This window comes from Squalius cephalus, assembly GCF_949319135.1.
Source record: "Squalius cephalus genome assembly, chromosome: 24".
Classification (NCBI taxonomy): domain Eukaryota; kingdom Metazoa; phylum Chordata; class Actinopteri; order Cypriniformes; family Leuciscidae; genus Squalius; species Squalius cephalus.
Window position 1 is genome coordinate 11,733,474 of NC_137145.1, and position 144,179 is coordinate 11,877,652.

Sequence of the window (144,179 nt, forward strand, 5' to 3'; positions counted from 1 at the left end):
GTTACAGAGATCCCTATCTGACAGCGGGAAAGTGAGGTCTTTGAGTTCATTGCTTGGTGTGTCCCACAAAATGAACTCATGTCCTAGAGTGTTCTAGTGTCCTAATGTGGCCTCTTTTCTTCTCTTTCTTCCAAATCCCTGTCTGCAGATCCATCAGGAGAAACATATGGGGAGCATATGTGTCTAGTCACATTCTTCAGCAGACCTGACCCACCACAGACTTAGGCTACAACTGACCTGTCCCAACAAGAGGTGACAACGTGCTCCCCTTTCACTTAACCAGTTTATCAGCTAATGACTCAATGGACACAGAAAAGACCCCCTCTGTCTCCTATTTTACCCTCTCCAACATTATTTAAACCAGAATAATTCATATGAAAGAGTGTTCTATCTATAAAGAGTTTTTGGGTGAAGAGTTACTTCACCCAAAAATGAAAATTCTGCCATTGTTTACTCACCCTTCAGCTTGTAGCCTACGACTTCTTTCCTTAAAACTCAAACGGAGGATTTTTTTTAATGTGACAATAACAATGAATGGGTAGGCCTACTGTATATTTCGCGCATCAAAAATTGGTTTCAAAAGTCTATTGTAAGTTTTCTGAAGCCATTTTTTTGTGACGACGGCATATCTTCGGCTTGTTTGATTGACTCGAGAACCGGATCAAATGATTTGTGAACGAATTGTTCAGTTTGTCAACTGTCAACCGATTCACCGAAGTTCCGACTCAAAATAACGATTGTCACGAATATCATCTAGTCTATGTAATATTAACATAAAAACCTGTCTACTATAGTACGCTAAAAAAAAAAAAGAAAAGATTTATTTACAATAAATTCCTGTAGTAGCCTAATTAATTAACTATGACATTAATGGATGCTGGGTCATTTTCTTACAAATTATTGTGAATCAACAGCAGAATGTTGCTCAGAGTCATTTACTAGGCTACTCTTGTTTTACTGTGAATTCAAACGATAAAGTTGTCTACTGTAAGAAATGTAATTGTTTACCACTGTAATTGTTGTAATGGTGATTGCTGTTCCATTTGCTTGGAATCTTGGAACCTTTATATATTTCTAATCTAGTAAAGTCAGAAGGTGACAAATGCAAACATTTGTTAAAAGATGATAAGCTAGAATATAAAATAAGCTAATTGGCTGATTTTAAGTTAGTCAAACTATTCTTAGCATGGATATGAATATATTTTACATTATTTTTGAATATATATATTTGAATTAATATCAGACACACTTACACTCAAACTCATACTTATAGTAATACACAATACACAAACAACAAAAAACAGATTCTTAATGATTTTTTTCATATATTCATACCTTTATATACAATTATGGCTTCATATAACAGCTGCAATTTTCCTTTTGTTAACTGAAAATCAATTCTTCATCGCTGTTTAATTACATTACAATATGATCAGGCACTTCCTCCATGTAGAACTAGTCTAAAAAAAGCATGGTTCTGACAAGGACTGCACGATGAGTGTACTGTATATTTCTAATGTACAACCGGCTACAGTGGGAACACATCTCCCCATCTCAATTAGGTCACGTCAGACAACAACATTAGAATCAGCAAATACAAAAAAAACTTCACTAACACATTTGAGACAAATTCATAATAAGAAATTAGAGTCAAAACAAATGACATGTGATTATTAAATAAGACAATGTCAAAGCTATTTACATGTCAAAAGATAAAAGAAACTCAATGTCAGTGAAACATATACAGGTATGATCAGATAACAAAGACACAAACAAACCAAAGCATACTTTTAATACTTAAAGTAAATTAAAATTGCTATAAAATGCAGATAGTCGTTTTATATCTGTTAAAAATATATATGTTTAAAATATTCTTTATAATTTACAAACCTTCATGGTACACCTCACTGTTTGGATAGAAAATCTCTCACATGTTGAAAATCTCAAAGCATTAAATATTTTGTAGATGTACAGTTACATCGAATGTGTGTGTATGTATGACACAAGAACACAGAGAAAAGTCTTAAATTACATTAAATTATCATAGAATTTCTGTCAAATACATAAATTGAGAAACATTTTAAGGAGGCCTTTAGCCTGACACCCCCAGACAGACACAAAATTAGTCTAAATTAAATGTGACCTCCGGTAACCTTCACTGAGGATTCTAGAATTTTAGCATAGCTAATTTTAGATTTGTTCAATTTGCCATTATGCTGAACAAGTCAATGATAAATATACAAATAAATATCCAAGATGATAAAAAAAATTATAATCTTGTGCCAAGAAATGTCAGTTTCAATGTTATATTCCAAAGTTCAAGGATTCGTTTACTCTAAATATATCCAAAAAAGAAGAAACTTAATTATTATAAGAAAAATGTTTTCAAAAATATGTTAAAAATGATTAATTTACATAAAAATTTTTTTATCATGAATATCATGAAGTTTTCTTGGGGTTATACTTTAGTTTCCATGTCATTAAAAAAATCAATGGCCTTTTAAGACTCTTTGCGATCATCTCAGGATGATTATACCATTTTTTTTTTTTAAATGTGTATATGATTTTAAATTCAGAAATTGATGAAAAATGATCACATACTTGTCCTAAAAGCCAGTTTGTAAGAGGGGAAGGCACAAAGTACAAATTATTTTATTCAATGAAAAAATTCATCCAGCAGTTTGAGAAAAACTATATTATATAAACAGCAACCAAGGCCACAATAAAGAATCATTTTTGACATTTAAAGACTGGGAGGGGTCTTCGAAGAGCATTCAAACTGACCAGTAAGAAGCTTGAAAGTGTACAAATATAAACATTTCATTTACCATCCCAATGGTACAACAAAAATATACATCTCTGTACAAAACGCATTTATTCAGCACCCTGAAATGACAATAACTGTAATGTGCACTATACCAGACATTACACAGCACTCCAGTTGACATGACAAACTTCTGTCCTGAATTCATTTTAGTGACCTGCGTTGCCAAACTGAGACAAAAATATACAAAAAAGCCATGTGAATCTGTGAGTGTTTGATGTGACCATTTATGATTAGCCAGCTTCAGTATTTACACTCTGACTAACCAAAAGCAAAAAAGCAGGTTATGATGATTCTCGACAATCATGGAGTCTACTGAAACAATGTACTGTAAATCAGTAAATAGTGACCATTCACTGGCCTCTGCTGATAGGCTGCAGAAGTTCTGGCTGAGGTAAACGGTTCATGAGGTGTATGCACACACTTCAGAGAGAGAATATGGTAATAGTGACTAAAATGACACGTCAGTCATTTTTTTCTCTTTTATGAGATATATAAAGTTGCAATTCTGAGAAATAAATGCAGGATTTTGGAGAAATAAAATCAGAATTGTGACATATACAATCACAACTAAGAGAAATTAGGTCGCATTTGTGAGAAGTCACAATAGCAAGATAGTCGCAATTACCGGAAATAAAATTTGTGCTAAGATGGGATCCCATAGGTTTATGCTTAAAAAGTTTGTTTTTAATTGCTACTTTCATATTATTTTTTTCTTGTAATTATTTTATTTTACACTTCCAATTATTGAATCATTGCAAATGGAAAGGAAAAAAAGTTTGAAATCTCTCTTGTACGTGTAGCCTTTTGCTATGACCGACAGCATTCAGTCTGACAGTCAATTGACCTGCTATATGTCTGTGACATATTTACACTCATATTCACACACATTTGCTATGATTAATTCATATTATAACTCAAAAACAGCCAATGTGTACGTGTTTATCCAGATACCCAGCTATGCGTGTTGGTCTTGACCCCGTGCGGGAAATTCTGTTGACACATGGGGTCGAAGTTGAAGTCCAGAGCATCGCCGTCCATGAGCGTGTCATGAAGGACGGTTTCTACGTCACACTCCAGCTGTTCGATCGACATGTCGTCCAAGTCACTGGGTAGCCGCTCTGGGTGGCTGTGATGGTGGTGATGAACCGGTCCGTGCCTGTGAAAACCGTTGCCATTGGTGTAACTCGGCATCCCGGCCTCACCTCCGCCTCTTCCCAGCTGAACGTGATGATGAGGCAGGTGTGGTTGAGGCTTCATGTTACCTAGGCGAAGAGGATGACCGTGGGGCAACAGGGCACAGCCGTTCATGCCCATTGTTGGCGAGGGCAACTGATGAAGCGATCGTGGGTGTGCGTGCAGGTGAGGATGTGCAATCATTTTGCCCCCCTGTCCCATTTGTCCCTGACTAGCATAGCTGGGTAGCACCCGTCGTCCTTCACTAGAAACCACTGACTCTAAAGACTGCATCAGGTTCTCTCTCGGATCGGCTTCTACTGTCAGCAGCTCTTTCAGCATCCCTGCAGCACAGGTGTACTGACTAACAAAGGGTCCGTAGCCTCCTGGTTTACTGTCAGATAAAGTCGGTATGGCGATGGGACTCAGTCCGCCAACCCCAACCTGTCCATACAGGCACTTCCGGTAGTCCTGCTGGACCTGGGGCTGAGGACCCATATTGGGGGAGTTGTAGGGCGGGTACCCAGGGCTTCCCTGCATCATGGGCGAGGACAGCGCAGTCTGGGGATCTTGGCTGCCCTGGGTGTTGTTTTTGGGTGAGATGAGGTTGAGGTTGTCTAAGAGATCGTTCATCATCACGTTGTCAGAACCGTGGTGACCCGCTACTTCGGACAGGCTGGGGAGTGGGCCACCCAGTTTGGTCCCTGGGTACCCGATGTGGACCTCGCTGGGTTCGTCCTCCTCAGGTAGGAAGGTAGGCGAGCGACGGCCGCTGAGCGTGCTGGCGTCAGAGCTCGCGCGAGTACGAAAGGTGGTCCAGGGTTCAAAGTCGTCATTGCTGTGGGAGTTGGGGCTGCCGAGCCATTTTGGGTACTGAGAACCAGGACTGTTAGAGCCACCATCCAGACCACCTTGCAATGACATCTACAGACGCAAAACAAGAAACCATGAAAACCAACTGTATCACATTACTGCAGATATATATTACTAAAAAGTCACTCTTTCGCCGTGTCTACACTGGAAGTGGCACAACTATTTATCATCTCAAAGTGTTAACCAAAACAAGATTTGAGTTTGAGGCCACACATTATTTTAAACTGAACTTGATTAGATACATTTGAGTTTAAAATGTTTGGGAATAGTAATATAGTAAAGTATCTAATAAAGGCATGTACCACAATGGACATTTCCAGAGTTGACCGTTTCATTGATTAAAATGTGAACAATTCAGTTTTAAGGCATTGCAAAGTGACCCTCGCATCCAGTGAAGACAAAATCAAGAGTTTAAAAGAGTTAAAATCAAATACAAGACTTTTTTATTTGAGATTATAAACTGTACAAACATCTGAATAACTGAATAAATAACTGATTACAGAAATGTCATGTTTAGTTATGCATGCAATAGTTTAAACCAGCACATTCATATTTTAGCACACAGAGAATCTGCACTGAGTAAGCAGAGATTGTTTTCTCCTCAACTGACCTTTTTCTTGGCAGCTCGTCCACGGCTCTTGGTGAACTTGCTGTTGTTGTCCATGGAAGTGGCCCTCCGGCGTGGAGACTTGCCACTCTTTCCCCCCTCAGGGTTCAGCATCCACCATGAGCTCTTCCCTGTTCCTTCATTCTGGACGCGCACAAAACGACTGTGCAAGGACAGATTGTGTCTGATTGAGTTCTGTCAGGGGGAGAGAGAGAGAACAAGATGAGAACATGCAAATCTTGAGTGTAGATGTCTGACTGAAAACCAATCAAAATAAGTGGAAATGACCTGCAATCAACCAATGTCATTAAATCTTGCTTTGTGTTATAAGAGACAATGAAACGAAATGAAACCAGTCAAATTTTCCAGATAAAAGAAGTGACTTTTGATTGACAAAAGCCAATATTTTGACAGACAAGTTGCTGTGAGAGTTTGTATGTGTTTTTGTCAAAGGTTAAGAGTTATGCAATGCAGTTTAATGCATTGATAAAACTTGAAGAATGACAGATATCAACCTTGTTATCTGTTACCAATTCACATGTACCCAATCACAGATATAATTTTGCATGAAAGACCAAAAGGATAAACCAAGCAGATTTATTTTTACAGCCATCTTTGATCATATTTACCAGGGGTGCCAATAATTTTGACCACAACTGTAGGTACAAACATTCTTTTCAGAGCCTTGCGATAAAGTAGAGGAATTGCCATTTAGCTGGCAGAGGACATTTTGTATTAGTCATGTCCTTTTTGGAGACTAACACTGAACTCTATGTATACACACATACCCTGCACTAATGATATTTTGTCTTCTTCGGTTTTTCCATTCACTCCCTGACTAGACCTAGACCTACTAAGAGACAGGAAGAGAGACTACCATAGTACTGTTTAAAAGCTTAAAATAATTTTGATAGCTTAACTCTTATCATTGATACCTTTGAAATGAAGGGCAATCTTTCGGGCCTGAACTGCTTGATGAGTAGAGATGAACAGGAAAAGAGTTAGCAAGACAGATCTTCAGGTTTTGAGGATGCAGGGTGGTATGACAAACTCAATTTTGTAACTGCAATTGATAACATGTTTTGTGTGGTACTTTGATGATCCCATGCCATCATAATAATTAAAGTTTTAAAATGAAAAGTTTGATTCAAATTGATCATGTTTTGTAATTAATAAATGATGGAGAAAAAAATAACTCTGATAATTTGCAGTTCAGGCCTAATAAAGCCAATCTAGGCTTATTGAAAAAAACTTGCCTCCACTCTACCTACATTTTTGCAAAACTCCAAAAATATACCTATACATACAATTCTCTGCAGTTTCCAGCTGACGTGAACACTAGAGGCAGTAAAATACTAACAACTTTTCAAACATTACTTTTCAAGTTATGATTACAGAGGAAGATTATCGATTAATAAATATTAATTTTCGCACGGTTCCTTGCACAAAACTTTGTAAACTCAAAATACTTTTACCAGAGTGTAAGATTCATAAACTAAAACATTTTGACACTTGCATCACATAACCACCTCTGTTTGTATGGCTTTTCTGATGTTGTAAACTTGCTTGGTAGCTCACCTGGTACAGCACTGCACTTGCGATTTGGAGCTAAAATGGTATGGTTGATTCAGCAAATGTGTTTTTATCTCACATTTGCTTTTGTTAAGGCTGTTGGTTTGGTTTAGGGTAGGGTTTAGAGTTGGTGGTATGTTATTTTTTACCACAATAGAGCATTAACCGTATTAGCAGCACTGATCGGACAATTCATTTCTGAACTGCCGTCACAGGGTGTGTTCACACTTCTAGTCCGGTTTGGTTGGTTCGGTTCCGGTTCGGACTAAAAGATCAAAAAACATTTAGTTCTGGTCCGCTTAGCATTCAGATTGGCATTTTTATCACCGAACCTAAAGGAATATGTTCACAACCTGATTGGTCAGCTTTTATGACGCATTGCAATGGAACTTACCAAACATCTAAAACAATGCTGTGTGCTGGGATAAATGCGCTTGTTGTATGTGTGTAGCCTACATAAGATAGTATTTTGACCAGCTGAGAACTCGTGAAGAGCATATAAAATGTGTAAAGGAGTCAAAACAGCATCAGGAATCACTCCATCACACACACAACTAAAGATCTGCTGCGAGAAGATGCGGTTCTGAAGCCTGTACCGCTGGGCAACATCACGACTATGACGAGAAAAAACAGGTATGCATAAGCATTCTGTCCTTTTTAGGGTCTCATCTCCCTGTTCTTGTTTACTTAACATGTCTTTGGTCCATGTTACGTTCATATTTCAGTTGAACCGCACCAGAGTTCGTTTGAAAGCGGAACGAAACCCATCTTTTCAGGGGTCTTGGTTCGCTTGTTTGGTGCGCACCAGGCTTCGGGTGGCAGCGTTCACACTTATTCAAATGAACCGCACTAACAAAGCGATCACACCAGGGTTCGTTTTAATCGAAGCAAACATGCCAAGTGTGAAGTCTGTGAATACCCATACCGTGCAACATACTATCATTTAGCAGAAATGTCGCCACAGGCACATTTTTCCAATAAACCTGAGCTGAATAAATATAAAAAATTTAAATAATGATAAATGGCTATAATTACTCAATTTATCCTCCGAAATAGAAAACAAAACAAAAACAAGTACACTTAGAAATAGAGATATCTGCGTCTTGGTACTTGGTATCGGATCTAAAAGTAAATACGTGCTATCATCCATCATAATCCAACATTATAATCCTTTTTCAAAAAATAAAACATAAATACAAGGCCTGCCTAAGTATAATTCAAGTAATGTCCACAAGAGAAAACAAAACAGAAGGGAAATAAGAACACCTAAGCTGGTAATTGTAACTGCTACCTCTATCTTAAATACAGACTACACTGCTCTACGTGTAAAAACACTTAGGATCTTTCAAAGGGAAATAGTTTCTGGCTATATTCTTATTGATTATGTGTCTCTAAAACATTCAAAGGGACTAAGTCTTTGTGGAAAGATCTATACTTAGCAGTTGAAGCAGTTTGCCTGTACTGGTCCATGCAAAGAAGATTGTTATTATACCTGATGTATTAGTACATTTTAAGTAAAATATTTTATTGAAGAATGTCCTACAGGAAGTGACCAAATCAAGTGGCACTTTACTGGCAGGATCAACAGTCCCGTTTCCTGTGTAGCAGGAAGTAGATTGGTAGGAAGAGGGAAAGCAAAGGCTCAAGCCACAGAGGGAGGTCAGCAGGAGGTCACCTCCAACCTTTGATCCTGAAGGTCATGACATTAGAGGTCAAGTTAAGGGAAACACAGCTTCCACATCACAGAATCTGAGAAGAGAGTGGACTGCACGGATTTGAGTGAATGCAATACACACAGTCTGGATCTTGAACACTCAAGTAATTACTAGAGGTCAACTGACCCGTTCAACTGGCCCTGCTAGGAAGAGGTGGAGAAAAAAAAAAAAGAGTCGCAGAAAGGATGCTGAGTGAGAGGAAAAGGAAGAGCTGGAGGAATAGAGATAAAATGAGAAAGAGAGGTACCAGTATGGAAAGTAAAGGAGTTGAGACAGAGGCAGGGAGAAGGGATTGAGTCAGGAGGAGTGTGTTGAGGTAGAGGCGGGTCAGCGGGAATGTTTTCCTGCTGAGAGGGATGGGGTCGATGAGTTCGCTGTGTGTGTCTGTGCCTGTGTGTAGAGGAGGACAGGCTCTCCAGTAGTGCAGACAGACCCTTGCATACAGACACAGTGAGAGTAATAACGTATGGGGCTGTCTGGCGTCTGTCTACACTGTAACAGAACCCCCACAGCACAGCCTCGCTCCACCCGGAGACTGAGAGAGAGTGAGGGAGAGAAAGACAGACACACACACACACACACGCACACAAGAAAAATAGGAATGTATGGATATTCAAATTTAGTCTGATACTGTTAGCTGATAATTATGTTCAGGCTGATAATCATTAAAAAGGGCCGGTATTAAAATTCTATACCATTTTGTTGTAAATTAAATTACTTTTTACTTTAAATAAAAAAAAATAAAACACTACAAATTAAAATAAATGTTAAATGCTATTTAAACATTCAAACACTATAATGTACAGTATGAAATAGGAATATTCCTTTTGAGATTGGTTAAGATTACATTAAACAGTGTTATTGAATTAGTGATTTTAAGGTGATTTTAAGGTGCTTTTAAGAACTTTAAATTGGCGCCGATAGCCTCGTGGACAGCGCGCCGACATATAGAGCCATCATGCTTCGGGCGACCCTAGTTCGAGTCCCGGCTCGCGGACCTTTCCCGATCCCTCCCCCCATAATTTGAACAAAATTCAACAATTAAAAAAAAGATTATAAGGCGATAGAGAAATATGCATGTTTTACAAATTTAAAACAAGCTGTTCTTAACCATAAAACATTTTCTCTAAACACATTTTTTATTTATTTTCCACCCTTTTTTTTGGTTTTCCAGATTACCAAGTTTGATGTACTCAAATAATGTAAACTCTTGAACTCTATACTCCATACACGAAAGAAAGAAAGAAAGAAAGAAAGAAAGAAAGAAAGAAAGAAAGAAAGAAAGAAAGAAAGAAAGAAAGAAAGAAAGAAAGAAAGAAAGAAAGAAAGAAAGAAAGAAAGAAAGAAAGAAAGAAAGAAAGAAAGAAAGAGAATTTTGTGCGTGTCCCAGTGTACTCATGCATAAATTCATCAAGTCATTGTAGCAGATCACATTTAGAGCACATGTGCACAAACTTAGCACATGCACACCAGGCCCGGTGGCAGGATGTGAGTCACTACAGGAATGCGACGAGGAAGGTGTCACAGTTTTCTAATCAAATTAGAGATCACTTGTTCAAAAAGAACAAAATGACGCTGATGCCCGAACAGTAACGGGTTCAGCTATGATTGTTTATTTGCTCAATACCCTTACAATAGATTCAAGCCTGCAGTTAGTCTTTGACTACTGATCTGAGGTCAGCTTTATAATGGACAGTACAGGAAATTAGTAATAGCCAGATCTGCATGATATCTGCTCTCCCAGAAATCAGAAAAAGGCTCTTTAGATTTCTACAAACATTCAAAAACAGACACATTAATGCGTCAATTCAGCTGTCAAGGATGTGAATCCTAGATGTTGTTTAAATGCACACAAAAATGATATTTGAGAGCTAAGGCGAATTATCAAAAATGTATTTCATTTAATTTTGTTCCCCACACAGAGATACTGTATAGCTTCAAATATTAGAAAATAGCAAACAAGTCATGGATTACTGTTGGAATAATGAAAGAATTGTAATTTAGGGTGAATTAAACCTTTTTCTATATTATCACATTTTCCCTCCACAGTCCGTGTGAAAAAAATAGCAGTTTCTGTGGTGCCTACCTCTGGTCACATGTGACTTCTTTATGTGGTGTGGGGCCTTCACCTCTCTCTACCCCTCTTATCACAGGTACGCAAGCTATTTGAAGGCTACACAATGACCTTTGGACTCAGATCTGGGATAGCCCCAACTAATCTGAGACCGTAAAGAAAAGTGTGCATTAAAATCCCCTTTAGTTAAGATTTGAGTCAATTGACGTGCAAGATGAAAAAACGTGGACCATTGCACCAATTTCTACACAGATGGGTGGGAAGTGTGCTCAGGTTTGTGCAAACTGAAACTCATCTTATTTCAGGCCATTACAGGTTTATCAGGCAGAATGAATTCCACGATGAATAAATGAAATCAATAATCGAAGCATCGCCATGAAATGCAGCCATCAGCAGAAAAATCTGCATTGGCAAATGCCACTCCAATTATATTGTGTTATAATAATATTTATATATTATAATAAATTATAATATATATATTTTAATAAATTAAATATAATTAAGATGAAAAATAATTATAATTAAACCGATAATTATTATTTATTTATTTATAAAAATATAAATTGAGTTTAAATGTTAATCAAACCATAATCGGGGAAAAATGCATCTGTCAAATTACATTGTTATAGCTATTTATAGTAATTTTTAATTAAACTATAAAATGACATATGCAACAAAATATTAATAATTATTATTAATATTTAATAAATGAATTATAATTTATTTATTTATTAAATGATAAAAAAAACTAAATCCAGGACATCAAATCTGAATTCAATCCAGTTTTTTTTCTAGCCATCATCACATATAAATAAATAAATAAATATTAAACGGTTTTCTGGCACATTCAGTAAATGTCATTTCAAAGAGAGGGAATTTTTTGCAGGTCAGTATATGACAAATTGGTAAACAGAAGCAAATTTGCTTGTAGTAGCAGGTGCAGTAGCAAATAAGTGTGTGGATACTGTAATGTGTGTGTGTGCATGTGTGAAAAACACATTTGTATTCTATACCTCAGAGCTATTTCTGAAGTGATAGGTGTCAATAAGCCGTGCTTAAGTGGTCACTGTGTTTAAGTGTGTGTGTGTCTGTGTGTGCACGTGTATGCGTCAGATCTCCTGAGGGATTTATAAACAAGTCCGAGATACCCCATCTGCATCCTGTCTGACACCCCAGACAGCACACACACCGACTGCCACTCAATAACAAGCAGGCATTATTAATCAGCCATCACCTTCACAACATAACCAAACCAACTCGCTCTCACATGTTCAAAGAGAACAAAGATTTCAAACTGATCACTTCATTAGAAACCAATTAAGTAATTAATTAAGTAAAACTAATTAATTTCTGCCTTGGAGAAAAAAAATTAAACGGGTAATTGTAAAATAAAGTTTATAATAAGAAAATCAAATTGAGGAATATAAAGTCAACCTGCAACTGAGATTTTCACAATTTATGAGATAAATGCGCCAGCACAAACCCTCTTTTGGTGTTTAAAAACTACTGTCAGGATTTACTAAAGACACGCAGCGAAAAATTAGCACTGAAAAGGCGTGGGCACAGTTATTTTTGCAGATGACCTTCTGCATTTGTTGGAGTTTCCCTTTAAGACACAAAATTTATGGGAGGAGATTATTTAAATGAATCACGCAAGGTGATTTACTAAGGTTTGTGCTAGTCAATTTAGAGGTATTTGCTCCATTATTTACCGCCCAAAATAAGCATGTCTTAAAACAGATGCTTATTTGCGCTGCTTTTGGTAGATTGCGTTGGTCATTATGGAAATGATCCGGCTGCATCCGTGTTCTTTAATTTGCAGTACTAAAGAACACAGTCAGTAGATCACACGCAGGGTTGTGTTTCCCAAAAGCATCGTTGGCCAAATATGATCACAATTTCCATTGAACTCTATTGGTAACGACGGAACTTGCGACCATAGTTGGATTTGGGAAACGCACCCAGAACTTTCCACTCCCATCTGCACTTTTTTGGAATTGCGCTCTCATGCTAATTTGCCACGTTTAGTAAATCAGGCCCAAAGTCACAACTGTGAGATTTTAAGTCACATTGCGAGACATTAGCTGTGTCCAAATTCAGAGGCTATGCCTTCGAAGGCCGTGAAGTTCGGACTAGCCTACGGAGGATTGCTACCGTTGATGAGCGGCAGTAACGTTTGTACTGGACTTTTCTGAAAGTTATATTCAACTGTCTGAAAACAAAAACAGGTTTCACAACATGTCTAAATATGTTCACCTTGGTCCATTTCTGTGCATAATAAATGTACAAACTATTTACTATCTTATTAATATGTAATTCAACCTTTTAACCACATATATATATATATATATATATATATACACTGCACATGCAGCCTCTGAATTGCAGCTATCAAGTCACTGTGAGCTATAAAGTTGCAACTGTGAGATATTAAATAACACTGTGAGACTTAAAAGTCATAATTAAGAAATATAATGCCCCCATTGTAAGAGATAAAGTTGCCAGTGTGAGATCTAAAGAATTTCTTGATTTTGAGATATAGATATGGACAGTTTTTCATCAGTATTTGGGTCTGAAGAGACAATACTCGCTCAGAATACGTTATGCATTTGCTTTGTTACGGTAATAACGGGAGAGCTCTAGCTCGGGCAATGCACTTGAAGTGTAGACGTGGTGTAAAATGCTCTACTGAGAACACATTCAAACAGTGGCGCCAGTGGATTGGACAACTCCTGCACAGCTGTTTGACTGCAGCCAGTCAGGCATGACATCTTGACAACGAACGCCAGACCAAGTAAACAAGCAGCGCTTCCAAAGACCAGGTGCGATCTGACAGACGAGTGCCTGGTGTTCACAAACAAACATAATACTACACCTCCCTCCTTGCCATATGCACACAAAGCAGTAAACGAACAGTTTGAAAGGAATGTCATTTTCCTTTTTCAATTGAGAAAGGAAATTATTTGAGGGAATAGATGAGGTGGGATCAGCACAAGATGAAGCCCGGACTCAAACCTGCAGGTTCCATGTGTGCACCAAGGCTCATTATGTCTGGTATCTAGGCATTAGTCAAAAACAAATCTAGATAAAATGTTCATCCAACAACTAATTTGGCCAGCTAGTTTATCTAGATTTTTTTACCCCTGAAATGACTAAAGTGCTTTTCCCAAGTTCTGATCTGGACAAGAGCGTCAGTGGGCGAGATTTCAGTGGGAGGAAATAAACACAAGTGGAATGCACAAGTTCAACAGAGAATGGCGAGAGGTCCTCAGAGATAAGCCCTGACAAGAGACTTCAATGGGCTAACCACTTCCTCCTGCGCACATCCGCTTTATCTCTCTCTCTCCTTCATTGTAAATATTTAGCATTGAAGTGAAAAAGAAGAGAATAAATACATTTGCGTGTCAGTGAACCTGTTATGAATGAAAAACTCAAGGTTGGTTCTTTTACCCTCCTATTTACGCAAACACACCCAGACATTAGTGTACTGTACATGCATGCAGCATTGCTCTCAGAGTTTGTAGAATAGGAATAAAATTATCTCGGTGAACTTTTAATTTACTTTTTCATAAATCTGTTTGGTGTTAAACTATGATGTGTAACATGCCTTGTACGGTTTATGCTACAGACATAATTGATGCCTCAAATCGTGCAGCTTTTTGAGGGGAGGTGACTTACATTGAAGGAAGGACCTTGTAGGTGATCTCTTGGATTTGGACCAAGCAACCACCCAGAACACCCTAGAAACCATACAGTACTACTCAAAAACCAACTGAAGCAACCACATGCTTTAGGCAACAACCCACCATACCTTAGGTGGTGTCTTGCACGGGTGAATACCACTCAAATTTTCTTCAAAAACAAGCAAAAATCTAGTTAGTTAACTATTTATATATTTAAAATGATTTATATCTAATGAAAAACTACAACAGATAGATTATAATTAAGAATATAAAATACTAATTATAATTAAAGTGATAATTATAATTAATTAATTAAACTATACACATAAACTGAATCTAATATCAGACCGCAAACAGATTTCAGACCTTTCAGTGAGTGACCTTTAGGTATTTTCTCAATACTGCAGAAAAACAGTAGCACTGTAATCTAGAGTATATTCTCACTGGAGTAACAAAAGCACCTGCACTTCTAAAGAAATCTTCAGCTACATTAAACACGCAGGGCTGCACTTTACCTTCATTTCATGTGGTTGCAGAGAGAAGGGACAGGAAAAGATGAGATGAACTCAATGAGATACATGTGAACACACACATACACGTGGTTCCTCTGCGTGCTGAGAACTGTAATCTGCCTGATACTATAAAGAATAGCACAATACTGCTCATGCTTAACGTTAGGGATAAACACATAAACTGCAAAGAGCCCTAATCTTGCTTGTTCAAAGTCTGTTTTTGGTTAGTAGTCAAAAAACATATGCAAAGGTGAGTGTAAATGTTTGTATTAGTATGCATACTTGCAACTGAGTTATTTTGAGTTAGTGAAACAAAGATGGAGAGGGAGAAGGGGACAAAGAGAAAAACTTGAAGTCCCACATGTGCAGTTAGAGAGAAGGCCCGTCACCCTCCTTGGCCCATCCGTTCAGGAAAAGCTGCGTGAAGCTGATAGGAGCCCCGTCTGCCCTCTCGCTCTGCCAGACCACAGGGCTCCGCACGGGCACAGACCAGACCCAAACAGGGGCCGCCAACGGGACCTTTGGGGAGTAAAATGCCCTTATAAATGATACAAAGACCCTGCGCCAAACAGGAAGTTAAATTTGATAAGAGGAACCGCTTCTTTGTGTTATCTGACGTGTGAAGAGAGTCCCTGATTGCAGTGTTTATTAATCAGTCACTGTAATGAGTAAATTATGTTTTTGCAGCTCTAAGTAACAATTCTAAGTCGTCTGATTGTGAAAAATGACTGATTAACTGTAGTTTCAAATAAAACTAAAACGTTTAGCACTTTGAACCCTTTAATCTTGCCCAAAGAAACTTTTTATTACTTAGAGGTTGTTCTTTTACATACTTATTGGAGTTATCTTTTATGACAGTATCAGCTTTGTCTCGGATATTTCTCCTAAAATATTTGTGTTTAATGAACGTCTTTGAAAGAAGTCTCTGAAGCTCACCAAGGCTGTATTTATTTGATAAAAAATAAGGTAAAAACAGTAATATTGTGAAATATTATTGCAATTTAAAATAATGTTGATTTATTTGAAAATATTTTAAAATGTAATTTATTTACGTGATGGGAAAGCGTATTATCAATGTTGAAAACAGTTGTGCTGCTTAATATTTTGCAACCATGAGACATTTTTTTTAGGATCATTTGATGAACAAAAAGTTAAAAAGTATAGCCTAGTTCTGGCATGAAACTCTAGATGGTGCAGGTTGATACTGTAGGACTTTAACTTATTTGGTAGCAATCATGTCATTATCTACATATCACAGCTGATTGGTTGCTTTTGCATCAGCGGCCAATGAGCATGCTGCTCAATCAATCAAATACTTGGCAGTGTTTGCTGTTATCAGTCTGTAGCATGCTTTCAGAACCCTCCCCCTTCCCCAGCTCCACCTGTATAGATCTGCTACAGGTAATTCATGTACATTACATGTGCAGCAGCAGCATCATGTCTTACACGCTCACAGCAGTGTCTAATATGAATGCATTTGCAGTAGCAAGTCTCTTGTTCTACAGCAGCGTAGCAGATCTATTCAGCCAAAACCAAATACATTAACATTGCCATATCCATTCCAATGCCAATCTCTATTACCATACCAATCTCCCGAGAGTTGCCATGACAGAACAGTTTTTATTTTAAATGGAAATCTTTTGTAACATTATAAATGCCTTTACTGTCAATTTAATGCATCTTTGCTGAAAGTATAAATTTCTTAAAAAAAAAAAAAAAATGACAGCAAACCTTTGAATGGTAGTCTATAATAACTAATTTGGACAGTATGTTTTGGATGCTGGTTATCCAACCAGGCTTCTTATCTAGCGTAACTAGCAATACTTCATACAGTAGGTCAACCACCAGATTTACCAGCTAATCTGGGCATACTTGATTAGCAATGTTTGAATCTCTGACTTTTGATTGCAAATATTGGTAAATCTGAGAAGAAACACGTGAGATTTTTGTAAAGTTTGAAGACTCAAAAGTCTCCCTTCGCTCTCCAGGAGAATCAACTGAGGAGAGGAGAAACAAGTGAAATATCTCATGTGTGATTTTAACAGCCTGTGAGGTGTTTTGAGTGGTTACACACATGCATTTCCCACCAACATGTTTGCACACATGTATACGGGGACAAAGAGGGTAGGAGGTCACAGTCATCTCGACACCCGCTGAGGTTTATCATGCTTTTCTAACTGCTTTCCACACCCCACCCAACTAATCCAGTCCCACCTTTACGAACTAAATCTCACACACAAGCGCAAACACCTGGGTTGAACTCAGATCTGTCGTTCTATCATTTCATGTGGTCGCTTCAGGGAGGGGCAGGAAAGGCAGATAAAACTAAAAAGCATGTAAGAGAAAAGATCGAAATGAAACACTCTCTCTCACACACACACACACACGCCCGTTTAGGTGATTCAGCTCTTCTCGAGTGAAATGATTGGCTGATTGGTTTACAAATGCCACCTTTTCATTTTCTATTATAGATCACACTGTGACATTTCAAATGAATTATATGTGCCTTTGAAAGAATGTGTGTGTGTTTTGGGGGCCGTGAAACCAGAGCAACCTGCTGCGGCTTCTTTTTTCATTCTGCTCTAATAACAGGCTGACCTGATATGAACTCTGTCACTCTCTAAATGAGCTTGACTGTTCATTTCGCCCTTTCAAGTCTTTTCAATTTCTTCTACTTTCTCTCTACTTTCTCTCACCTTCGGCTTTGGGTTAAATGGAAAGACTGAGTCTGCAAAGAGGTTTGGCATATTGTCCTTAAAACATGCACAGAAACAAAGATGGTTTGTACTAGTCAAGGTACAAAAGGTCTGAGATCTACAGTACTTGTTCATCCTAAAATGGAAATTCTGTCATCATTTACTAACCCTCATGTTGTTCCAAACCTGTGTGACTTTCTTAGTTTTTTAGAAATTTTGAAGAATGTTCATGCAGCTCTTTTCTGCACACCAAGACAGAGATGCATCAGTCAACCGGCCATAAATCGATATCGACCAGGTTTTGCTTGTTTTATTTTGGTTTTATTTTGTTTTATTTTTGCGCACAAACTGCACTGCAATCATTTCCCAAATGCCAATCAAATGCCATTTGTGTGGAAATATTACAAAGTCTGTAAACAGGACGTTAACATAGGTCAGAGACAGAACACACTGAAGACAGACGCAAAGAGGAGAGCAGACACGCTAGCAGATACTGATCAAGCTCATTGTTTACGATGCTCAAAGACATGTATACATATTGAATTTAGGGTGGGGGTTTATATTACTGTATCTCTGAAGGGAACTGACTGTCTTCAGAAAAGTTTCAATGTCATTTTCTTTTCCTCTTACCCCTTATAATGTCTAATAATAAAGTAGCGTTCATAAGCGCAGAGCTGCTTTGTGTACAGCGGTAAACAAGGAAACGAAATCGTTGTTGTTCCATAAGTGCCACCTACTGCTAGATAGTACATTTGCATTTTCATTCAGTCCTTCTGCTGTTTTCGTTTTCTGCTAGTGTGTCTAATGTAGCATAATTTTACAAATCTAAAGTCACACCATTCTGTTTTTTCTTTAAATCTTGAAATTATACAATCTATAGAATATATGCTTGAATGCACAGTTAAGATAAGTGAGCAACTGTGCTACTTTAATGGACCTTTGCTGACATTTTTTGTAGCTCAACAGTCCTAATATCCATTTACTTTCATTGTATGGAAAAAGAACACATGGGCATTCTGGAAAACAATTCCTTTTGTGGTCCACTGAAGAAAGTCAGTCATGTAGATTCAAAATAACAAGGGTAAGAATATGAATTTTCATTTTTGGGTAAACAATCCATTTAAATGTCTTATTCGCTAACTTTAAAATAGCTTCCAGGTTTGCATGCATACATTGGGGCCCATGGAGGAGTAATTACAGTAAACCATACTTAATGTAATACAATGAGCCAGCATGCTTCACATACCAGTGTCACACACACAGAGACCCCCTGCACTGTACCACACCAAGTCAGAACACACACACACACATACTCGGGACCGCTAGATGGCTGGTCCCCACAATATAGGTTATCTCAGGTTTTCCTTGTGTTATATAAACATGTACACACACACACACACACGTTTACTTAGCTATCAAAATGGAGACATTCCATAGACGTAATGGTTTTTATACTGTACAAACTATATTTTATCCCCTTACACTAACCCTATACCCCTAAACCTACCCATCACAGAAAACTTTCAGCATATTTACATTTAAAAAAAAATTTTTTATTACTTTATTTTTAGACCAGATTTACAAAAGAGGAAGTCCCTAAAGGTCTTTCAAAGAATCTTACCAACTCCAAACTTTTGAAATGTAGAATATGTGTGTGTGTAGGCAACAGTTCAATAAAACAATCTTTAAGCCAAGGATACTTACAGGAAGTGACATCACATCTTTGTAGAGGAAGAGGAATGGACATACACAGCCAGGCCAAGGTCATGTGAGCATGCCTTATCTACACTCTTTTCATCTCTGGCTTTTTTCCCGCAAACAGAAAAAGAGTGCTCAAACACACTCTCACACACATTCATCTCTTTATCACAGCTTTCCCACATCAACAAATGTCCACTTACTTCCTCTAACCCTCACGGTGAATGAAAAATGCTTTTGAGAAATTCGGATGTAGGCCTTTTCTGCCACTCAATGGTATGTCAATCTTGAGAAAAGAGAGACGTACGTTAAGCCTTGCCGGTGCCAGTTGGTATAGTGCACGTGTGGTAACGCTTCATGTCACAAGCCACTGAGAAAAACACATACTTCCAGTAAGGCGCCAAGCATTATGGGTCTTTCTGCCCACCGGTATCCACTCCCCTGAGAGAGAAAGAAAGAGAGAAACAGAACACAGGGACCCCCTTCTGAGGGAACACCCTCTGAAGACAAGCACCTGGCCTATGTGTGCATGTATATGTGAGCAAAAGTGCCTTTGTGGGTGTGTGCGCGTTTGTGTTTATGTTATGAGTGCACGTTTGCACGTGTACATGTGTGTGTTACAGGATGCGGAGCCCCCCCCATCAAATGGCCCCCAGAGGCCTGCAGGGGCGTGTGTGTTATTGTGAGACGGTGTAAAGAATAACACTCCTCCTGTCCCTCTGTCTCTCGTTCTCCTCCCCAATACCAAACACATTTTATGTAAAGAAAACGTGAAATATAAAGTTACCGAATGATCAGGACTTTTGCAGATATGATTACCAATCTTTCTTTATCCATTCCCCATTTTTCGCGATATCCCAGATTTCACATTTATTTTATAACTGAATTTTTCAATTATTTAGTTTCCCAGGCACTTAAAACAACTTCCCTTTTCTGCTGATGTGACCAAGCCGAGTGGGTGGGGAAAAGTAATTATAATTATCATATCGCTGCCTAACATTCATGATTTAATCAAATCCCATGGATAAATCAAGTCTGGTCCTACATTACCTCAAGAAGAAAATTGTTTCTCAGAAAAATCTCCACAGAACATCACATGCACATCATTCACAAAAAAATCTACTCATCCTCCATCTCTTCATTTAGTAAATATTGTAGTTAATCTGATAACGCGTTCAGCAACCAATAAGTGTGTATGACTCTCAGCTCAATCAGTGCAAAAAAAGCAAAGAAGAAAGCACACAAAAATCTGTGCAGGCCTACGCATTGACCATTAAAAACATGACGTTCAACCTAATTTTTGAGTTTTAGAAAATTTGATTCAGTGGGAGTTAGCATTATCATTAATTTCCATGTGCTTTTAGAGGATGGTAAAACTGCTTCATAATGTACAGCAGAGTCAAGTCTGTATTCTGGAATAAACCAGACAGGCTGACGACGAGTTCTGATGTCAAACTCTGGTGCCCCCCGTCTCCCTGGCCAGGGTGAGTGTGTGTGTGTGTCTTTTTCAGGGAGGGAATGTCGCTATTTTCCAGCCACTCAGCAGGAAACGCATCATCACTCATTGTGGTAGACGTGTGCACTGTTTTTACAGGAAAGTGCAAAAATAACCTCAAGCCAAAGGTTCCAACAGAGCCACTGGCCTCAACATGACAAAGCTTCAGTAGTGGCAAAAGTTTTTCATTAAAGGAAAGGATTTCACTGCTCTCACAGAGGGAAGAGAAAAGGGTCATGTTTGATTTAGCCATGGTTTTAATGAGATCCCTTTGGGGCAGATATAATATGATAGTAGGCGGGATCCAAAACATTATATATATATATATATATATATATATATACAATTGTACTTTGCATTATTTTTTAAATATAATATTATTTTAAAAATATAATATAAATAATTTCAAATAATAAATGCATAATGTATATTAACATACCTGTATGTCTCCACAAGGAAAAGAAATACAAACTTTAGGTACAAACTTCTGATGATTAAAAAAAAAAAATCCAACAAAAAATGCTCAAGTCACAACATATTTCTACTAATAATTCTCTATTTATGAAAATGGAAACAAGAGGAAAAGGAGAAGAGCGTGTGCAGGCATTCTCTGAACATGAATTACATACACAGGAAGGACATGGACTCAGAAGTCTAATCAATGCTGAGAATGATTAGTGGTAGAAAATAAAACAGGGGAAGTCATTCATCAGTGTTTTCTCAAAGAGAGCGGCTTTTCAAGATTCTGCATCTCTGTAACAGAGAGACACGGATACAGCAGCACTGGACAACTCTTGGAGAAATTCTTAGGTCAGTGACCCTTATTAAGAGGAGCGGGATATCAGAGGGACAGGAAAGTTTCGAGTCATAGAAAATAATGCTTTTAAAATATTTTTAGGTTAGAAAATTGAAAAATGATCATCATTTACTCAACCTTAAAGGGATGGTTCGGAGTAATTTCAACCTAGGGTCCTTTGCACCATGACCTCGAGCCAAACACCCCCTCAGAAGCTTTTTTTCCCCTTGGTCGAACATTATTAAAGTTAGAGCTTATTTAGAGATATCAGCTGAATGGCTAAGTGCAGGCGCTAATGGATCCAAGGTTGTATCTGATAAATTACCCCACTAATAATGCCCGGAATGGCACCAAACTTCGACAGTAGTACAAATAGGTTCTGTACTCATAAAACGAGGCATTGGAAAGTTTGTAAGTACATCAGGAGTTTATTTAAATAACACTTGCCTGATGGCTCATGCTACCACCACTAACCACTAACTAATATCTCTAAATAAGCTCTAACTTTAATAATGTTCGACCAAGGGAAAAAAAGCTTCTGGGGGGGGGTGTTTGGCTCGAGGTCATGGTGCAAAGGACCCCAGGAATAATCACACCCATGATCCAATCTTTTAGGATAAAATCAAGTCCTGCTAAATCACTGATTTAACATTGAATTAGTTTCAGTGTCAGCAATCAATGTTGAATCAACGATCTCACATTCTTTCTGATGTTGTCTTAGTGCTTTTAAAAGTGAAAAACACAGGGACAGAGGGGGAAAAAGTTCCAAAAATGACTGTTAAGCATGACATCATGGATGTTTGGTATCAGAAACATGGCACAATGTTGATGTTACAAATACAAACAATAAAATGAAGAGGTTCAAGCCAACTTCGCTGATGTCCCTCTGTAAACACATGGAACGCAGAGGAAATGCTTTAAGGAACACGCGAAGATGGAAATGAGCACAGTGCTCAGGAATGGAGGATGTTTGACGCTTTTCCCTAGTAACCCACTTCCCCTTCTATTCCTCCTCCTTCTCTCCTCTCTCTCTCCACAATGCTGGAGAGTTGTTGTCACCTCCTGTGATTGTGCAGTAAGGCTGGAGTACAGTGGGGCCTACAAAATACCCTCAGCTGCCCTTTAGTGACCCTGCATGCCTCTGAACTCTCTTGGATTTAGGGAGAGTCCTATGTGTGAGAATTTTTAGAAAGAAATGTGAACAAAGAGAATATATATGTTCTGGAGGGTGTAGCTGTGCTTTAAAGGGATGGTTCAGAGTAATTTCAACCTAGGGTCCTTTGCACCATGACCTCGAGCCAAACACCCCCCCAGAAGCTTTTTTCCATTGGCCGAACATTATTAAAGTTAGAGCTTATTTAGAGATATCAGCCAAATGGCTTAGTGCAGGTGTTAATGGATCCAAGGATGTATCCCGTAAATTACCCCACTAATAATGCCCAGAATGGCACCAAACTTCTACAGTAGTACAAATAGGTTCTGTACTCATAAAACGAGGCATTGGAAAGTTTGTAAGTACATCAGGAGTTTATTTAAATAACACTTGCCTGATGGCTTATGCTCCCGCTAACCCGGATGTCGAGGTCACTTCCGTGATTTGGGAAAAGCCTGTAAAAGTCGCGCGATCACCCGGTGTTGCTGAAAAAGTTTTTGGGTATCCAAATTATTCTTTTTTTTTTCCGAAGTGTTGACAACTTAGTGTTAAAGGTCCCATTGCATGAAAATTTCACTTTATGAGGTTTTTTAACCTTAATATGAGTTCCCCTAGCCTGCCTATGGTCCCCCAGTGGCTAGACGTTTTGATGGACGTAAACCAAGCCCTGGGTATTTTTGAGAAAATCAAAGCTCAGACAGGCGAATCTAGAAATCTTCCCCTTATGTTGTCATAAGGGGAAAGGTTACCTCCCCTTTCTCTTCTTTGCCCGCAAAGAGAATTTGGCCTGCCCATGAGAAAATGAGCTGCGCGAGCGCGATATTGTTTTTTCCTCGAGAGACATCATGGCTTGCAAACGAGCGAAGCATGGCAGTTGCTCAGTGTTTGGATGTACAAATGAACACAAAGGTATTTTTTTAGTTCCTTCATCCGAGCCTCTGAAGAACCAGTGGGTTATGTGAATTTCTGATGTGTGATTGTTCAAGTTCAGACAGATAATCTTTCTCTCAAAGTCGTTCAATACTGTTTATGCATCAGTAAATCAAGCCAGTGACTAAACGATCAACTTCACGTCGTTTCTCTTACTAGGATGAAAATAATCTTACTTAAACGGTGATTAATATATACAGAAAGCGATCAAAGAACAATCCCTTTCCAATCGCCCAAGCTGTCAATCACACAGCGTGAGTTTATCTGGACACTTGCCAAAACTCGTTATGAAATCAATGACGCCGTTACACTGCACAACGAAGCTCTTACTGTACTTACCTCATGTTTGCATTGGTGAAATCATTAGTGACAGTGCAGAAACTGCGTTGCAATGATAAGATCTTCATTCACGCGATCAACAGGCTGTCATCTGCTCAATGCTCATCACTGCAACCTTTTATGTGATGGGAATAGATCTAAATACATAAAAAACTTCTCACAATTCATTAATCCCAATAGCTGTAATAGTAAAAACGTATAATAGCTATAATAGTAAAAGTTTTCGAGAGAGTTCCACATGATGTAATGCTAAATATTTCATATGCAAGCATGTCAGTCAATCACAGCAGTGGGCGTTTACACTGAAGTCTCCCAGCAGACACGCCCCTTCAAACAGAGCGTTCAAATCAGAAGCTAAAATCAGGCTAGAAAATACGCCTTTTATTTCTAAATTATAACAACTTTTGATCTAAAAAACATACTAACATTATAAGGGCAGCCCAGAAAACATTCTAAAATAATAAAATAATCCATGCAATGGGACCTTTAACTAATAATTGTTGCAAACTGGTACTACCAACAAAATATTAGTGCGTTCCTGGAACTGGGCGTCGTTACACTACATCCTTATGCATCAGTTTCTGCCAGGACTTTTACGGGCTTTTCCCAAATCACGAAACTGACCTCGACGTCCGGGTTAGCGGTAGCATAAGTCATCAGGCAAGTGTTATTTAAATAAACTCCTGATGTACTTACAAACTTTCCAATGCCTCGTTTACAGAGTAAAGTACAGAACCTATTTGTACTACTGTAGAAGTTTGGTATCATTCTGGGCATTATTAGTGGGGTAATTTATCAGATACAACCTTGGATCCATTAGCGCCTGCACAAAGCCATTCGGCTGATATCTCTAAATAAGCTCTAACTTTAATAATGTTTGACCAAGGGAAAAAAAGCTTCTGGGGGGGTGTTTGGCTCGAGGTCATGGTGCAAAGGACCCTAGGTTGAAATTACTCCGAACCATCCCTTTAACAACAATTCAGACCTCCCATGGTACCTCCAACACTAAAGACATGGCGCCAATAAGTTGCGTTCATCGATATGACTGACAGGAGCTGACAACAAGATGTGGAGATATACCACCGTCTGGATGTTGTTGACCTTTTGAAGACACACACTTTGAATGACTACACAGCTGTACTGAACAATCTTCGCACAGTGTTTTTATATATTTGTCTATAATACATATAAAAATGAAATAAAAAATAACATTACGCACGCACACACATATGCACAGTATGTGTGTGTACATATATATATATATATATATAAAGAATATAACAGTTTTCTATTTTAATATATTTTAAAATGTAATTTATTCCTGTGATGGCAACGCTGAATTTTCAGCATCATTACTACAGTCTTCAATGTCACACAATCCTTCAGAAATCATTCTAATATGCTGATTTGCTGCTCAATTATTTTCAATTATTGGTCAATTATTAATAATGGTCCTTATTTTTATCAATGTTGAAAACAGTTTTTGCTACTATATTTTTATGGAAACAGTGATGCACTACCATTCAAAAGTTTGGGGCAAGTAAGATTAAAAAAAAAAAAATATATATATATATATAATACTTTTATTTAGCAATTAAACTGATCAAACATGACAGTAAAGACATTTATAATGTTACAAAATATATCTATTTATGTGACTCTGAAGACTGGATGATGCTGAAAATTCATCTTTGTCATAACAGGAATAAATTACATTTTTAAATATATTAAGTAGAAAACAGGTCTGTTAAATTGTAATGATATTTCACAATATTACTGATTTTACTGAATGTTTTATCAAATAAATGCAACCTTGGTCAGCTTAAGAGACTTCTTTCAAAAACACAAAAATATAAATTATTATTTTAAACTTTTGTTAAATAAATAAAACAAGAAAAAAAAAAGTACAATGTGTCAAGACAATGTGTCCAAATTTAATTTTTCTCTGAACTTATCTCTAAACTCATTCTCCGAATGAATGAATTGCTTTCCAAAAAAAAAAAAAAAAAAAAATTCATCCTAGGCTCTATCTATATATAAAATGTACAGATCATTGTAATATTTTTAACTCATTAAATGGACCAAAAAAGAAGTTAAGAGACATGTTTGGTCTTTTGTGGTCAGAAAAAGCACAGTGAGAGGTCTTGGGTGTGATTTCTTGTGGTATGGCTCTGACATTACACAAATGCCTTATTGTCTTGCTTTCTAGAATAATTATCGAAAGTTGGCATGACTTCAGCTCAGATAAGTCCAGGGAATGCTTCCAGCTAAAATGCATATGTCTTTCCGTAGCAAGCGCAAACAAGTTTTTTTTTTAGGAATGTCTCTGGCAAGCTAAAGGGTAAATTCCTGTCTATCTCATACCTATTTCTGTGTCTTCATCACAAAGGACGCTCTAGGCTTCCATGCTTCTTTCTTACCTGCAGGAATGCTACACCTCAGTGCAATTCAATGAAAATCATTTCAATTCAAATTCAGATTTCCACTACAAATATGATCTCACCTACAGAAACCCATTCAAATAAATCAGCTTCATTTCACCTAAAAGTCACTTTAATTTCAACTTTAATTTAATCCAAATCATTACCAATAATATGTGTCCAATACTACTCCAATTCAACAATTCTGTCAATGAATTAAATCCCCCATTATTCATTATTATTTTTGGTGCCAACAATGAAAGTACAGAATTAAATCACTTTTCACGTGAATTGTTCAAGGTGACTGCATAGCACACTTGTTCTGCATCACACCTTTGGCGCAGACATCCGGTTGTCGTCATTTGACATTTCAGTTTGGGGACTTTTTTCCTGATATCTGATGAGTTCAGAGGGTTTTCACATGTAACTTTTCAGTCACGCTACTGTCCCATGCATGCACACTGATGTAGCTCTAGATTAAAAGCCACATACCCACAGAGCCAAAGTCTGCACCAAGCCACAGCGATGAAGTCTTTCATGCGTCTGTGGTACAAGCAGCGCTGCATGTGCTTTCATTTCATTTTGAACCCTTTCCACCCTTTCCTTTCTCTCTTTCAATTTGAGTGTGTGTAAAAAAAGAGCAGAATGCCCCTCAATTTTGCTGCACCTTGCACAATGCTAATTATGCACTACCCATATTATGTAGAGCAGGTATCATCTACAAACCACAAACTTCAACCTCTGCACAATTCACCTGTAAGTACTGACATTTATCTATCTGATCAATTCTAAGAATCTGTTCCAGAGTTTCACAAACTGTAGAACTGAAATGCAAAATTCTTGAATTTTAATTTTAAAACTAGCTAATGCACACTTCGAATCCACAAACAGGTCAAAACTGACTAGCTTTGGAGAATCAGTGGCTAGTAAGCCTACAGTCGAAACTTACTGACAGACAAATGAGAATAGAAATTAGTATCTGCTCAAGATAAGCTTGAACAAATATTGTGTATGCCTTGAAATGGCCTGAAAACACTATTGTACAAATGTATAGCTTGCATGTTTGTGCATGCGTGTGTTTGTTAGTGGGAGAGGTGAAAGACCTATGGTAGACTTCAATTGATGTTAGAGGTAACTGGGTTCATGTGCTGTAAATAGGGCTCAGAGTTAAACATTTTTAAAAGCCTGAGAAAGAGGGGGAAGTGAGAAAGCATGTTTTTTCTATAATAACTTAATGAAAACCACATGAGTTCATTTATTAATTCAGACGAGTAACTCTTAGAGCTGCTAATGACATTATGAATGGAATTAAATGGTAAAAATGACAAGTGAAAGAAAAATGTCATGAATGGTAAAGCATGTTTTCAATTACAAAAAAAACAAGCTACAGTAGGTCTGCACACAAGATAGTATCACTATACCACAGACACATAAATACATCTCTAGCTCTGGGTGCAGACTGCTAGGGCTGCGAAATAGAAAGTACATGCCATTTTAAAGTAATGGTGGTTATGAGGGCTCTTGGGAGTTACAAAACTGACCCACATTGAATTCTACCTGTATGTGCGTGTGCATTTGATTACTTAAGGCGTTTAAAACAATGGTGTGCATATTTAAAGACACAAGAGAGTTAAGAAACAGCATACTGTACTGTGTGCCGGAACCTCATAAAATAAGTCTAAACACTATTTTCATTATTTCACTTTGACTTTGAGGGTATGAACATGGACTCCTCCCATGACGTGCTCCACAAATGACCTTTAACCTTTAAACCCGGAGACATTTGCACTGCAGGGGAGCATTTTCACTTCAATCTCCTTGACCTAGCTTTTACATTCAAATTCATGGCTTGAACTAAAAATACTGAACAAAAGAGATCAGTTTGCAGACAGTTCTAGCTTATATTTGTCAATATACATTTACATTGTCAGATGCAGTTTTGATGTCTTTCAAACTTAACTTTTTCTTGTTGCAAATGATTCTGATTTAAATATGTCACCATGGTAAATGTATCCAACTGACAAACACATGAGGTTTTATCCAAATTGCAAGAATAATTTGTCTTGCAAGCATCTGTTTATTGAAGCTTGTTTCTGCCACAGAATAAAAAAAAGGTAATTGCGACTTTTTCTCTCGCAATTCTGACTTTTTATCTCAGAAATGCATGATACAAAGTTGCAACTGCATGGTATAAAGTCAGAATTGTGAGATACAAACATGCAATTCTGAGAAAAAAAGTCAGAATTGAAAGTTTATTTCTCGCAATGTGAGTTTAGAATCTCGCAATTGTGAGAAATAAAGTCAGTATTGCGAGATGTAAACTCGCAATTGTGAGATAAAAAGGTCGCAATTTTCTTTTAAAATTCTGTGGTGGAAACAAGCTTCCATACGTATCTAAACTAATGTCCTGATTGGGCCAGCAAAATTAATAAATAAATAAAAATGTATAATCATATGACAGAGTCAACAGCACCACAGCAAACCCCTTATTTTGGTGCTCAGGTTTTACTACGTTAATGGGACCGTCGCAGATGGGAATCTACTGGGAGAGGAAGCAGAATACTTTTCCAGTCTCAGGTATGTACACACTATGATGATAAAGAACAGTCCAACAGTACAAACATCCAATGAGTGACTGGAATGCTGAAACTATGATGTCACAGGTGGATGAGTCCAGACAATGTTTTGCCGTGGCGTGTAGAGCCAATGGCGGTGAGGAGGGGGGGCGGACCACACCTTTCAGGTAATTGTGTCTCCCTGTAATGACAGGTAATCCTGCCGGTATTTTTAGCTCAGTGATGGGAGGAGGCCTGTGTGACGGTAAGGATTTGTATTTCCATTTACACACAGAACAAGCAAAGAAACAAAAGTGGCTTGTATGGAGGGGTGAATCAGAGACAGGAACAAGTGCTCTAGAGATAAATGACAGGTTGACAAAGACTCTTTCAACACTGAAACCACTCTCTGTTTGCTCCACCTCACTCATGGCAGCCCTCTTGGACTCAAAATAGTCATCAGCCACCTTAAAGCACCTAAGAAGCTTTAAAAATGTGTCTTCATATCACCAAAAGTGTGCTAGTACAATAGGTCACATGACTACAACCAATGAAAATGACCACAGTCCCTCACATTACTAGATAAACTACAAAATTAAAGGGACAGTTCGCACAAAATGTGTCATTATATACTCACAAAAAGTATAAACTTTAAATACTTTAATGGTCACTCTTTTCATGTTTATGATACTTTTTAATGGTGGTTTTGCATCTTTTTTTAAGCTTGTAAGCTTCAGTACCAGCATGAAAAACTAATTTTCTATATTTGTGTTTCACAGAAACAACAAAAGGGTCATATGGGGTTTGGAACGACATGAGGGTGATTTTTTTTCTTTCTTTTTTCACATGAGCGTATGCAAATTTGTAAGATCCATCATTTAACCCTCTCTGTACGTCAGGTTGACGGCAGAAAGACAAACCACAAGCTTTTCGGTCAAGGAAATTAAACAACGATTAAACTGAACTGGCATCATGTGCAGCTGATACTGGGATGTTATGCATTCTTCTGAACACTGTGAGCTCTTTCGAGCCTCAAATTCCATAACAAACCGCATGTCATTTATTTGCTCTGAGAGGGAATCCACAACCAAGCATTTGAGGGCTAATTGTTACTGTCGTATACTACACTAAACATTTTTTAGGGGCCTACATTGGAAAAAAAAGTTACCTAAACATGGGTTTCATGTGGTAGGCTAACACCTAAATTAGCTAGTCAAAAAACATCAGTCAAGTCAAAAAGATTTAACTAAATTAAATTCACCCAACAAAGCCTCTAAAATATAAGGTGGGCCAGACAGTTGTGGGTGGTTGCATGGGTTATTTTGGCCAGGGCCATTCAGGACCTCTGTCAAAAACAGTATTTAAATTAAGGTAATAACAATTGCATAAGTCGGCTGAAAAACACTTCCAAAAAAAATAAATAATAATAATTCTTAAAAAAATCTTGTTAGATTTATACATGAAATGATAAACAACACATAGGCTATAATTTAATCCCTTCAATTACCTTGCAACACACCAAAAGTGCTTTCAATGATTCATGCTTTGAGTTGACGATCTTATCATTAAAAAATTAAATACTTTAATGGACACTTCACATCAAAGGGATGCTTTCAGTGTACAAACTACTTTTATAGATGCGAGTGTGTGTTTAAATCTTATGAAGTATTCTGTACTTATGCACATCTGAGCTTCCAATGCTACTTTTAATCACGTTTCTGCTTGGCCTCGGTGAGCCATTACCTTCCAGCCGGCTGAGCTGTTGCTGTCGCCCTTATCTTTGAAGTAAGGCACGCTCTTCACCATCCACTCGTAGATCTGAGACAGGGTGAGCCGCTTCTCGGGGGAGCTCTCGATCGCCTTGGTGATGAGATCAGCGTATGACATATTCCCCCACGCGTTCCTACGAGACGAGCTGCTCTTCCTCTGGGCCGCTGCAGGGCTGGAGCTGCTGGCAGGGGCGGGGAGCGGCGGCACCTGTTGCGGGTGCGTCAGCTGGGGATTCGGCTGCTGGGGATGCTGTTGCTGGGGATGAACGCAGGTGTCCTGGCAGTGGAAGTCGTTCAAAAGGACGGGTTTCTCCTCCTGGTAGTCCTCGGTCTCTTCTAGTAAACTTAGGCTGTTAATAAAGTCCACGATACCTTGCTCCTGCTTGACGGACGGTGCCGGGGAGGACGTGTTCGAGCTCCCCGGCTCGCTGAATTCCGGTCGGTGCAGCGGCCAGGTGCATGAGCGCGGACGGGAGAGAGGCTCGAAATCCGGGTCGATGTCAACCAGCTGTTGCTGCGCTTCTGCCATCCCAAAATCAAACCCAAGTCAGCTGACTGTCCTTAAACAGATGATAAGTGCAGTGAAGATTTTGTCTAGTTAGCTAACACTAACAATCGCACATGATCATATCTGACTGACAATTAAGCCCTATGTCTGATAGCACTGTATAACTCAGCGATGTGTGAATCGTACCATGCCTAGCGCGGTTTTAAATGAAATGACTGTTATGAAGCGCTTTCAGGGAGCAGCGCGTTTTAGAGTAGAGTGACCTGGCCACGCCCACAGCGGGAGTGAGAGCCGCGTCAGCCAATCACAAGCGCGTATTCAAAAGGTAAACAGAGATTACGTTTGCATAACCCACGCTACTCCAGTTTATCCCTATGGCAGGCTATTTCTACAAAGTACTAGCCTATCTATTTTATGTTACTGTAATTAAGAGTAATTCAATAGTGACAGTATCTATTTTCAATTTCACTAGGCTATAACTATAGCATATGTTCATTAGATGTACTTATTTCTAGTGACTAGTTATAGATATAGTAGTATCTCCCAGTTGTTAATAGAAACATTTCTTATCTCACTAGTTCACTAGTTAAGAAGTGAATAGTTAATATCTGATCAACATATCCCCATATGATTCAGTGGCAAAAAATGAGCAATTCATTACCAGTAACAGTGGGACAGATACTTGTCATTATCAGCAAAGGAATAAGTACTAGTAGCCAATCAAATAAATAAGTACTAGTGACTAACTGAATAGATCTGGGAATAATATAGTTGTTAGTGAAACTGAAAAAGATACAAGTCAGAATTGGATTATTTACTTGTTATTAAAATACTAGTACTAGTACCTACTAGTAACAAAAATAGATATTAGTTTAATGTTAAAATGGCTTTTCCCAAATTTCAGTTAAACAGGATTTACAGAGGATTATGACTGCCAAGAAAGAATTTGACCACAGTTTAACTTTCCATTCACATTTTTAGTTGTATAATATCAAATAATCACCAGTTTAATATTTGTTAATAGGCTTTGAAAGCGGTCCTTTCATCAAGATTTAAAAGGCAGAGTGGAGTGAGATTTATAAACCATTTGGCACTTATTCGCCTGTCAAACAGTCTATATTCTGTATCTTGTTGGACTTCCTATATTTGTACTAAGATGCTTTATGTTTTCAACTAAGCATACATGTGGCAAAGTCAAATGTGAGAGTGTGTGTGTAACCGGTGCTCATGCAGAGCCTATCAAAGTTACTCACTAGAGGGAGACATTAACTACATGGCAGTGACACCAAGTTTTAAATATTCCCCAATTATTAAATAACATTTTGTGTGCACCAAATTATTAAAAGCATTTAAATCCTCAATACAATTAATCATTCGTACAATTGCCCTTTGATAAATTAAATTCTATTATGTTACATTTGATTTCAATAGTCTCTATAAGACTTTTATTTTGAAAAAAATATTTACGTGGACTATCCCGGAAGTAAAATCATTTCTGAAGCTTGTGTCTGTTTGTACATTGCTGAAAATCCTCCGCAGGTAGTAATACAGGAGCCATATGAAGAGATAGCACAATTTAATCTTGAACAGTCTATTATAAACGTACATGCATTGCAGAAGATAAAGCAGCTAGCTTGTAAAGAGGACGCAATTGTATTGATGTGGAATTGGACCAGGTGTTAGAATACAAAAGGATTCCAGTCCAGCACAAGGTGTCGGGATGAGCTTCTTCAGTTTCGGACAAAGTGCTGAAATTGACGTAGTTTTAAATGATGCCGAGACGAGAAAAAAGGCCGAGCACAAAACAGAGGACGGGAAAAAGGACAAATACTTTCTGTTTTACGACGGGGAGACAGTCTCTGGGAAAGTCAATGTAACCCTGAAAAACCCAGGGAAGAGGCTCGAGCATCAAGGGATCAAAATAGAATTTATCGGGCAAATCGGTAAGTGCAACGTAATATGAACGAGCGATGCCTGATGACGTAACGAATGTGCTGTAATGTTACCGCTTAATACATTTACATCTGTGTTTGTTTGCTTTTTTTTTTTTTTTTTTTTTCTTCCATGTAAGTTTAATAAAGGGGACTCAGACTGAAGCATTAAAAATGCTGAAGTGTCAAATTACAAAAACCTTGTCTCGTGACATATGACACATTAACGATGGTTGATTTGTGATCGAATCGTTCTTTCGAGTTGAATATTTTCAGTGATTCGAACGAACCGGTTCACAAAACGGGTCTTAATGATTCCTTCACGATTTCGGACCGAATCGTTCTGAAATCGCTTTTCGAAATCTTTATTCTAAAGGAAAAGATTAAACACTAGTATTTTATTCTGCATTCATCTAACAACTCTTTGCTCACCAACCTGTTGATCCGAGCACCGTCCTGTTTAGGCATTTTCCATAATTAATCGAGAACCGTTGAGGCGAATATATTTTTAATAGCCAAAAAACAGAAATGTTACAAATAAATAGTTAAAGAAATAGTGTTAACAGTTTTCAGCTAAGAACAGAAAATGAAATTTAGTTTTATTTAATGTATTTGCAAATTATATTTAGGTTCTAAATAAATAGCACAATATTAGCTGAATCATGAATACAAAAAATTTCGTTAAATTATCGTTACATACAAAATAAAGAAACACCCTTATAATTAAAACCCATTATGAGCAGCAATATGTGCAACTTATAAAAGAATCAATGAATCGCTTTTTAACCTGTTCTTTGAATCTGATTGTTCAAAAGAACCGATTCTCCTAAGTGAGTCGACTTCCTATCTCTAGTAAAAAAAGGCAGTATAGAAACCACACCTCTGGATGCTTGCCACAAGCAATGGATCCTGTTTTTATTTTCAGAAATGAACAGTTTCCCTAAACCATGATTGTTACTCCTTGTTCTAAGTTAGCGCTCTATTTAAAGCCATACAGTATATACCCTTGAAGCATCACAAAGAAATGTTAAGTAACCTGGATGTATAGAAAATGTTAAATGTTTTCCCTGATGTGATATTTATACATCCTTATATTTATTGTATTTTAAAGGGTTAATTCACCCAAACATTTGCTCACCCTCATGTTGTTCCAAACCTAACAAACTCAAACCATTAAAGAATTGTTCTAATTTGAACAAAATATGCAAACTTATTAAGAAATCACATTTTCTCTCCTGTGTCGTCTTCATTTTCCTTGTAGAATTGTACTATGACAGAGGAAACCATCATGAGTTTGTCTCTCTGGTAAAGGATTTAGCTCGGCCTGGAGAAATGGCTCAATCTCAGACCTTTGATTTTGAGTTCACACATGTGGAGAAACCGTACGAGTCCTACACAGGCCAGAATGTAAAACTACGGTATGTGTTCCTGTCATTGTGAAGTTCAGTAAAGATTGTGTATTTGAGCTTACACAATATGTTGTACATTTATTTGATAGACTTTATATAAATAAATATATATATATATAAAATATATATATTTTTTATTTTTATTTTTAATGATTATTTTAATGAATGATTATTTTTTTTAATGATTTTATTATAAACTCTAATTTTTTCCCTCAGCTATTTCCTGCGGGCAACCATCAGCAGGAGACTGAATGACATCTGCAAAGAGATGGACATCGTAGTGCACACACTCAGTACATATCCAGAACTCAACTCCTCCATAAAGATGGAAGTGGGAATTGAGGACTGTCTGCACATTGAGTTTGAGTACAACAAGTCGAAGTAAGTCTGAAAAACAGCCAGAGGATGGGAGGTTTTTATGGCTTAGCTGATTTGTAAATGTTAAAATAGTTCAATAAAATTAAAATTTGTCACTTATTGATATATTTTTTTGCATTTTTCCCTGTTTCTTTCCCTCCTAAAAATCTTGAAAATGGCAGGTATCATCTGAAAGATGTGATTGTGGGGAAGATCTATTTCCTATTGGTGCGAATTAAGATCAAACACATGGAAATTGATATTATTAAACGGGAGACAACAGGGACAGGGCCAAATGTGTACCATGAAAATGATACCATTGCAAAATACGAGATTATGGATGGAGCACCTGTTCGAGGTATGAAACAATTCTTAAAGTAATAGATCACACACAAAAAATTTAATTATCCCATAATTTACTCATTGTCAAGCTATCCTAGTTGTATATGACTTTCTTCTTTCAGCTGAACACAATCGGAGTTGTATTAAATAATATCCTGGCTCTTCCCAGTTTTATAATGGCATTGAATAGTGCCCGAGCTTTTAAAGCTCCAAAAAGAGCATTCATCCGTCAAAAAAGTAATCCATACAACTCCAAGGGGTTAATAAATGCCTTCTGAAGCGAAGCGATTGGTTTTTGTAAGAAAAATCTCCATATTTAAAACTTTATAAACTATAATCACTGGCTTTCAGCAATGGCCGTATGCACGTTTATCTTACAAAAACCCATCTCTTGGATTCAGAAGGCATTTTTTAAAGGGATAGTTCTCCCAAAAATGAAAATTCTGTAATTATTTACTCACCCTCAAGTTGTTCCAAATCTGTAAACATTTCTTTGTTCTGCTGAACACAAAGGAATGTATTTTGAAAAATATGGGTAACCAGACAATTGTGGGGTACCGTTGACTTCCATGGTATATATATAAAAAAATCTGAATAAACCAAAAATTTGGTTACCCATATTCTTCAAAATATCTTCCTTTGGGATACTTCTGATTTGGATGCTTCCGATACTGGATACTTCCGATTTGACTCTGTGTTTGGCTGAAAGAAGGAAGTCATATACACCTAGGATGACTTGAGGGTGAGTAAATTATGGGATAATTTTCATTTTTGGGTGATCCTTTCCTTTGACACCTCCTGATGGTCACTTATATTTATAAATATGAAGTTTCTGCTGGATCAAACGTGCAGTAAGCAATTTCTGAGAAACGATGTTGAAAGTGGATCGGACCGAGCACCACAACACACTTGTAGCCAATCAGCAGTAGGGGGCATTTACACTCATGATGGGGAGGAGGAGAGAGAGTGAGCAAGAGGGAGATTGTAAGAAAGACTGTAGAAAGAGAGATGGCTGAGAGACATTACAAAAAAAAAGTTCAGAGGAATATAATGGGAAAAAGAAGGGCTATGATTAGGCAAGAGCTTTAGGACCCACGTTAAAATTAGAAAAGCTTTCCAGCGCTGGAGAGACGGAAGCGGGAAGGCCTGAAAACGGATGCGGAGGCTTCGTTGTTTCTGCTTCATACGTGAGTAACATTGGTTTTGCAAAGATATGCTGTTTGTAATGTTAGCTATAGAAACAGGACAGTTTTGAGTTTCATTGTTTGTCTGCGACTAGCAACCAACTCTTGCTTGTATAGAGTTAATTTTTTCCTGTTCATTTGTTTGTTCTTTTCGTTCCTATTTTGCTTCGCTTCAGCTATGATGAAGGACATCCACTCTTGCATTGGGTGTTTGTGCATTTTGAGGGCAGAGCAATGAAGGGAGGGGTGTGTTTGATTGGGTTGATTTCAAATATCAAGTGTTTCTCAGAAACCGCTTACTGCACCTTTAATGTGAAGCATGTTTACAACTGACTTGAAATGAAGTATACTGAATTTGAATTTTTATCTTTAATGGTTTTAGGTGAATCCATCCCCATCCGTCTTTTTCTGGCTGGGTACGAGATGACGCCCACCATGAGGGACATTAATAAGAAATTCTCTGTTCGTTATTACCTGAATCTGGTACTCATTGATGAAGAAGAGCGACGTTACTTCAAACAACAGGTTGGTGTTAAATAAATGAAAAATAGGAAACTAAATATGAAACAATTAGTCCACAAGTTATGCATTTTGTGTTTAAGGATTCATACTTGTTTCCCTAGCAATGGTGAAATAATCATTAATTGTTCAGAACATGATCTATTTTGTGTGTTGTTATTTATTTATCATCCTTTGTGGATTCATAGGAGATTACACTATGGAGGAAGGGAGACATTGTGAGGAAGAGCATGTCCCATCAGGCTGCCATCGCCTCCCAGCGCTTCGAAGGCTCGGCAAGCTCAGAGAAAGCACTCTCTCAAGCTAAAGAGGACAGCAACTGAACCTAACCATGTCAGCTAATCATCTCATGTGTGTATGTGTTAGAGAGTGTGTGTGTGTATGGATTTAAAGAAGGCATGTGCTCCCAAAATAGATTGAGCAACGTAAACATGATATTTCGCATTCCTAAACATTACAGTTTATGATCAACAAGTTCTTAAGTAGCTTTTAAAAAAGGGATGAATGTGAAAAGCAAAAACACTGACTCCAAAAAACACGATTTGATATTTACAAATTCTTCCTGGCGGTTCCTCTGAGATTGTTTACTTTTTTTGTCCGCCACCCTGGAATTAATTGATTTATTGACCGTATATTTAATTGAAGCATTTCAGCTGTCCATCTAGACAACACAAACACATTCCATCTCTATCTTCCTTTACCAGCCTTTTTAAAATTCTGTATTGAATGTTTTGTTATTGTAGATTTCTTCTTTCGTAACATATACATTGCATACAGTGTTCAGTTTCTGTTTTCTACTGAAATGGTATTTAACTAATTCATATTTTTAGTGATTTTTCTTTTTATATACAGTATGCTTACCAACACATGCCTTTTTACGTTTTGTTGCCATTCCCGAAGATAAATTATAAGCACTTCAGGGTTTTTGCCAATGTGATTTTAGTGTCTCAGGAGGAACCCTAAACTCCATATCAGCCTCAAATTAATCACACATTTCTGTTTAGATTCAGCTAACAAACCAAATTAATTTCCCTACAAGTATGTAGCTGAACTGAAATGCACCTGCATTTTATTTTTATTTTAAAGTCTGTTGGTTTGTATTGACATAATACTACTTTAACAAGCTCCTTGCCATGTTTTAAAATGTAGAAAAAAAATTCAGTATTATTGCTGTTATGGTTTGGTTATGGGAAACCAAAATGTTTGACGTTGTTGGTTGAAATTTCTTGGGTAACACTTTACAATAAGGTTAACTATTGAACAACCATATTTTAAAGTGTCACTGCGTTGTCACAGGCTGTTTTGAGGTTTAATATTCTTTAATTCCTGTCAGTGAATAATTTCTAGAATTCAGGAGGCATTAATGTCTCCATTAATGGCATTCATTTTTGTTCTATTTTTTTTTTTTTTACCAACACTGAAGATCAGCTCTCATATTACATTTCATTGCTCTAACCTTTTACTAACCAATATATGACCTGCAATCTTTGACCATACCAGTGCAACTTAGCAAATGCTGATAAAGTTATCAGGATGAAGCAGAAGTATAAGGCGCAGTATAAGGGATGCATGTCCTGGAAGTGATTGCACACCCATTTTGAAATTGCAGGCTCATAGACCTCAATCAGGGTAGTGCTATATTAAATTCTTGACAGCAATGAAAATAGGGTGTGAGGGATAGAATTACAGTGCGTTCAATGAATTGTACTGTTGTTTAATATCAATACGATTGTTCGGCTGACAAAATGTCTTGATCTAATACCTTTAGACAGTGCGTGCAATTGTAAAGACTAAATCTATCCCTCACAGCCTCATTTTCACCTGCGTTAAATTTAATATGGCTTCTAACCTGAACAAGGTTTATTACGGCTGCCATTCAGAGCATTCAGTGCTTTGTTGGTGGCTCTCACAGTTGTGATTATTTCTTGTCATGTTAGGACCGTTGGGGGTGTTTATCCATCCGAAAAACCAGGATGAATCATCTCATGATGAGCTGTCTTCTTTGAGACTGCAATTTCACAATATTGGTCTTTAGTTAGTACTTCCATTCACTACAGTAAGAAAATAAAAGATCCTTGTGTCAGGGAATGAATTTAAACTGAGATCTAGATCTGAAAAATGATTGTGACATACTGATCAAACACACTAGGCTCTAAATATTGTTTGCTAAAATGCCTTTTTTTTATATGGCATGTAAAAGAACCCTTGCTTTTGGTGTCAAACGAAAACATGACATTGCCTGTCACTGAGGACTAAAGCTCACGTTTTGATGTGTACAGTAAGTGATACCTCTGCTGTCTGTTTCACAAATCTAAAGCATCTCTTTGCTGAATACTCATGGCTCTATGTGCCAGACTGTGTTTACTGACTTCATGTATATGATTTAAAAATTAGCACTGTGTATCCTTTCAAAACTAAGGAACCAAGAATTAATTGTTTCTTAACTTTCTTTACATTTATCATTGTGCAAAAAAAGTGCTGCTTAAAACGGCATTAGATAACCATATTTCTATATTAATATTATGTATGTACAGTATATATTTACAGAATTGTAAGTATATGATTTAGAAATCACTCTAAGGTACTAGCAGAGTTTACAAAAGGGATTCTAGAAGATTCTAGATCTGTGCTAATGTCAAACAGGAGTGCAGAGCACACATGTGATCTAAATGCTCTTTCAGTACTTGTGCTGTATATGAAATTTGTTTTTACTCTGATTCCTCAAAAAAACAAACAAAAAAAATTGCTCTTTTCCCTCATAGAAACTTCCAGTGTGTCACGTGTCCTCATTTCACCTGCAATGGCACTCAGTTAGGGAAAATAAGGTGCGTAAAATGAAACTGTCTAATGGTCTTGTATATGGGGAAAATAACATGTTTTGAGGGTAAATAGGTCTCTAAATGGTTAAAATCAGTCAGCAGTGGCACTTGATAACCCCTAGAGGGCAGACTCACACCTTATTTGACTAGTCAGCACTTGATAGCCATTTTGATGAGAAAAGCATTAAAACGTATATATTTGACTGGCCACATTTTTTAATTAATCAATGTATCATGGTTTCTGTAAAAAGCAGTTAAGAAGCACCACTGTTTTCAAAATTCTCAATAATAAGAAATGTTTCTTGCAGTACCAAATCAGAATGGTTTCTGCATGTGACACTGAAGACTGGAGTGATGATGCTGAAAATTCAGCTTTGCCATCATAGGACAGGAATATATTACATTTTAAAATAAATTCAAATCGAAAACAGTTATTTTAAATTGCAATAACAAGTTACAATTTATTGTAACTTGACAAGTATAAAGAAAGATCCTCTAGCCGATGAGTTTTCAACACTGCTCTGGCTTTGAGGAGATTATGTTATTGATCGTCTGGCCGTGGTGCTGACAGCTGTGTTTTCCAAGTGAATTCTGAAGCAGAGAAGAGAAACCTGGATGAGTATTGATCATAGCTGAAGTCCTCTTTCTCTACATCTGCAGAATTCAAGCCCATACACTCTAATGAGGCCTGAGGAGAAATAACAAGCCTTTGTTTTCAAATCTTGAACTGAATCTGTCACACAATATATAAGAGTAGCCGTGCAGGAGACATATTCCTCAGGGGAGTTTTGTTCCTTGTGAGCAATAAAATCACTTTTCATTTAGGAAAATTCAATCTAATTTATAAAAAATAAATAAAAAGGTTTAGGTTGAAATAAAAATAGTGCAGTCGATTAATCGCAATTAATTGCATCAAACATAAATGTTTGTAAAAATAAATGTTTATATATATTTACAAACTTTTATGTTACATGTGATTAATTGTGATTAATAGATTTGACAGCACTAAATAATATCAATAAATAAGTATTATTGCTATTACTGCTAATAATAACGATAAATTATTATTATCATCAAACTTTAATAAATTATTGAATTTTTATGAATAAATATGTCAATGGCAATTTCATTTAGTTTACTGATTTTTTGTCAAAGTGACAGTACAATCTTTCCCTACTAAAGAACTGGAGGTTAATTTAGGCAGCATATTGCTATCACAGCATAAATAGTAAATGCCAGCTGAAACAACATCTTAGCTCATTAAAGTGGCCAAATTATTCAGACCTCTTAGGCCTTCAGTGTTTGGAGACGTGGAGCTAATGGGCCAGTTTCAATCCTTCACCAATAACCACAGCAACCGCTCCAAGCGCAATGCTCAGCTGCACAAACCCGGTTACCATGGCGATGGGGCCTCCGTCATCCCGAATCTTTTGACTATATTGTGGAGGAGAGTTGCATCTGTGTGAGGAGGGGGAGTCTTGCACGGGAAATCAGGTCATTGTGTGTGTTTCTTTTTCTTTTTTAATTGCAGCTAATGTAATAAGGATGGAGAGTGAACTTTTAACATAAGGAATAAGATAATCTGTGACCTCATTTTTTAAATAAAGTATGATTATGAGGTTTTTTTTTAAAGAAAGACGTCCCTGTTTTTGGTTTGGCAAGTGGAAGGGGCTAAATGATGTTTTGAGAGGGTTTCTGCATCGAAACCATGCCGCTTTGATGATAAAAAAATAGATTGTTTTATGATCTAAGTGTTTTGTAGTTATTGAATACATTAGACAATGATTGACACTCCCATATGAGATGATGTCATATTTGTCTTTGAGCTTTGCAGAATATTCCTCCCCCTTCATAAAGACCCACTACTGTTACTTTCTGCTCTCTCCTCCTTCATATTAACCATTAATGGACTCGCATGGTTTGAAGTCTATTAGACAAAGCAGTGCCACAAATGAACCAAACTGTATCACCATTTTCAAGCAGCCAGTAGTAATAATGCAAGTACACTTGCATTTGTATTTTAGTCACGCAGCTTCAAGCACAGAAACACATTTCTGAGTAAATCTGGCCACATGGAAAGGAAGCTTTACTATATAAGGACTGGACATCCTGTGATGTCTAAGCTCTATTAAGGCAGCGTGTGCCACACTCTTGTTGTTTCCCACAGTCATCTGCTCAAAACTGTGAAAGCATTGTCTGTAATCCACAAAATCAGATGCTAATCCCTGGAATATGGCAAGCCAATTTTGAGCAGCTTGTATGCATGCAGACACATGCATGCAGGAGAGCGTCTCTAACTGTATGGGTCTTTTTAAAGGCTGAGATGCCGATTAAGAGCCGTGAAGGATTAAGGGCAGCAGGGAGAGTGGGATAACACATAGGAGGTGTGTGTGACGTAGAGGGCGGATGGGCAATACGATGACTAAACTAAACTGGCTCTTTATGCCCCATCAGGTCCTTTAAATCACAGTCTTTGTCTTTGCTGCATTTCTGTCTCTCTGACTCACTGGATGGCGTACAGAGTCAGACAAATCTTGGGGTCCAAAAGTCTGAGACCACAGTAGCAATCTGTGATTAAATATCCAATATAAGATTTTGAAAAGTTGAAATAGGATGCAATTAAAATACAATAGAGGACAATACAGATGCCAATTATTTTCATGGTATGTTTGATATCTGGTCAGATTATAAAAATTCTACAAAATATAAATTACATATAAAAAACTAAAAAGAACTTTTTTTATTTGAATTGCTACAAGCAAATTTGGGTATCATAACTTATAAAAAAATGGATACTCATTTTGAGATTACAAAAAGTACTATTGTTTTAAAAGATTAAGATGTGTAGATGATGGAAGAGTTACTCTAAATCTAAAATTAAGGGAAATGAGCATGTTAAATGCACACACACAAAAATTGGCCAATACAGATCATGTTTTCATGTTATGTTTGATAACTTTTAGCTGTTTATTGGGCGCTACAAATGTCTATCAAATGCGCCTGCACGTAGCTCATAGCCAATCGTTTCAATTATACCAGATGACATATGTAGAGCGACAGAAATTCGACGAGGAAGAAGACGAAATAAACTTGTATTCTAAACTATTTAGAACACTATCTAAGGCTGCATCAAAAGGTAACTTCGCGTCTGATTCCATGTTGGATCCATAGATATAAGCAAACTGCTTCGGTGTGTCGCATAGACGTCGTCATCGTCTTGCTGCTCCCTCCCCGTTCTGTGATTGGTTCCCTTTTTGAGGGGAAAATCTGGTCCATGGTATCCAGGCTGCCTAGCAGCGTGAATAAAATCGCGCTGCGCTCAAGGCAGCATGGGGAAACCCAGGCTAATTCTATTTTGTCTAAATAAATTACAAATAAAACACTAAAAACTAAAATATATTTTTTAAATTGTTACAAGCAAATTTGTGCACATTTAAAAGGCACAAAACGGCAATAACCAATATTTTACTGATATAATGCGCATCCTTATTTAAATAAAGAAATGTTGACAAAATGAATAAAAACCTTTACAATTCTGTCACTAATAAAAAGTTCTGTCATGAAACTCTGCTCAACCTCTCTGCTCTCTACTCAACCTTCAAATACTTGGTCAGCATTTGCTGTAGCAGTTTGCAGCGTACTTTCAGAAACCCTTCCCCTTCCCCAGCTCCACCTGTATAGATCTGCTATGGGTAATTCATGCTATATTGTACAGCAGCAGCATGTTTTACTTGCTCACAGCAGTGTGTCTACTATGTATCGGCAGTAGCAAACCCTGTACTTGCTCTGCAGCAGCAGCAGTGTAGATCTATTTTGCCAAGACCAAACATATCAACACTGTCATATCCATTACCATGCCAAACATGGTCATGACAGAAATTAAATAATCAAATTTGTGCAATTTGATGGTGTGTTAATTTTAACTTTTCACTTAAAGTTATACTAATAATATAATTTGTATAACAATTATTAAATGATTAAAAAAAATACAATATAGAAGCATTTTCAGCAGTGCTCTCAGTCTTTTGGAATGTACTACTATGCTATACTAATACACTATATGACCCTGCAACATTATTAATATACTGTAATCTTGCCACATTTCTATCTTTAATCTCAATAGGAATGACTGACAGCAAGGAGCCGGCGTGCATCTTGTTAGCACGGCTTTCTCATTGAAAATCCCTTGAGCGTGCTTTGAGGGGTAATGAGAGGGGGATCCTGCCAAGAGACCCCTGATGTGTCCGATGACAAGCGAGTTCAAGGTGTGAATAAAGCCCCACTACAGCTTCTCTCCATTACCTCTGTTTTTTTCCTTCCTCATGAATATGGAAGGATTTGGCTTATGGCAGATCGAGAGAAAGGGAGCGGGAGGGGTAGGGGGCGGAGAGAGTGAGGTGCATGAGGAGAGGAGCGGAAGGGGGAGGGGTGGCGAGGAGGATGATTCCGTCAGTTGCCGTAGCAATGCGCAGGCTCCGTGGAACAGGAGAGGACGGCTTCTGCTTAATGATCAGAAAACAACACTCGGCGCCTCGGCTGGCTTAGACAAGACGCCTTGGACTAGAACAGTGTGCTGAGCGGCCATCACGACACAGTGCTTGCGTGTGTGTGATGGGAATGAATGTGTCCGTGTTGTTTCATCCCGACCAGGATTTGCTGATGGTGTTTTCGCTCTGACTATATTGGAATAGCTGGGGCTCTTTCTACCCAGATAAACAAGAAGAGATTCTTCTGCAGGTAATTTGTTCCTCCCTCTCTCTCCTCCATCACTCCGTCTCCATCCCGCCATTGTTTTCCCGTTATTCCCTCTGGGAAATCTGGTAACCTTGATCTCCATCCGTTATGCATCCATCCCTTTCTTTTTTTCCATTTTCATTCTGTACATATTTGTAGAAAAAATATAATTATTATTTTTAATTTTAAAATTGCACAATTTGAATATTCTTCCTCCATTTGGATAATCAAAAATATTTTCAAATCCATGTGACCTAAAGAAATTCTTCATCTACAACCGTTACAGTGGGATGTTTCTATTTTTTTTCTCTGCCATGCTTTATGATGTGGTCCGCCATATTTCTTCTCATCATGGCTCGTCAATTAATCTTATCTTGTGACATGATTTTCACAACATAGGTCATACCTGCCGCAAGCAATGTTAACACTCACAAATTCATTCTGTAATCCAAATTTATCCTCTAAGTAGTGTATTTGAGAAATATCTCTTGCATTTATCAGCACGATGATAAATATGAATGTAATGCACATTTAGATCACGTCATCCTCAATGGAGGTCGCGCAGCAAAAGTGTTTTATTCCATTGCCATAGTTTGTGTTCCATCGATTGATTTGAGGTCAATATGCTATTTACACTCCTGCTCAATTCCACCCCCTTCCCCAGGAATTGTGAATAAGGGCCAGCAGTTTATCACTGTAACATTGAATTACCTCTGTGCTTTGGTCATTGGATTTGGATGTTAAGGTTTTTTTTTTTAACTGGTTTTGCCGATAGCCACAGAATTATGGGTGGTGGAAAAACAAATCAATGGGTAGCCAAAAACTAGGAAGTGGAAAAGGTCACGACCTTAATTCTGACAGACAGATACATACACACTAGGGTAAAGTAATATCACATTGCTGACTAATGTGATGTTGGGGTAAAAGCTTATGCAACCCTGTTTTAAATGGATTTTTATCCTGCAGTCTTTTAGCTTTGACGTTAAGCCTGATAAAGCTTTTCAAGCTCATTCATGGGAACTGTCAGATCACAGGGCGAAAAAGGACGCATGAACTAATGTTATAATTACTTTCAGACTGAACTTGTTCATTCCAATGAAGATTGAATCTTCATTCAAGTCATCTTGACTTGAAGAGAATGCAATAGCATCTGTTTTGGGCAAAATTAGCTTTTGTAGCTCATATTGTAATATTTAATTTGTTAAAAATAAATATTAATATTTTAAATCTATATAGTGTATTATAAGGCACTAATGACTGCAGAAAAAAGCTTTTGTTATTTGTTCGAGAAAGTGAATTTGATTGAGCAGTAGTTATAATTGCTGTTTGACTTTGGCTGCCTCACAGACCAGGAATTCATTGGGAAAAATCCCAGAGGTTCTACCGCCATGCAAATTAAACACAATTACTTTCACTCTGCTTGAGCGAAATGCAGTCATTCGTGCCCCATGCTTGCTTAGTGGAAGAGAAAGAAATTAATTTAACGAGATGTCATCTGAGAAAAATTGCATAAGTCTAAATGTTCATAGTACAATAATTAAATAAGCCATACAAAATGTTCTTGACTCGGAGGAAGCCATTACTGTTATATAACTTCATATTCAAATACAGTTTTAGCTGTTTAAGATAAGTGAAAAAACGATTTGAAATATTTCACTTTCACCGTTTTATGTTTTAGACGGTGATTTGAGATGTTGAATGACATTTTGACGTTTATTATATTTTTTAATCAGGGATTGTTGCAGTGCCGACCTCCACGTGACTGTGCAATCAAGAGGGCATCAGGATGGAGGCCCCTCTGGTGTGCCTGGATGAGGAATTCGAGGATCTGCGGCCCTGCAAGAGGGAGGAGCTCGAATCAGAGCATCCTCCATGTCGGCCTCACAAAACAATTCCTCTGGCCCCGCTGTGCCGTGAAGACTTCTCCGAGCTAGAGAACTTCTCTGAGATGATGAGCTTCAAGTCCATGGAGGACCTGGTCAATGAATTTGACGAGAAGCTGAATGTGTGCTTCCATAATTACAACACCAAGACAGAAGGCCTGGCACCCATTCGCAACCAATCTCACGCCGAGGAGGACGAGGAGAGGCTTCAAGATGAAGAGTAAGCAAGATCTTTTCTGTTCCACTTCCAGAATATATAACGTAAATACATGTAGGTAGATTTATTAATTAATTGTGCAGTTTGATGCAATTGGCTTCACGTTTTTGCACCATTAAGTATCACCAAATACATGTATGGACATTGTTATCACTGTGCTGATAAATATGCCCATCCAGTTGGCTCTCTCTGCCAATCAAAGTGAGGACATGTCTCTTTGCCAAATGCCATGTCAATCAAACTTTATAAAAAACACCCTTTGTCCATCACCAGCGCCTGTCTGTGTGCATGTGTCCATGGTTTGGCCGTGAATTATTCAGCAAATTTTTATATGCCTCAGTGCTTTTGTTTGTCCTGACTTGCCTGTGCTGGCAGCCTGTCACCATCCTCTCTTTGCCGTCAAATCTGCCTCTCGCAAAACAGGACAAAAAAATCTCTTGGTCTAAATATAGCGCACATGCATTTAAAAAACAGTCAAAACATCATCACTGATTGGGACTCTAATGGCACAAATATACACAAGTATTGGAAGGAAATAAAAAAAGAGCATTACAACATCAGAAATGTTGCTTTATAGTTATAATTTTTTTGGATGCTTTTTTCCAATCTGTAGTATTTATGAGATAAAAACGAGTATGTCTTTGGGATTTCCAGTATTTGAGCATCTTGCTCATAACTCTCTTAGTTTGTGCTGTAAATATGTTGTTGATTTATGATTTGTTAGCATGTTATTTTCTGCGTTTCCCGCTGTGATGTGTTCTCATTGCCCGTGGCTTTTGTTCTTGGCTTGAATTCAGACACAAATCTGTCCTTCCGCTAGAATTCAGCCTGTGGCTGTGCATCTGACAAATTACAGAAATAAGCCTGCTGCAATTCCTTTTTTTAACCCAAGGTTGGTAAATATTCTAGATAAGATGTTGCTTTTAGAGATCTTCAGACAGTAAACAGAAACTCCTTCAGACAATGACATATGGGTAGACGATGAGTCTGTACCAGTTTGGTGTTGTTGCAGGGCTGGCATGGAGGCTGGTAGGCTTGTGTCTGTATGCCCTCAGAGATCAGCACACTTTGAATGGCCACTTGTTCCCTGGATGACTAGACAGAGGCACAAAGAAAGTGTGGAGAGTAATTTCGGCATGTAGATGAATAGACAGAAAAGAGACGAGAAAGAAAGGAGAAAGAAAGCATTGTCACTAGCCTGGTTATATAAACATGGAAAGCATCTACTTAAAGAGCAACTTAAACATGTTGTAGCGTCACTGCTGTGCACAAATGCATATAAAATGAATGCTGTACATTGGATCTGTCTCTACATTCCCAGTGCTAACAAATCATAATTAATACATATAAGTGGAATTTCTTATTAAAGTCATTGTTAAAGAATGTATTATTCATAATTCTGAGAATGAATGTCTCATTTGTTTCATATTCACTGTGTGTCGGTTGGAACATTGTGTATATAAATGTCCATGCATGTGTCTTTGTAGTGTGTGGGATGCTCTGACTGACAACTACATCCCCTCCTCTGTGTCCAGCTGGGATGACCCCGCCTCAGAAACACTGAATGGCAACCTCTCAGATCAGGAGGTAAACATCTGCTCTGCTCTAATAACTTTCATGCTGTTGACATGATAATAGATTTGTATTTCCTGCAGGGTTACTGTATAGATTAGTGCTATAGGAAATGACTATACTTTACATCTATAGTACAATAAAATGTTATGGACAACAAATTATTTACTAATGCATGCACAACCTTTTCTTTTAAATGGGCTATATGTAAGTATTTTTATGTATTAATAATTAGCTTTTATTGACAATGTGTAAACAGCTAGTAACAAAACCTTCCCTGACCTAGGTTGTTTATGAAAGCCTGTAGACTGATTTTTTGTGAAGGACTCATGACGTTTTTGCCAGGAAAATCAAAAGGATGTGAACTTTACACTCGCTCCTGAGAGCCTCTCTTCCGTTCTATGACACATGAGACAAATGCTTATACAATGTTCAGGATAATGTCGAAAGAGCTACATATATACTTTTTAATCAAACTATCATAACAGTGTTATGTTACCTCATCTGTCGACATGATGCTGATGAATTGCAGAACTGGTGCAAACATATCCACATCAATATGATTCAATTCTTTCTTAACTGCTGCTTTCTCACCTCTGTCATTTTTGTTGTGTGTTTATTTTGTTATTGAGAGGAAAGTGCGCACCACATATTTACAGTACATTTTCATCTAAACGTCGCTCTCAGCAGCATGGATGACGTCTGGATGTTCGTTAACAGTATATCGAAGCAACATCTTTTTACTTCTAAGTAAAGAACGAAAAAGAACTTTGCCGTAAGTATATCAAGGCATTGAATCACGTTCAGTCTCTTTTATGTTAAGAGCACCAGCAATAAGTTACTGGCTGCAGTTCACTTAACGACCACTGGTGTTGCTAAAAACAAGGGTTTCTAGTTTCTACATATAGCCCCTTTAATACTTATCTATATTTTGATATTATTTTTATAATCATGTTAATAATATCAGTACAAATTAATTGTTGTTAGGGTACTTTAATAATAATATTAATTATATTATATTAATGGAACTGAATTAAGTTGCAAAGCAATTACCATTGAAGCACTGGACAATAAAAAACCCTTCTTGAAATAATATAATTCTCCTTAATTGAAAAAGCACTTATTTCCTCAGAGCAAATGACTGCAGCACTATGTGAGAGTACAGCTTTGCCCTCTCGATTCAGGGTGTGGTATGTTTATGCCAAATGGACAGCAAATACAATCACTGGCTGCCAAAAACCTAACTTGATCTACTTTCTCTGACATTCAGCCTGTCACAAGCTCTGCAATAAACAGTTTCTATATCACGAAAAAATCGTACAGAAGTCTCCATGCCTGACTGGCAGACGTTTCCGTATTTTCTTTTATATTCAGTCATCATGATGGCACAGATGACTCTGGGTAATCTAATAATGTTAGCTTTTGATTAGTTTTAGCAGTGAAGTACTGTAGATGAGTAGTCAGGTTTTTGTTGTACATCAATGTGGACCAGAAGAGCTGTCAAACATTCTATAAGCTACCTTTAAAAGCACTCTCCTCAGCACATTACCAATGAGTGTAATGGAACTATATGGAGCCATTACTCTCTACTATCTTGTCCTATTGATACTGCTGATGCTCCTAAACATGTTGTGAAATATTTCATTGTCTTGGCTTTAAAGATACATGAAAAAGATGAGGATGAGATGAACGAGAAGAATGAAAATGCCAATTGTCTGCGTGAAGAACCTCTAATTACAGCTGATCAGGTGAGTCTAACCTAAACAGATGTGCTGCACTGTTAAAAAAAAAAAAAAAAAAAAAAAAACAGAATGTTTACAGTAAAGAATTATATTTTTTTTTAATAATTAATGCTTCAGAAGGTTAAAAATTAGTCTGCCAGCATTTTATGGGTGATAAATGTAGCCTAATACTGTGTTTGAGGGTTTGTTTATATCGGGCAGGTTTACACTTGAACAGTAGCCTAGTTTTAAAGCTTTGCTAGATTTAAAATCGAGTGTGCTATTTATGGGATTGCATTTATTCACTGTGTACAAAGCTTAAATTCAAAACTACAGTTCTACTTGTGTCCTTAAAATTGTTTAAACATCCACTGAAATCTGTTATTTATTCCCTCACCAGGTGATTGAGGAGATTGTGGAAATGATGGAAAACTCACCAGATCCTGGAGAGACAGAGGAAGAGGAGGACGATGATATCGGTGTCTCTTCCTCTCAAAGCAACCCCTCCCTACTGGAGGAGATCCGCATGCTGTCTCAGGCCTCCAACAACAACTGCTCTTATGAAGGTGCTCAGATAAACCTGCAATTAATAAATACATTCTTCAGATGAAATACGTTAAGATGGGAAAAAAGTACTAATACTGCTTCAAATTTAGTTGATATCTACATGGACAGGTAACAGATTATGTTTATCTTTATGGTTAAAATACAAGCAACAGCATGAGGTTCATCAGCAAAAGTCATTATTATGAGAAGTACCTTTATATTACTAGATCAAGGTCAATGTAAATATGCTTTACATCACCCCAGGAATAGAAACAGATGTCTATTGAGAAAATAGTTTCTATTTTAAACCATGTTGTTTAAGATTCACACGGATGTATGAAACAGATCATGTTTTTGAAACCAAAGATGCAGTGGAACAAAAGTGAATGAAAAATAGCCCATGTCGACTGAAAGCAACACTAAAGAAATATTACGTTAAAGCCCAACATTAGTCACACTCACAGTGTGAAAATCAAGTGTTGCTCGCTTTTGAAACTGGATGTTGTTGTGCTGTTTGTCATTGAGGTCTGAGGCTGATGCCGAGCTCGGCGCTGCTTGACATCTTGTGTCGGGTGGAGGCGGCGATACGAGAGTATTCGGAGGAACTGGTAACTCAGCTGGCCCGGAGGGACGAGCTGGAGTTCGAGAAAGAGGTGAAGAACACCTTCATCACAGCTCTAATGGAGGTCCAGAACAGACAGAAGGAGCAAAGGGAGCTGAGCAAGCGCAGGCGTAAGGACAAGACAATGAGTCTACAAGGATCTACTCGCTCCGAGAAGATTGGGAGCATGCCTGCGAAAGTAAGTGTGTTGAAAGTAGATGCATGATGTTTACCTCCATTCAGTCTCCAGACACAGACATCTCTCTCTCTACGGTTAATGGATCCCAGCCCATCACTCTTTAGCTGCACTTAGCACTTACTGGACGAGCAGAGGAAGCATTCCCCTGCAGTATGAGCTGTGAAGGCAATACGAGCTTCCTCTTACTGTAATGCCGCTGTGATTCCATTACATCATGGAAGTAACTCACAGGGATGGGATGATCATTTTAGTCATTTTGTACACAGAGACTAGAGGTAGTAAATGTGGCAAATTGTGAATCTCAAATTGAATATACTATGCACCATTTTCCTGAACTCGGAAGCCTGGGATTTTATCCAATAAAAGTGAAAGGTTGTTCTTTTTGTCGAAACTGGGTATAGAAAAAGAAAGTAGTGTGTAAAGAAATATTTTTTTTTTTGGCCATTATTATAAACTGATAAATATTTTAATTTTATGACTGATAACTGATATGGCTTATATTATTAATTTTAAAAAATATATTTGTATTATTTATATAAAATTAATTATATTTTATTTTGAATTACACACTCATATATATATATACACACATATATATATATATATATATATATATATATATATATATATATATATATATATATATATAATTAAAATAAAACAATAGAAATAAAATTTATAGTTTTAAATGCTTACAATACCAGATCTTTCCTCTAGCTTGCACTGTACTGTATGAGAACAGAAACCTCTGGTACTAAATATTTTATATTTGAATGTTTTCCAGCGCTTCAGCATGGAGGGTCTGTCCAACATCCTGCAGACAGGGATCAGACAGACCTTTGGGACCTCAGGGACAGAAAAACAGGTGAGGAGGAGCATTTCAGTTAAAGTGCTGGATTCAGTTTATGCTGGATTAAACATATATACTGGATGCAGGTATAAAATCTGATCGTAAACTGTGTCTGTGTTTTTCTTGTGTGTGGTCAAAAGTACCTAAACACAGTCATCCCATATGAGAAAAAAGTGACTCCTCCATCTGTCGATGACTTGCAAATGCTCACAAAAAGTAAGTGGACTGAACTGCATTATTCAACTATATAATATAGGGCTCTTCTGTAGCTCGAACAGTATGACGCTTACAACGCCAAGCTCATGGGTTTGAGCTTGAACTGATAAAAATGTAAATGTGTACATTGAAGGCTTTGAATAAAAGTATCTGCAAATTGCATAATTAAAATGTAATATTGTTTTCCAGTTCTGTATGCCATGAAAGAAGACAGTGAGAAGGTCCCAACCCTCCTGACTGACTATATATTAAAAGGTAAATCTAAAATATCTTCACTGTTCCAGAATTAAGATTTTTTTTTAAATTATTGTTCCATGAGCATGAGGTGTATTTGAGGTTGTTATTGTGATTGATTTATATAGTATTATTATTTATTAAGAGAATTTAGAGAAACTAACTGTGGCTCTTAAATAGGTCAAAAGATAAATATACATGGCCCGGCCCAAAAAAATGGATCACATTTATTTCCATCAAGAGGTGCATCAATTTTTGTTCAAGATCTTCAATGTAAGAGTCCAGCACTCTGTAAAGTCTCCTCCAGCACATCCCAAAGACTTTCAATGAATTTAAAGTGAAATTCACGCCAATTAATGTGAAAATTATTCACAATTTGAGCCTGAAAAATCTTGACATTGTCATTCTGGAATGACTACATGATTGTTAAAGCTACACACTCCATCAATTATGGTTTGAAGAACTGTTGCCAAACATATAACATGCTAGAATCACTGCAATAGTGATGCAATCATAGACTCTTAATCATTTGCCTATTTAAATCCTAACAGCGACTTTTTTTGGGGCTGGGCAATGTAAGAAATCGAAATTGTACTTTTGAGATGATTATGCATTTAATTCAAAACTGGATTCCCAGGGTAATACTGTTCTCCAGCTCTAAATATTCTCATAAATAAATATACGAATGAATGAAGAACATTTTATTCTAGACTTTTAGTAGCATTGAGCGCATTAATACTTTATCATATCTCCATCCTGCAGTTCTGTGTCCTACCTAAAGTCCTGAGCGTGATCTGCTGTTGGTGAGACTGTGGAGAGGCCAGGTGTCTTCGTTTCTCCTCTCTCAGTTCTCCAGCCCAGCTGCATGAGCTCCCTTACCCAGTATCAGCGAGGGACCCTGAACATCTAACCATCCTTCTCTTGCTTATCTAATGACCTTTGACCTTGCTCATCTCACTGCCCTTCCTGTATTCACATATCCACGACGTTCATACCACAGCGCCTGGTGCTTTACATGTTTTCTACTATGTACGTTACTTCAGGCCAAAAGCCATATGGAACGTGTAAGCGTAAAACAGGTGACCTATAATCGGTTTAACTCTACGATCAGGTACTATTTTTATTTTGAAAGATATGCATAACATAAGGCATTTTACTTGATAATTCACATCCGTTCTGAACACTGGTGATGATGAGAAGGGCATTATTCACAATCTTCTGAAGGCGCAGATGCATTGATTTCGAGAGCACATTTGAAAATAATCCATCCAGACATTCTGCTTTTTGCCGTTTTAGTATTGTGGCTTCATTTCAGCAGAGGTTGGTTGAAGATACAGCATGTTTTAGTGTTCTACATTAATGCCAAGTTATAGGGAGAAACCTTGTGACTTTTCTTATTTTGGGTAACCTAAGATTTTTTTTTCATCCTATGTATGAATTAAATATAGTTCTACATAATGTGGTTTCTTTGATGATCCATTTATCTAATAAAACTTTTTTTTTATTATTAACTTTAACTTTCATTCATGATTTGTGCTTCTTTAATGTATATATTTCTTATTTACTAAGGGACATGGAGGAATGTGAAGTATTGCTGAGTTACAGTTCCAATAAATGTCAAACCCTGTAAAAAAACTGAATGACTGATTCATTGTAATACCGCAACATCCCACTAGAGGTCAGTCATACGCAGATAATCATAAGCACAAGCGTATTGACATTACAGGAGGATTTTTGATGTGGCCTTTAGTGAAATATTATGCTTATAAGTGTTGGTTTGTTAACCCTAATAAACAGGTGACATCAAAACTGTTGCTAATACCATTAGCCAACTCATTATTTGAAAAAAGAAAAAGAAAAAAAAAGTTTCCAGAGTCATGGTGGTGTGTGAGTGACTTTTCTAGATCTGCTTTATATTAACTTACATTATAATTATTTATTAAGGGTGTTTAGTCCCTTGGGACTGATATTCGGGGGCATTTTACCTTTATTTATTTATAAACATATATTTATTGCGAGGATCAACCCCTTGAGATGAAACATCTCGTTTTCGAGGGGGTCCTCCAGTACATCAAAGCAAAAAAAGAACCAAAACAGCAGAGCAAATATCACAGTCAAAGACAGCACAACAAAACACAACAACACACACACACCGGCTCACAATGCTCAACCCCACCCCACCCAATACGAACCCCACAAGTAACTTGACAGAAAAACAGACACATGATTAGCGTTGCACAAGGTCAAGGACTAAGAGAAACACAAATAACAATAACAATAAAAACATTTTTTTTTTTTTTTTAAATAAAATAAAAAAAAATAATAAAAAAAAATAAAAAGAGGACATAAAGATAAGAAATAATAAACACATGACCAATGAAATCCAAGGTCAAACAAACAAAACTAGAAACAAAGACAAATGTTCCTAAGATGTTCCACGAGACCCCTTTGAAACGCTGTAAGTGAAGTTAAAGAACGAATAGAAAATGGAAGATTATTCCAATCATATGGAGCCTTAAAACAAAATGCGTATTTCCCTACCTGTCTTTTAACTCTAGGAACAACAAAAAAAATCTGATCATTGTGTCGCAGACTATATGGCGAATTATAAAGCACTAAATGTTGCTTGAGATAAACTGGATAATTAAAATAAAAAGTTTTAAAAATAAACTGTAGCCAGTGATACTGTCGCCTGGCAGAAGGGGCAAACCAGGACAACTGTCTGTACAACATACAATGGTGTGTCCTAAATGGACAGCGGAGAACAAAACGGCAAAGACTGTTGTAGACCACATCAATGGAATGCAAACAAGAAACAGTAGTGTTCTGATAAATAATATCGGCATAGTCCAAAATAGGCAGAAGCAGCTGTAAAACTATTCTTTTCCTGACCAGATAATTAAAACAATTAACAGATTGATAAAGTATTTTAAGACGAGAGTTGAGTTTGCTTGACATTGATTGTACATGAGTTTTAAAAGATAAATCACTTTCCAGCCAAACACCAAGATATTTAAAGGTCTCAGTTGACTCTAAAGGAGAGGAGTCGAGAAAACAAAGCTTAAGATTATTTTCACATATATCCAAGGCTTTTCTATGGAACAATAAAGAATAGGACTTTGATTTATTAAGGAGAAGTTTATTAGCCAATAGCCACTGCTGTACAGAATTGAAGTCGTGCTGTAAAGAGCGGTTTATCCCAGAGATGGTAGGTTTACTACAGTAAATGACTGTATCATCGGCATAAAGATGAATATTGCAGTCTATACAGCATAAGGGCATATCATTAACAAAAATAGAAAATAATAAAGGTCCCAGAGAAGAACCTTGAGGGATGCCTTTCACTATGCCTGTATAATCAGACTGACAACCCCTGTAGGACACGCCCTGACGACGATGATGAAAATAACTACTAAACCAGAGTAAAGATGATCTCGAGAGGCCAATAGCATGCAATTTATCCAATAGAAGATAGTGATCAACTAAATCGAACGCTTTGGAGAGATCTAAGAAAATGGCACCGGTACACAGATTATCATTAAAACTAGAAAAGATATCATTAGAGAGTTTTAATAGAGCAGTGGTAGTGGAGAAGTATTTTCTGAAACCTGATTGGCATTGAGTAAGTAAATTATTATCAGATAGATAATCAGATAATTGATTAAAAATTAATTTCTCAAAGACTTTAACCACACTATTAATTATCGATATTGGCCTATAATTATTCAGAATTTGTAAATCTCCACCTTTATGCAAAGGAATGACTTTGGTACATTTCCAAGCGAGGGGCACTTCACAGGTATTAAAGTGAAGGTATAATATCACAGGTATCCCTTTATGAAGGGATTTTTTTCTAATATATTACAAACCGTGATGTTCATTTGTACTTTTGTCTGTTGAATCACTAACGTTAATTGAATCATTACATGTTTAAAAACAATATTTGAAATATATCAAATGTTAGATAAAAACACTAATTAGCTATTTTTTGCTAGTGTAAATATCTTGACTCTTCATTTGTGGAGATCTAACGTTAGGCCTACTGCCACAGTCACGTTAGCTTAGCTGCTAGCAATACTGACCCTGCTAAAATGCAGCTTATTTATTAATACATAACGTGCTATGTTTGATATTTTCCAAATATTATTAATAACGTATCACTAGAAATGATAAAACACTAGTATCTTACCTTCCGCTGTCTTCTTTTTAGAAGAGTCAACTGAATCTTCTCAACCATTCACTTAAAAGCTTTCGTTGAAAAGTGCGCGAAAAATAATGCGCATGACTGTTTTTATCGTGGATTTTTATCTTTTTTTCAGCCTCTTAGTTAGCATTAACAGATATGTTCTAAAAAAGGTCATTAATTAACAATTAAACAAATACACATATTAACTGTAAGATACAAAATATGACCGTAACTTTACTACGTATATATATTTCCTTGTAAATAAACAGCTAGACTGAATTTTTACAGCCAGTTTCTTTTATTCAAAATACAAAGTGTTTTCATGTCCATAGACGGTATATGTCCTATATTACAGAACAATTTGAGGTTATCCAGTCTGCAGATGACAAAAATATTGACATGGGTAGGCCTACAGGCAATAAAACATTTCTAATTAAATAAAAAATATTTTGTGCTTGGAAAAACAGTCAGTTGCACAGTTGAGTACATACAAGTTTTTGCTCGAAAAAAAGAAGAAGAAAAACACAGCAGTGTTTAAATAGCATTTATGTGGTAAATAAAAAAATAATATAACATGAATTTTGGCATATTTACAGATACGCTATTGTGATTCGTTGTCTGCTGTAAAGTTCACAATCCCTTTTACTTACACATCTACAACCACCGAACAGGAAATCTTTGGTTTTGTATCCACCAGATAAATCATGAACTTATTTGCTGCCATTAAATAACCACAGACCTAGAATGAGAAATAAATACCTTATTTACAGTAAGGTAAAGGAATGAATGTTTTTAATTATTGTTTACATAATCAATACAATACATTATCGAAGTTGTAAAATAGAATCATGGGGTACAAAACCAGTATAGATTAAGATACCGCCAAATTTTACACTTCTAAATTGAAAAATGCTACCATATATCTCTAAGAGATAACAACACTGGTTTGTTTTGAAATATATTTGGCCAAAAAAACATTTAAAGGCAAATATAGCAACTTAATATGATGCCACTTTAAGTGATGTCCTCGATATTTCCTTTAACCAATGCGGCTATGAAACAAACATATGTTATTGATCGTATGTAAACGTAATTATTAATGAGGAGTGTCTGTAAATAACGTCGAATAGACCTTTCATTTGTTTTCATCAAGGCAAATTAGCATCTTTAGTTCACAAAAGAACAATCAGCTAAGCAGTAACAGCAACAAGAACACAAAAATAAAATGTTTTTCATGAAAAGAAATGTGAATAATGCAAACATCTCAGTGTCTTTTTGTTTACCGTTCAACAAGTTCCACTTTACAGAAAGGAGAGGCTTTTCAGTAATACTTTGGACAGTAAAAAAACCAGATGAAATTATAAAACAAAACAATGAGCATCTTTATATTTGTTTGTTTACATTACTTATATATAAAAAATAAAATAAAAAATGTAAATAAAGAAAATTACACCATGCTGTTTCAATACAGAGGCAAAAAGCTTATCGGTTCCAGTCCATCCTTTTCCACTGTGCTTCAGTTTGTAAGACTGCAGACGTGAGGTCAGCAGAAGTGATTGGTCTTACACCAGAGAGCCGGCCTGGTTTTGCGCTGGCACCATAATGGGTACCCCTCCCATGCGGGATATATTTGCCGCAGTTACGGTGGTGGGCAGCACTGGTGGACGTGGAATCTGAGGCTGGGCAGAGGCTGTCCGGGGCACTGAGGTGTGATGGGAGCCTCCGTTGGTGCTGGGGGGTCCCGATGGCCCACGGGGCAGGGTGGGGTTGGTGTTGTAGCCCGGCAACGAGCGCTCCAGGTTGGCGTCTGCCGGAGGCTGTGCGCGGTAGGCGGCTATGCTGCCCGTGGCCGTGGTGATGGATGCGGTGTCGGAGTGAGGGTAATGGTGGTGATTGTGCGAGTCTCGCGGGTAAGAGCTGGTTTGAATGGAGGACAGGGTGCCGTTTTTAGAGATGATGTCAGATCCAGTGCCGCTCTTGGCCCATGAGACACGTTTGGGAGCCTGAGCATCTTCCCTGTAACACACAAAAACACTTAGTGTCTACACAAGTTATTGTCATGTTCTTGGACGTACTGGTGTTTTTACTCATATGTCCCAGTTGTGTGGGAGGGTATATGTGTGGGCACGTGAGTTTGTGTTCTTCACGTTCTCCACACTCAGAGTGTGACAGGTCTGGTTGATTATACGAGCGGGTTGGAGTGGCTTGGCGGATATAAGCAGAGTGAGGATATCCGTTCTTTGAGTTCCCCTCTCTTGCTTCAGACATGTTTACGTATGTGCCCTCTTAGCATTTGTGAAACCTGCTAAGCCTATTTAACTGTGTGCCTTTAGCCTTTGGGCAATGCGCTGAGATTACTTAAAGGGATAGTTCACCCTAAAATTAACATTCTGTCATCATTTACTCACCCTCAAGTTGTTCCAAACCTGTATGAATTTGTTTGTTATGTGGAAGATAATAGAATATATTTTGAAGAATCTCAGTAACCAAACAGTTGTGGGGCACCATTGACTTCCATAGTATTTTTTTTTTTTTTTTTTCATATTATGGAAATCAACGGTGACCCACAACTGTTTGGTTACAGACATTTTTCAAAATATCTTCCTTTGTGTTCAGCAGAAGAAAGAAATTCATACAGGTTTGGAACAACTTGAGGCTGAGTAAATGACAAAATGTAACTACGCTCCTTGTGGGGAGTGGAATTGTTAAAACGGCGTAAACTGGTAATTGTATTGAATCAAGTAAAAGTACTACTTTAGTGCCAATTTATTTTACAATGCATTTTCTCCTGTTTACGAATAGCTAATAGGTAGGTAAAACATGTTTTTTTATGTTGCTTTTTGCTTTGATTTAGGAAAGATGCATAACCCAAGTTACAGGTTTCCTGTTTGTTATCTTGGCCTGTTGTTTTTTAGTTATTGTCCCATATTTTTGTCTAAAATAAACTCCTACTTTTTGCTGCATTCAATTGCTTGTTGTGAGTGTTTGTGGGAGCAGAAGACTTTAATACGTAACATCAATCAATAAATCATAATTATCTTACTTGATATCATTGGCCAAATCCTCCTCTGTGTCTTTCCGTCTTGTCCACATGAAGAAGAGGAAGAGAATGATCAGAATGAGAGCCACAATACAACCAACCGTAACACCAGCGATCATCCCAGCATTAGTTGCTGCACAAAAAGAACAGGTAAAATTAATGAAAGACAGAATAAACAAATACATTACCATTCAAAAGTTTGGGGTCAATACAATGTTTTTTAATGTTTTTGAAATAAATAAATAATTGTTATTGTTTATTGTTATAATTGAAATATTACTACAATGTAAAATAATTGTTTTCTATTGTATTATTTTCTATTGTATTTTTACTGTTTTACATAAAATGTAATTTATTCCTGAGATGAATTTTCAGTCTTTGTGTCCAGTGCCGTCGCAGGTGGGGTGCGAGGCCCTGTGCGAACTTGAAATGCGAGGCCCTGCTCTTTGATGTGGATGCTCAATTGCGCATGAATAACAGTTACGGACGGACGTAGCTGTTCTAGGTCTATTGCACGCATAATCTCGCTGCAATACGTTTTTATCAAGTAGAATAATACAGCATAATCATGCACATCTCAGAGTCAGCTATGACTTTTTGCTATTTATTTCAGAGGGGAAAAAAATCAAATGTGCAACGAGGGGCTTTACATCAAGTCAGCTCGAGAATTTTCATGTGAATACATACATAGATCCGCCTATCTTAGTAACGTGTACCTTTATGGTCCAGTGGTAGAACTTTCGCCTATCGTGTCAGAGGTTCTCTGTTCTAGTCCGCGCTCGTGTAGTTTTTTCCTCATCAAAACCGATTATGTTCATCAGTGGTTGTATATCAAGCAGGGACACATTTGTGTGCATTATGTTTGGTGATTTCACCAGAACGAATAGAGTATCCGCAACGGATTGAAGCGCGCGTCCGAGTGAAGTTAGTGCGGTGTGTGCGCGAGCCACACGAGAAAACACTGTATCCGCGCCACTGATCGCAGCGGCAACGAGCACTTTGATCACTTGATTTAAAAAACATTTCAGCGCTAGATAGATCGTCTCTTATTTTAAAAAAAACGAACGAAATGAATGCTCTGCCAGTTAACTGGAGATGTTTTATTTGTAGAATTGTTATATTTTTTGAGATGTTTTAAAAAGTGGTGGGGACAAAAAAAAATGTAAAAAAAAACAAAAAAAAAAACAGCAGGATTGCGAGGCCCCCTAGTGGCGCGAGGCCCTGTGCGGTTGCACAGTTCGCACAGTCTATGCGACGGCTCTGTTTGTGTCACATGATCCTTCAGAAATTATTCTAATATGCTGATATGGTGAAACATTTCTAATTATTGTTTACTGTCACTTTTGATTGATCAGTTTAATGCTGAATAAAAGATCCCCAAAAAAATTGACCCCAAAGTTTTGAACGAATTTATGTAATGACCAACCAGCAGTACATACATGTGATGACCTCCAGGTTGATGTAACAAGTCTCCTCTCCTGCAGAGTTGGATGAAGTGCACACGTATTTTCCTGACATATTACTGCTCAGATTGTTCAGTTTTAAAGTTCCTGCCGTTTCATCTACAACACAACAGTGTGAGGTTAAAGTCAGACATGCATGTTTACAAAAATAACTTAGCCAGAGGTCCCAACAAAATCTAATATTTGAAACAGAGATCGCGTAACAGTAACCGATAAAGTCCTGCCAGCTGAATGGCAGGAATGTTTATCCAAGATATCCAAGGATTTTATTCCAGTGCCTCGAGAATTATATAATTATGGTCAGGTTTAAGGTTTAATCTCAGCCCAAACTGTTTCCCCATCATGCTTAAAGGATTAGTTTAGCCAAAAATGGAAATATTTTGAGTAATATAATTTTCTGAAGCTCAAGCTTCAAAAAGGATGAAAAAGCACCTTCATAGTATCATAAAAGTAGTCAATGACCCGTGTGCTGTATCAAAATCATGCGATAGTCATGTGACAAACCAACCAAAATAAAGTGAATATTCATAAACAACCTTATCTCCAAGTGAGCTGTTAACCGTTGCGAATGGATCCCGAGTCATGTAAAAGACTTTTAGTATATATTTATTGTGCTTTCTTTGTTAGTGACTGGGACATTCCTCAAAAATTCACCTCTTTTCCACAAAATACATAGTCAAACGTGATTGAAAGACATTAGGGATTTTTCCTTTTTGGGGAAACATGTTGAAATGTGAAACTGCCAAGTAGAGAGACAATATGCTATTAGAAAGAAGATTGAAATGAATACATTATGTAAACATATTCTTGTGTCTTACATAGATAGACTCACTTAGTGCGGGAGAGAAAAAGACTTCTGAGGTAGGGCTCGTCTTGGTCCACTTGTATTTGGGGGCCGGTTTACCATCATTAGAGTTACAGGTCAGAGTTATGTTTCCTTTAAGAACAGGCTTTTCTTTAACTTGACACACCGGCACTGAGGGAGGAACTGAAAGAGACATGATGTGATGTTAAATGTAGAGTAAAATCTTTTTTTTTTTCAATCACCATCTTTCTGTGAAAAGCTGCACTTACAAAATCAAGTGTTTGAAAAAAAGAATATGTGGCCTGTGTCACAGAACACATATGAAAGAGGATTAGGGGATGATGCACATGTTTGTGCAAAGGCTTGTGTGTTTTATGACTTTGCATGTGTGCGCCACAGTGTGACAGCAAGTACTCACCTTTAACATTAAGGATTAGCTCTCCGGTGGGTCCTGTGGCCCCGGGGATCATGACCTGGCACATGTATTTCCCTGAGTCCGATGCTTTGGTGTTGTTAATGAACAGGGATAGGTTGGTATTGGGCATTTGATGGACAAAACCAACTCGACCTGCAAACTGCGGAGTGCCAGGACTTAACTGTCCACTGACGTATGAGATGATCTAAAGAAAGACAAAGAGGTGGTTGGGAGGGATCATAATTACAAATGAGGAATGAATAGTTGATAACAATTCTGCCAATTCTGAGAATATTTCACAATATGTATGTATTAATATATAAATCACATGAAATGCATTTAATCTAATGTTTTTTTTTATGTTTTTGAAACACAAAGGCAATATTGTGAAATATTTTTAGAATTTAAAATAACTTTTCTATCTTTGTATAATGAAACATAAATATATGGGAGGTATTAATAAATAAATAAATTATACAATAATATAAATTATACACACACAAAAGACAATTCTGTCAAAAAAACTAAAAATGTTGCAAAAACAAAAAAACAAAAACTACTTAGGCAAAAGGCAGTGCATTTCAAAACCACTGCGCAAAAGTATAATTAAAAATTTGAGTGACGTAAGATCATCAATCTTTTAGAGGCAGAGACAGAATTTCTCAGTGGACAGCTCTAAAAGATTCATATCAGAATAACCCTTCAGTGAGCAGAGTTAATCTCAACTGAAGAAAATGCATGATAGAGGATTTTACAATCCGCAGATAATACGGTTTCTTACTCTGTAATGAGATGCCATGTAATCCAAAATAAAAGAGAATTGCTGCCAAGAGTGGACATTTCAATCTCAGTATTATACTAGCTCTTAAAGTAAGATGGTCTGAACTTAAAGGCAATATGAGTTGTAGTCTGCTGTGATGACCCACCTGACTTCTTGTAGTTTCAGAATGTTTAACACAAAGGACAAAGTGATTCTGCGATGACAGTGTGATATGAGCATCGATTCAAAATTATATACATTAAAAAGTGTATCATTTTTAAGAGCTTCTGACTTTTTTTTTTTTTTTAATCGGTCCAAAATAATTTTACATTAAGTCTCTGCCATTCATAATCCAAATCACAACATGCACAGATGGTGCTAAACTTTCTGGCATCTGCACAAAAACTAAGGAATGATCCCACTCATAATACCATACCATTTCGAAATCTAATTTGGACGGACATAACATTATCAGATTTCATTATAAATCTTTGCTGAATCCTCTCGCCATATTGCACTGGGAATATGTTCACACGAGTACTTGAGTGTGTTTGATAATGAGGAGCAGGATTTATTCTGTGTGCACTCTTGACCTCTAGAACTCAAGAGTCTGAGTGACCAGACACAAACATTACAGTATATTGCACCAACTGCATGTCATGTTACGTTCTTAACTACTCCAAAATAATCTATCTAAAACCCATTATGATGTTTTTTTCTGATTATCTGATTAAAAACAGCCAATATGTGCACATGACCTAAAATACTGCACTAATTACATTGCTCAGCAATCACAAACAACCTACTTCATGAACTAGTAGTGGGCAAAAATGATGTCCAGAGGGGACATTTGTTTTTAAACACTAAACTTGGTTGAGGTATTTATCTGACAAAATTATTTGGCAAAAAAACTACAGCAACAAGTTTTATTTTACTATCGAAAAAAATACATAGAAAAACAAAAAGCTCACAGGAAAAAGCATATATTGACTAAAATAATCAGTTATTTCTTGTTTTTGCATGTGTTCATAATTTCTCTGTGACAGTCTGCCCAAAAATTACGTTAGCATACATTTAGTTTCATTGTGTTATCACAAATCAAAACAATTGACTCCTAGCACAACTAATATGCTTACAAAATCTAACAAATCTGTGATCATATTTGAGTAAAGGGTGAAGATGTCAATTTTCCTAGGCTGAACATCACTCTTGTTACCTACAGTTTCATAATAAAATCATAAAGACTTCCCAGCAAGTACTGATATATGATATAGTATTGATATATTTCATAGTTCATTGAATATTATAGTATTTTATAATAATACATTGTCTCTGAATTTATTCTAATAAAAAGAGCGTAAGAAATCCCTCATTAATAATAACCTTACAATTATTACCCTAATAAGTATTAATTGTTTATTAGTAACTATAAAGCACATTATATGGGTAAAAATAGTAAGTTTTACTTTGACAAGCTATAACTCATGCTTTAACTCATGTTATTACAACTACTTTTCTTTGTACAACTCACTACTTGTTGTCTTATTCTACTGTATTCAGTCCTTGCACTACCTCAGGTGTTTTTTAATCCTGCTTGCCTAATTATTTTGTTTATTATTATTACTTATTGTTTCATTATTATTTTCTCTGTTCATCTTATTTTACCATTTTTACCTACCATTTATTTAAATTGAATGCAGTCTCAGTAACTGATCAGGTTTACATTTCACTGCAAGATATATTCTGTATATAACTGTGAATGTGATGAATAAATTCTTGAATGAATCTTGAAATTATCCTTTATTTAAGGAAAAGTGACAAATAACATTTCCATGTATTTAAACATCAAGATTTTAGGGTTTTTAGGTATATATAATTTTTAAAAGTCACTATTTAAAAAAAAAAGAATCTTGTATTTCTTGTTTTAGTTTTTCACTTCAGTGGTTCTGCAGTGTGACAAATTGACTTGTATTACGTACTAATAGTACATGCAGTCTCTCAATTAATAACTAACATAAAGTATGAGAACATTAAAAAAATGTGTATGCAAAAAAATTAAATCATCATAAAAATAAAAATAAAGTAAATATTTTTAGATGAAGTTTTGCATATCACACTGCAGGACACCGCTGTCACTGCCAACTTGAACAAAGAAAAGCAACATATAGCAAAAGTCAGTCACCATTTCTGTGCTGCTGGACATGTAGTTCCAGACGACCGTGTTTTTCTGGATCTCAGCACCAGTGAAAGAAGCCTGCAGCACTACCATCTTCCCTTGGATCACTTCTACGTTTTTAGAAGGCAGCAGAAGTTGGGCCAGGTCACCTGGAGAGAGAAAAAAAGAAAGCAAAAATCGATTAACAACCTGCGAAACACAAAATACTGACACTCAACCTAGTTGACAGACCACATGTCAGATGCACTCCTTTGAAGCTCGGAAACATCCAGGAGTGACTTACACTCTCCCAAGTGGAGGTAAACCAGCTGAATCCAGCTGTCCTGGTCGTCCGTCTGTTCCGCCAGCTTGACCAGGACTCTTCAGCTCAGCTCCCGTAGAAACAGATACTCGCCACACACCGACTCTCATAATAGAGAATCTGCTTCTAAAATCCTCTTGTCATTTAGGACTTTAGATGAAAGTCCACAGAAAAAAACAACACACAAAAAAACGGGTGACGCAACTGCAGAGCATCTTATTTTAGGCTTAGCGCAAGGTACGAGGGAGGGAGAGCCTCAATGCCATGTGTAGGCTGTCTCGAATTCCCCTCCCTTAAGTGTAAAACCACTAATCCTCAACAAGAATCCTGTTTGTGCTCGTCTCTCTAACATTTTCTTCTGCTTTATGTTTGCGGGCTGGTCTTTAGCCCGATTACAAACTAGTAATAGTGTAATTTCTTACATTGACCCTCTCCAAATAAAGCCGTCGCTTAGCGTTCAATTCAGAAATTTAGTCTATGGGGCAGGATCAAAAATTGAATCGCATTATGAATGTATAAAGGAATTAATCTGCTTTCATGGAAAATCTTTATCAACATTTCATTTTATAGGTCAAAAGGGGAAAACAGATTTCTGGCCATGCCAGTTCACCTCCCTCTGTCATTTTAGGGCAGTGATATGTAGCCGTATGTAACTGGTTACAACTATACTGTGAATCACTTCTCAAATTAAAATATTTATAAGCAAACATACAGAGAGGACAGACAACAAGATGTGTGCTGATTATCAAGACAATGTAACACATGTATGGTGTAGACTCGGTGTCATCAATACATCCATTGGCTACAGGATAATGCATCATGGACACACTATTATTACTAATTTTCTTACCCTTCCTGCCATATAAAAAATTTACACAACCATTCAAAAGTTTGGGGTCAGTAAGATTCTTTAAAAAACATAAAAATAATACTTTATTTAGTAAGGACAAATTAAACTGATTGAAAGTTACAGTAAAGACATTTATAATATTTCAAAAGATGTCTATTCCAAATAAACACTTTTCTTTTGAACTCTATATTCAAAGAATCTTGAAAAACATTTAACAGCTTCCATAAAAATATTACACAGCACAACCGTTTTCAACATTGACAGTAATAAGAAATGTTTCTTGAGCACCAAATCAACATATTAGAATGATTTCTGAAAAGTAATGATGCTGAAAATTCAGCTTTGCCCACAAAGGAATAAATGACATTTTAGGGCTGTTGATTTAACACGCTAATTTAAATTAATTAGTTATGGGAAAAATAATGCATTCAAATTATTTCAAGCATTTAACACACCAGCCCCACCCCAGACTTGCATTGCTCATCTTGCATTTCATACAGTTGATTGGTGACGAACATCAAACATGACGCAATACGTGAGCCTTTAGAATGCAATTAGAATGACCCTAAAACTCAAGATATCAGGGCAAAATTCCCCTGTATGAGTTTTCGTCTCTTATTTATATCATATGATATAGTTAAGCAATATCACATGAGTGAACGCAATATCACACGAGTGATGTTTTTGTCCTGAAGAATTTCAAATCTTTTTATTTACATATACTCACCCATGTCCTTTCATGTTTAATGTGTAATATGACTTTTTTTCTTTTGTGGAACATAAAAGAAAATATTTTAAATATGATGCTGTTTTGGTCTATAGATATATCTAAATACCAATTCAGATGCAAAAATGGTCGATAGCCTAAAAGTTTATGTGTAATAAATTTAATAAATAAAATAAAATATATCTTTCTTAAAGCTGGGCCTACTTTTTTGAGTCTTCTTTCAAAAAAATAAATAAAAAAAAATAATCTCACCGACCTGACATTTCAACAGTAATGTAGGCTATAATAAATATTTTTTTTGAGTATTCATGTCTTTCAAACACACACATTTAATTAAGTCAATTAGAGTGAAGTCAACATGAACACTAGCACTTTTGAATTGAAAATTTACAATGTTCATTCACAATAGCGCAAATTTCTAGCACAATTTCCATAATCTGAATGCTAGGATACACATACAAAGCATTTTAAGCCCTAAGCAGCTTAGAAGAAATGCTTAAAGACAGAGATAATTTCTATTATTTTTTTTTTCAATGAAAGAATTTGACCTGAAACTGTATTACTGTCTAGATACCAATAGAGGGCAGCAAATACCATTCAATAAATTCACTACTTTTAATTCAACACTACTTGTATTGTTTTGCAAAGAATAAATAAATAAATAAATACTAAATATTAATAGTTTATATATTTAATATTCTTTTCTAAGTTACAAATAAGAACCAAAAGACCAACATAATATGGTGTTTCTTGCACTTCACTACTGAAATTCCTTAATTCCAGAATTATATGACAGATGCAATGACTCGTACAGTCAAATCTATGTGTTCAGTGTGTACCAGAGCAGAGCTTCTGAATCATTAGATGCATGAACCAGCATTCACAAGTCTTCTCTTCATCTCTAGATCTCTCTACTAAAGCCTCAATAAGAGATTAAACTAGTAGCTCAGTAGGGAACCTGTGTCAACATCTCTCATTAATCAGAGCACTTTTGGGAGTGTTTCTCTCTTCTGTGAACACAGAGTCTCTCAGATCCACATAAGGATCTTAGCAGTGTTTAAATTCTCCCTCTAAACTGGAAGAACAACCTCAAACAAACATGAAGACCATTACCACAGAAGGAAAGCACTGTGGATGTGATGTCACATGAGAGTTTAGTGTGCGCAAACCAACGACCAATTCAAAGTGAATATCCACTACTAGTGGTTTATAGTCATTTAACAATGATGAATGACTGCTCTGGGAGACGTTTTGAGGGATTTGTGAGAATGACAGAGGGACAAAAGCAAAGAGCCTATTTCCTGACTCTTCGAGCATTTCAGCATCTTCTGATTTAGCTCCTAATGACAAGACATTCCAGCACGATCCCAATCCCATCAGCCTAATGAGCCTGCAAATGATTTCTGGCATTAGTCCTCAAAATCTGGGTATACAAATGTTTTACTGATGCAAATGTGCTTTTGTTTGCGCTGTTGTGATTGTGAACCCCAGAAAGTTTGAAGGAAAGATCCACGGTGCAATGAGAAGAACGTGCAGAAAGAGAAAGTCAAATATTGATTGTGGACTTTTAATTTTTTTGCAAATTCTCTTTATAATGGAGGGAAGCTCAGTAAAGAGAAGAAGAGAGTTATAAATCTGTTAAAATCATTCCAACGGGTCTGATCTGAATAATATATGTAATCGAGTAGCATGAAGTCAGAATGGAGATGGAAAGATCTAGATGTGCCTTGAATTAATCTCACTCTTGCCACACAGCTGGGAGGTAATGAGGTGTCATCAACCAAAAACTCAACCAGTAAGTCTGAGACACCAGCAATGCCCACTAAACATTGGAACAGTGTTAACACACATATAAATTCGTACATTAAAACGAAGCATTAACGTAAAATTGTGCATCTTCATTGTAGCTGATAAAAACAGTGCTGTTTTATAAATATTCACCGATTATGTACATACAAAAATGACATTAAATAACTATACAACTAAAGTGGCAGAGCATACACTATATACGTAGTATGTACGTACGTATAATTGATCAAAAGTGACAGTAAAGACTTCTTCACAGACTTCTTCAAAAATACATTTTTAATTAATGCCGTTCTTTTGATCTTCCGATTCATCAAAGAATCCTGAAAAAAAGTATCCCAGTTTCCAAAGAAAATATTAAGCAGAACAGCTGTTTTCAACATTGATAATACCAAATAACATTGGTTACGGATGTAGGAAATAGATCACCAAATCAGCAGATTAGAATGATTTCTGAAGGGTCATGTGACACTGAAGACTTGTCACAGGAATCATATGCATTTAATTTTTTTATAGAAAACAGTTATTTGGAATTATAATAATATTACTGTTTGTACAGTTTTTGATCAAATAAATGCAGCCTCGGTGTGCATAAAATACCTCTTTAAAACATTAAAAAAATTGTCCCAAACTTTTGTACAGCAGTATGCATAAATGAAAAAAAAAAAAAAATGTATTTAATCTACCAACTCACTTTGGTTATATTGAAATTATATAGAGAAATATTAATACAATCATACTTGTATGTGACTGCTTGTACTTTTTCTGTGATACGCAAGTGCTGGGTTATTAATAATCATCTCTATGCACTGCACCTGTTTAACATCAACTGAGCCTAAAGTTTCAATGTTGAACATTTAGCTGATTCTGAGATTCTGAAATATATATAAAAAACTAAATTTCTGAGATAACCCCATTATTCTAAAGTCCTGCGCTGACACAAATCAAGACTATTTGTAATGTGTTTTGCAAAACCAAAGTCAAACAATGGGTTTAATATCCTTCGTCGTCAAAGAATAACTAGGCTAATCCAAACCGACTTTAATTCTTGGTTGACATGAACAAGCCTTCTTAATTTTAAACCCCTCCCTTCCAACAATCTGTCATATAGGGACACTTTTTTGTGAGTCGTGCCCTACATTATTGTATCAATGAACATCATGTTTTACTCTGAAAGGTCACATTATGAACATTATTAACGTCATGTTGACTTGGAATCATGGATGAAGTGATTCACAAAGACATGAACACGGCGGTTCGAGCACAACAGAATATGAGTTTGTTCCCATGCGTATGTGCATGACTGAGAGGTTGATGCTTTTAATTGCAGGAAGAACGCACATTTTCCTATTTATTTTTCAAAGGATGGCACAAGGCTCTGATAAAGAGTCCGGGAAAGGCCTTTGATGCATCTGACAGTTTGTGTGGATGCAGAGCATTGGGCGGAGACCAAAACTTCCTGTCTTAAGTCTATCTATGCTGCAAAGTTAACGTTAAAGCATTCCTGCCCTGGGTCTTCAGTCAGATCTGAGACCGAAGGCCTTTGCATGCAAGACAAGTTAACACCCAAAATGATTTGCTCTGACAAAATGAGTCAACTGAAAATGACAAATCTAATCTCAAATAAAAGCCTTGATACGATCAACCAGAGAACTGATATCTTGGGTGGAGACGTACACAAGTACACAGTAGATCTGAGAGATTGAGTGATGGCTTTCTTCATGCTACTGATAAAACTTTTATGAAGTGGTTTCGTAATGTGGTAGGGAGGATTTTATTTGTGAGCCTTCAGGGCAAATCTCCATCTGAGGGACAGAATTTTAGAATGCTGACAAAAGGATACACTCTATTAGCAGTTTGAAACAGTCTGTTTTCAGAATGAAAAGAGACAAGTGTTTAAACTATTTGATGAGTTCAGTAATATAGAAAAATTGCCCAATCAGAAGATATAATAATTAATGCTATTAGATGGGGGACTCGAGTCACATGACTTGACTCGAGTCAGACTCGAGTCGCAAATTTAAGGACTTGAGACTTGCTTGATTAAATTAAGAAAATGACTCGACTTGACTTTGACTTGAGATCCAATGACTTGAGACTTGACTTGACTTGAACTGTGTGACTCGAGAATGACTTGATATAATGTCACGCTTCTATGACTCGTACATTAAGACGGTGATTTGGCGCCACCTATTGGCGGTTTTAACTTCATAATTAAAAATATATAACTTGTATAAAGGGGATGCCAGTTTGAAGAATACCATTTGGTGGCATAGGAACCATTATACTTGAATTGTGAATTGTTTAATACCTTTTAGGTTTTCTGCAATGTTTGAGGCATATTTATTTTTTCATGCTTTAATGTTGGCCTAATTTCATTTACATTTACATTTTAGGCTATGTAGTTTGAAATGTTATTTATTTGTATTTTTTAGATTTTTATTGTAGTAACCACTCAGCTGTATGTGGAAATGCATATTTAAAAAAAATGTTGCAAATAAAACCATAGTCCACAACTTCTGTAGTTCTCTTACGAGAGGTTCTCTCGTATTGCGTAGTTACTACGCTACGGGAAAGCCTTTCTTTCTCGAGATACTGAAGCCAAAAATTATCCTTAATTTTTATAATCTTGTCAACGCAGTGCGGCAGCCTGCAGACCTAGGGCAGGCTTACTAGCGTGCCCATTGGCTGCCCTGCGGCAACTGCAGCAGCCTACCGCTGAGCCCTTGGCGTGACGTCACGACCAATGAGCGCGCTTGGCGCGCTTAATGCGTCACAGCCCGCGAAAAGGGGTGTGGCTTAGCGTATAAAAGCGGGGCTCGGAGGCTGCTTCTCTGATTTCTGTCTTTTCAGCGAAGCTCTACGCATCGCTGCTCTCTGAGGAAGCCGCCGTCGAAACAAGCGACCAGCACGCCGAGGATCTCAGCCTGAGGACGCCGGCCGCCTTCGCCGCCTTCAGCTTTCCCTGCCTGCTTCGCTATCCGGCGAATATATCCTTTTACTGCTCTGTGTTGTATGTGTTTGTGTGTTCGCCCCGCGACACACTTTGCATCTAAAAGAGCGCGAGGCGTTGTTGCAAATGCCTCGCTCATCCTGTGGCTCGTGCAGAGCCGCGCTCAGCGACGGAGACCGCCACGTGATCTGCGCTCTCTGCCTGGGTTTCGACCACGCAGCCCGCGCCCTTCACGGGCGGCTGCGAACAGTGTGAGGACTTGCCGATGTCGACCCTGCGGGCTCGACTCGCCATGTTTCACGATCCTCCACCTTCTCCGGCTGCCTCTTCCGGGCCGCGTAAGAAAAAACGCCGCTCTCAAAGGCCTTCCGAGCCGGTGGTTATAGCTGAGCGCTCGCCGGAGCCCCTCCCGCGAGCCTCGCTCTCTCCTTCTCCCCCGCCCTTCACCGACGCGCAGCGGCCGGCCTCTGCCCGCACTGCCGTCGCATCAGGGGGTGAAGCAGACCAGCTGGTTACTCCCCTCTGTCAAGCCGCGCAAACGGCGCCGCTCACAAGGGATGTCAGAACGGACGGTCACGGGCTATAGCTTCCTTTACGTTACAAGGAAGCTACCCCCCCCCCGGATGACGCACGCCCTCTCCCCCTCTGTTCGAGCCGCGCAAGGCGCCGCTCACAAGGGATGTCAGAAGTAGACGGTCACGGGCTGGCTTCCTTTACGTTATAAGAAAGCTACCCCGCGTCTCGGTCGCGCGCGTCACTCTCCGGCCACCTCCGTTTCTCACACATTTCTCAGTCCCCTCCTAGCTCAGGCGACTAGAAATATCTATATTGCAGTAAACGAGCCTGTTGTTATACACGCACGCCTGCAAACAAACGATGTCACAGCACATAATGACATCTTCCCGCTCTCTCTCCCTTTGTTCGAGCCGCGCAACTGCGCCGTTCTCAAGGGATATCAGAGCGGACGTCACGAGCACCGGCGAAAGGAGGAAGAGAGAGTGATTTCGTCCCGCTTAGGCCGGACTTCCTCCAATCCTCGCATATTTCTCAGTCCCCTCTAAGTTCAGGCGGCTGGAAATACTAATACTGCAGTAAACGAGCCTGTTTTAATACACGCGCGCCTGCAAACAAACGCTCGGTCATATGCTCGCACTGACTGGAAGCTCATGTGTGCCCCTGTGGCTCAGTGGCAGAACATTAGGCTTCCGCACCAGAGATCCGTGTTCGAATCCGGCTCTGGCAGCAGAAAAACTTTTTTCTGCTTGCTTCTCCGAGTTCGCGGCCAGCTTTCTTACATACAGAAAGCAAACCCGCATCTCACGGGATACATATTTCTCAGTCCCCTCTAAGCTCAGGCGGCTGGAAATACTAATACTGCAGTAAACGAGCCTGTTTTAATACACGCGCGCCTGCAAACAAACGCTCGGTCATATGCTCGCACTGACTGGAAGCTCATGTGTGCCCCTGTGGCTCAGTGGCAGAACATTAGGCTTCCGCACCAGAGATCCGTGTTCGAATCCGGCTCTGGCAGCAGAAAAACTTTTTTCTGCTTGCTTCTCCGAGCTCGCGGCCAGCTTTCTTACATACAGAAAGCAAACCCGCGTCTCACGGGTTAAATATTTCTCAGTCCCCTCTAAGTTCAGGCGGCTGGAAATACTAATGCTGCAGTAAACGGGCCTGTTTTAATACACGCGCGCCTGCAAACAAACGCCGAAACACGACGCTCGGTCATATGCTCGCACCAACTGGAAGCTCATGTGTGCCCCTGTGGCTCAGTGGCAGAATATTACGCTTCTGCACTGGAGAACCGTGTTCAAATCCGGCTCTGGCGGCAGAAAAATATTTTTTTCTGCTGGCTTCTCCGAGCTCGCGGCCAGCTTTCTTACATTCAGAAAGCGAACCCGCATCTCACAGGATGGTGCTTGAGTATTTATGAGCGTCTAAACATATGAGCCATCAAAGCATTTGCTCTATAACGCCGATGGTGTTACAAGTGTAGAAAATGTGCCCACTCCCATGTGCTCACTGCTACACACAAAACACGGTCTCCCCGGTAACGCTCACAGAGCGCACTCTCATAAAGCGGACACATGCCGCTTGAGTACTAAGTGTAGTAAATGTGCCCACAACTCTGTGCTCACACCTAGCTGCTGCCCGCTCTATCACACAGTTACCCGGGTTGCAGATCCTCTAAAGCTCACAAACATTCCGGCTCTGGCCGAAGGTGTCATAAGTGTAGAAAATGTGCCCACTCCCATGTGCTCACTGCTTCACACAAACATGGTCCCCATGGTAACGCGCATAGAGCGCTCTCTCATAAAGCGGACACAAGCCGCTCGAGTACTAAGTGTAGTAAATGTGCCCACAACTTTGTGCTCACACCTACCCGCTGCTCGCTCTGCCATTCAGTTACCTCGGGTCGCACACCCTCTAAGCTCCCAAACACTGGCCGTGTCATAAGTGTAAACTCTGCGCCCGCTCACGTGCACGCGCACTCACTTTTAGACATTACAATCCCCACGCCGCTTTCGCGCCAGGGGTGTTTGTCAGCAAATCGCGCTCCATCCTCTGGGACCGAGCTACCGAACGCTGTACAGCCGGCCACTACTGTTTACCAGCCCCCGTGTTCGAGCACCAGCGGCGCGCACGCCGCTCCATCCTCTCTGATACAGGTTCCCCAATCCCGCGCAGCGCGGCGATCTGAACCCAGAGACCATTCGACCCCTAGCTATGCATGCGGAAGCATGGGAAGCTATTCAGGGCGCGTCAGAATGGGTGCTGAGTACTATAAAACACGGCTATTCGCTTCAATTCGCTCGTCGCCCTCCGCGCTTTCAAGCACAGACGGAGACGAAAGTGAGTTCAGAAGCTGCGCACCTGCTTCAAGCTGAAATAGCGAAGCTGCTGCGCAAAAGGGCTATAGAACAGGTTCATCCTTCTCTGAGCGAGTCGAGCTTTTACAGCCGCTACTTCCTCGTACCCAAGAAGGACGGAGCGTTAAGACCTATTTTAGATCTGAGACATCTGAACAAAGCCCTCATGAGACGGCCGTTCAAAATGATCACAACCAGAAAAATCCTCGCGCAGATTCGCCCAGGAGACTGGTTTATCTCTCTCGATCTAAAAGACGCATATTTTCAGATCCAGATAACTCCCCGTCACAGGCCATTCTTGAGATTCGCCTTCAACGGTTGAGTATATCAGTACACAATCCTGCCCTTCGGCCTGTCTTTGGCACCCCGTACATTACGAAATGCATGGACACGGCTCTCGCTCCCCTGAGAAAACAGGGAATGCGAATACTGAATTATCTGGATGATTGGCTTATTCTAGCGCTGTCAGAGACGGAACTTGTGTCTCACAGAACAGCGCTTCTCAGCCATCTGGAGGATCTGGGTCTCTCGGTCACTGGACCAAGAGCTCGCTATCGCCCCGTCAGTCAATTTCCTTCTTGGAATAGAACTGGACTCGGTGGCTATGACGGCCAGACTGTCGGAGCAGCGCGCGCGCCGCATCCGCCTCCTCGCCGCATCCCTCCAAATAGGCAGCCGGGTTCCGCTGAGGACATTCCAGCGTATCCTGGGGCATATTGCCTCAGCTGCAGCAGCGCTCCAGCTGGGCTTACTGCGCATGCGCCCGCTTCAACGCTGGCTGAAAGCGCGCGTGCCCCACCGAGCCTGGGCGGCCGGCGGCTTGCGAGTCAAAGTGAATCAGAGCTGCATTTCAGCCCTGCAGCCCTGGCTGGCAGCCGTATGGTATCACACAGGAGTGTCTATGGGAGTGATTTCACACCGGAAAGTTGTCTCGACAGACGCTTCCAACCTAGGTTGGGGAGCGCTCTTCGAAGGCAGACCGGTCTATGGCCGCTGGTCAGACCAGGAGAATCTCCTACACATAAACTGTCTAGAGATGCTCGCGGTCGAGAAAGCGCTCAAACACTTCCTCCCATTCCTCCACGGTCACCATGTTCTAGTCCGCACGGACAATACATCGGTAGTGGCCTATGTGAATCGCCAGGGCGGTGTCAGATCAAAGACGCTCTGCACCCTGGCGGAACGCCTCCTCGTGTGGGCTCAGCACTCTGCGCTCGCTGAGAGCCGCGCATGTGCCTGGCCACCTGAACGAGGGCCCCGACAGACTGTCCAGGGACAACGTTCCCCCTGGGGAGTGGTCTCTACACCCCCAAACAGTCCAGTCACTGTGGCGCCGTTTCGGCAAAGCGAAAGTCGACCTTTTTGCGTCAAAAGACAACGCTCATTGCCCAGAGTTCTTCTCGAAGAACGAGGACGCGCTGGCCCAGACCTGGCCCAGCGGCCCGCTGTATGCTTTTCCCCCGGTCTCTCTGCTGCCTCAGGTCATCAAGAGAATCAGGGAAGCGCGCCACACAGTGCTCCTCTTAGCCCCATACTGGGAGAACCAAGCTTGGTTCCCGGATCTAATACAGCTGGCAGACTCAGCCCCCTGGCCGATACCGGTGAAGAGAGACCTTCTCTCTCAAGCCCGCGGCTCGATATGGCATCCCCATCCAGAGCGCTGTCTCTGCATGCGTGGAGCCTCAACGATTACACGCTGATCTGCCAGACGGGGTCATGAACACGATCATACAATCTAGAGCCCCCTCTACGAGGCGGCTCTACATGTCGAAATGGTCAGTGTTTAACAGATGGTGCACTGCTAAGGGGCTCGATCCACAGACATGTGGGGTATCGCGAGTACTGTGTTTCCTTCAAGAGTTACTGGACGCGGGCAGGTCCCCCTCCACGCTCAAAGTCTATGTCACGGCCATTTCAGCGCTCTCTGTTCAGAGCTGGGCCGCGCATTAGGAAGGAACGAGTTCGTCATCCGCTTCCTTAGAGGAGCCAGGAGGATGAACCCCCCGCGACCCCCCTCGGTTCCTATGTGGGATCTTTCACTGGTCTTGGAGGCCCTGAAAGCGCATCCCTTCGAACCCTTGGAAACTGTGGATATGAAATACCTCACGCTCAAAACCGTTTTTCTGATAGCACTGTCTTCAGTCAAACGAGTGGTGGAACAGCTCTTTGTTTCGTTTGGCGGGCGCACCAAGGGTCTCGCCGCCTCGAAACACAGCCTGTCCAGATGGATAGTGGACGCTATTGCTGCTGCTTATGCGTCTAAAGACCTGCAGTGCCCATTGGGCATTCAAGCTCACTCCACCAGAGGCATGGCCTCGTCGTGGGCGTGGTCCAGCGGGATTCCCATTCATGACATTTGTGCAGCGGCAGGCTGGGCCTCCCCCTCCACATTTGTTAGGTTTTACAACCTGGATGTTCCCGCCTTGCAGGCGAAAGTGTTATCAGTCTAAGTCTCGCGTATGCCAGCCCACTATCTGTGCGCGGGCTACGTTGTGTGATTTAGCTCTACTGGTTGAGCTGCACTATACAGGGAATTGTCAGTTCGGACCGGCCGTGCCGCTCCTAACCCCCTAGTGTGTGCTTATGTACGGCGCTAGCCCTCTGTGGGCCGCCCGGCTCTCTGCTATCACGTTCCCCGGGCTCTCCCTGGGACTCATTCAGTGGATGCTGGGCGCGCACGGCGTTGACAAGGGTGTTCCCGTAGCGTAGTAACTACGCAATACGAGAGAACCTCTCGTAAGAGAACGTTTCGGTTACTAACGTAACCTCTGTTCTCTCTAGAAGAGGGAACGAGTATTGCGTAGCCCGCCGTGCTCGCGCCACGAGCTCATTCGCTTCATGCGACAGAAACCAGAGAAGCAGCCTCCGAGCCCCGCTTTTATACGCTAAGCCACACCCCTTTTCGCGGGCTGTGACGCATTAAGCGCGCCAAGCGCGCTCATTGGTCGTGACGTCACGCCAAGGGCTCAGCGGTAGGCTGCTGCAGTTGCCGCAGGGCAGCCAATGGGCACGCTAGTAAGCCTGCCCTAGGTCTGCAGGCTGCCGCACTGCGTTGACAAGATTATAAAAATTAAGGATAATTTTTGGCTTCAGTATCTCGAGAAAGAAAGGCTTTCCCGTAGCGTAGTAACTACGCAATACTCGTTCCCTCTTCTAGAGAGAACAGAGGTTACGTTAGTAACCGAAACGTTTTAACTTATTTTAATATATAAATTCAGTGAAATCATCAAACGTTTGAATGACTTGCCAGTGACTTGTGACCCAAGCTACGACTTGACTTGACTTGCTTGACATAAAGCAGTGACTTGACTTGACTTGACTTGCTTTTCACAAAATTGACTTGGACTTGCTTGAGACTTGAAGGTTAAGACTTGAGACTTGCTTGTGACTTGCGCATGTGTGACTTACTCCCACCTCTGCTATTAATGGTCAGCAGAGTGGAAAACATCTGCTGTAGGCAGTGTACTGTAACTCTCTAGAGGTTTTGCAAGTTTTTTTAAAACTAATATTTGATTATCGTTTCATTTAAAAAAAAGCAGAGCAATGCTGTAAAGCCCTTGAAATGAAGCAATGACATGAAGCCCTTTTGCTGTCACATGACAAGAAAACCATTAAACCTTTTACTTGGTTGCACAAATTTTTGTATAAAAGTTAAATTAAGATATTGGCACGTGTAGAATTTCTTCTTTTAAAAGCTTGAACATCCTCATTTGTCATTGACTCATAGAGACACCAGGAAAGGTTGTCTTCTGACACACTCCTTATCTTACAAGAAAAGTCTTATTCCCTTGACTCATTTCAACTCTCTTCCTCTTTCTCTACTGCTATTTCTCTTTCCAATCTCTTCTACTCTCTCTAGCCTATCTCTCAGTAATTACAGACGATGCTCGAGAGCGGAGAGCATCAGTTCTATCAGTTCTAACTGTGACACTGTTTGGTTCATTTGAGAAATATTTGTAAGCCATTAGTTTAATTGCAGAAGTAAGATTGCGTGTTATCCACAATATCTGTGTGTGTGTGTGTGTGTGTGTGTGTGTGTGTGTGTGTGTGTGTGTGTGTGTGTGTGTGTGTGTGTGCCGTGAGGGTGGATGTGTCGATGAAAAGGATTGCGATTGACTTTAGTGCAGCTGAGCGGCTCAAGGTTAATTGAAGCGGTAATGAGGGTGCAGAGTGAATCTGATTCATGTGGATCGTGAAAAATGGACAGGCAGAGACAATAAGTCTGACTTCATAAAGATAACTGAAAAAATGCCTTCTACAAGTCAGAATAGGCGAGAAATGGAGCGGCAAAGAACCTGCCAGAATCATGTCTTGGTCATATTTCAGCCCCCAAAAAAATAAAAATAAAAAATAATTTCCAAATTATTTAATTGGCAACAAGCACATTCCCCCTAAATAATATTTATGTATAAATATGTACGTACAAACAGAATATAGGCTAATTGTTTTTGGGGGTTGGATGTGCTTACAAATAAATTTGGAAATATAATAAATAAAATGTATTTAAATAATATTTACTTATAACATATAATATATCTTTATAATATTTTATATGTATTTATACATTTATGTAGTTTAATACATATTAAGTATGAAACATCATTGTAATGTTTGATACTGCCTTTATGCTGATTTAAATCAAAACAAATTGTAGTTTAATCATACATTTAAACAATGATTGTATTGTAATCATTGTTATTTAAAAACAACGATACAGTGCATGAAATATATATTTCCCCTGTATATGGTGAAATGTGACCAGGACATGTTTTCATGGGATTCACCCATATATGCTGATCTGAAACTAGTTTTGCTTGTTTTTTAAACTATGGCTGTTGCATCTTGGGTGAGAAATACTGGGCTAACGCTGACATACTGTATAAGGGCAACACTGGAAGAGAAGTTTTAAATCCAGTGTATTCCTGTTCCCTTCTTTCCTGTTTCCTGTGCATTGTGTTAAAACAGGGATACAGGAAAGAGAGCTAGGCCAGATAAGACAAAGACTGGGACACACTCCAACAACACAAAGTATGTAAGGTCAACATGCACACATACAAGTGCGCACACACGCACACCTGCGTCTCCATCGAAGATCCTGAAATAACTTCAACATGAGCCCTTGTGACTCCTCCTGCTTCAATGGCTCAGGATGCTCCTCTGGCCCAGATCTGATCAGTTCAACATACTGACTGACAGCTGGGAGTCAAATCTGTACAATACCGAGAGATGGCAGGTGATGGAATCTGTCCAGGAGACAGTGGATTAACATGATGAATTGTGCTGGGATTACCCTGTGTTTTACAGGAGTCGCAAAATGTGATCATCTGTGACACACAAACCTCATGCCTTTAATCCGATTCAGAGACGCCATCTATCAGCTCTGTTTAATGCTGTATTAATCTAACCTCACACCACTGCTGTCATAATGAGTGACACGAACCCAGTAATGACAAGTGAAATGAGAAAGCCCATGTTAATACATTAATGTACAGTATTGACACCTAAAGGGGCACAGAGGTGATAAATTGATCGAAATGACCACAGGACACTTTAAATAGATTAAAATCAACAGTAGATTTTACATATACAAAAAAAAAATCTATTTAAAATATATGCTGTTCTTTTTAATCTTTTATTCATCTATGTATTACAGTTTTCACAAAAATATTAGGCCAAACTGTTTTCAACATTGATAATAGTTTTCACAAAAATATTAATGTTTTCAACACTGATAATAATAAGAAATGTTTCTTGAGCACCAAACCAACATATTAGAATGAGTTCTGAAGGATCATGTGACACTGAAGACTGAAATTCAGCTTTGCCATCAAAGAAATAAACTGCATTTTAAACAATTTGCCATTTTGAATTGTAATATTTCACAATATCAATGTTTTACTTTATTTTTGATCAAATAAATGCATCCAATGTGAGCATAAGAGACTTTAAAAAAAAAACAAAGCAAAACAAAAAAGTTTTGAACACTATTTAATTAAATGTATATACATTTCATATTACGTCTGATAACTGATGAATAGCATTAGATGATGGCAAAGGTAATCTAAATGTAAAAACAGGGAAATGGGAATACACAAAAAATCTAATAAATCAAATTGATGAATAAATCAGTGACGATGCAACGCCTGTGTGTACGTACGTCTCCTGAAATACAGCTGGAAGCAAAGTATGCCAAAATGTTCATCTTGCATGAGTAAAACTAGGAAAAATGACTAATTTGATAATTAAGCCACATGCTGGGGATGAATGTTCAAAAACTAATTACCCAACTGTGAAGACAACGTAATTACCATAGAGTTCCAGTCCTCTAAATCATATGGAAAATAGTGCAGATAAATCATTGAGACCAAGGCCTTATCTCTACGCTCTTCAGAGCTAGTGTGATTCTTTCTATCAGTAAAGAGATACAGCTCAATCTTGAATGGATGAAGTTTATTGCACTGATTTTGAGGAGCATTACGGACTCTTCGATTAAGACTTGCATTTCAAGGCGGCTCTTCAAATGTCAGACGCTTGACCACAGCAGTAGATAAAGGTTCTCTGGTAGGCTGAGTGAGACATTAATCTTAATTTGACATGAGAACCGATAAAACCAATGTTTGTTGAGCTGAATAAAGAATCACTCGGTCTAAATACAATCAGAAAGGAAAACATACAGCTTTCTTTATGCCCCCTTTTCTGTCCTTTATCTTCATTACACCAAAACAAAGTAGCCACAGTGCTACTTCAAAATTATTTTTATATATAGCTGAAAATGTCAGTTTTGAGCCAAAAAATATTTGCACTAAACTTAGCAGCACCACCAGACCAGCCGAGCATTATGGGGGATGGATTACATTACACTCTCAGAAGACTTAACGTTCCCACGGTGTCACATCAGTTTAGCGATTCTGTCGCAAAAACACATACAGCCTTGATCCGCCACTGCAACCCCAGAGTTAAACCCGTCTTAAAAACACACAAGGCCATTACTGATGGGTAAAGCACATGATATGGGAGGCTAAAAGGCCAACACAAATTTAAATTAGCTTGAGCAGGAACAGCAGGTCACAATGTTGTGTTTGGCCGTAATTAATCTCTGTTTAGTGTTTCTGCATTAGAGGAGTTCTGATTAACCTGAGGATAAAAAGTAACAAACAGAAGCGGAAAGGATGTGGATCCTGTGGCACGTCTCGGCACACACATGCACGCGTGCACATCCTGGGGCCGGTCACGTTTCCTTCTGCTGAGGTCGGGTCTGTGATCAAACTCTCAAGCTGTGTATATAACAGCACATCCACAGCGTGAATGCTGGTGTGTGTGGTTCCCGCTTGAATAGAGAGAAATATAGCCAATGAGAATAGAGCAAAACTATTTCATTTGAAAACAATTATGAGTTATGAAAACACAGTCCCTGGGAGAACAGTGACGAGCGGTTTATGGAAAAAATAACAATTTACAGAGTGTCACCACCCTTGACAAAACTCATGCAGGGACAATTTCAGCCACAGATAAAACTCCCAAAGTCCCAGCAAGAAAACAATCACAATAGATAATGCTGCTATTCTTTATCAAAAGGAAAATCCCCCCCCAAAACTTAATGTCTATGAACCAGCAAATAAACTTATATGCGTATATGCCTCAATATATGCGTATACACATTTTTTATGTTTGTTGAAGGGTTAGTTCACCCAAAAATGAAAATTACCCCATGATTTACTCACCCTCAAGCCACCCAGGTGTATATGACATTCTTCTTTCAGACGAATACAATCAAAGTTATATTAAAAAAATGTCGGCCGTACGCATCGATTTATGGCGGAAGAGTAACACTTGACGCACAACATAATGACGAACGCGGGAGCGCAGAAGATAGAGCAAAACAAAACACCAGTCATGAATTACAAGTCTAAAATGACAATTTTTAAAGAGAAATGTCGGAGGAGCTTGAGTTTGTTGCCCAGCCCTGTTTGTTTGAACCGCGAGAGGCGTCTAAACTTACGATACTTCTACATCCTACGTCACTCTTACTCTTGTGGCGCAAGTCGACTTGCGTAGTATGCGTACGGTCGCCTGCCAGAAGCTAGTTATTTTAGACGATAAAGTTTTAAATATGGATATTTGTTTTACATAAAGCACATTGTTTCACTTCAGAAGGCCTTTATTAACCCCCCAGAGACATGTGGATTACTTTTATCATGGATGGATGCACTTTGATGGACTTCAAAACAAAAACGACCATTCAATGCCATTATAAAGCTTGGAAGAGCCAGGACATTTTTTTTATTTAACTCTGATTGTATTCGTCTGAAAGAAGAATGACATATACACCTAGTATGACTTGAGGGTGAGTAAATCATGAGGTAAATTAAATTTTTGGTAAACTATCCCTGTAATGCACATTATATTAAAATATAACCTGTAGTCATGGTGTAGGCTATATAGGGATTCGGCTAAAAATAACCCGCAATATTCCTTTTAATGTCCAACTGAAAGGAGCGACTCAAGTTGAAAAAGCAGGAAGACTTATTTCACATATTTTATATCAGTTATTGCCTCACTAATGTAACTGATGTCATAAAAAGCAAGCTTTAGTTCACAGCTGATGCCAGAGGTGTAACAGCAGTGATGTCATCTTAATTTTTAATGCCACTGACAGGTGGTCTGACACTAAATGTAATATTTTCCATCAAGCTGCTCATGGGTTAATCATGATCTAGACACCCACGACCCAGATAAAGCTTAACCACAGCTATGGGCTTGTTCATAATGCGTAACAAATCTCATTAGAGGCCTGCTGATCTAGGATCATATTTATGATGTTTATACCAGTTCAGGTGATTGCATTATGACACCGGGATGTTACTGGTGTCATAATCCTTTTAGTTGTGTTTCCAGAGAAATTTGATCCAGGCCATGGGCTCGAGGGGAGCTGTTATTGTGATAAATACACCGCTAGATCAGGGGATTTTGCCCATCAAGAGTTACCCAGCAGGTTTTGAATATGACACTCAGTCAGCGCTGATCTCATAAAAGCAAATTCAAAGCAAAAACCAAATCCAGCCCTGACTTCAAAGTATTTTCCAAATAATTCCTGACATTGACTGAAATCTGTGTTCCCCAGCAGAGACGTAACAAATCCAGATTTTCAAATAACTGACTTCAAGGACTCACAGACGGGTCTATTTATATATAATAATAATAATGATAATAAAATATAAGATGATATGAAAAAGATAAATGTAAATTAAAAAGATTAATACATAATACAACATTTTAACAAAAAAAATAAATAAAAATAATAATATATATATATATATATATATATATATATATATATATATATATATATATATATATATATATATATATAAATAGATAAATTACAGATTTTAGTACAGCTGCTCGATTATGGCAACAATCATAATCACGATTATTTAACATGATTATTGGTGGGAGATATGATCAAAGATATTATATGATGGGAGATATTATTTCATGATACGAGTCATTTTAAATGTCAGTAAAATTTCACAATTATCAATACTTCAGTAAAAACTAATACTAGGTAAATTAATGTAAGGAAAAAGTCCTCAAAACAGTTTCAGAAGACAAGTAAACAGTCAGCAATACAATTAAAACAAAGAAACTAAATTATAAACAAAAACAACAAAAAATACAACAGAATACAATTACAAATTAAATAAACGGTGCTTTAGGTTTTTCAGGAAGATATACTTACAGTGGTATTCAGATAATTTAGCCTACAACAGAAATTGAATAAAGTAATCAAATGTAAAATAACACTATACATTAAATATAGACTAATCCTTATTAAAACTACAGTTTATTCATTCAAGAGCAGAGTGATTTTATCTTTGTCTTTTGTTGTTGGATTAACAATAATGACTGCAGCAGATGTATTAGGCTGCTGTCACTTTAAGAGCTAATGCACAGACACAATATACTGTTACATAGTGCTCTTTCTCAGTGTTTACATTCACTTAAAGGGATAGTTCACCCCTAAAATGAAAATGCTGTCCTCATTTACTCACCCTGATGTTGTACCAAACCTGTATGACTTTCTTTCTTCTGCTGAACACAAAAGAAGATATTTTGAAGAAAGTCGGTAACCAAACGACTGATGGACCCCATTGACTTCCATAGTAGGAAAGAAAAATACTCTGGAAGTCAATGGGGATCAGCAACTGTTTAATTACCAACCTTCTTTAAAATATCTTCTTTTGTGTTCAGCAGAAGAAAGGAAATCATACAGGTTTGGAACAACATGAGGGTGAGTAAATGATGACAGCATTTTCATTTTTGGGTGAACTATCCCTTTAAGACATTACGACTGTTACATAATCCTGCTTTACGAGGATACTTACCAAAACGCCATTTTGACATATTTGTGTGTAGGCGAGAATCTGAAGCCCACAGTATATATCGCTTATGCGCGTTCCGCCCCATTTCGGAGCGTGCGCACAGGAGGCCGTCTGGGGAATTGTATATCTTTCGCGGCTTAATACGCTTTTAATAACGCTGTTTAATATCAAGCACGTCCCGCAGTCCCACAAGCAGGCAACATTAGACTGCATTTTACAACCCTCTATTATTAATTATTTAGCTGATTTGGTTGTCAAGTTTGGGCTTTTGGGGAGGAACGAAAGCACACCACTGTGAAGGAAAGGAAGGTGCACGGGACGGAATGTGGATGCTGCACAATAATCGTCGATTATCTTGTTTTCATAATCTTTGGAAGCCAAAATCGAAAATGAAAAATCAATTACGATTAATCGCACAGCCCTAGTTTTTAGACCTCATCGCTAACCCCCTCCCCTCCAAATACTAGCCCACTTCCACTCTTCAGGCAAACACATCAGCAAGATGGATGGTTGCATCTCAGTGTGATTTTTGTCAAGAGCTGTCTGGTGCAAGGATTCAATAGAAAAGCTATTTGCACTTGAGTGCACAGTATGACCTTGAGAAGCTATGAGTTCAAAACAAGAAATGGCCAGACACAGCGGTCCACCAGGACCATCTAAGCATTTACCTATCTCCCATTGAGAATGAGTGCTAAGAGAGGGTGGACCGGTGTAGTACACACTGCTGCAGGCACAGAAATGCAGCAGAACATGCCTCACGGTTGCACCTCGGCATGTCATCTCCTTCACGCCTCCACACAGCAAGTCACTTTACAATTCTCATTTGGGGTAACTGCATGAGATTGCGTGTTTGTTCACTGGACCGACGATTAACTCTGACTCGTCTTGGCTATTGGATTTGACCATTATTGCTGAATTTACGAGTGTTTGTTCACCATTTTCTTCAATTCCCAGTGTAAATATTGAATATAATAAGGTGTTTGTGCTGCAGGGAGAAATTATATTGTGAAGCATACCCAGAAATTACATGTGAGGTTGGATCATGTTCAGTTTATGCCAATATAGTTAATAAATGGAAAAATGAAAAATTAAGAGGAAAAGATTAAAAAAATGAAGTGTTTATAGGCATATAAAATGCTTATCGGCCTTCAACTACGGCTGTTTCTCATAATGACACAGATGAGAGAATCTAAAGCTTTTCAGATGAAGGTGTGACAAATAAACTAATTACTCAATCTGTGAATTAAGAAGATGGCAAGATAAGCCAAAAAGCTTACAGCTGACTGTTCAGGGTTAATGATCTGTCTGATCTAGAAACCCCAACTGGCAGTCGTTCCAGAAATCCTCTCACACACCCCAAACACATGCACTAAAAGATAAGCAGGGTCCACAATTAACCACACACCTGCCTATTGAGAGTGAATAGAAATATATAGATAATCCTTACTGTCAAAACTGTATTTTGTATTTATATAATAAACTATGCTATGCTATGCTATATCACACACCAGCCACATTCTACAGCCATCAGTGACATTTATGTGTCACCACACCAGTTTGCTATTTATCTACCAGAATAGCAAATGAGTGGGAACGCAAACATTCTTCTGTTGCCCACATTACGACTGTAGCCCAAAATCAAACCCAGACAGATCAACAAAGGCCTCTCAAAAAAAAAACAAAAAAAAACAAAAACGTAAGTGCCTTTTTAAAATACCCTTCCTATTCAAAATTCACACATTTGTAAGGAAAAGTCTAATCAGCGTTTTTGAAATCCTGTATGAGTGAAAAGGATGTGGCTTTGAAAAACGATTGATACTGTATAATTTATAGTGATGGGCAGCAAGTGAATTAATCAGATGATATTTGGCCATTTTGACATTTGACATCACATTTTGAATGAATTTGGAGCAAATTTTAAGAGGAAATTTTGTTCAAATCTTTTCGTTAGCCCACATTATATGACGACTTATTTTTTAACATAATTATAAATAATGGCCAGAGAAACTGAGGAATGGAATGTTGGAACGAATGGAAGCCATGAGTTCTACAGCTCAATACATTTTTAAGGATCAACTCTTTCGACAGAATGTGAAGCTGGTTTCTGATCTGCTCTGACAGACAGGGGTCACTGAGCGCCACCATCTGTCTTCAAAATCCGCCTGTCCGAAATCTGGACACCCCTAAAACACTGAAAAAAATGACAATATCTTTGTGATCTTGCAGAACCATAAAACGTGAGTACCTTCGATAGGTTTTTTGTGTTTTGTTTAAGATGATTAACTGGAGGTGAGATAAGTCTATGAACATCCTACCATGTCCATCTCCCTCACAACACCCTCCTTTTGCACTTTCTGAGATTGGGCTGGTCTTCTCTAGCAGTGTCTAAGCCTCGTCTCTCTCCTTTAATCTTCTCACGGCTCAAAGCGGTCTTTAGATGTGAGCAGCTCTACACTAAATCCAAGCTTTCAAAGCAATAGAAGTGAGATACCTTAGGCAAAACCTTCACAAATATCTGAGATTACCACCACACAGGCAATGACCAGACAAATGGTCAAGCAATTTAGCAATCTAAAGCAAGGCAGACAGAATTAGCAATGAACAAGTCTCTCAAGAAGCTAGGCTAGTTAGGTTAAGAAGATCAGAGTTGTAAGATCTCCAAGCCATGTTGAATGAAGAGCACAAGCTTCACTTGTTATTTCTATGAACAGATGATCTGCCAGGACGCAATCAAAGAATATTTTCCTGCAATAGTAATGTCTGTTTTTGCCATCTCTTCACCTACAGAGCGCATTCAATGTGCGTCTGCAAAACGACACTCTGTTGTAGCGCATCCCGAGGGACAATAAACAATAGCGTCTGCTACTGAATACCAACAAAGCGTTCCTTTACAAGCCTCTTTTTCAGCAGGGGTCTATTTTCAGGAAGGATGGGTGGAGGCCTGGGTAACAGAGTCACATTTCCCTTTAAACTTTGCAGATTAGATTGCAGACCTTCCAAACAGTGACTGTGATAATCTGTTGTGACTTCTTCCATCACGATGGAAATCTTACTCTGCAAAACAGGCTTGGAAAATCGTTTGAATTCCAGAATGACTTACTGAAAAATATTTTCATATAAAACCCAAGATAAAAGTCATTTTATACATACCACCGCTGGGAAAGTCAACTTTTAAACCACAATCGTTCAGACTGACAGCGTTTTCTTGTTGGAGAAGTTTGCGTATCTCAGGTTGAGTCACTGCAGTGATTTCTGAATTACTCAGAGGACAGCGAAATGTATTTATTTATTTGGTGGCGTTATCGAGGTGATCTGGGAACAGTGGAATTGCCTGGTGAGGGAATGCTGGAGCTTATCAGGGAGTGCCAGGCGGTCGAAGAGGAAGTGGAGAGTCAGAAAAAGGAAAGGCCTAAATGCTGTCTCTTCCTTAATTTATTGCTCTCTATCCCCGCCTCTCCCTCTTTCTCCCACCATCCTTCTACTTTTCCATTTTTCCTTCCTGTATTTCAAAAGAAAACACTAAGATCATATAGCCTAATGTTATTTTGCAAAGAACGTTAAAGAGAACCGTTTTCCACACAACTACAAGATATAAACCCCTTTTCCTCAGAATAAAAGGGCTTCAATGTAATACAAGCCTTTAAAAGAGATATTTTAGCCATTACAGACCATTTCAACATTGGTTTAAGAAAGTGACGTCTTTGTTTCTTGGACATTTACGGTTAGTTGTCTAGTCCATTCAAAACTTGCTTGATGCACAGTCGGATACCATGTGAATGTGAGAGGAAAACCTGTTCATTCCAAAGGGTTCACATACTTTTTCTTGCCTGTTTGTGTGTGTGTGTGTGTGGGGGGGGGGGGGGGGGGGGTTGGGGGTATGTGTGCATATTTTGCAAATATTGTCATTAATCAGGTTTCTGCAAATGTTTCCCTTACCTTGAAGGACCTATAATCTATATGTTCTATTCTTAAGTGCTCTTTGTCTGACTGGCTTGGAAAAATCAATGTCTTCTACTGGTTTTGGAACAATGTAAAAACAAAGTGGGTTTGTATGTTTACTAATCTGCAAGTATCTACTTTTATCTAAAAGGATTAATACAGGGTTATTAGCCGAACAAAACCAAGCAACAAACCTAAGCACACACATTTTGAAATGTATGAAATTAGTAATAATGGCACATAGAAATTAGTTTACTATCATACAGTTAGAAATGTAATTTACCATTTGCATGGATAGAGACTGACCCAGCCATGCAAATGCAATGAAAACTATTAACCTTACCGGGCACCTTAGCGACAAACCATAATGACTCGCTTCAGCTTCACCAAAAACAAGACAAATATCATCCACATATTTTGATCAAATGTTCCCAACCTTTCCGCCAAGAACGTTATTGTTAATCATCCAGACTGCAACATGCTTTTACAGCATCTCTTGCAGTATCAACCAGGTAATGATAGTCATCTGGATATGATACTTCAGGTAAACCAACGTTTAATGTTCTGTCTGAAAAGTTTGCACTTCAAAGTAATTCCACATCATTGTTTATTTTCAGTTTTTGTATATACCTTAACAGTTCCATTTATGTTAGACTGGAAGTACGCGCTTGTTTGGACACATCCGTGATTTAAAAAAATGCCGCCGCCGGAAATGCTTAAGGACCAGACATGCATTCCAACGTGTTTGTTAATGCTTACGTCCTTGAAATGGTCTATATGGTAGACTAAACTCTAAAACTCTCAACAAGGCATTAGTATTCGAAAATACCTATACTATGTGGATAAGAAAATCTATGGGTCACCAGACAACTGTATAGGGCATTTAATAAATAAATAAAAACCCATCAATTATATATCTATGTTATTTTGGGTTATTTGTGAGACACCTTCGACCACAAAATTAAAATTAAAAATGCAGTTTCACTATAGAGAACCACATAGGCCACCCAGTATTAAATTGGTTACCTATATGGCTTTTTAATTACATACGAGACATTTACACAGAGATTTAAGCATTATGATATAACAGATTATCTTTTGGTAAACAAACTTGCTACTAATGGGACTGCAATGATGCATATCGAATGCAAATGCAAATAAGTACTTCATGTAATTACTTTTTATGGAGGGGAGAGCAGAAACTAGTGTTCAAATCATAAATCAGGGCGTCTGAGAAAAAAAAGAGCGACACTATTGAGACAAATAGCATTAAAATTTAAAACATTAAAATGTAGAAATGCTACTTAAGAGACAATTGTTTTGTATTACTAGCAGTACACTTAAAAAAAAGGGAAAAAAAGAGGAGTTTAGAAAAAAAGATGACTCATTCTTAAAAAAGATGATTAGTCAATCAATCAGCACTCACATAAACCCTCTTCCTATTAGGATTATCAGTCTAAGCTCGAAGAAAGCACAATTATTTCCAGGCTAAAGGGTCCACATGGCGAACACTTCGACCAGTCATATAGTGCATGCCTTTAATCAGTAGCAGAGTAATTATGACAGTACTATGGTGCATTGTGTGTGTGTGTGTGTGTCTCTCTCTCTCTCTCTCTGGGGAGATGTTCCAGGAGAACAACAGCCCTTCATCTCGTCTTTTAAAAGACTTTTAAATGAATTTTCAACAGCACGTCAAGCAGCTAAACACTATTGTCAAGATGACAAAATGAGGTAGGCTATACAGTATACACAGAGATGGAATACCAAAACACAAAATACCATGAAATATCAGTTGATAAATACATCAACCTGTCAATTAATCCACTAATATTGGGGCATTTTAGGATTATTAGCCAATGAACAACTTTTTTTTGCAAAAAAGGCAAAAAAAAAAAAACACTATTCATACAACAAGACTGCAGCCAGACTTAATAGTAATACTTTTCCTATCCTTTTTGTTTTCAAATGTTAATTTTATGATTTTAAAGTTATGATTTTAAGGAGGTCTGCCTCGTGTGAAAGAGCTGAGAGTGCTGCTATCTGAACCACAGTGACTAAATGTAAGGTGATCGCCACAGTCTTTTTGCTCACTCTCTCTCATCTGTGATTCTGACAATTTGATCAGACAACCCAGGACAAACTTGCGTACGTGCCGTGCCCCAATAACTTCAGTAAGAAAGTTCCATACTCAGCTTTGCTGTATTAATAAATAATTCTTAAGATGTTCCATTTTAAGACTTTTTGCAGATGTTCTCTGCTCAGTCAGTCATGAGAATTAAATGTCATGAGATTTACCTTAATTCTGTCACCAGAAATAGAAACCTCACTCGAGGGACAAACTTCCTTCATGGGCGCACAACTTATCAGCTGCGTGCAGGTTTGACAGCTGTATCACTCACAGAGCTGCAACTATCACTCACAGAGCTGCAACTATCATTCACGGCCAAAACATTGAAGCTTCAAAAGAAAAATGTGCAAATTTATCTCCAAGTTAATTTGCGATAGCTGAATGCTGAACAAAGTGAATCTGAAGGTGTATCCCGGAAAACCATGCACAGTGTTTCCAAAAATGATATAAATTTCCAGTTATGCTAAAATGTGTGAGATGCAAAGTACTACCGTGCACACAATCCTCAGGCGGCGTAGTAATCCTCTGCAACTGTGCATTTCAAATCTACCATGTCTTTATAAAGCTTTGAAGAATGATTTCAATGTCACCTCCAAGTTATCAACTTCCACAAGATGTAATATTGAGTAAGGTGATTTGGAAAAGCAAAGGATATTGGCTTTGATGGTAAATACCTTGAGCCTGCATTTACGCTAATCTCAAGTTAAAGAAAGCCAACTCAGTTTTCTGAAATGTAAAGACCTTTAATCCTTAACCAATAAAGGAATTTCTCATTCGGATTTTCTCTTTACATTAGTAACTTGAGATGCAGGCAAACCAAAAGATAAGATATTCTTACAGTATCAATGACAAGTGCAATAAATGACACAACAGCTGCTTCACATTATATAAAAACAAGTCACAAAAACTGGTATTGTTTTTCAAATGTCTTATCAGCTAGTCAAATTTTTAGAACGCATTTCATTGAGTATTCCCTCCACACACACACTCAAACAGTATCTGTGCTTATTCTGTGCGTGTCCTATTCTCGGATTAAACCCACTAGCTAATTTGCTGATTCTTCGCAATGCCTGAATAATCCAACCCTAATCCTCGCAGGCTCGATTAAACAGTCAAATCTGGCGCTCAGAGTCTTTCTGTTTTTAATAGGCACCTCACTTCAATACTCTCTGATCCAGTCATTGCCTGCTGGTGTTTCCTCGCATCCTCTGCTCGATGTATTACAACACGTCCATTTATCCTAGAAAGAGTCTTCTTTCAATTGCCCACTGACCCCTGAGAATATTTGTCCCCAAAAGACTGCCAGCATTCAGTTTTAATTTTATACTAGACCTCTTGACTGTAATGAACATAATTAAAATTCATAATTCATTTTGCAGTTATCAGCATCTGGCTATTGTGTAACTTAAAATGGATAGCTGCAGTCCAGATAAGCTGATACATCATTTTATACATATACACTGATGATCCAAAACATTATGACCACCTGCCTAATATCAGAGACAATTTATATAAGAGACATGCCACTTCCTCAATCCTCAATACAACTATATAAGGAAAACCCGTAATGGCAAAGATGGCGGTTGTATGCACATGTCCCGCCCCTCCCGCTGGAAAGCCAATCATCTGCTTTTAACAGTCAGCAGCTGACCACTAAGGAGCGAATGTACAGTGACGTGACATAACTGCCATATTCAACCTGTGCTTTCGCGCCCATTCATTTAGATAGGAGCCTGGTCTTGTTAGTCCGAAATAGCTGCCCGGAGGCGTTGCCAAGATGGCGGCCGAGTGGCACGACTTGCCTAAAAGGACTTTGCTAATATGCATGCTTCCAAACAGCTCTGACCCGAGGTATGGACTCTAAAAGCCCCCTGAATGTGTCCTGTGGTAACTGGCACCAAGACATTAGCAGCAGGTCCTTCAAGTCCTGTAGGTTGCAAGGTGGAACCAAACTTGTTGGTCCAGCACATCCCACAGATGCTCAATTGGATTGAGATCTGGGGAATTTGGAGAACGGGGTAACACCTTGAACTCTTCATCATGTTCCTCAAACCATTCCTGAACAATGTGTGTAGATTGGTATTTTTATCTTTGGAAGAATTTCATAAATCTCAAAGAGAAATGCTTCACTCTTAATCATTCCCAATCTCATTAGTATTCGGAACCTTTCGAAGGCTGTCGTTGTGAGAGGCAGCAGGTTTGAAGGTGAAACTGTTTAAATGAACATTCACAGGTTTTCATCAAGTGCTCAATTATGTATCACAGTAATTAGGAGCCTGAATTATCGATAGTGGAGGGGAAAAGCAGGCCTGCTCCTGACAGCTCCGGCTATTTTTACACTGATGGGGAGAAGATGAACTCCCTGGTGCACCTCCTGTACTGATTATTTCTGAGTGGAGAGTGGGAATGAACGGCTAATGACAGGGACTGCCAGAAATGGATTGGGCACAAAGTGAGAACAGGACATCACTCTCATTCGTTTTAATATGTTTTTTGAAAGCGACGCTCTGTTGGGAGACCCTGGGTTATTATTTTCATACGCGTTTCCACAAATGTCAAGAGCAAACTGGGAATGGAGGGATGCACGGAGTGCTGCCTGTATAAATTAGGAACAAAATGGATGGCGAAAGATAAAGTGTAAAAAAAATGTTACTCCAGAGATTGCGGTGGCAGAACATAGAGAAAATGATCTGTGCCTGAGCTCAGAGGACCACGGTACAACATACAGGGGAAATAAAAAGATTAAATTTGATACAAAGCCGGGTGGGTGACAATCGAAAACCTGGGCTTAACTGAAAATGCAGGGATCGACAGGAGTAGATCTGAGAATTTGGACTGGATGGAATACTGATGGCCTCAGGCATGCTGTAATTCACAGACTGCAAGACTTCAAAATTGAGCAAAGCATTCTGGGATAGAATATGTTTCCACATTGCGATGAGGTGTCAAATAGAGATCCAACTTTGAACGTAGACATGATGTTGGGGCGCAGATTTATCTACACCATCTCAAATGCACACGCGCACACACATACACACACACACACACACACACACACACACACGACATGCGTGTCCCTGCATGCATACTGCATTACCCTGCTTCAAATCTACATGCTTGATGTAGCTGATGGGAGCAGCAGTGTGTGAGATATTAGCTCGATATATACCACAGAGATGCAGCATCACCCCAGGGCTTTCTTAGGAGGATAACATTTTCATAAATTATCATAGAAATAGTCTATATGCTTAGATTTCAAGAAATGAAAGCAGGGGCACATTCAAATATCTGTATTATGTCTTGCATTGGCAGCAGACTGTATGGCTGTGCAATTAAGAAATGAAATGCACATAAATTCAAAGGCAAATCAGAGCTTTTTAATTATTTTTTAGACATTTCAGTAACAACATCTTTTTCTAATAGCTTAGTTTTAAGAAGTCTGATCGACAAATGAGTGTTTCATGATTCACATTTCTCTGTGGCTCAAAAATCAGTGCTAAAAAAAAACATCACCTGTGGATTCACTAGATGATGTGTCACTCGCTTCCAATTAAGATGGTGCAACACTTAATAGTATGCAAGTGCTGCAACCACACTAGAACTGCTATTATAATCAAGGCAAAGACAGTGCAAATAAGAAATGTGTATGTATGTACACGTGTATACATTCACACAAACACACACACACACATACATTTGTATAATGTGTATTATACATACACTTATACTAATAACAAAATATCTGTAACATTGTGTTTTGCGCAGTTGCTTTGGCAACCAAATTAAAATCCAAATCATGGTATGGCTTACTCTGTGCTTAAATCACACAAGGCTTTACATTAATTTAAAAAACAGGCTATAGTCTGACACACTATACAAACATAAATATTGTAATTTTACAAGTAAAGTAAAATTATTAATATACTTACTACAAAATATTACTTTTTTACAGTGCAGTTACATTACAACAATAAATACATTTCTGTCTTAATAATTTAAGATATATTATTTGTTAGATATAATATTATATTATTGTCTATTAAATTATCATATTAATTATTTATTTAATTTATTTTTTATAATAATTTATTTTATTTATTATTTATTTATTTTTTTAATTATTTATTTATTTTTTACAATATTTATTTATTTTAATTAAAAATTATGAATTACTATAGTTTCGAAACAGCCCTACAGCCCTAACAGGCACATAGAACGAATACGAACAACATTTTCAAACCGAAACAATACAACTTCTGCAAATGACAGCCAAAAATAACACCATAATGAGCCAAAGAGGATCCACCTTAATGACTAAAGGATTTAAGGGAGAAAATCAATGACAGTAATGATCAGTCACTAATGAGGAAAGAAACACACTCGCAAAATGTCAATGAGGGTCACAGAGAGCCGAGCAGCAACGGCCTGAAATTTAATCACAATACCAATAAACAAATTGAAATGTTACAGTTGGTCTCTTTATTGAAGACATTTTCCCACCATAAAACTGCATGTTAGCATATGCATTAAGTGAGTGTTTTGATGAAATTCATGATGGTTGCCCGACAACAAAGCAAATTTTCTTCATTTCCCTTTGTGTTTGCTCAGACTTGGCACAAGATGTGTGGCTGCTAAACAATAAGGTTTAGATCTAAACATAGTACGCTCATTTTGGAGCATTTAACCCTTAACACCCCTAATGAAAGAGCATGAAACAAGAGGTCAGTGCCTGAGGCTTGGCCCCCTGATCAATCCCCCCTATTTAAACTATTATGTGCGGAGCAATGGCCATTCGGTCACTGCAACTTTAGAGGCCAAAAAAAAAATGTTTGCTTTGGATTCTTGGACCTCACATTGGACTAAACTAAATGTGTTATTCAGGAACAACCCATTCTCCTGGCACCCTTGATTGAATTAGAGCAACATCTTTCCTGTAAATCATGGAATGGAGATGGAAACCACATGAAGTGGAATGGAGAATTAAAATGCTAATTAAATCATTGTTCATTTTAGTTAGGATTGTGAAACAGCTCTGACAGTGTATGCGTCTTGTCTGTGAAAGCCCGATGGGAGGATAAAACCAGCGAGACAGAGGGTCTTTACCTCTGAGCTGTCATTAACATAATGAAGTCTTAGCACTCCAAAACACTGGTGTGTGCCAGTGATTCTAACACTCCCTCTGAGAGTCTATAATTACGGCTTATAATGAGAGCTGCGCCAAAATTATTGTTATAGTCACCAGAATGTAAACACCGGTTCAGGACCCTTCAGTTCATGTCTGAAGAGCGAGTGTGTAATTATATGTGAAGATGACTGTTCTCAAGGGTTATAAATGACTGTGTGCAGGGTGTTTTTTTCTCTTACAGCAATGAGGTTGAGGCTTTGCCCTGCCGCAGGAGCTGAAATTGTGCTGATGAGCGGTAAAGCATCGCTTTCTGTCCTCTAATGGCTGATGGGATGACAGGTGGGCATAACCTCAGTGACAGCTTACTTCTGATTCCTTCTCTAACTTCTTCCTTTCTCTCTCTCTCCATAATAAACCACATCTTTTTTTTTTTCTAATTGCCTTGGCTAGACAGACAGATATTTAGAGTAAAGCCAATCCCAGAGTGCATTGTGAAGAATAAATCCAAGATGGTAAATGAAACAAGAAAAATGATAATTATAAATAAATTTATTATTTCTTTCATTACCGAGAAGTAAAAATTAAATCAGTTCAGTGTAATTTATATGGACTGTTTTACCCAATATTTTACTTGTTAAGCTAACAGTGTGATTAGGGATGCACCGATAAGAAAATTTTGGCCGATAATGATAACCGATAATACTTTATATTTGAAAGCCGATAAATTTATAATAGCCGATAAATTTAAAACCACATTTTTATATAATTTTTGAGAACCTGATAACAAAAACAAAAGTCTCAACATTAAAAGCCATGTCTCAAGCACACAATTATAATTATGTTCTCATTATAATTTTATGTAGCCTATATGACAGACTTGCATGTTGCACTTAACAGTACTTTGCTTTTTGAAGTGATTGCAATCATATTTTAAGCAATTCAAAAACATCATGGTGAAAAAAAGTGCATCTGAAGTGGCTCAGCTAAAGGAAATAATACCTTATTTATCAGCTTTAATACATCGACCAAATTTTCTTATCGGGTCGATAACGATAACGTTAAAAAATGAACATATATTGGCCAATACCGATATGGTGGCTGATATATCGTGCATCCCAACAACATGCAAACAGCAAACTCTTTTGAAATCATTTGATCACTCAATCTGCAGTCTCTACGGCTTCCCACAACTAAAGATTTTTAGTCGACTAGTAGTCGTTCACTTAAGCCATTAGTCAACTAGTCGAACATTAATGATATTCATTTAATTAGGCATCAGAAATTGGTTTGAGTTTCAGGGCTGAGAAAGAATGTAACATTGCTAACATTGTTTTACATTAGAGAAAAATATTAAACCATAATAATGCACTTAAGCGTTCACATAAAGCTTGCTGCCGCAGACATATCATGAAGAATCCATTCAACAGCGCTCAAAATGCTAGAGGGAAATGCTGGTATCGTCACATTTTTTAAAATCTCATACCAAAAGCACTACTCTATGTGCTTTTCAGTATGCACTATTTGTGTTCTGCATGGAGCTGCTGTAGAGCGTTCCAAGTCAGTCAAGTATGAGGTTCTATGACGGTTAGGATGCTGCACACTAGGTTTTGGCAAGGCTTCTGCTTGTGCAGCCAAAAGAACAATTCTCACAACATACAAAAAAATAAAAAATCCTAAAAAAGACTGTATCCTAGGTACTGATAATACAATATAAATTATACTTTTCACTAGAATACAATTTTAGATGCTACCCTATTAGATCAATGTTTTAAGTTAAAACTTTTCTGACAGTGCAAACAGAGAACTCCAGGTACAAAGGAACGATCTGGCAGACACAAAGAGAGTTGCTGTCACTGCATTTCAGGACTGGATGATTCCTGACCGGCCATATGAGATTACACTGGATTTCAGCAGTGGTAATTACTCTGTCACTTCCTCTAAAGGCGCTCAGTTAGCTCACTAAGATTACTCTTCGCCTGAGTTGCATTAACTGGATTTTTTAGGATTCATTTAGTTTCATGTCAATAGTTTTGATGCTAAGTTATGAAAAGAAATTCAAAAGCAAGGGTGAAGATGCTAAGTGCAAGGTAAGGACAATCAATATTGTGATGGTAATAGGAAAGCAATATCCAATATGAATATTATTTAAATTAATTGGTTTCATATAAAGATTTGCAAGTCTTCTTTACAAGACACAATGGAACTTCAAGAATGAATTGCACCAGCTGACATTCATTTGCATGTGCTGTCTGTGTTGTTTCAACGTTCTCTAAAGGAATTATGCAAATTGGTAAATGGTGCAAAGATACTCCAAAAAATTGCAATTTGCCTTAATTTAAATATGCATGGCTTGGTTAAACTGGACTGTAGGTTGCTAGTGAATAAGGCATAGGTGTTGGCTCTAAAATGCATCACACTGTTTCTCTCACTAAGATATTATTTTTATATGAGACAGAATCTGTGTCTGAGAGATGACAGGAAGGAGTCTCTGCGTCTGACCTCAGTGTCTCAAGTCATGAATTGTTACACAGATTCCTGTTAGACCAGACAGAGAGCAGAGTAAAAGCATCAACACACCGTCACCCTGCATGAGTTCAGTATAGACTAAACTGATACACCGGCCTGACAGCCTGCCACAACACCACATCAAGTTAAATTGAATGATAAATGGACAGACACACGTTGGTGTTCTGAGCTGCACTAGGACTATATATGATCTTATCCAATTTAATAAATAACAATAATTATAATAATTCACTCAAATATATTGATTTCTTTATTTTTCTTAATAATGATTTAGGCCAGTGGTTCTATACTGAACATAGTGAACTAGATTTATGTGTGTAATAGTGGAATGTTTATTCTTACTTTATCGTGCTTTGTGAACACAATGGCACATCAAAGGACAAATTGTGTTATGTGGGATGCAGGTACTTTAAATAAGTACAGCTGTTCTACAACATCATCACTGTACAAGCTATGTGATGTAAAAACATCTCTGGTAACACTTTATTTTGATGGTCCCTTTTGAACATTCTGTTGACTATAAGTAACTTTGCAACTACATGTCAGCTTATTCTAACCCTAACCCTACCAGTCTAATACTCTACCAACACTCTAATGAGAGTTAGAAGACATGTAGGTGCAACATTGCTTATAGTCAACAGAATGTGTTAAAGGGACCATCAAAATAAAGTGAAACCACTTCTCCAGGATGTGGCATGTCTTTTTAAAAATGGGTTTATGATGCCATTACGCATATGTGTAAGTGCATTTCCAAGAATGTCAATAGGCCAAGAAGAGAGTTGGGAAAGTCGCCCACTAGTTTTCTCATGACCCCAGACCGCACTGAGCACGTTCCTCTGGGGACACAGCACTGAGAGAGGGACTCCTCAAGCTTCCGTATATGGGACATCCTGATACACAACACAAACCCTAACAAACATGGTAAAAATTAGATTATAACTGCAATGAGCCCAAAATGTGTTAAGTCACACTTTAATGTATGTAAAAAATATCAAACCAAATGGCATTTGCAAACAAATGATGCAAAAGCATTTCTCAGAAACAACTTTTCTGATACTTTCAAATATTTAAAATGATTTCTTAAAGGAGAACTCCAGTCAATTTTAACATTGAGCTCATTTTTTTGTAAATTTGGAGTGCTGTCAGTACAGAGAACAACGTCAAAAATCGGTGTTGCCTACACCGTGTTATCCTCTTGCACCCTGTTGACTTCAATGGGGCAAGTTTTAAACCTGCTTTTAGCCTCTTAACATCCTTGATGTGTCATTACAAGTGCACAGGTCATGTGAGTGATTCCTTCAGAGTGAACACGGGTGAATCTGACTGCAGTAGATGTGAAAGATATTAATAAAAGTGATGTTAATTCAGCCAGCGCACATACACTGAAAAAAATGATTCATTGACTAGTTGAATTTACTAAAAAAAATTATGTTAATTGGATCCACATAATTGATTTTATCTACATTTAAACAAATGCATTACGTTGAACTAAGTTCAACTTAATGCATTTGTTTAAATGTAGCTAAAATCAATTGTGTGGAACCACTTACCATAATTTTTTTTAGTAAATTCAATGATTTCAGTAAATTCAATGAATTAACTAAATGTTTTTATCGTAAGTGGTTCGACACAATTGATTTTAGCTACATTTAAACAAATGCATTACGTTGAACTAAGTTCAACTTAATGCATTTGTTTAAATGTAGCTAAAATCAATTGTGTGGAACCAATTAACATAATTTTTTTTAGTAAACTCAACTAAGTCAATGAATCATTTTTTTCAGTGTACCTGTATTTTATTCCTGTTTTCGGTCGAAGTCCACAGTACTGCCCTACAAAGGCAAAAGACCTTAAGTCGCTAGAGTGTGGAACTGAGAAAAATGACTTTAAAGATTTTTAGTTGTCCCGCCAAATTAATTATAGGTAGGACACTGGAAATCTGGCAAATAGATGTTTTAGTAATGGAAATTATATACATAAAAAAATCTTGAGCTCAAACTTGACTTTTGACCACTATTTTAAAGTTACTGTACTCTGCCTTTGTATTGTCAGCAAAAAGTGAGAAGTCATGCCAAGGCAAAAGGCAGTAACTTCCACATTATCAATATTTAGTTGCTGATCACCATTAACAAAATCATTACAGTAACACCTGTATAAAATCTAGTGATCATGGCATTTATTTTGTATGATTTACAATTATTTATAGCCATCTACTTATTGCTATCCTGTGCTTTGGTTGCATTCTGATGGCATTATTAATACATTTGACATGACAAAATACCTATTAGTCCAGCGTTGACTCGATCGACCGCGTTTAGGGCGGGGCTGAAGGCGAAGTTTTGGCACTCTGCCAGCTAGTTTGCCAAGCTTTAATTCTTGGTTGTATTCATTTGATACGGCAATGTGTAACGTTTTTCTGTCAACTCAGCATAATCCTTCGCGATCGATATCGCACGTTTGTCGATGGAGCAGACCATACTAAATGTTCTGACCGCTCTGAGAACATCAGAAGTTAGAGCGACTGATGGCAGCTGTACAAAGTACACAGGCTACACCGTAATTTAAATTTTAATGGACATTAAAACAAAGGCAGATAACCGTACAATCTGGTAGGTAGCATTATTTGATTGAACACCGGCACAGTAACTTCATATTGACGCGCGGCTAAACAAAGGCAGAGCACCGTAACTCGTAATTTGAGCGTTCCAAAACAAAGCCAAAGAGCGGTAACTGATGTTACGGTGTTCTGCCTTGGTTTCTCATGGGCTTTTGGAAGTTACTGTTAAGACAAATCATTATTTTCTCGAAAAAAAAACGGAATTGATTCAAGATACTTATCCACATGATAAAGAAGGTCTTGAATGTGCCAAAAATATAAATAACTCATTTTCGACCAAAAACGAAGTTACGGTCTTTTGCCTTTGCACGGCAGAGTAGTCGATTGTCGAGTTCACGCGCATAAGGTTTAGTTACCTATGATCACGCGCGTGAACTCGAAAATCAACTACTGGATTTATGAAGTCAGTCCCTCTACATTTCATACAGTTGTAGATGATCGCATTAATTATGGACATGAAAGTGTCCAAATACTTTTTGTCTTAATTTTAAACAATAAATCTATTCTTTTAACATTTTAAACATGAAAATCTTTTTTGTTTAATTTAACAGATAGTTGCTTGCGCATTCTTTCTTCAAAGAAATACCACTTAATCTGATATTTTGTAATCTGATGCAAAGATATTCAGACATTTTAAGTGTGGCTAAAGTGGCCAAATACTTTTTCGGACACTTTAAATCAGCAAAGTTTTCAGTTAGATTCTAGAGCAGCAGTCGTTTCTTTTGGAACTTGGAGTTGTTGCTTTGTTCTTCTATCTAAATATAAAGACAGGACAAATGAAACCTTATGAATTACCCCTGAAATTACTTTGTTCTTACCAGTGTTGCCAAAAGGCCAACAAGGGCTTTTACCAAAAGCCACGCTTTGACTTGTACACGCTACCAAAGCAATGCAGGATTACAGTAACTTATGATGTTCTTCTGAACTAATTTTATCCCTGCCACCTGGGCTTAACACAGAAACCAGCGATGGAATTTTTCTGAGCTATTTCATTCCAGCGGGTTTAGTAAATCCTTGTTTTGCACTACAAACGTGAGACCTGCAGCTCTAGATTTCACATTCGGTTCAAACTTTTCCTGCGGTTACAGTATTACAGACAATTAGTATACAAGTCATTTCACTGTCTCTCACTCGCCTTGCCTCCATCAACACTGCAAGTTCTGTCCATGTTTTGTACCTAATCAAGTCAAGGAAATACCGAGCAGCTAACCCATTTCATTTTCACCCACTTCCCTCATTTCCAGGCACTGGAGAGAAAAGGACGCACCTGCAAAATGTGTTGCTCATGTGCATGTTTGCATGAGAAAACAATAAGTTATCTCAGTACTCCCATAAGTCAGATCCTGTTCCTTAAAACTGCTACAGTATTACTACGGCACTCAGATCTAAACAATGTCAATTGTTCATACTTCACACATATAATAATTCAAGGAAAATGACACTATTTCCCAGAAAAGCAGCTTGTCAAATGATTCCGTAAGCAGCAGATGACCACACCCAGGATGAAACTAGCCTACTCATGGAAATGTTTAGATAACAGTGTTTTATAAGGGCATGCGACTCAAGGGTTTATCTTTACTAATGCGCGACACCAGGTAGTAATATGTGTTACGTTCATTTACTAACCTAGTTTACCAAATGGGAGGAAAAAGACTAAACAAGTATAACAAAATAAGCTAAATAATAATAAGAATTTAAATTAGGCCTATATTAATTACATGTTACATTAATATTACAATACACACACACACACATTTACTTAGCTATCTATATGGGTACATTCCATAAACGTAATGGTTTTTAGGCTATACTGTACTTAAATGTTGCCTAGCTATATTCTATCCCCTTACACTAACCTTATAGCCTACCTACCCATCACACACAACTTTCAGCATATTTACATTTTTAAAAAAACTTTAATTACTTAATTTTTATACCAAATTTACAAATGAGGGTGCCGCTAAAGGGAGGTTTTTGGAGATTTTGGTGACTTCTGGGTACAAATTTGTCCCCAAAATAAGTAGGTACACACACACACACACACACACACACACACACACACACACACACACACACAATTATAAATAAAATAATATATAAACATTGTTTTAATATGTAGTTTAAATAGCAGGTGCCTTAACCTACATTTTCTGATTCTGTGTGAAACCGAGTTTATGGCTTAAATTACAGTTTTTACATATGGACTGGAAACAGCCAACACAAGCAAGAAATCGGCTTTTATAGGCTACATTAATTTTTTATAACAATATAAATATATACAGAATAGACTATATTAGTCATACTGTTGATTTGTAGTGTTGACTTATAGTTGTTTTGTTTTTTAATCGTTCGACTCTGGTAACAGCTTGAATGAAACCGAACTACCCAGTTTATGAAAACATGAAATATTTACATAACCAACGCACACAGAAATAGTTCATATAGTGGTTTAGAAGCAGCCTACCTGAAATACAGCAGAGAAATGTGAATATTGACAGGCAGGCGTGAAGTTTCGCTGCTGTTAGCGTCTCCATGGCTCAGCATGTGAAGAGTGTCCGCTCTGCGCGCGCTCGTCCGTATTAACACTGCTGCGCGTGAAGTAGATAACAGTTATCTACAAACTAATCAAAGAACTAGGGCTCTTTCAAGTGTCCTAAAACTGTGTGTTCTCCTCAGAACCAGCGATGTTCACCGTGAGAAGCCCGACGCTACTACATCATCCTAGCTAGAAATCATATTTGACTCCTTAGAATTCAGTGGTATGAGACCGAACAAGTGTCCGTTTGTTTCGCGGCGAATATCCCAGTAAATTCTCTCAGCGAGTGCGGGAGTTTCTCTACGCACTACACAGCCAACGAGAGTGCGGTGAACACTAGGAGTATAGTTCAGTCCGAGATGAATGCACCTGCACTCGCGCGCAACGCCCCCTGCGTGCACAGACACGTCATCGCTTCTGTTACAGGTGAATTCTGCAAAAATAATTTTTCACATAGATAGATAGGTAGATAGATACATTATAGATAAATAGATTTAATTATGAGACCATTTAATGTATGATTATAAGTATGTTTATTGTGTTTTTAAAAACTAATATGGGTAACACTTTATTACTTTCACTTTGTTTCCCTTTCACTACCAAGTCATTATCAAAACATTATATAATGTTCACAGATCAGTAATTCATTATGGTTAATATATGACTATGACTGCAGTCACAGTTCATGCCACATGGTATCTGTTACCCAGGTTGACTTTCCAAGTTTCATTTAACTCTTAAAAAGGCCAAAGACCAATAAAAACACACTCAGGCTGCTCTAGTGTTGTTAGGTAAGATGGGACAGCAGCACTAATGTTGTGCATTTCCTTTATATCTCTTGAAATGATAATGCAACAGGACGGGAGTGGGGCTTGTCACGGCGGTACAGCGACCTCAGCCCTCGGAGGTGAATACCTCCTCACTCCTGTTTCTTTAGGATGGCATGTTGCCATGGAAACAGGGCTGAGGTGGATGCAGTCGGACTGCTGGATTATTAGGGGCGGATGAGCTCAGTTCTGTGATTACACCCTGGGCCACTCGGACACGATCATGTGGTTTTGCAGTCAAAGCTAATATCTTAAACGCGCTCGAGCACCTCAGGCAAACTGCATCCAGACAAAATTCAAAGAACAGGGTGAGCTGGGGTGTATGGGATAGAATAAACAGATGTTTAAACTACAATATAACACGCCCTGACACAGAGGGTCGTTTTTATTCTATAAACGACTATTAAAAAAGACACAAACACATCAAAAGCATGTCCTATTGGCCATTCCCAAGGCAAAACTGACCAATTCAGAGCTGTAAAAGCTACGTCAGACCAAAGGTCAGTGCTGTTAATCACACAGTTTACACACAAGAACACATTCAGAGCCACAATCATCTCACAGCTCCCAGACAAGCAAACAGAACAGATAATGACGTGAATATGAGCTGCAGTGTGATTAAGGTCCATCATCATCATTTATGACCACACATAGCTCACCCATAAACAACCAGGAGATAAGCATGAAAAATCATGAGGATTACGGATTTTAATTTGCAATTGGCTTCCTTTTTTATCGTCATTGTTTAAAATTATATAGGGAACATGAATCATTTGTATAGTGACTTGTTTATTTAACTTTATTTTATTTGTGAATAATTATTATTTTGATTATTATTCTATAATATAATATAATAGTATGTGTATATGAGAACATATAAAATCTAATAAAGGTTTAAATCTGATGAAACTGATGGACAATTAAGAAAAATTATGATGTCTCTCTCTTTCTCTCTCCATATACAGTATGTACACACACACACACACTCACACTGACACACATATATCAGTGCTGTCAAATCGATTAATCATGATTAATCGCATCTAACATAAAAGGTTTTATATACATACATATATATATATATATATATATATTATACTATATATAACCATTAAGAAAAAATATATACAACATATAATGATATTTACATCATACACACACAATTTTCTTAACTGTAAATCAGTTTCTGTCTAATTTACATTGAATTAGTTTAACAGTACTATTTTTTTAAGTAGGTTGTAATTCTCATGTATGACTTTTGTACCTTTGGTATTTTTTAGAACACAAGTAATATTAAAACATTTTGTTCACTGTTATCAACGGTTCCGTAATGAAAAGCTAAATAATGATTTTATAAAGATCTGAAGGAAAAACCACAAGGATTGAATGAATACCCATGATGACATAAAGGTGTTATGAACAAGCTGAAATCAATATATTTTAGTCATCATCCAATATTTTTAAACCAGAGAAATCGATCAGTAAAGCAAATAATAAATGTTTGGGGTTAGATAAAGTGTAGCAACCTCCATTGGGAGTGTTTTTGTTTCCTAGCCGAGGGAGAAACTCATCTCATATGACAGGCTAAGCAGGGAAATTAGACTTTGTGTTTGAATTATTGATTCTCTTAGCACATGCTCGACCAGCCAGCACTCCAACTACCTTTGCAACACCATAAAAGAGCTTTACTACAAAGAAAAAGTACACATTATGTTAAATAAAACACGATACTGTCTTCGTGTTTGGGGTATAATTCACTGCATCAGGGTCAAATTGAACTAAAGTATTGCATCTTTTAAGAATTACAAAAAGCACTTTACTGTAAATGTTTGACAGGTACTTTGACATGCACTACTTAGGGTCTATAAGTAGTATTTATAATACATAATTCACTATTCTAGAATGACATTAATGGACACTTATTCTTTCAGCCACTCAGATCTTTACTGCCACCTGCTGGTCACAAAAAAAGACCATCTCAAGTGCTCGAAATGTGGTGCAGAAAACTAATTTAACATGAATTTAACATTTAATTAGCATTATTGTGTTATTTTGAAAGGTTTGAATAAATAAAAATACATTAAAAAAATAAATGAACAGCACTTAATTTCATCAATTTATTTTTTTGTCCTTCCAAACATGTAAACAAGACTGTGACCTGGAAACAATCATACATAAAGACACCGTGTGAGCTCACAAATAAAAAACAAATATTGATAAACGGCTTATGAAAAACATTCTTCGAATGTTATAGTTGAAAATGCTGGAATGCTTGACAATATCAATATATACTCTTAAATATATATATATATTTATACTTCTATGTAGATAGACTTTATACTTAGATTAATTAAGAGTTCTCGTTGAGGATTCTTTTTTTCGGACAGTTCCTGCATTTGGATCTCTGTTGCACTGGCTCGAGAGATTAAAATAAAGGCAGTTTGCTCCCGTTTACGCTCCCTGATAAAGACAATTACTGCAAAGGAGACTACCGCCCCTTTCGGAGCAGACTGTGCCTGGCATACCACATAAATACTTTGAGTTCAAGTCTAGATTTCAATTTCCTTGCTTTAATTGGCAAATGTTACAGCACATTCTTCTTGTTGAACTTTAACGAATAACCGATCGCAGTCTCTAAACATTCCAATAAAGATCCGGCGGAGAGAAAGTCCAGCTCCACCTCGATAAACTTAATGTAGATGTGTAATCCAGAGAGGGTGCTTTCCCTGGCCTGGCCGGTGCAGTTGTCCTGCAGGAATCTGGTTATGGCTGAAGGCTCCCCTCGTCCATAGTGTTTGCCTGAAGTCTGAAAGTGCTGGAACAGACATTGCTGTAGCGTCCTCTCCTCTGAAATGCCGAGGTAACAGTAAGTGACTTTGGCTGATGTCCTCTTGTCCTTCTCTACGCTCTCGCAATGGTCCGTCTCCTCCTCTTCCTGCGAGGACGAGGACTTGTCCTCTGTGCTAGACGAATTGGACCCGCTGGTCTCCTCGTAGCCTATGGCGTACAGGCCGTATGTTTTTGGGATGCCCCCTGGCAGGAGGTACTGGGAGCTGCTGCTGCAGCCTGCCGCTCTCGTCTGTGCGATCGGGATCCAGTCCACCTCCATGTGCAGCTCCAAACAGCGAGCTTCGCTTATAGTGATGTCGAGGAATTTATAATACACGTTTTTCCAGTTCATCTTCTGAACCTTGGTCATGATCACCCTGCCCTCGACCTTCTCAGGGTTGAAGTATTCCCGTAGTCTTTTTCCCAGAGGGACCTGCGAGCTGATCTCCGCGTAGTGGTAGCGGATCTCCTCTCGCCACCGCGTGTTGTAGCCCACTCCGAAGATGGCCAGCTTATTGGACAGGTGGAGGCGGGAGAAGTCAGTCCATGTCTGAAAGTGCTCCCATTTGACCTCTACTGACTCGAGGATACGCATCACGTTCTGCATCACTTCCTGGCGCCTGTAGAAAGCATAAGGAGAGGAGGACGTGAGGAGAAATACTCGGAATATTTAAACATACTGGGAAATAGAGCACTGGTTCGAACTTACTGGGTGTGCTCAGATGGCTCCAGTCTTATCTGAAGAACTCTGGTTTTTGGAAGCTGGTTCTCCTCTGTGAAAGACAAGATTGAATTATATGGCATATTAGAAATACACATTTTTGTGGCATCAGATTTTTTTTCACAGATTGAGGTTGATAACTAGGCCTAACTGGCACACTTTTATAAAATTTTATCAGAAAATTGGAAATCTGTGGAATTTATTTATTGCAGAAAAATATCCAAAATATGTTCATTCATCTTACACATATATACAAATAAATATGTAATATTGATAATAAATACTGTTATTAATTTTGGGTTTTTGAAAGACGTCTATTGCATTTATTTGATCAAAAATGCAGTACTTTTGTGAAATATTATAGCAATTTAAAATAACTTTTTATTTTAATATATTTTTTAAATGTAATTTATTGTTGAGATGGCGGAGTTGAATTTTCATCAGTCATTACTCCAGTCTTCAGTGTCACGTGATCCTTCAGAAATTATTTTAATATGTCAATTTGGTGCTCAAGACACATTTCTTATTATCAATGTTTTTGTGGAAAACATGATGCATTTTTTTAGGATTCTTTGATGAATATAGAGTTCAAAAAGATTAGCATTAATTCGATTTTTTTGTAACAATGTAAAAGTCTTCAATATTATTTTAATATTCACTTTTGATCAGTTTAATGTGTACTTGCTTAATAAAAGTATTGATTATTTAAAAGAAATAATACTTTTTGAACACTGTATGTAAAATTATGAAATTACATTTTCTGGAAATCAGTGGAGCTTCATGAGGAATTCTGTGGAAGTAGAAATCAAGTAGGACCTGCCTTGATTTTTAACCATCTCCTTTTTAAAGGGTAACTAAACCCTAAACCAACTTTTTTTAGTTAATGATCTGTAAGAATTTTGCTGGATTTTTTCACATAGCGGCAAAATATGAATATGCCTATAGAGAGCGCGCGCTATTGACATCAACTCGATAAAACTCATCAGATGCATGTACTTTACGTCGTCTTGCGACCCTGTGAGTCACTCTCCATTTTAGAGAGTCTGACAGCAGGTCTCTCAGGTGCACGCCCCCCCCGCTCACGGTTTGTCCCCTCTATCTCCGCTGGGGTCTGCCCACTTTTCTAGCATTTTTCAAATATTGCCAGTGGGTGGAGTCAGGCTCTGACCAGGTGTTTAGTTACCCTTTAAAGACAGAGGATATTACATTTGTGGCTTTAAACGTATTAACACTTTCACCTGTCTCTATGTCTCCCTCATTGAAGGCCGCAGAAAGGTCTTGATTACACCAGTCCTCCTGAGAGTAGTCCTCCATAGTACTGCCGTCTGACTCCATCTCCTGGTAGAGGCCGCTGCTGTTGATCAGCACAGGCTGACAGCTTTGGGAATCCCAGCCGCCCTGCCCAAACACCTTCTCCAGCTGCTCGATAGAGTAACTGCTCTTCCTCTTCCCAATGCCGTGCTCCTTCACTCGGCTATAACACCTTCTAAGTGTCTGCAGAGGACCACAGGGATTAAGGTCATGATTTAAAAAAGCAGTAATACACGTGAAGATGGAACACTGCATTTGAACCAGTTCTGAGGAATAGATCACAAATAAGCACTTGCTCCTTATAAACCGTGTACAACTACTTTCTTAGTACTTATACCCTTAAAAAGCACTGACTCGCACTTAAAAAGACACGTTCGCATCATGTTTGCATAATACTTTATGTTTTCATTATAGCTAATAATATTAAATACAAATTATTATAGGTAATTATTATGAAAAGTGATAGTTATATAATCAATTTCCTTGATTAACTTCTCTAATCTGATAGCACCTCAGCTTGCATGGCCTTATGAAATACAAATGTGCACACTAGATATTTACTCAGAGTCTCGGACATCATACAAATTTGACATACCGCTTTTTGCATACTATATTGCAGGTACATATGCATAATCAGTTGGTGTGGTGTAGCAATAACCCTGTAGAAATAAATCTGATAATACTGATTTCAAACCAACCTTTATATGTGTGTGTGTGTGTGTGTATAAATATATATAAATACATATATATATATGAAATATATATTACTATACAAATATGATACAGAAAAAAAACCCCAAAATGTATTTAAATGTTAAATTATATATATGATGAAATGTAAATCAACTTTCATGTTGTGGTGGGAAGCATTATGTGATTTCACAGGTATATGCTGAAGCAGGCAGGACGGACAATGAAGCTTTTGTGTTTATTGTGAATATGTGATATCCAAAGTTCAATGCCCTAATCACAGCCATTTTGTCATCTTCACCAAGTGTCTGTGGAGCAGAGACTCCAAAAACATGACAACAACTTCATGTTCACAACTGACAGCCAGCGGGCTAATAAGCCTGCCCTGAGGTGAGACAGATAACGTTAGTGTTTTGCTTTTGACAGCTTCACTAAAGCCCCATGTAACAAAAACAAACTGCCAAACAAACATGACAACAAGTCACTGAGCATATCCGAGTGACAGCCATGTGTTTCGATGTGTTATTTACCTTCATCCTCTCTCGACACTGGGATGGGGTCCTTTCATAACCCAGCTCTGACAGCGCTCTGGACACCCGCTCGTACATCGCTGGTCCCGGCGCCTTGCCAGAAAACACCGTCCCGGCCACCTCCAGCTGCTGCATCCGCGCCTCCGCAAGCCTCTCGTTGCCCCACACGGCGATCAGCGCGTTGGTTTCGGACGGTGTCCACGACATGCCTCGACAAGCAGTGAAGCTGTTGGATGCAGAGGCCGATCCACTCCGGCCTGCGCCCCCGGACAGCGCAGCCCCGACGTTCAGAGGAGAGAATCTGTTAGGGGTGGAGGGGTTGGAATGGTATTGGTTGCTGTCACTTAGATCCTCGGATTCTGGGGAAGGAACCTCGGTTTTGGGAATCTTCAGAGGCACCGATATATCAGGAGAACGCTCGGCGTTACTGGGGGCCGCCATCTTGCCTCTGTTGCTAAGGGGAGGGGGCAGAGAGGAAGCGCGCACGCGCGCTTACTCCAAGCGAGATTGACAGCTTCATAATGACAGTTCAGCGTTATCATGTTTGCATGATACTTTATGTTTTCATTATAGCTAATAATATTAAATACAAATTATTATAGGTAATTATTATGAAAAGTGATAGTTATATATAGACAGTTTAGATGTATAATTTGAATTAATGTCACTGTTTTTAAGTATAATATTAATAATAATATGATATATATTAAATAGTGCTGATACAAAATATACCAGCATTGGGACGCAGCGCCGTTAGTTTGTATCACTCCGCTTGACCAAGTTCGCGGCGTTCGTCCTTGTGAACGGTGCGGAGTGAAAGCCGATTTGGCTGTTACAAATAGCAGATTTTAAGAAAGTCGAAGCGTCAGTGTTTCCTTTTGCAAACGGTAGCAATGCTGTGAGAATTTTAATTGCAGCAGAGAATGTAGGTTTGAAGTTTAAGTCATGTGTTTTGCTTCCAAAATCATTCGCCTCATGTCGTGTTTCTCTTGTTTCATTAGCGGGAAATTGAAAACCTGGGCTGAAGCTGGATTGGGTTACATAACGCTCTGAGAAGGAAAGTAAACTCCAGACTGTTGGTGGCCTTAAAAAGTAAGTTAACCAATATAATGTTATAAATAGCTTGATTTTTAACACTGTTAAATAAGTGCTATCATAAGAACAAGAAAACTGTTTTCTTAACAACAGCACGGATGTCATATAATAATTATATATTACGCAAATAAATAAATATGACAGTTCAGATTTACCATGTCATCAGTGCAACTGTTGCAGCAGCAAAATCTCTTTTGTATTTAATACAAATTGCAATTTAGGCTATATGTGTAAAACATTAACTATTATTATTATTATTATTATTTAAATATTAAAATTAATTACCCATTTTAGGGATGCGCATTTTCCTTTGCTGCAATCTGTCTATTATATTTTCCACTAGCTGTTACAAGCGACAATACCACTGCTGACCAATAGGTGGGGCTGCTCATCGTTTCATTCTGCCTTGCGTCCATAGACACTGTAAGACTGCGTCTGATAGAGTTTGTCAAAGTGGCAACAACAGGTTTTTCAAATTTTACTTCAATATAATTAAATGAGTAAACATATGTCAAATATGCATTTTGCCTGTGTTTTTATTAAAATAATGAATGTAATCATGCCATTTTCTTTTATTTTATAATAAAATGCTACGCATAACATAACAGCTTTAGATTCCCTATTTTGCCGGTATCTTCTTTTTTTATGTCCTGTTTAATTCAGTATAATGTAGTTTGTCATAGACAAGTTTTGATTCTGGCAGCCACACATGTGCATTGGAGATGAAATTTGTTATACCCACAGAAGCCTGCATGAATCACTTCTTAAGTAAAGCAAATGATGATGCTGTCAAGTTATTTATTTGTGCTGGGGGAAAAATAGGGGTATTATTGAACAATAATCCTATAGGGATTATAGCTTAACTGAGCGTGATTTAACAGAGTCTATTTAAGGTCAAAGGTTATAACCCATTTTAAGAATAGTGAACTGTCCTGACGCCATTTTCTGTCCGTATCTGAGTGTTTTCTGACAACTTCATTGTGTTTGATGTCTGCTAAAGGTTAGATGTAGAGTCAGGAGACAGTATAACCTTTAAAAAACCCAAAGATGACAAGATTGTGTCTTCTCTTGAGTTTCTAAAAGTACCAGTATGTTAATGCAAAGATTTTCATGAGCATATGGCGATGGAACCTGAATACTAAGCTGTAGCATACAGTACATCCTGATAAAGCTATTAGTTGGTTTTCCATACAACTTTTTATTACAAAACTATAAAAGAATCCTAAGCTTATATTTGCTATTATTTTACAAATTAAGAGCAAACCTATGCGGCTGATTCAATTGTGTATGGATTTAGCCTAAGGTGTTCGTTTCTCATCAGGATGCATTATAAAGAATCCCTCAACCATGATGAATATGAATAATAAAGAGCCGCAACCTCGTATTGTAAAAATTGGCTTTGTACTACAACACTGGACAGTATATTTGTGAATGCAAATCTAAAATGGGAATCTGTTAGCGTATGCATATTATACCTCACAGCCCATGCATTGCCATACCTTCAGCTTAATGAGGGAATGGATATGTTTGCTCATGATCAGAAGCATGGCCTTCTGATTAGACTTGCTCTAGAGGCATTTCTAAACGTCTTGCCGACATTAAGAGGAGCACTTCTTAGTCAGATCACATAGTAACTCACCGGCTTCGTGAAATCAAGCACTTTTTTTTATCATCAGCGAAGTCACGAAAGCCCTTTAAATGGCTGAATGTGAGAGAAATTGTAATGACCCTCTGACACATTAAGGGGCGTTGAGAAAGCGAAGATAATTACGATTATTATTTCATAATTTAGCATTTTAGTAAAGATGCTGGAAGCATTTAAGTGAATTTGTGTCTGAGAGATTGCTTTTAGGATTGGCAGGCAAAATTCCTTAGCATTTTATAAAGCCCAAAGTGCCTATTTGCATAATGTCTAATGGGCAGAGATATTTCCGTTTATCCCCTACGAACACAAATTCGCACATGCATTCACAGTCAATTAGAGCAAATTGTGATTTTTTTTTTTTAGCTAGTTTTGGAGGTGAGGATGTTTTCATACACAACCTCTGCATGGCATGATGGTTGCCAGGAAGCAATTTTGGATCTTCATGGTGTCCGCGCTGACTGACCCCCTACAGGGTCACAGATGTGCTACTTGTCCAACAAAGTGAGCTCTGGCAAGATTCCTCTTGCAATGCCATTTCATACTTTCACCTATAAGACATATCAAGCCTAAAAACCCAAGAGCTTTTACTTGACATAAAGAGAGTTGATTCGGATCTCCATTTCGTTCCAGAATCCAGAAATTCTGCCAGTGATACTGATGGATACTTGCGCTCTTTTTTTTGTATGAGTGAGTCGTCAATGATTGGAGCTTTTTACACCCATCTTCAAATTCTGTTTCATCTCATCTCCCTCGACTGGCTTTAGATCAGACCATTATCACGGTGGTGTGAACGATCATTAGATTCACTCAGTGGCACGGCTGATTGCAGCACCTGCAGACTCCAGTTCAGAGAAAAAGCACATTTTTGGTTTGGAGGCTTTCATTATAAGGCAGCCTTCTCTCTTTTTTCACCTAAAGCATCATGAAATCACACTGAAATACTCAAATATGTGATTTTTTTTTCATCCCTACATTTTGTGTTATACGTGACATTAAAGAGAGCTGAATAGTTTTTGTACCTTGAGGAATTATAGATGAACCTATTTTTGATTCTTGATTTTATGCTTGATGTTTCCCCCATGAGTTTTTAGTTAAAGCTTTAGTGTTTTATTAAAAATAATGTGTATAGAATCGGTTAGCTTGTCAAACATTTGCTAATTGTAATCATAAAGAAAGAGAAATGTTTAATTGAATTGATTAAACTGATGTGTTTTAAAATGAAGGACATTCATTGATTTTTTTTTCTATACAGGCTGAGACACCAGTTCAGTCAGGCAGTGGAATCGCTTTCAAGTTTTTTGGAGGCAATTCTGAAAGAGAGGCGATTTAGGTTCAACGTGTTGGTGAGTTGTTAACTTGAATCACTGCGAGTCAGACATGTCCGAAAGAGACATTCTTCGTGAACAAATCGTTCAGGGTTGTGTTTCCCGTACAACTATTTTACTCACTGCTTAACCACCATAGTATTATGCATCGTTGGATAAATGAACTAGTAAAAACTGTATCCACCTTATTAACTTTGTCACACATCCGTTGTTCAATCTGAACTAGAGCACATTCGCAAAACCTACTTAATGGTTTTGTTGACTTTAAAAGTTTGTGAGCTTTACAAAGTATTTATTTTTATATTTTTTAATACTCTGTTGTACTCATGATATTCATAATTTTTGTAGCTTCTTCTCTGTTTTACATTTGAATGCATAATGTAAAAAAAAAAGGAAAGTTTTATCCCTTAAAGGTCCCGTATTATGCCCCTTTTCACAAGATGTAAAATAAGTCTCTGATGTCCCCAGAGTGTGTATGTGAAGTTTCAGCTCAAAATACCCAACAGATAATTTTTTACAGCATGTTTAAATTGTCATTTTTTGGGGCTCAGAAAAACGCGCTGTTTTAGTGTGTGCCCTTTAAATGCAAATGAGCTGCTGCTGGACGACCCTTGGGGCGGAGCTTCATGAGCTCGCGCACAGTCTCTCAGGACAATTTCATCTCACGGAATGATGACAATATCAGAAACTCTCAGTAACGGTGTTCATTTCGAGTCGGACAATAATGCCTACAGAGTCAGAGTGCTGTATAGAGATGAAACAAGTATGGTTTAGTAGTTTAATTACGGTTATTATAACGTATTTGTCATCTGCTTGTATGTATCCATTATTTATTAATAGCCTACAAGTCTGCTGTCTGAATGATGATCAAACATATACTGATGAGTTTAATAAAGTTTATTGTACATCACACAAAAGATGAAGCGTCAGTTTTACTTCAGAAAATCACCGTAAGAGCTGAGTAAACAGTAAGTTATTAGAAGTGCGCAAGTACATAAACGAATTTCGGTAGAGTTGAGAGAGCATTTCTGTGGGCGGAGGTTAGTCAAAAAACGGTTTTAATGACGTCATTAAAGAAGGAAGTAGAGGGATGTAGTCCAAACGGGCCGTTCGCTGTAGGCGACTTCTGTTAAATAAAATATCTCGCTTGGCATTGAACTTTGAGCTTTATCATTTTACAGATATTATTTATACTCTAACAACAACATTACACACTAACTAAAGTTTGAAACATGGGATCACGAAGAACGGGACCTTTAAAACTCATCGTTGATCACCAAAATGACATATTTAAGCGTTTGCTCCTTGAAAAAAATGCCTTAAAATAGCTTGAATGTAACTCTACACCACAGGTGTCAAACTCAGTTCCTGGAGGGCCACAGCCCTACAGAGTTTTGTTCCAACCCTGCTTCAACACACACACCTGCAGTTTTTAAATAAGCCTGAAGGACTTGATTAGCTGATCAGGTGTGTTTAATTAGGGTTGAAGCTAAAATCTGCAGGGCTGTGGCCCTCCAGGAACTGAGTTTGACACCCCTGCTCTACACCCTTGCCTCATTTAGTATAAGCGGTTCTATGAATATGCAAATTAGCCCCACCTCCACTCACTCGCACCAGGTTAGAGATCCACTCGTTGATGATCACACATTGACGTGATTGGTTACAAGGTAGTTTGTGACGTCAGAAACACCAGCAATTTCAAACCGCGTTTTGAGACTGTCTTTGGTTTGCATTTTTAAAGGGTTAGTTCACCCAAAAATGAAAATTATGTCATTAATGACTCACCCTCATGTCGTTCCAAGCCCGTAAGACCTCAGTTCATCTTCGGAACACAGTTTAAGATATTTTATATTTAGTCCGAGAGCTTTCTGTCCCTCCATTGAAAATGTATGTACGGTATACTGTCCATGTCCAGAAAGCTAATAAAGACATCATCAAAGTAGTCCATGTGGCATCAGTGGGTTAGTTAGAACTTTTTGAAGCATCGAAAATACATTTTGGTCCAAAAATAACAAAAACTACGACTTTATTCAGCATTGTATTCTCTTCAGGGTCTGTTGTCAATCCGTGTTCATGACTCCGCAGTGACGCTGCTGATGTAAGACGCTGCTTACGACAAACATGTCTTCTAATATCCTCATCCTTTAAATGGAGGGACAGAAAGCTCTCGGACTAAATCTAAAATATCTTAAACTGTGTTCCGAAGATGAACGGAGGTCTTACGGGCTTGGAACGACATGAAGGTGAGTCATTAATGACATAATTTTCATTTTTGGGTGAACTAACCCTTTAAGGAGAAAATACTCAGCAATGGTGTTGACTTATGAATTTACACATGGTTTGTCTTAAAGCATATTAAAAACACCACATAGACAAATAAACAACATTAAAACCTTGATTTTTACCACAGGGGGACTTTAAAAAACTAGAGCTTTTCAAAAACAACACTTTCATTCTATTGATTAAAAAAAAAATATATATATATATTTATATATATATATATACAGGGGTGCACATAACTGGTGCTCACGTGTGGTAAAAATAAACGACGCGCAGCAGAAAACATGGAAGGAAGTGCTTTTGAGTACCAACATTTTGGCCCAAAATGTTGGTACTCAAAAGCGCTTCCTTCCATGTTTTCTGCTGCGCGTCGTTTATTTTTACCACACGTGAGCACCAGTTATGTGCACCCCTGTATATATATATATATATATATATATGTAATGAAATATATATTGTATTGCATGCTAGCTTGCTTATTTTTCTCAAGAGCATGATCTATTTAAGTCCAAATACTAACAAGAAACTATTCTTCTAACCTTATGTCGAGAGCTGAAGCTCTGACCACAAAACTTTGCGATGTTGTTTGCGAAAGTTTGTCGTGTAGCAAGGTATGTTGTTATGGGAAGAAGGAGGCGGGAACCGGTGAACATTTAAACACTTGAATAATAAAACAAACACAAAACGAAAGTAAAGGCGGCAGCCTTCAGTCCAGGCCTGGTCCCCTCTTGTCCTTCACTGTCGTTGCTCCTCCGTAAGATACGATGCCGGTGCGGCGCACAGGTGACGTTCGTTAGTAATCACGCCACTGGCCTCGTGCCGTTCTCTCACGGCCCTCGGCCTCGTCCTGCTTGCCACACTGTGGTTTTAGGGAAAACTATGGTTTAGTTGCTAACGATGGAACTTATAACCATATTTAGCTAATGATGGTTTTGGAAAATGCACCCCAGACCAGTTTTGTGGATCATTTCAAATGATTCATTGAAAATATTTGACTCAAAAGAATGATTTATTCACAAATCAGTAGGGGTGTTCCAATTCACTTATGTTACAATTCAGTTCGAATCATGATCCTGCTGTCAAGATACAGTACTCTTACGATAACAAAGCCAAAATAGAGTTAAAATGGTACATTTTTTTTAAATTATTATTTCTTCTAACACATACTGTATGGTAAATTGTTAACAAAAGTACTATACATTAAAATGCTAAATTTGGCATTACATCAGGGGTGAAATTGAATAGGCTTGGACTTTTTTTACCAACATATGACACATATGCTTACATTCTGTCCCTGACTACATGCATTTAAAAAGTTTTAAATATTGTATTTTATAAAATAATTTATTTTAGTTTCAACTTCTGAATTAAATCTAAATTAAATGTGTCTAAACTGTGTTTTTTGGGGGGTGAACTATACACACGGTACATATTGTTGCTCACAATATACATATATGTCACAATATATCACAATACAAATATGGACATCGTTCTTTTTGTATGGCGATGTATTGTGACACAATATATTGTTAAACCCTGACAAATCAGACATTGCTATGTTCAAAAAGCCACTTTCTTTACCGTTTTTTTGTTTACTTATAGTTGTATTTCCACATTAAGCTGAGATAGAAGTATTTTAAAAATTGTAGTTATATGTTATATCTTAATTTTTTTCACTTAATATGCAGTTTACAAACCTTAGGATTTATGTAAATAGGTGATCATTTGCTACTTTGAGTGGAAAACCAATCTGACATCCTCACCGTGCCAAATGAATACCTAAACAGACAAATTAAAATGACACCACATGCCAGAGAGATTCATATGGGCAGCATCCTTTAGTTCATTATGTTATTCCGTCATCCCAAATTCTCCTGCATGTCTTCAAACAAAAGCCTCTCTTGCTCATCAGACAGATAAAGACGAGGCCTCTTACGTGGCCACCCACCGCCCCGATGAGAATTTACCTCAGCACCTCTCGCAGATGGGACCTGGTCCCGTGGGAGCGCCGGATCCGTGGCTAACCCCCCCTCTGGCGGCGAGGACCAGGTGTTCCCCCTCAGTCAGACGCCAAGGTAATTCATCGGCGGCTCCAAAACACACGTGCACCCTCATCAGCAGGCCCTCACCGGAGAGCAACTTTACATTAAAGACTTGTCTCATTAGAGCGCGGCCAAGGCTAATGAGAGAGGCTGTGATGACGGCAGGCTCTGATATTCAAGTGCAATAACAGATCACGGTCAGGGCCAAAGCCATGTCACGCCTGGATGATGGTGAATGGGAAGGGTGCTGTGACGTTGGCTTAGATGGCATCCAAGTTCAAGGCTCAGCGAGATTGTATTGATGTTGGCCGTCTCTCTGTGCGTGTCGAGGGAGTTGCTGTTTAAGAAGGAGTCTTGTACTGAACTGTGACAGATAGAGATAGTTGATTTTGTGCATGATATCATGTTGGTAAACACATTTGGTCAGATCATCTGAGATTCATCTTGCTGTTTTTCAGTGATTAGTGGAGGTTTTTTTCAGATGATTGAATTTATGTGCGCATGTAATGTAATTATCAAAGTGCTTTCTGATTTTGTTGTATCATTTAATCTATTGTTAAAGTTGAGATGAGACGCAATGCACTTCTTCGTTTTGCTAAACAAAACAAATATGTCTGGTCTTAAGGTGCTTTCACATTAGCGAAATTTCACTGGCAAAATAGGTTCACTGTCAATAGTGTAGCAATGAATAAAGCACACCTCACATAAGGTATGTAAAGCACACCTCACATAAGGTATGTTTACTTATTTTTGTCAATCCGGATTCTGAATGAATCCAGCTATGGTGTTCTGAGTGGTCAAAAAAGCATTTTTACCATACAGGGCTGTGTTTCTCAAAAGCACAGTGAGTGAGATAAGTTTATCATAGAGACCATTAGTGGCAATGGGTCTACGATCTACTTAGGCTTACAATGCTTTTGGGAAATGCAGCCCAGATTTTTTCAAAGCAACTTTACAGTGATAAACAGAAAAATAATGATTCCATGATGCAAACAGAAATCAATTCTGCTGTAAAGAAGCTCTAAAAAGAAAGCTGAAGTCAATTCAATGTTGATTCCGCTCTGTTCAATAAGTGTGCAAGCAAGTCTCTAGGGTTTGGGTCTCATTCTTAGTCAGTTTAAATTAACAAAATATTATTAATAGATTAAAATAATTTAACTTTAATCTAAAATAAAATGCTAAAAATTAATACATTCGAGATGTAAGCTGAAATGATGTTTCTTTGTATTTGTTTCTCAATAACTGCTATTTTTATTGAAGAACATACACTTCTGGAATATAGAATAAATTGTGGTTAATGAATTAATTCAATATATGAATAGAAAACAGAATTACAGAAGATATACTGTAAATATATTAGCCTAGCATATAGGAAGGGGGGTGGGTTTTTTGAATATTGTGTTCGACAAGACAAGGGTTGAAAATTACTGCTACAGTATAGTGCCATTTTAAAGGGGACCTATTATGCCCTTTTTCAAAGTCTTGACTTAGTTTTAAGGGTCTACTAGAATAGGTTTTAATGCTTGAATATTCAAAAAACTTATTTTTGACACATTTTACATAGTTGCAGCACCTCTCTTCCCAGTCTGTCAGTAATGCTCTGTTTAGTTCCTGTCTCTATGAAGCCCCTCCTTCTGAAAAGCGCAATGTCCTTTGATTAGTTAGTTGGAGCAGTGTTTTGTGATTGGTCAACTGCTTTGAGCGTGTTTCGGAAATGTCACGCCCCTTACCATAACCGCGAGTTACAAGACACTACTAAGGCAACTCAACCAGGACTTGTCCCTTTTATTTTGCGTATGCCTTTGGCGGTATTTATTTTAAATGAGGAATATTGTGGAATATACTTCCCGGAAGAAAATGTTTCAGGGAGTTCAGAAACTGTGTTTTCTGATATAGAGAATAATTCCCTTTAGATTGGACTTAGTGCTTTGTAACTTGGCAGACCTTTTTCATGCTCATACAGCAACATTACACATTGAAGCTGAAAATGTAAAAAAAGCATAAAAGGACCCCTTTTATGTAAGTAAAAGCAGATACCTTCTTATATGTTTGTGCTGCAATCAGAAGCAGAACATAGAGTGGACTAATAAAAATAAAAATAATCAATCTCAGCTGCACTTTAAACAGATACAATTGTGTTTTTCTTTCGAAATGGCTTTGTGTGGTCAAAGTGTTGTGTGAGGGATCAGGGATGGTCACTACTGCCCTCATTATCCCTTTATCCCCTCACCTCTTCATTTGCAAATATAATAAGATTGGGCAAAAACATCATTCATTTCCATTGATTTTTGTATGACTAGCACTTCAAAAGCTTGAATTTACAAGGCAGCTTTTCATGCACATGCACAAGTAGCAAATTAAGGACTCTAAAGCAAACAAAAACATTTTTAAATTTGTTTAAAAGGGTTTGAAGCCCAACTGAGCACTTAGTGAAGCATATCCATTTTTCTGAATATTTATTTTCCTCTCTTTGATGCACAATCAGCGCTGATAACTCTGTCAGAATGAGTAACTGTGAAGGGAGTCAATAAAGGCATCAAGATAGCGATGAGTTTGATAAATGAGTTGATTGAGTAGCCCACTCTGGTTTGTATTGATGTGGATGTTGAGAGATGAACTGGCCTGATGGTGGCGTGGGCGGGAGGACGGCCGAGGATGGGCAGTTCTCTGGTCCTCTGTGGCCCAGGTGTGGGGCAGCTGCATCTGCGGGGTCCGGCCCCTGACCTCAGCACTGTCCGTCGTTCAATATACCATTACCCCCAGCAGCTGCACTGACCGCTGATAACTCACATGTTTCGGCCACCGCTCATTATAACAGGGGGTCTGCAGAGCACATGGCAGCTTTGACAAGGCATGCAAGCAGATTGCAGCTTATTTGGCCATAACTTCATTTATTTGTAATGCGTCAGGCTAATTAATCATTGAAATTTGGCAGTTTTGAGGTAATTTTTGCAATTTCATAATCAATATCGGACAATAACCATACACATTGAAATATTGTATAAAAAATTTGTATAAATAATGATGCACATAATTGTTATTGGGGGAGGGGGTATTGGTGTTGGTATTGGTCTTTTTAAAACGAGAATGGTAAAATATGTTCAAGGTCTAATTGTAGTTATGAAGTAATCTGTTTAAACTTTTTGCAAATAATATTTTATTTTAAAATATGCACATTCACTCTTATTCGTATGTCTGATATGACAAAAGTGCAAAACAATGTCTCTTCACATTCAGTTATGAATTACATGAATCATGTAAATTATTTTCAATTCAAATATGGTGAAATATTATAAAAGAGTTAAATAGTTTGCATTATATTTCTGTCTTTAGTTGAACATTTCTATCGTAAAACAGTACATCTTACCATGCACTTTTTCAACATTAAAACTAAACCGTTGTGTTGGAACTCATCTTCTATGAACAGTAAGGCCTGCCTTCTTTGATTTGATTGGCCATATCAATCATTTTGACATTGATAAGTGCTTTCAGACACTGTGGCAGACCAGCTTAAAATTTTTAACTTTTTGTCATCCTAAACAATCAAAGTGGTGTGTAATGGAGTGTAGCAGAGCAACATTAAGAATATCAAATATTGAGGGGGGCGATTTGGCCATTTCTAATTATCGTGAGGACTTGTCCCCCTCAATGTCTATGGTGGTTATGGCCCTGGCTTATTCTACCTCTTTACAGGACTTATCCAGTTAACTTCCACATGTGCTTGACAATAAGATTTCCAACCTCTGAATTTTCCACTGAGGCCAGTGCGTGTGATTGAGGCATATGAAATCCATCACAGCATGCCGTGTTAGACATCGGCCCTCTAAATCTCTGCACGGTGATTCATTCAGTCGACACCTTTCAGCTGCCTCATAATGAGAACGCTCTGCATGTGGAAATTGGCTCACTTGCTGTCCCCTGACTTTGTGCGCTCTTGATTGATAACCACAATCGAAGCTCAAGAGGATACGTGGTGAATGTGTCTTATCTCTCTCTGCTGAGGTTGTTCAGTTTCTGTCTGCAGTTAAGGCAGTTAGGATTTCTTTATTACTAGGCCTGATACATGGGCGAATACTGTGGCTGAAGTTTAACATTAAGAGATATTCAGTTGAGCCTTAATAAAGCCTGTGATCCAGAACCAAAGTTAACCAAAAGAGGATAATTTTATTGTTCATTGGGGTTCCTCTTTTAACACTCAGACTTAGTTGAGTTATATGTGTCTCGTAACAACTTTGTCTCAAATGTGTCCTTGGGAGAAATACAATGAATAGAAATTATAAAATTTTTGCCACTCAGTAAGCTGTAACAATGTATGTGGATAGTGGGGAGGACATTTTTACATTCACTTGTCATTCACAGCCATTTAATGGCCACTTAAAGTTAATTTTTAAAAGCAATAATAATTTAATAATAACACTGGCAAATGAAAATCTTTAGCACAATTTTAAATGAAATTAATTTTCTTCAAACTGTGCATTAGGGTATAATACAAAATAGGGTATTACAAAATAGGATATGAATCTAATATTGGCCCTTTATCATTTATTAGTGGGCAGCATAGTGCTGATAATTACATCTAGGACAAATTTGATGAGAAATGTTTGAGCTCATGTTATAATTGTTTGACTTTTGATCGCATTGACATTGAGATCTTTTTTTTTTACTTTTTTGAGACTTTTGTGAGAGTAATGTTTTTTTTTTCTCAGGATAAAAAGCCATAGACATTTGCAAAAGTTGCTATTTAGTCGTGTTTTTGTCTAGGAGAAAATTAGCTCATTTGGGGTTTTCTGGAGTTAAGCTGAGATACTTAAGTCTTAAGATACCAAAAGTGTCCCATTATCTTCTTGAAAATCATAATTAATGAATCTTATTGTATTGCGGGTGTCATTCTGCTTCAGGGGTTGAGAGGTCTTTGTCCCGGGGTGAAAACTCTGTGGCATGACATTTTCCAGCAGGGTTAAAGGTCTACAGCCAAATGTCAGCGCGCAGGGGACTGGGCAGATGGCCAGCAACACTTCCAATCCTTCCCTTTGGTAATAAGCATCCCTTTATCCTGAAACGGACAGGTATTCTTTAAGTTTCGCTTAGTAGTGTTTTTCAACACATAGAGGAGACCATTTGAGTTCCTGTACAAACTATTTAAATCCTCATATAATCCTGTTAATTTTATTGTTGGATGACATTCAGACTGTTCGTCACACTTTTTCTTATTTAATATTGGTTACTGACAGACTGGGCAGGGAAATGGTCTTTTGAGCACATGACTATGATTATGTCCTGGCCCCACTGGGGCTCACAGACAGTAACTCATATACTGGGTGAAGGGGATGAGCGGATGATAGAGTGATGGAGAGAGCGAGACAGAGAGGCACGTGTGTGGGTAAGGTGTCCCTGCTGTGAGTCTAATTAAAAGGGGCTGGAAACAGAGGGGCTGCAGCGGGGCCCACCGGGGCTCTTCTTTTCCTTCTGCCTTTGATTAACGGCACGCACTAATGACCCTTCAGACTATAAACATTTACTGTAAACATTACATAGCAACCTAACATTTCTTTGTTATGCGGTAGTTTGTTGTATTTTATAAGTCATGCATCACTATTTCTTTTGAACAAGAATTGCAGCTTTTAAAGGAAAGGTGGGCTTATAATTTTGGTGAGCAAAAGGCAAAAAAATCTCATAGGCTTATATTGAAATAGGACCAGAATAACATAGAGACTTGTAGGTGGGCTCTTTTGACTTTTGGCAGTAAGAAACCACCTTGCAACCACCCAGAACATCATAGTAACCACTTAGGAACGTCCTAGCAACCACACAGAACATTCTAGTATCCACTTGGCAACACCCTAACAACCACTCAAAACACTAGTAAGATTTTAGCAATGCCACAGCAACCACAAAGAACACTCTAGTAATCCATTGGCAACACCCTAGGAACCACCCAGAACTCCATAGTAACCACTTAGCAACGCCCAAGCAACCACCAAGAACACCCTAGTAAAAAATCCAATAGACTTGCATTGAAATAGGACCAGGATAACATAGAAATTTATTGGTGGGCTCCGACTAGGCAGTAAAAAAAAACCTAGCAACCACTCAGAACATCCTAGTGACCACCTAGCAACGTTTTAGCAACCACCCGTAACACTCTAGTAACCACTTAGCAGCTCCCTAACAACCACTCAAAACACTAGTAAGCATTTAGCAATAACCTAGCAACCACCAATAACACTCTAGTAATCGGTTGGCAACACCATTAGGAACCACCTAGAACTCCATAGTAACCACTTAGTTACACCCTAGCAACCACCAAGAACACCCTAGTGAAAAATCCCATAGACTTGCATTGAAAAAGGACCAGGATAACATTGAGACTAACATTGAGAGTAGAAAAAACACCTAGCAAAGACCGAGAACATCCCAGTAACCACTTAGCAATGTCCTAGCAACCACCCAGAACACTCTAGTAAGCACTTAGCAACACCTAGCAACCACTCAGAACATACTAGTAACCACCAAGCAACGTCTTAGCAACCACCCAGAGCACCAAAGCATCGTGGTGGAATGTTGTAGACAGATAGACAAGCATCACATTTGCATGGACTAGGCACTTGGCAATATTTGACTTGGTAGTTGGCAATTTCACTCACATTGAGCCTATTTTGGTTTTATGGTTCTTTTGGAGATAAATAAGATGAAATTAAATTTTTAGGTTCTTAAGGTTTCTGGGTTCTTTAAAGAACAAGTACATAGATTGTTTTCTTTGTGGAATCTTTATTTCTAAAGATAATTTTCTGTTGTTATTGTCACAACGATTGTATCTGTAGTCACACAACACACTATCTGGCTGCTGTTGTGTGAAGTGGCATGTCGGCCGACCTGTTTTAGAGGGCTTGCTCAGAGCTTGCTTGCATTTGCAAGGAAAGATCAGGGAGAACTTGTGTGGCATTGTGGCCTCATTTACAATCTAATCTGGCCCTATTTCAAAAGAATCTAAATTGCATTCATCAGATATAATGTTGCTTCTGTTGATTAGAAAAGTCAATGTTTGTTTGGTTTGGAATAATTTAGCAAGCAAATCAGTCATATCTAGACATAATATTAAGGGACTTCATTATTAAGTGTTGATGAAGCGGTAGCCTTTTGTTTAGTTAGTTATTGTGTGATTTGAACTGAGAATCTGAGACTTTAAAGGGTTAGTTCACCCAAAAATGAAAATTCGGTCAGCAATTACTCACCCTCATGTTGTTCCAACCCCGTACGATTTTCGTTCATCTTCGGAACACAAATTAAGATATTTTTGATGAAATCTGAGAGCTGTCTCACTCCTTCATAGGCTGCTAGGTAATCAATATCTGCCATCCCAGAAAAGTTAGTAAAGAAGACATTGTTAAAATAGTCCAAGTGACTACAGTGGCTCAACCTTAAGTTTATCAAGCGACGAGAATACGTTGTAGCCTACATTCTGATGTACAACCCAGAAGCACTGGGTTATTAATTTATCTATTAAAGCTGCCGTCGGCAACATTTTTTTGATCATATTCAGTGAAATCGACACTATAATCCGACAGAACAACATAAATAAGGTGGTTTTAGAAAAAAACCTGAGCTTCTAACTCCACCTGGAGTGTGTTATTTGTTTTGCAAAAATCCACCGCTCCCGGATCATCGGGTCCAATCAGCGCAGGGGGGTGTGAGATCTGACTGTCAATCACAGTTCGTGCACACGCCACAGATCCCCCCTCCCTCGCGCACGTTACAATATCACATGCACACGACACGCCTGAAGTTCGCCTGAAGATTGTACGAAGCGTGATGGCGGAGAGAAAATCTTCTAACAAGCTTCCAATTCCTCGGTTATTGCTATCTCTGGATAGATTAGCCAGGGCAGCCTACATCCGAGTCCATGGTGTTGATCGATGCTGAAGAGACGGACGCGTTCACAGAAAATCAGGTACACACGCACTGACGATGGGTGGGTGCTCGTTGGTAGTGGGGGAGGGGCATGAGAGTTGTAAACATTCAAAATTTTGGCTAAGTTGACCCAATCTGCCAGACTTGCCGTCTGCAGCTTTAAATAAACCCTTTATCTGGGCTTTAGATGGGCTTTAACCTCGCGCACGAGCAGTTCCGTTTGCGCTGTGGAGACAGCTTCGGTTTTTCCACTATCAAATTCCGTCATGTAAATAGCGAATCTGCCATGGCGCGAGCACAACTGGCATTTAAAGGGAATGGGAGATGAGACTCTGATTGGTTTAACGCACGTAAATCACAAAACACAGCCAATACTCATTATGAGAATAGGACAACCCTTTTAGACCACACGCCTGGCGCGCCTACCATTTTTTCTGTCGTTAAACTAGCAAAAGTGGATTTGGACACGCCCTAAGTGAACTTGCGCCTTGTGCTTTAGACCATGCGCTTAGATCATTAAATTAGGGCCCTAGGTGTCTTACAGCATCAAGGCGATTTCATATTGAATTCATAATCATCTGATTAATATCCAAGAGACTTACAAGGCACCACTTACAGCACTTTCTGAAACATCTATAGATACTGTGTAACTTTAAATATTGACTCCTGACCTCTATAGCATGGTCAACTTTCCTGAAAGAAACTTTTTACCATCTTGTCATAACCCTTCACCCTTCACGTCTTCCAAATACTTAACAAACTTAGTTCCGTATTCATCTCATCTTCAGGAATTCTCTTGTGTCGTCTTCTAGAAAGGGTCAGAGAATTCCATCTCTTGCTTCTGGAACTCTTTTCCCCAGTGTTGGCATGTCCCTCATTAGCATGCCCCCTTCATTAGCCTTGTTAAAGTCTGGGGGTCTGGGCTGCTCTTTGTTCTCTGATCCCCCCACTGGATGATGCCAGGCTTTCTCGTCCATCACACTGTCATTGGTTGATGCTCTTGGGGACCAGTCCATACCAGCCCATGCATATTCAACCGATACCCCACAAGCCCCCTAAAGCAGGACAAATGTGCCTCTGGTAAGGGAAACAGTGCCATATCAACCCCCCAAATATTAAAATGCACTAATAAAGACCACATGGATTCCCCTCAATAATGCGTCCCACGAGAATGTCTGGGTAATTAAAGGCCTCGTGCCATATATGAACACCTATCATTCATCTCCAGAGTGGACATGCTCATACATACAAATTGCGTGCTACTGTTGTAAGTTTAACCAACTAAACATCATTTTCTTTTCTGGCGAGAGAAGGACAGTTGGCTGTTTTGAAGCCCTAATTTACCTGACACTTCAAGGACAATCCAAGTTTTTTTTGTCCTTTTGGAGATCTGACTGAAGAATGGAGGGATATATTTTTATATGAATTGGAAGGAGTGCAAATGAAGGGCAAGGCCTCAATAAAGTCTCTTATTAGAAAAAAGAATCACAGTAATGAGTTGGATAAGGTAGAGCCCTCTCTACATTTGGTATTCCAGCACTGCTTTTGTTTGTAAGACAGGAGCAAATTAATACAACTAGAGGACAAAGGAAATACACAGAGCGTCGTGACTGAAATGCAATGTAGCTTTTTTCCAAGTGTTTGAAAAGGGCCAGCGAGTACGGCTTTACTGTTCCACCGAAAAACTGAGAGATAACTCCGGAGGAGGGAGCAAACAGAATATGTGTTTCAAGGAAACTTTTAATTGTGTTTGGCAAATAAGCTTGTTTGTGTATGCAGGATCACATAGGTCGGCTCTGTGCACTTCAGGCCTCTTCAGAAAGTTGATTGTGCGTCAAATTGTGACAAGAGTGTGATGATTATGTGAATGAAAAGATGGGAAGCTAATTACAAGGCTCTTTTCGTTGTGTGAGAGTGGGTTTGGGAATAAGCTTTGTGCTTGGAGGGTGACAGGGGTCCTCGGGGATGCAGCACTCACCCTGGTTGTGTTCTTATTCTGTAATCAGTTTGTCAGCCTTTGTGTGTGCGCGTTTGTTTGTTGTAAATAGATGACATTAAGCAGAATGTCATCATGCGATGCTATTTATTAAATTAAAACTAACAAAAGAGAAGTTCACAAAAGAGTTAACAAAAAATTCACACCAAGGATGATGATAACTGTAAAATTTTAATAATCAGTCTGAAGTCCTAATAATAACAACATTGTTGGAATAACTTTCAGGGTATTTTTTTCCGCAGCTGATGAACGATTAAAAACATAGGCACCATCAGAATCCACCAACTTTAAAGACCTTACATGTTTAAAGTGGCTAATGATATAACTGGCATGCTTAGAACAAACAGAATGTTATCATCCATTGAAATGGACTCTTATATAGTTACCATTATACTTAATGTCTTTGGTGTGAAAGCTATTAATTATTATATATATATTTTTAAAAAGCTATAACGATAATAAACAGTGTTTTTGAAATCAATTTCAGAATGTTTTTTTTCCCAGCCGATGAAAGATAAAAACATTGCCAGCCAATCAAAAGCTATCCGACTTTAAAGAGCTTGAGCATTTTTGAACATACATATGGTAATGTATATAAAAATTCATTAAAAAAAGGCACTTCTTCAATGATGCAGACCAAGTCAGGGTGATACAACTGTCCAGGAAACAGGAAATTATGTAATATAGAGGATCCTTGCATAACCTAATTTCTGTCATGACAACTTTTGTGTTTGAGTGTTTGGCATGGTAATGGGTATTACAATGTTGAAATGTTTGGTCTTGGCAGAATAGATCTGCTACGCTGCTGCTGCTGTTGGTTACTGTTTCTTGAGAGCAAGTACAGGCCTTGTTACTGCCGATACGTAGGCTACATGACACACTGCTGTGAGCAAGACACGCTGCTGCTGTACAATATAGCATACATGAATTACCCGGAGCAGATCTATACAGGTGGAGCTGGGGAAGGGGAAGGGTTTCTGAAAGTGCGCTGCAAGTTGGAACTGCTACAAGGTTGAGCAGCCAGCTTATTGGCTACTGATACAGCAGGAACCAATCAGCTGTGCCCTATAGAGAGTGGTGTGATTGCAAGCAGATTGAGTTAAGTATCTATCAGCCTGCGCTATCTAGAGTTTCATGACAGAATGTTGTATGACTGTGTGCTAAGGCTAGTTCTTAAAATAGATATGTAATTTTAGGTTTTATGACAAGGAAAGGTTAGTTCAGGTTGTAAAATCTCAAATGGTGCAACTTCAATATTCAAATATTGTAAATCATATTTATAAATAAAAAATACTTTTTTCTTTAAAAATACACTTAAAAACAATATTGAAAATGTAACAAATATTCGAAATGGTAATTTTGTTGATTTTGTCATTTAACTGAAATTTTGCATGAATGTTTTTTAAAACCCATATGAAACTATGAATATAAAGTGTACTTGGATTTTTTAAAAGATTTTTTTTCTTTTCTTTATCATGGACGCTGTTATATGTCATTGACCTGTAAATTGGTTCTGAAATCATTTTCGCCTTTGGCGCTTGTCACGTCTACAGTCATTCAGAGATTTCTGACCACCGAACCAAATTTTACCCCGGATTTTTCTTTTCCTCTTGCAGTAAAGCAGTCTTCAATAAAGCAGTTCCTCAGATCTGTAAGAAATATCATTATAAGCCTGTCATTTCCTCTGAAAGTCGTTAGCTCTTGGCCTCAGTGCGGGGTCCTAATAGCTTCAGTGTGAGAGATCTGAGGGAAGAGCCATGGCAGGTCTCAGTCTTTACCTGGAGGATGTCAGCGGGTGATGGAGCCCTACCAGTCGGTCCTTTTATTTGTTTAACTAATAAAAAGCCTCTTGCTTCCCCGATAATTGCCTCCAAACTTCAGCAGGCTGGGGTCCAGAGGGGTAGGTGGGTTTGAGGAGGATAAGCCTCATTCGAGAGGTTTGTTAAGCAGCTTTACCCTCAGGAGACTAAGAGGGGCAGCAAAATGGACATCAGAGAGTGGGATGAAACAAAAACAGGGAGGCCTGGCTAGACAGCGTGTACAAAATGTGCTTTTGTTTGTCATTCAAAGGTATTTTTAATTTAAAATTTTGTGCACTATAACGACTCCAGGCAAAGCTTTTAGAAGTTTTTTATTTTTTCTAATTATTTTATATTCTTTTATAGATATGCTAGATTTATATATTTTTGTTGTCCTGACTATATCTGCCATATTTTCTTTCTTAAAAAATGTAAAAGAACTCTTTTATACTTCGTAATCGAGTTAATCGTAATTTCATTTACTTAGATTTGTTGTTTGAGCTAATATAAATTGGGTACATCAGGCAGTGATATTTATTTATTTATTTATTTGATGTGTGAAACTAATTTAAACTAAGAAGAGCAAAGAAATATGGACAAAAACCTGAGGAGCACAAACAGTTTACTGAAATAACTGGAAGGCTTTTCATTGTCTGCAGAGCAACTTTTAATTTTCCAGCTTGTGATCACCGTGGACACAGTTAACCAAGCGAGCCCTTTTGCATTTGCATCTTGGAAGAAGGGAATGAAAAAAAAGGGGAAAATAGGCTGAAGACGAGCAAACCTCATTGTCCCGTCCGTTAATCATTCACTCACCCCTCTGGCTTCAATAAAGGGTTATAAAAGAGTATAAAAGAACAATTTGGCCAGCCCAGCTGTGAATAGCCAGCTCATCAGATACACAATAGTTGAGTGACGGCTACCGTAATTTAGCGTGTGATCTCGGAAACGCCCCCCTCTACCTCAGTCTTTGTTTAACTCGTCCGGCGATGGGACTTTCTTCACTTGGCCAGATGGGCAAATCCATAATGCAGAGAAGGGTTTAGGAGAAGCCCCCCCCTCCCCTCCTTTCCCCTCATCACTTCATCTTTCCCTCAGTGTACCCCATTCTAGCTTCACAAACTGGCCCATTACAGGCCAATGGGGGCTCCCTCTCGGCTAATTAAGCGCAGCTTTGCTATCGCTGCGCGCGATGGGTTAGCGACCCCGCTGAAGCTCCAGCACCTGGGGATGCTACCTGTTACTCTACCCCTCCCGCCAGCCCTGCGGAGGGGACTCAGCTGTTGGGGACGGGCCCCTGGCCAGAGCTGACTGGTGATGCATGGTGTTCATATTACATTGTGCATACACTGTTTTTCTAACAGACTCGATGGGCGGTTTTCTGTCTGTGTGTAGGGTGAACAATAGACAGGCGACTTCATTAACAATATTGGAGCAATGGATCTAAAGGTGTCATAGTTTCATATATTCTTGGTATGTGGAATTGGTCTTTGTATAAGCAGTGGAATTTTAATATTGTGTATAATTTCCAGTCAAGCTGTATTTGTGTTAAAATACACAAAAAGTGTGAAAATAAGAGTTAATTGTGTGTAGTTAGGAATAGGATACATAAAATGCTAGCTTTGAAATTAGCTATGAAAGACAAAGGGAAGACAAATGTATTAAAATGTCATTTCTATCAATTTGTGATGTGTTGGAAATATTCAAGACTTTCATAATAAAATGACAAAATTCTCCTGTGATGTATGTATGGTATATTCACTGTAGGACATTGTTAGTAGACAAATGAAACCAGTGAAAGTGTAAAAAGTGCACACAGTTAAACACTCTTGTATTTCAAATGAGATTGATGGACATGCATTTCACTCTCTTTTAAAACCAGTCTCATTTTATGCTGACTTTTCAGTACTCTGAATGCAATTGATCACCACCGCAGATTTACAAACACAACAAACAAGATGGAATCTCTCACACGTGTGGAAGTGCTTTGTAAGGATTTGCTCAATAACAACAGCCGTTCCATCTGCAAATTGCCTTGCGAATAAGTCGAAATTCTTCTCCGAGGGACTTGATCAGACTAGCATTGATTTTCCACAAGGTTAATTCACCTGCAGAGGTCTGTCCTTCTCAACATGCAGTCGAAAGGCATTTTTCCAGAAGCCAAGCCAATCACTGGACTCCAATTCCCTTTCACTTTGGAGCAAAAACAAGTAGTTCATCTTTCCTCAACAGTCAATACAGAGCCCTCTTCTGTTTCGTCAGCCTTGATTGAGATGAACTCTCCTGTGTTCAAAATGGGATACACTGATTGTAGGAGAGCGAGGGGCTTTGCTAAGTACCGGTGAGGTCTTTTGAAATTGTGAATGCTAAAGCAGAATGCTGTGCTCAATTCAGAGCTAGTTATTTGCTGATTTAAGCTCTAAGCTTCAGACACAGACATGAGCCAGACATGGTCTGTAGGTTTTTTTTTTTTTTTTTTTTTTTTTGTGCACCTCATTTTAGACAGGGGTGCTGCTCTATGCATATTTAAATGAGTGTTTAGCATTTTCACAAATTAGCTTTTTAGAAAAAAGGGGGAATTAAAATAAAATGAGGGATTGAGGCAAAAAAAAAGGATGATAATGCAAATGTCTGAAAGGCATGAATCAAGGGGGCGTGCTTTCCAAGCTAATATCCATGGGGTTACGGCTAATTGTGCCATTGTTGTGCGATTATGCTGAGTTTGCTTAGCGTTTATGGAGAGTTAACTCTGTTGACTGAGGAACAGGGTTTGTTTGAGTTCTTTACACCTTTGCCCCCAGTGTTCCCCAGGCCACCTAGCATCCAATAGTCCCTTGGCACCCCAACATATTGCTTCTGTCACCCTGACCTGCCTCCCTGACTTAATGTCCACAAAAGAGGGATTCAGGTTATGTGACGTGCTCTACTGTGAGTTGTAGACGCAATGAGCCATTTGTGGAGAAATAAGATTTTGACTCATATTATTTTTGATAAAACAAGGTCTCTGATTTCATGTTATGTCAGTTTTATTAACAACAATAATTGTTGTTTTGGTACTCTTTAATGTGTTGTGACAGATTGTGAAACGATCATCTCTTTCTCTTTACTACTAGTTATAGCATGGAAAAAATGTGAATGAACAGATACAGTACAACTTACTGAAACATATCATCTGTCTTGTAATCGTAGTGTTTCAAATGTAGAAAGACGTCAGTAAAGTTCAAAACCCATAGCTTGTAACTTTAGTTATGAGCAAATCGCTAAAATCATAATGTACTGTTAAGGTGCGGTCACATTTACTGTTGTTTGGCGAATTTTCATGGGCAAAATCCAGTAATTTCAATAGGAAGCCACGCAGTCTGTAATTTTGTGTGAGGGACAAATTTCCACATGGAGATTTTTCAACAGGTTCATGCAAATGTGACGTGTTGACCAAAACTTCTGCATGAGCTGTGCTTTATACATTGATATACTGTTGACAATGGACTAAAATTGCACCGATGTGACCGCACCTTTAAATATACACACTATAATATTAATGCATTATATTTTTACTTAACCTGTTATTGATGTCTTAATCATTTATGTATTCTTTAAATAAATATCCTAATTTTGTCAAATGTCTGAAATTGTTGGAAATCCTTAGAGGACATTTTCTCAAAAACTGGTTTTTGTGACAGCCACCATTTAAATGATTATTATTTTGACTGTGGTTTGGATTAGAAGCATAATAATTACATAAAAACATTTTTTATTCATTGAAAAAAAAAAAAAAAAAACTGATGGAGCAGGTCACATATGTACTTTTTTTTTTTTTTTGTCTGTAGAAGCAGAGGAACTGGTGAAGAACCTTTTCATGGCGTGGCATTTCCTCTCGAGAGAAAATGAACATTCTGCTCAGGCTGGATTGAGAAGGAAAGGACCAATTATATCTCTTGGCATATGGGCAAAGCAGCCTAATGATGAGGAAGACCAAATGCTTAGCCATCAAAGGTCAGAACCTGTTTGTGCCAGAGCCAAAAGACGCCCAATTACAAAAAAGGGTTTTTACCCTGCTGGAGCTTTTACATCCAGCTGTGGGACCTGGTGGCTGCACCTGGATTCTGGGCTCCCCAAGATCACCAATCTGTCAGATGGTCCCACTTCACACAAACCCAGGTCCAGCGCGTCATCCAAACCTCATGACAGGTCCGTAACATTAGTATCCCAGCAGAGAGCTATACCAGACCCGGGCACAGCTGCTTCAGACAGCCCTGGCACAGCTTGGCATGTTGGCGGTGATCTTTATTATCTTAGCTGGAGGTCTTTTGAGAGAATGTGTCCCTCACGTCCATACCCTAGACAGACCAGACACATCTCTATATCTTTCACCATGAGCAGGATGGCACGTGTCAGCTTGCTGTGTGTGTGTGCGAGCTCACATGTCAACATGCCCACTGATTATTCTGCTCTTAAATCATGTGTATAACCTTCTGTTTTGCTACATGAATTATTTAGTATCTTCCCGTTTAGAAGAGGCATATAAAATATGCTGAATGTAATGCAGATATTCACTGTCTTGGTGAGGTAGTTGAACCGACTATAACTGACGTTTTTGCACTCCAAATGGCTGTATACGTTCTTATTATGGCTGTCAATTTAACGTGAAAATTTAGAGCAGTTAAATACTGACCCATAAATAATACTTCCAGCAAACAATATATGCATATTTTGTATAATTTTATTTGTATTGTAATGAATTATTTATAAATAAATAATAAATGAATACATTACAAGTTAAAAATATATAATTTAATAAATATGAAATATAAAATCAAATGTATATAAATATTTTATTATTAGCAAGTAAATACATACAAATACATTTTTTAAAAACATTTTTAAATCCAAATATGCATATATCATTTGCTGGTTGTATTATTTATGGGTTTTATATATATATATATATATATATATATATATATATATATATATATATATACATACATACATACATACATACATACATACATACATACATACATACATACATACATACATACATACATACATACATACATACATACATACATGCATACATATGTAAAAAGTGATCAGATGACTTAAAAAATTAAGTAAATAAACCATGCGTAATTGAAAAAAATAAGTTATGTGAACTTGACAATTCCAAGTTACTCTGACAAGTGAAAGTCATTGAAGCAAAAGAAAATGTTGTGAAAACTTTTTAGTTTAAGTTGGACTAACTTAATCTTATTAAATTGCAATTACTTAAAAATGTCAATCTACTAACAAGTTTTTCTGATTTCTGTCTACTTAAATTGTTCTTATAATTCACTTGTGACTGATTTGATGTAATCTCATTTTATTCATTTCTTTGAAAGTCTTCATAACAAGGCTACTAATATAATTCTTCAAAAATCAGAATTGTTCAAAACAGTTTATTCCTCTGTATTGTTAAATTGTGGTTAGATTAATTTGACTGTTTAATCTCATAATTGAATTGACAGCCCAAGTTCTTCGATATTTGAGACTATCACAACGAACAGCTGCAGACTTATAGTTCATTGGAATCAATCGGTGACACAAAAACACAAATTAAAATCTATGGCAGCTGGCATTACAAAGAACAAGTCTAATAGTCTTTGAAGAAAACAAAGCCTGCGTTTCCTCACTGCTCTTCCGGCGGTGTAAAGTTTTATCAATGATGTGCCGGTCCATGTGTCTTTTAATTGAGTCAGACTGATTCCTCTGGAGTCCACAGAGAGAGTGGAAGAATCTGTGTTAATGAGTCTTCGATTGTGCCGGTGTCGAGCAGGTAAAGGGAAAACGGCATGGTTGCTGTCTTGAGCGCAGTATCGATTTCTCTCACAGAGCTCTCTGGTCGTGATGTGACTGTTAGGGGCCATTTTTAAAGGATTTTATAGGATTCCAGAGAGAGAGAGCAGAAAACTGAATCTTTAAAACAGCAAGGTGCTGCTGCTAACAGCCTGGTAAATGGCATTAAATAAAGTTGTTCTGTTGTAGAGTAGTCTGCATTGATGTTAAAACTACTATGGTGTGCTAATCCTGTGTTAGTGTTAGGGTTAGGTTAGATGTTATATTCATTAATACAAATCCCGAGAAAGATCCTGAACAGGTTGCCTTACTTTTTCTTTTGGATTGTGATGCTTTGGACCATGTATTCCCTAGTCAGAACTTTGCACAGTTTTTTGATACACAGTAAATTGCCAAAAGTATATGCATCTAATTACATTTGATTTCAAAACCATTTAAATGGCTATATGCTTGATTTTATGTTAGTGGTAAACATAGCTGAAATACTTAGTATACAAGGTGTCTGCAAAGTTTTGGCTTTCAGAAACATTTAAAGTCATTTCTGTCTGAGTTTTTTCAGTTGGATTGATGAAACAACGAACTTCCTCTGTAAAAATTGTGAATTTGTGGCACTATAATATGTCTTAGTACACATGAGAGAGCAATAACTCCATGTTGGGGTCCACAGAGGAGAGAAAATGATCATAACAAGATCATTATGCTCTCCCTAGCCAAAGGCACTTCATTTCTGATGACTTTTTATTTTTCATGTTTTATGCTTCATATAAATTGTTCAGCACTGTTTGGTGTAGAAAGGATTAAGGCATCTGCTTTGCATCTTTAACAGGTTACGATTTGACATATTATGGGTTGGGTTTGGTTGTTTGTTGAATGACTGTGTGCACATCAGAAGCATGTTGGAGAATGAAACATTCAGTGATGATCATGCTGTGCATGTCTTTTAACTTCACACAGAGCTTTAAAGTTTGACAGAGCAAAATAATGACTACTGTATTGGTTTCATTTTTCTAAGAGAATTAGGTTATGGATAGCTAGTCTCGCGTTTCCATAGCAGCCACATTCAGTGTGTATCACATCTATTGACAAGCTGATGAGCTATTTGTTGTGCATTCAGAGGAAACTGCTGCATAAGTGAACTGCTGTTTGCAGGATCAAAGTTCATTAATATGAGTGTGATGTTTTGTTCACATAGCATCTTTACATATAGTCCTATACGAAATAACTACAAATAAGAACTCTTTGAGGTCTCATTTGTTTCTCCCAGACAGTAATGAGATCAAATGGAGAACAAATAGAGACTTTTGCCTTCAGATTTTTTTTCTTAGAAAAAGATTTGATTAGTCTTATGTCTCCATTGAATTTTCAAATAAGTCTCAAATATGTCTCAAACTGTGCTCAAATTTGGCAAGATACCAAAGTCTTTTATGCTTTTTTACATTTTCAACTGTCTTTAGTGTATAATCTTGTTGTATGAGCATGAAGACCACTCTAAAGGGAGTTGTTCTCTATAGCAATGTTTCTGAACTCCATGAAACGTCTCGATTTTTCTTCCAGTAACATAGACGTCACACGGCACTGCCCTGGTAAAAAAAAAAAAGCTAAGTATACTTGCAGCCAGACTAATTATCAGTATACTTTAAATTGTGTTAATGATTAGTTAACTTGAAGTGTGCTATTTTGAAACAACTAATTTTGCACTAAGGATATTTTAGTTGTAATTAAATTCTAGTAAAGCATAACTTTAAGGGCCCTATTTTAACGATCTGAAACGCAAGTATCAAACGCGAAACGCAAGTAACTTTGTGGGCGGATCTCGACGCAAATCTAAAATGAGTTGGTCTGAAGTAGCTACATTACTCATAGGTGTGGTGTGGGCATAACGTCCAAAAAAACAATCAGAGCGTCATCTCACATTCCCTTTAAAAGCAGGCGCGCTTGTTCCATGGCGGATTGCTATTATAATGGTGGATTTGCCAGGTGCACGCCAGGAGCGGTTCACAGCCGAGGAGACCAACGTTCTCGTCAGGGCCGTAAAAGACGGTCTTTGGTGTTTTATGCCCCCAACGGCACCTTCCAGGCAGCGAGGGGATGGGTAGGTTTAAGGTTGAGGGTAGGGTTAGCTGCCTCTAAGGAGCCATTGGGGGCTTAAAACACCATCGAGCGTAAAAGACATAGAAGTGACATTGAATGGGGATGGGAGAAACCCACCCAAATTAGCTTCGGTTAAACAGGCGTGTTTAACTTTGCGTAAAGGTATAGTTTTGGTAAATGTGTAAGCTAGATTTATGCCTATTTTTTCACATCTTCATGGACATCACAATGATTCCCTTGTGTGGTAATATTTTTCCTTGTAATTATGTATAGTTTGCAAAAATGCCAACTGCTGCGTCTGTGTGTAGATGAGAGAAGCAAAGTGTAAGCGCGTTGTGCACACACTACATTATGGCCAAGCATGCGCCCTTAAAATAGCATCTGAATAACGCGCAGCTGACTTTAGACTAGGTTTTTCCTGGTCTGTGGCATTGTTTGGTGTGGCACTGTGGCACCTGGTATTGTTTTCTGAAACTGCAAAATAGCACCAGGGAACGTTTGCGCTTGAACCGCCCCCGGGAGCGCAAGTTCATTCCCTAATTTACCGACATGCATCTGTGGAGGGAAAAGTCCACTGTGCGTTGGGTGCAAAATAGGAATGATATATGCGTCGGTGTACAAAGTCAATTGTGCTGGGTGCAAGATAGGGCCCTAAGTGTATTTAGTGTACTTTTGTGTGCTAAATTGGACTAACTTCAAGTATACTTAGTATACTTGAAGTATATGCCTGTGTAGGGACTAATTACATGCTTGATTAGTGATATTAAAGTGTACTTTATTTGTGTTGCCAGTACATTACAAATTCATTACGAGTGTTATTTTAAAAAATAAACTGAATTTTCACTTCAAGTAGATTTTTCTAAAATATATTTTTAGAAAATATACTAAAGTACAATTATTTCAAATGGGAAATTTATCATTAGCTTTGCGAACAGTTTTGGAGAATTTGATGTTCCCCATTCAAAGAGATAGAAGCTGCACTTGCAAAGATGGCTGCCGATTGAAATTACTGTTCTTAAAGGGTCTTTGACGCTGTGCAGACTGATCTGTGTATGACATCAAAGTATCATGAGAGCAATTAGAGAGCAGACGGCTCCATATGCTTTCGAATCGCTCTCACGCTACTTTGATGTCATACACCAATCGGTCTGGGCAGCGCCACTTCAAGTCAAACACACCAAGGAACTAAACAGAGCATTACTGACAGACTGGGAAGAGAGGTGCTGCATCAATGTAAAATATGTGAAAAATTATGTATTTTTTTAACATTCAATCATGAAAACATATTCTAGTAGACCCCAAAAACAAAATCAAGACTTTATAAAATATGTATAATATGGCATCTTTAAATTAAATGTAAGAGATTTCAATATGAACATTTGATCAACAATGAATGTATTATAAGCCACTGAATAAATCCGTCAAATGTAATAGAAATGAGAAAAGGTTTATATTTAAATTACCATTATTGAGGACATCTGGGCTGTGAAAGAGCAACCTTTAAGCAATAACATTATTTATTTTATTTTTATTTAATACAATTTTATGTAACAATATATCTAAAGAATTTTGAAGGCCATATCAATAAAAATGTGAAAACGTATTTTCAAAATGAACATTTTCTGTACATTTAGCATGATAGTACTATTACATTCTTTGAAGTACTGTGTAAACACCATGATAATCATGCAGCACCATGGACTATATCAAAGTACTATGGTATTACCATCTGATACCCTCACTGTGCAATAGTACCGTCACATCTCTTCTGTGTAAAGTCTTGCAGTCTATGAAATCCCCCTAACTCTGTGAAGATTGGCACCCTGTGTTGAAGCCTTTGGCACATCTACCCCATGAATACAAAACATCACTGACAGAAACGGGGGCTGGGCTGAAAACTTCCTCTCCGAAAGTGCTCGATGGGGGTCGTCACGCTAACTTTGTACCGTGGATGCGTCCCTTTGTCTCGCGACGAACAGGGGACGGGCCGCACTAATGGGCAGCACACTGATCCTGTCAAGCGCCGTATCCAAAGCACATGAGTCCAGTGAGAACGCCTCATACACACGCATTCACATACATACATGCATGCACACGCAACAATCCCAGCGCCCTCCTGCTGAGTGTTGTGCGGACATGCACAAAAGCCTTTTCTCACAGGAATGACACCGTTCAGTCCTGTGCATATGGTGATGTGCACAAGAAAACAGATGGAGGAAATAGTTTTTTTTTTCTGTCCTTTTTTTAAATGTGTGGATGAAACACCATTTGATTCTCAGTCTGATACTTGTTTACAAAGGAGAGGCATCTGTTCTTTCAAAGCTCAAGAACAGAGAAAATGCAAGCTGTACAAATTTCTAACTGTAGAAGTTGTCCTTGTCTGTGCAAAAGTCACCAACACAATGGTTGCTAAGACATTCAGAGTGTTTTCAGTGCATTGCTATGGTGTTCATGTGTTGTAGTTGCTGATGGCGCAAGTCAACCCAAGTCTCTATGGTGCGTAGGTATGACTCTGGTCCCACCTTCCATGTAATTTTATGGGACTTTTTCTAAAGATATAGACAATATATATCCCAAGAACACGCGAAAGGGAACTCAATTCGTTACTCGTGCGCTGTGGGAAGTATTCTGTGCGCAAACATCCGAAGCACGCATCCGAAATCTGCGTCTCATTCAGCGCGTGAATACTGAATTGAACTCTTTCACTCCGTCTTGCAGTTAAAAAATGCCCGTATTGACAAGTATCCTTGTAAACATAGTCAGTTATGTCTTAAGTGAACATAAAGAGTTGAGAAGGAAAACACATGTGTGTCAGTATATTGGATCCGTGCATTATCTCTTAAAGTGACAGCAGCTTGATATATACCTTAATGTTAATCAAATAACAAAAAGACAAAGAAAAATCACTCACTGCTCTTGACTCAATAACTTTTGTAACTTTAATTAAGGAATAATACATGTTAAATTTATACAGTGAAGACTATGCATACCTGTATTTACATCCTGTTTGCGGTTGAAGTCCACAGTAATCGATTGTCGAGTTCGGGCGCATGATCGTACGTACTAAACCTATGCGCGTGAACTCGACAATTGATTACTGTGGGCTTCGACCGAAAACAGGATGTAAATACAGGTATGTGCGCTGGCTGAATTAACATCACTTTTATTCATATCTTTCACTTCTACTGCAGTCAGATTCACCCGCGTTCACTCTGAAGGAATCACTCACATGGCTGGGCACTTGTAATGACACATCAAGGATGTTAAGAGGCTAAAAGCAGGTTTAAAACTTGCCCCATTGAAGTCAACAGGGTGCAAATTTTAAAAAAGAGGATAACACGGTGTAGGCAACACCGATTTTTGTCGTTGTTCTCTGTACTGACAGCACTCCAAATTTACAAAAAAATGAGCTCAATGTTAAAATTGACCGGAGTTCTCCTTTAAGTCACTGGCCATTGGCAGATGTGGCAAAAAGGTATATATAGTTTTATCTTACTTTTAATTTGTTTTATTTGATTTATTTTCTGTTTTAGTTTTTTATGAATTTTTTTCAAATGTTTTTAATACTATTATTATTTTGTTTTATTATTTAATTTTTTCCAAATACTTACTACTACTACTACTAATATCATATTAAAAGCATTTTTTGTTCATTGTTTTATTGCATTTTAGATATTGTCAAAAAGCAGATAACAAAACAATAAAACATTGGTTCTGTACATTGGTTAACGGATACCCAAGAAAAGTCGGTTATAAACCTGCAAAATGTTTCATCCGTTACTGTCCACTAGGTGAAAATTGCCTGTCTGAATAGCACATCCCTCCCAAACTAGCCGCACTATTTTAGGTATCATTCATGTGAAGATTTATGCATCAGAAGCTAGTTTAATGCTGAGAGGTTTGTTAAAATCCCTAAGTATTGAGCAAGCACCAGCAACTTCAAATCGACTGAAGAAATCGCCACAGATTGGATTCATAAAACTGGCAATAGAACAAAAAACATCTCCACTGATTCCAACTGCTACCCAGAACAACACTTCAGACAAATGTCCTCTTTTAGGATTTCCAACACACAGCCGAGCCCTCTGAGATTTCTCTAAAGTGGAAATGCTGGAAGAAGTCTATTACTGTAGGAGCACATCACAGTGTGAGATCACAGTGGGCTGCTTGTTGTCAAAAGACAATGTAGCAGTAATTGACACATCATCTTTTGCCATATTGCCAGACGGCTGGAGTTTGTGCTGCATCATGTTTGTTTGTTTGCGTGTGTGTCTGCGGGAATACACGCACATGTATACGGATCCGCCGGCGGGACAGTGTATCGTCCTGTTCGTGTACGCCTCCAGGGATGATTATTAATCCAATAATTAAACATTTATTGCCAACAGCACCTGCTCTCCCTTCTTTCGGTGACCCCTGGGGACTCAATCACACCATCACAGGAAGCCAGAGGATAGGAAGAGGAGAGGGAGGGGGTGAGGGAGGAGGGAGAGCGAGACGGAGCGAGGGATAGTGGGAGGGGTGGGGGAAAAAGAGCAGCGATTCGGGAGGGTCATCAGATAGCCAGATTCTTTCACACCAGCGAGGTGTTATTGTGCAGAAGGACAAACGTGTGTGAAGTTATGCGACTCCAGAACAAAGGACAAAAGACGAGGACGAATTTGAACACGTTCCACAAGAGAAGAACAACAGAAGGATGAAAGAGGGGCGCCCCCCTTCATCGAGACGTCCCTCCGAGTGCTGACAACTAATGAGAAAAGTTTCCACCTTTTGCCTGAATGGACTTTTATTGTCTTTTTCGTGACTGTTGCCAAAAGGACTGAATTAAGGAAATAAGACTGTGCATTTCTTCCGCCCTGGTAGAGCGAGGAACTCGAATATCTACTCTCACTCCGAGAGCGAGAGGACTGTCAAACCC

At 38.2% G+C, this 144,179-nt stretch overlaps 6 protein-coding genes and 1 long non-coding RNA gene across 12 annotated transcripts in view; 4 read left to right on the forward strand and 3 right to left on the reverse strand.

The window, feature by feature from the left end:
* Nucleotides 1-1,327: 1,327 nt before the first annotated feature.
* On the reverse strand, nt 1,328-47,860 carry foxo1b (forkhead box O1 b). 3 transcript variants are annotated; one of them, XM_079860812.1, is made up of 4 exons: nt 47,784-47,860; nt 30,862-31,447; nt 5,484-5,675; nt 1,328-4,924 (listed from the first exon to the last, which is right to left on the reverse strand). In XM_079860812.1, exons 2-4 carry the CDS (start codon nt 31,414-31,416, stop codon nt 3,767-3,769), a joined length of 1,905 nt encoding a protein of 634 aa, XP_079716938.1. In that variant the 5' UTR covers nt 31,417-31,447; nt 47,784-47,860; the 3' UTR covers nt 1,328-3,766. The 3 variants fall into 3 exon arrangements, with proteins under 3 accessions (XP_079716938.1, XP_079716939.1, XP_079716937.1); XM_079860813.1 differs by lacking the exon at nt 47,784-47,860 and adding an exon at nt 31,582-31,714; XM_079860811.1 differs by lacking the exon at nt 47,784-47,860 and having other exon boundaries at nt 30,862-31,713.
* On the forward strand, nt 32,865-39,283 carry vps26bl (vacuolar protein sorting 26 homolog B, like). Its single transcript, XM_079860818.1, has 6 exons — nt 32,865-33,338; nt 34,588-34,744; nt 34,952-35,116; nt 35,275-35,450; nt 37,001-37,143; nt 37,326-39,283. The coding sequence occupies exons 1-6, from the start codon at nt 33,116-33,118 to the stop codon at nt 37,458-37,460; spliced, it is 999 nt and encodes a 332-aa protein (XP_079716944.1). The 5' UTR covers nt 32,865-33,115; the 3' UTR covers nt 37,461-39,283.
* Nucleotides 44,345-53,865, forward strand: fez1 (fasciculation and elongation protein zeta 1 (zygin I); the record flags this gene model as incomplete). Of its 2 annotated transcripts, XM_079860815.1 has the most annotated exons (10): nt 44,345-44,693; nt 46,424-46,793; nt 48,278-48,377; nt 50,024-50,110; nt 50,484-50,649; nt 51,155-51,429; nt 52,214-52,294; nt 52,420-52,495; nt 52,685-52,750; nt 53,492-53,865. In XM_079860815.1, the coding sequence occupies exons 2-10, from the start codon at nt 46,477-46,479 to the stop codon at nt 53,506-53,508; spliced, it is 1,185 nt and encodes a 394-aa protein (XP_079716941.1). In that variant the 5' UTR covers nt 44,345-44,693; nt 46,424-46,476. The 2 variants fall into 2 exon arrangements, with proteins under 2 accessions (XP_079716941.1, XP_079716942.1); XM_079860816.1 differs by lacking the exons at nt 48,278-48,377; nt 50,024-50,110; nt 50,484-50,649; ... (3 more) ...; nt 52,685-52,750; nt 53,492-53,865 and having other exon boundaries at nt 44,392-44,693; nt 46,424-46,797.
* A 3,654-nt stretch (nt 53,866-57,519) lies between these two features.
* esama (endothelial cell adhesion molecule a) lies at nt 57,520-104,670 on the reverse strand. The gene is made up of 7 exons (XM_079860814.1): nt 104,266-104,670; nt 65,581-65,723; nt 62,642-62,843; nt 62,251-62,406; nt 61,395-61,517; nt 59,959-60,088; nt 57,520-58,931 (listed from the first exon to the last, which is right to left on the reverse strand). Exons 1-7 carry the CDS (start codon nt 104,333-104,335, stop codon nt 58,478-58,480), a joined length of 1,278 nt encoding a protein of 425 aa, XP_079716940.1. The 5' UTR covers nt 104,336-104,670; the 3' UTR covers nt 57,520-58,477.
* A 2,694-nt stretch (nt 104,671-107,364) lies between these two features.
* Nucleotides 107,365-111,720, reverse strand: msantd2 (Myb/SANT DNA binding domain containing 2). Its single transcript, XM_079860817.1, has 4 exons — nt 111,246-111,720; nt 109,953-110,208; nt 108,703-108,766; nt 107,365-108,613 (listed from the first exon to the last, which is right to left on the reverse strand). The coding sequence occupies exons 1-4, from the start codon at nt 111,684-111,686 to the stop codon at nt 107,749-107,751; spliced, it is 1,626 nt and encodes a 541-aa protein (XP_079716943.1). The 5' UTR covers nt 111,687-111,720; the 3' UTR covers nt 107,365-107,748.
* A 590-nt stretch (nt 111,721-112,310) lies between these two features.
* LOC307152035 lies at nt 112,311-119,758 on the forward strand. Its single transcript, XR_013819959.1, has 3 exons — nt 112,311-112,337; nt 115,238-115,328; nt 119,503-119,758. It is a non-coding gene; the product is annotated as an uncharacterized lncRNA (long non-coding RNA).
* A 24,361-nt stretch (nt 119,759-144,119) lies between these two features.
* The window catches only part of robo3 (roundabout, axon guidance receptor, homolog 3), a 152,244-nt gene continuing 152,184 nt past the window's right edge, over nt 144,120-144,179 (forward strand). Inside the window, exon 1 of one of the 3 annotated variants that reach the window (XM_079860347.1) lies at nt 144,120-144,179. This exon is cut by the window's right edge and continues 226 nt beyond it. The gene's annotated coding sequence lies outside the window, so the exon portion shown is untranslated. The other 2 variants (XM_079860346.1, XM_079860345.1) reach the window with 2 other exon arrangements.

What these genes read in the sequence shown, in the direction of transcription:
- foxo1b (XM_079860812.1), bottom strand. Translation starts at nt 31,416, where the DNA reads ATGGCAGAAGCGCAGCAACAGCTGGTTGACATCGACCCGGATTTCGAG. An exon ending in ACAGCTCAGCCGGCTGGAAG is followed by an intron (nt 5,676 to 30,861) that starts GTAATGGCTCAC and finishes TCCCCCTGACAG; the next exon opens with AACTCAATCAGACACAATCT. An exon ending in GACGAGCTGCCAAGAAAAAG is followed by an intron (nt 4,925 to 5,483) that starts GTCAGTTGAGGA and finishes TTGCGTCTGTAG; the next exon opens with ATGTCATTGCAAGGTGGTCT.
- vps26bl (XM_079860818.1), top strand. Translation starts at nt 33,116, where the DNA reads ATGAGCTTCTTCAGTTTCGGACAAAGTGCTGAAATTGACGTAGTTTTA. An exon ending in AGAATTTATCGGGCAAATCG is followed by an intron (nt 33,339 to 34,587) that starts GTAAGTGCAACG and finishes TTTTCCTTGTAG; the next exon opens with AATTGTACTATGACAGAGGA. An exon ending in GACGTTACTTCAAACAACAG is followed by an intron (nt 37,144 to 37,325) that starts GTTGGTGTTAAA and finishes GTGGATTCATAG; the next exon opens with GAGATTACACTATGGAGGAA.
- esama (XM_079860814.1), bottom strand. Translation starts at nt 104,335, where the DNA reads ATGGAGACGCTAACAGCAGCGAAACTTCACGCCTGCCTGTCAATATTC. An exon ending in GCTAATCCTTAATGTTAAAG is followed by an intron (nt 62,407 to 62,641) that starts GTGAGTACTTGC and finishes TGTCTCTTTCAG; the next exon opens with TTCCTCCCTCAGTGCCGGTG. An exon ending in CAACCTGGAGGTCATCACAT is followed by an intron (nt 60,089 to 61,394) that starts GTATGTACTGCT and finishes CTTTTTGTGCAG; the next exon opens with CAACTAATGCTGGGATGATC.
- msantd2 (XM_079860817.1), bottom strand. Translation starts at nt 111,686, where the DNA reads ATGGCGGCCCCCAGTAACGCCGAGCGTTCTCCTGATATATCGGTGCCT. An exon ending in AGTGTCGAGAGAGGATGAAG is followed by an intron (nt 110,209 to 111,245) that starts GTAAATAACACA and finishes GGTCCTCTGCAG; the next exon opens with ACACTTAGAAGGTGTTATAG. An exon ending in TGAGGGAGACATAGAGACAG is followed by an intron (nt 108,767 to 109,952) that starts GTGAAAGTGTTA and finishes TGTCTTTCACAG; the next exon opens with AGGAGAACCAGCTTCCAAAA.